This window comes from Furipterus horrens, unplaced genomic scaffold (genome assembly GCF_987537825.1).
Source record: "Furipterus horrens unplaced genomic scaffold, mFurHor1.1.pri manual_scaffold_5, whole genome shotgun sequence".
Taxonomy (NCBI): domain Eukaryota; kingdom Metazoa; phylum Chordata; class Mammalia; order Chiroptera; family Furipteridae; genus Furipterus; species Furipterus horrens.
In genome coordinates this window covers 140,418,983-140,563,161 of record NW_028327175.1, presented here as the reverse complement: position 1 = coordinate 140,563,161, position 144,179 = coordinate 140,418,983, and the positions used below count along the sequence as shown (strand labels likewise).

At 39.1% G+C, this 144,179-nt stretch overlaps 1 protein-coding gene and 1 pseudogene across 2 annotated transcripts; one reads left to right on the top strand and one right to left on the bottom strand.

Moving 5' to 3' along the window:
* Nucleotides 1-7,580: 7,580 nt before the first annotated feature.
* LOC150009998 (thyroid transcription factor 1-associated protein 26 pseudogene) lies at nt 7,581-8,211 on the top strand (annotated as a pseudogene).
* Nucleotides 8,212-59,978: 51,767 nt separating this feature from the next.
* HTR7 (5-hydroxytryptamine receptor 7) lies at nt 59,979-137,835 on the bottom strand. Of its 2 annotated transcripts, none has more exons than XM_090279251.1 (3): nt 137,198-137,835; nt 63,618-64,376; nt 59,979-60,204 (listed from the first exon to the last, which is right to left on the bottom strand). In XM_090279251.1, the coding sequence occupies exons 1-3, from the start codon at nt 137,734-137,736 to the stop codon at nt 60,162-60,164; spliced, it is 1,341 nt and encodes a 446-aa protein (XP_090135377.1). In that variant the 5' UTR covers nt 137,737-137,835; the 3' UTR covers nt 59,979-60,161. The 2 variants fall into 2 exon arrangements, with proteins under 2 accessions (XP_090135377.1, XP_090135378.1); XM_090279252.1 differs by having other exon boundaries at nt 63,613-64,376; nt 137,198-137,819.
* Nucleotides 137,836-144,179: the final 6,344 nt, after the last annotated feature.

Here is a 144,179-nt window from a genome sequence, read left to right as displayed (position 1 = left end):
GTGTGTGCTTTGAAGGATGACTGTTCTTTAATTCTTTGAAAAGCCACTTGAGTGAGTCCTACGGTTATGCAGTCCCCATCCACACTCTGGGAAAGGCCTAAACGCAACCCAGATGCTATCTGTTCCGTGGAAGCCAAGGGCTCGGTTTAGAAATGCAAACTGAGCAGTTCTTTGAACAGATCTGTTTCTACAGTTTGCACAGCCAATAAAGGGATGTTTCTTTCCTGTGTGTGAATTCATAATGTCCTACTCATATGCATGAGTGCATGTGACAGAGTGATGTGTGTCTCTGTCAGCCTTTGTCTCCAGGAGTTGCAGAGATGAGACGGGACAGCCAGCATCACCCTACAGAGCAAGAGAATGTAAAAAGGAACAGGCTGGCACGGTGCTGCCCACCCTCGGCCAGGGCTCTGTTCTCCAATTGGTGTCATGAACAGCTGAACACCCTGAATTAGGAAAATGTATATTGTTAAACTTTGGAGTTCTGATGTATTCTAGAGTATGCAGAGGAAACCTCATTCCTGTGGCTCTTTTCCTTCAGGAAGTAAACATTCCCAGTCATCCTGAAAGGGACGTGGGAAAACAGAGGTGTTTGAAGTCATTTAGGGCTTGGGGACCTCGACTCCAGGCAGGAGAGACGTGCTCAGGGCTCTGCACTGTGGGTGACTAAGCAGGTAGGGGCCACCCTGAAAGTTGAGGAAGAGGTTGTACACCTTGTAGATGACCTCATGGAGGGCCTTTGAAAGCTGCCATATTTGGAATCCCTTTTGCATTTTCTTTACTTTTTTCACCTTCTGAAACCTCCAAACCTTCACAATGTCTTGCACCATCAAACAGGCAGTTATGGGGGAGTTAAGGGAAGTGATTGTGCCCAACTGGGGAAAACAGTCACGAGACATCCAGCTACGGGATGAAGAGAGCTGAGAAAGCCGCAGGCAGGGGGTGAGTCAGCAGGAAATGAACTGACAGAGCAGAGAGGTGGCAACAACTTCCATGACTGATGTCTGTCCTGTAGGCGTGTCCCAGGGAGCCCCAGAAATAAACACTGAGGCAGGGACACCTGGACTACACAGGAATTTCTCCAGGCTGTCCAATTTGCCTGCTAAGGGGAAAGGCCTGACACCTGTGGAAGAAGAGTTCATTTCCGTAATTAATGTTTAACTTTTTGTAAACTCCAGTTTTGTTGCTGAAAGTGAGGTATCCTCTTACTTATTAAACTAAGTTTTCCAAATATGGCAGCTTCAATCAAGGACTCACCAAACTGACACCACTTTCAAATAGTTCAGTAAATTCTATCAAGACTGGAAGATTCTTTATCTTAAACCAACCAACCAACAAAAATTTAAATCCAGCTCATCCAGGTAGTTACCTCAGCTCTACTCTCGTCAGACCGAGGACTCGGAGATCAGTCTTGTTTGCAGCCTTCGCTGGTGAACGGGGTGAGGTCTCTGGTGATGGACTGCTCTGGCATTCCTCCCGGATGTAGCCTGTGGAGGACTTGGCTCTTCCAGGTACTACTAAATAAAAATAATTAAAAATTGAGGTTCCCACACTATCCTCTCCTCTCACCCCTCCTCACCCAGGCTTCCATGCTGCCCTCAGGGGACCTACTGAGCCCCTGTTTCAATACAAGCTTCCTTTGATATTCCTCTGAACTCAATTAAAACAGACACATTTGGATTCAGGGAGATTCTTGTATCCCTTGCAGACCATTCTGTAATGTGGTTCTCACTCAAAAGTCAACCAATGCTTACACAGCATGAAAAACCATCCCTTGACTCAAGTGCCACTAGTCCCTATGAGATCACTCATCCATTTAATAAGCTTTTATTGAACATGTGTTTATTGTGTTCACAACTTCATACTATGGGAAATAGAGATGTTGATGGTCATATAAGCTTTTAGTTTTACTTATTTATTTTTATAATAATTCCCAAATGTATTACCTAATCTAATCCTAAGGCGAAGAAATGTCTGTGCCTTAAAAGAAATTTAGATTTCTTAGAAAACAATATGTCCCATGCCAATGTAAAAAAAAATAAACTTCATATTTTCTATTTTACAAAATAAGAAAATTAACATGAGGTCAGCTTAATCTTAGAAGAACTCTTGGAGGGTGCTGACTCAGAGTAATTTTTTTAAATTTAGGGATGAATATGAGTGAATTTTTTAAAGATTTTTTATATAAACAAAGCATGGAAATTTTGGGAATAAAAATAAAACACCACTATCCTCATTGATATTATTAGCATGCATTAAAAAAAGTAATAGAATGGAATATATACTGGAGTATTTGCTTCCATTAGTTTCCCTTATATACTATATATAGATATATATACATAAATTGATATTCTGATTTTTAACATTAGGGAATAATTATATGTTACTATATAGTGATTATAACCATCATTTTGATATTTATATCATATTACAGTGAGTGACTGCATGATAATACATCACATAACCACTGACCCATTACTAGACATACTGATTTTTCTAACATTTCGACTATTTTGAGCAAAGTAGTCTTCCCATATTGTTGTTCCCTTTAGGTAGTTATCTACAAGAAACCTGTTTTAAGTAATCTATCTTCTTTTGAGTTTGGATTTTCTTGCTGAAACTATGGTAAGGCCTTGCAAAATTGAGGTGATTAAAATCTTAATGAAGATTTTTGCTGCAATTTTCACTTATTTAAATCTACATCCATTCTTGAGTGACTAGTTCTTCTCCACAAACAATTTTTTCTGTCTACTTGGTTCACCTGCAAGGTAATGAACATATTTTTTCTGTCAACTTTTTGTTCTATATGTGGAACCATTAACATTAATAAGACACACTAATTAAAATAAAAGTTGTGGTGTCTTTAAGAACTAAACATAAAAAATGGATCAGTAGGATACCAAGTGTTTTCTCTGGGTTGAATTAAATAAGAAAATATTTTGTTCCTATGGAATCACTTCTGTGTGTTGAAGACAGATTTAGGAACATATTTTCCTGGCTAATACAGTGGATCTGCTTCTGCTTCTATTTATTTTCTTTTTTTCCCCCTAAGCCTGGAAACACGAAACATTCTTGATTTTCCACCTGCATAACACCATCCTACTACTCCTTTAATTAATCAGTCCTCTTGAAATCACCTTTTATATTCCTCCCACAATGTTCTAATTCTATCCATAGACCCCATTGTTGAGCTGTGCAGAGCTTGGTAGCATCCTATTGGTAGATTTTATAAGAGAAAGCAGATCAATACTTCTGTTACCTTTAAAGGTTTATATCCAGAGATGTTCCCTGTGATCCCCCTGCAATGACTCCTAGACACTTTTTTCTTGCAAGGACTTGCAGTACAGATCATTTTAAATGTGGAGAAATTTGCAATTATTGCAGAAACAAATTCCTCCAGCCAAAAAAAAAAAAAAAAAAAAAGTCCACAGACACATGCATTTGAAAAAATGTTTCTAGGTACACCTCAGGATGTCAAATACAATAACTCTGAGCATTTCATAAGGTTACTTGGCTATTTAAGCTCTATATACAAAGAGGATTAGAGAAATTAAAAACAAAATATGTTAAGGTTTAATGTTTAATGTTGTTACGCAATAAATACTTGTTCACTGTAATAGTTCAAAATTCACAGAAAAGCACAATGAAGAAAATAAAATCCACCAGTAATACAGTAACCCTTTATGTCAAAAGAACCACACTGTTAATATGATAGTTTTAAAATCAAATTGAAATCATGTTCTATATTATAACATACAATCATGCTTTTTTTCAATTAACAGTACACTATGAATAATTTCCTGTGTTATTTGTGTCATACAACATGATTTTCATCATTTTATATAGATTTTTTAATTCCTGGTTTTTAATGGTTGTGGGTTTGTTTGTTTATTTTCCTATTATAAGTAACTGTAATTTTGACTTCCCATAAATTTGGGGGGAAATTTTTTCCTGGGAAAATTCCTCCTTTTGCTGGTCAAAAATATGAACAATTTTAAATATTCTTAGTAAATGTTGTTGAGTTGCCCGTGAAGGATATTTCATTCTTTTAATCTATGAACATGTACTGCATATATTTCTTCCTACATTTAATTTTATAAAAGTCAGGTGTGATATTGTTAACCAGGTTCTAAAATAATCTAAGTTTGTCAGTGCATCCATCCTCTAGTCCCTTTATATATTTAATCTTTTTGTTTCTGTAAAAACTATGTAACAAGAAAAATAACATTTTGTGCCATCATGATTTACTTAAATTTACCACAATTTACTTCAGCCTTGATGTTTATTCCCTTCAACTGAAGACTGTGATCTCCTGGGAAGGGACTTTTTAAGATTAAAATGAAAAACACTCCTTTTGATGGAAAAAAATCATAAAGGCTTTTAGACTGTAGGGTGGGTACCTAATATTTTAGCTGACCAGTACCCCAGCCTCTCTTGGTTTATTTTTTAGTTTTGGTGGAAGGTGGGTATAAGAACACTGCTCCATTCCATCTGATTTCAGAGCAGTTACCAATCAGTGTTCTGCTCCTGGTCACAGTAATTTATTCATCCCTTCCGTTATTATTTATTTAGCATCTACTTTGCGCCATGCATTCTTCTAGGATCTCAGAATTCAGCAGTGAGCAAAAGTGAAAACGCCTTACCCTCTTGGAGTTTAGATCCTAGTTGGAAGAGGTGGCCAAGTTAGACCAATTGGAATTATCTTCTAAAATTTTATAGCAGACTGAGAGAAATATTCTTTCTTTCCACCTTAATTGAGAGCTATAAAGATACTATTCTAGAACTGCCAGCAGCCATGTCTTTATGCTGTTTTGTATCCCCAGACCCATCCCTGTTTCCTAGTTACAAGGGACAGCATAGTGCCCCTGCTTTTTTGTCCTTAACCTATTTGTATTACACACGCTCTGGTCCAACAGACTCTGGTAAGTACCTTTTTTTTTCTTTCTTCTGCCTTAGAAGATGGGATCGGAGAGTGCTAGAATCAGGAGGAGAGGTAATGCTAAGCTTATGTATATATTTTTTATGTGTGCTTTTCATTAATTCCACAAAAATTCATTGAGCAGCTACTATGTACCACCATAGTCTTCTAGGTGCTAAGAGCACAGTGGTAAACAACACACATAAAAATTCCAGTTCTTGGGGAGTTTAATTTCTAGTGCATCAGCTAGATAATTATGAGTCTAACAAAGAGAGTGCTGATAAGAAATAGTAAACAGGATAGGAGAACCAGGATTGCTGAGAAAAGGGAGGTAAGAGATTGTTATTTCACTTAAAAAAAAAAAAAAGCCTGAGAAAGGTCTTGCTTTTTAAAAGGAGGCTTGAGCAGAGGCCTGAGGAGAGGAGGGAGCAAACCACAGGACAGCTGAGGGAGTGCAGTTTGGAAGCAGAAACAGCAGCTCAGGGCGCTGTGGCACTGAGCCGGTAAGCCCACTCCTGGGGTCTAGTCCCTGGGAAGAGTCCTGGACTCTAGGACAAGTATTAACTTTAACTAAGGAGGGAAATGAGGGAGGAAAATATTATAGGAAATTATAGATTTAGTTTACATTGAAAGCTTCTTTTTTTACTATCACCTTTAAAGGCATGATTTATGAAATGTTATTGAAATTCCTGCTCTTTTGATAAAGAGAATATTTTATAACTAAGGGTGGGATAGCAAAATTATCTTTTTGGCACACTTACAAAGAGCTCCCCATCCAAATCTCCACTGCTGTCCAACCACCTTCCCCACCACAGTCCACAGAGTTGCTGAGGGGTGAGAGTCTGATTTCCACTGGATTGAAATCTAGAGTTGGGAGCCCTCAGCTGAAATGACAAAAGATACTAGTGCCAAAAATACCAGGCAACATCCACAGGTTCAGGGGCAGACATTGTTAGTATCTACATACAATATACATATAGTATGTACATTATTTTTTAAAAATTCAACTGAGTAAATGTTAAAGATCTTATCCACCTTATTCAATAATTCATGAGTCAGGCAGCACCCCATCTAGTAGATAAAAAGAAGCTCTGAGGAGTTGTACAAAATAAAAGGCTTTTTTAGGCAGAAGGAAGAGGGAACAAGAAAGTTATACTAGACAAAAAGCTGGGTTGGTTATTGTAAGGCCACTTTCCTTTAGGGGATGGCAGGGGTCTATCAGACAGATGACCTAACTCGTGCTGACCAGGTGGTTCCTGTCTGGCTGGTTTAGGATTTCATTTCTGGGAGGGCTAAAACTTTCATTAAGTCTTGGTTGGAGACATGGGGCTTAGGCTAAGGAACTCCATTTGGGGCCTGCTTGTTTTTTCTTATATGTATTTTATGTGCATGTACACTAACACTGAGACCCAGGATGCACTGAAACAAGGTTCCTTCCTCTGTCAAGGAGAAATGATTCCACGACCAGTTGAAACCCCAACCTCCTCCCTTAAAAAAGAAGTCAGTTATGAATGTGCCAGAGTTGCTGACCTAAATCAAGCGCACTCCCCTTCTCGACATCACATTCTTATGAAACAAGTAGGAGATCAAATTAGGGTGCTCAGAGTGTCATCAAGAGATCACCTGCATTTAAAACCCTGGAAACTCTCAGAAACAAGCTGTCCGGTGATGTGTCTTGTAGCACTGGAGCCCAGCTTTGGATCAGGCGAGACCAAAAAATGACAGCGAAGCATTGGAGAGGGAATTCATACCAAGTTTCTTCTCATGGCAGCAGGTGAGAACAGCAATCAAATATGCCTTTCAATCCACATGGCAGCGAGCAAGAACAGGGGCCAAAGGATCATCCACCTTCAGTCTTGCTGCAGCGGGCAGGGACAGAAACAATAGGATCTGCCTTCAGTCTAATCTCCTGGCGGCAGGCGATGACATACAGGAGTCACAGGAGCCAAAACCATCCGCCTTCAGTCTCGTGGCAGCAGGCGAGGACAGGAACAACAGGATCTGCCCTCTAGTCTCGCGGCGGCAGGTGAGGACAAGGGACAAAGCATCCACGTCGCCTGAACAACAGGGGCTCATATATACACATGAAGTTAACAAAGGTGGCACGTGGCCAACCAGAACTGTATAACACTTAACACTAAGGAAATCTCTTAGATAAGGGTGACCTAGGAAAATGAAATACATGCACGTGGAGGTAGGGATCCTATCTATGGTCACCCTGTCACAATGTCTTATGTTATGGGCCTGCAGACCCAAGGAAGGCAAACCTGTGGGGTTGGTTAATTAGAGAATCACAGATGCCTTTCAAAACTTAACCCCTCCTCTTTTCTTCCAACGCGGAGCCCCCTCTATCCATCTTATGCTTGGCCTTCATTTCCTCACTTGTAAAATGTTGGATCAGATTTTCATAAGGCTGCCTTCAGTGAAAAATTCAATCATTCTTTGGTGTTATGAACCAAATGGTCACCCTTTAAGAAAAACTACACTTCACAAATTCTTAAAACTGTGCTCAGTCTATAAACACTTTTGAAAGGTTTTCTACTTAATTTGAAAGCTTTATGTGATTATAAGAAAGAAGTCCAGTTTCCTTTAAAAAAGGAATCTTTCGCGGCGATTGCTTGCTTTAGCCTGGTAACCTGTTTTGACAGTGTCTGTGGTGGTTTTCTGGAGATGCAGTTGGTATGCCATGGCGCCCGTGAGGCCCCCAGCAAGGTGGCGGAAGGGAAGTTTAGGGACGCAGGGTGAAGGAATTTCTCCAGTTGGATTCAAGAATAAGAACATGAAACAGAGGATGTAGTGACCTAACCAGCTGCAGGCCTTTGTGGGGAGTGTTCACGAGGGACAAGGTTTTGCATTTCAAAGAAAATTGAAGATTCAGCAAAAATTACAAGATATTGCTATGGAGGGAAAAGAAGGCTCAAACTTCACAAGATCCCCAATTCAGAGATCAGTACCCTGATCATCTGAAACATCTCTATTTAGCTGAAAAGGAACGACTCAGGAAGCAACTTAGAAAAGTTAACCAGCCTTTGTCAGAACAAGTCAATCAGGCTTTGCCAGCAGGACGATGTAACACTGACCAGGCTTTATCTGAAGAACATTGTAGCACTGACCAGCCTCAACCAGAAGAACAATGTAAAGAAGAAAGGGTCAGCTTCATCACCATTCCAAAGAAAAATAAAAAGAAAACATCAAATCAAAAAGCACAAGAAGAATATGAACAGATAGAAGCTAAGCATGCTGCTAAGAAATAAGAATTTGAGAGAAGAAAGCAAGAGAGAGATAACAATTAAATCGGGCATTTTGTTCTCAATCAAGGGTTAAAATATCTACTGAGTTATTTTGTATATGTAATATTCTTTTTAATGATTGGCTAAATTTGTCAACATAAACTGGATTGCTAAGCTCTACCAGATATAAAATGTCCAAATATTTTTGTTCATATAAAGGAAAATTTTCTATATGTGTTCTATATACTATGATCTGTTTGTTATTTATTTGTCTATGAAGGAAGAGTGGCCTGAATAACTGAAAGAACCTTCTATTTGGTGACAGTTTCAAGCATTCATTATTTTTGTACTACATAAAATTCAGATGAAATAAAATGTTTGAAAATAAGGAAGGCATGTAAACATGGAGTAGACTAACCGTGACAAGGTGGGGAGGGAGGAAGGAGAGAAGGGGGTAAGAAGGGGAAGGGTCTAGTCAAAGAACATGTATAAATGACCCATGGACATGGACAACTGGGTGGGGACTGACTGTGGGAGAAGGAGAGGGCAGGGTGCAGTAAGCTATAGGGAAAAAAGTGGGACAACTGTAATAGAAAAACAAATGAAAAATTTTAGTGGGGGGAAAAATGAAAGCAAAATAAATTAATAAATGAGCCAGCAGATCCCCACCACCACCAAAAAACAAACAAACGAACAAAAAATAATCCTCACATGTAGGAAAGTGAATAAAAGAAAATGTGAAGTATGAAAATGCAATTTTAGTGAATATTAGAAGGACAAGGATTTTCCTTCACACTATATTTTTCTCTCTACCTGACCCCTCCAGAGTTTGGCATCCTGAAGAAGTAATGATGTAAGATTTTTTGCATAAAACTAATAAGACCAGTTGTTAATAGAGGTTTTGTTAACCACAACTTTGACTGGAATGTCACACATAAAAGAGACATGTTTGGACTCTGGTTGTTAGCAAAAAGCCCTGAAGAACTGGGATTGACTTTTGAAGGTAATAAAAGCCCACGAGAAAAAAGGCTGGTACCTTGGTTGGTTGTGCAGTTCATGGCAATCTCTCCAGGGAAGGAATGAAGGTTGTTTTCCTGAAAGATGGCTAGAAGGAACATTAAGGCACAATGGAAATCCTGAAGGACTTGGAAAGACAGGTGTTTACAGGCAAGGCAGAATGGCAGGTATGTGGTTCTGCTTCTGTGCCCTGAAGGGCAGACTGAAGGTCACCCTAAATGTTCCTTGCGTAAGTTCCAGCAAAGCAGAACTAAAGATCATAAGTGATCATTTGCTGCTCTTGTTGTGTTTATGCAAACAAACAGGATAAATTAAAAATGGACTTAATGCAGTCCCTTTAATGACAAGGAGGGTAATCTTAGGGAGAAAAATCACGATTCAAGGAAGATCACAATGCCCAGTGGTAGACTATAAAGTAGTGCAGCTAATGGTCTTTAAAGTTTATTTTCATTTAAAGTTTGTTTTCATTTGAAAGTTAAACTAGGTCTGTGACATCATCAAAGATGCTTACTTTACAGGCAAGAAGAATGTCAAATGCCTTGTAACGGCAATAAGACAGTCTTGCAGATTTAGAGACTGGTTTGTGGATTATGTTACATAAATTAACATGTGTGTTCTATTTTCATAGGGCATAAGCCTATGATCTCACTACCTGAGTGATTGTCTGTACATACAGGCCACACTTAATCCTGTCTGCATCGCTGCCTCCTGAGACTCAAAGAATACAACAAGGATGCCAGCCTGTTAAAGCAAGCACACCGTTGTCCAGGGACAGCCAACTGACCTGGAGTCTGCACGATCCTTCCCCTTGTGGGAAGGCCACCCTCCCCTCCACACCCCCACTATTATTAGGGGTTTCTAGACCCAAGGGTAGGTAGGATGACGACCATGCCCAGCTTGAAGCAGCTAAAGGAGCACAAGACCTTTGCCCATTGTCCTTTATAAGATTATAAAGGCTCTTAAGTCTGAGAGGGGGTATTGTTACAGAGCAGGGGTCCCCCCAAAAAAATTAATTAATTTTTTTAAAGTATTTAATTTCACAATCAAAATGCAATGAGAATTTTCCCCCTTTGGCAGTCAGGCAAAAATTCCAGCAAAATAGCTTAAATTCCCTTCACAAAGTCCAAATGTAGCTATTGGTTATTAACTTGTAAACATAAGAAATAATATTTTGGTATAGATATGTGACCAATAATTGCTTATGTACCCTATAAAATTTAGAATGTTTTTTGCATTTAATACAATTGTTGTTATAGCAGTCTAACATGTACTTACTGGACGTAATTCCATACAGATATATTACAAAAAATAAAAATAAAAACAAGGGAGCAGAGATTTCATTGAAGCATTTCAATAAAAATTTTCAATTTAGTAATCAACTTATAACAGTTTTAACATTCACTTTAATAGCAGAGACAAAGACTTTCCTTGGATTTACTAATTTATTTATTTTAAATTAAGCATATGTTATAGGGGAATGGCTTTTTTAAACCTGATAGCCCAATACCTGGGTGCTAAAACTACCTTCTACCCCCACCATTTAACTGAGGGGTCTTCATGAAGCAGAGTTTGGTATAAAAACTCAGCCTAATGTTTATAAGCATTGCAAAAGTGGACATCACAATTTGTTAGTGTAAGATATTAGAAACCGAGCAGTGTCACAGCAAGAATTAAGCTTCCTAGATCCTGTTATTGTGTAAGAACATTGTTACTGGAATATTATTGATATCTCTCTGTTGGTACACTGGTGAGGTGAGATCAAGTACTTAAATAGTGCTCCTGCCCCTTGCAATCTGCAAAATGAGAAAGGCTTGACTATCATCATTTGGTAAAAAAAAAAAAAAAAAAGGAATCTTCGACTTAAAGGAAAGAGGAACCACTTTTTGATAGTATCGGGAAATTGTGAAATAAGGTTGGAAATCCTGTGGTAGGTGATGAGATACCACACCCTCTGTGATGCACTTATGGAGAAAATACCAGGAAATCCAGAGGCAAGATAAGAATAGCTCAAACCACAGAGGTTTGGAAAGTGATCAGCATGTGTTCCTCACACCACGAATGATTGGGACGGGACCTGAGTGAAAGTCTTGGAGCCATGCATGCAAGCAGTGCCCTGTAGCGTGTGGAAAACTGTGTGAGCCCTGAATGTTCTGTCATTCCACTTAATACATACTTACCAAAGTTACTGTTTCTACATAGCAGGTTCTTTTTTTTTTTTTTTTTTAAGGATTTTCCCTAAATAGCACAAGGCAGCATATTATCCTTGCTCCTCTCCAATATTTGCATCACATATAGGCCTAATGCAGACCTCAGTTTCCCAAAAGATACTCAAACTCTGAGAAGGGAATTAAGGCTGGAGGGCACATCTTCACTCTGCTGAGCTTAGCCTTTCATCTGTAACCTGCATTAAAATTCACCAGGGGATGGCATAAGGTGGAGATTCACAAATCCACGTAGACCTGCTGACTCAGCATCAGTGAGGGTGGGGCCCAGGAACTCACATTGCAGTAAGCTCACCAGGGCCTCCTTACACACAGAACTGAGACCGGCTGCATTAATGGGCAACAGAATCCTATCACAGGAAGCATCCAAACAGGGGGACAAGAGACATAGGCTCTAGCCCAGATGTCACTGTTAGGTGTGGATTTAGGGAAATCCCTTTTACAAAGGAGCCTCTGGTTCCGTTTTCTAAAGAATGGATTTGAACATCTTTGTGGCCACTTATACTTCTGTTGTATTTGGCATTGGAAGACAAAATATTAGCAGGACAATTACTCTCTTGGGGCAATAGTGTAGTCACAGTACAGTTCTAGGCACTTAGAGAAAGCAGGAGGGAGCGAGAACCTGCTTGACCCTGAATCATATCACGTGGGCAGCCACTTTGCATCACCAGGAAGGAGCTGAGCCAGCTGTCAGGACCACCCTGCCAATCATCCTTGACTGTCTGAAAGTTCTAGGATCAGTGAGCACCTGAATGTGGAATAGAGTTATCCTCGACAAAGGGGAATTAAAGTAACTAGTCTGGAGTATGTTTTGGGTCTTTTTTTTCTCATTCTCTTACGGTTTAAATGCACATTATGTGGAAGAACCCATTAGAGTTACTGGAGACATCAAGTGAAGACACATTTCTTTCCTTCAAGAATCTACAGTTTTGTGGGAAAGACAGAAAAATTCACAGGTAACTAAAGTGCTACGTGACATGTGCTGTGAGCAAATGGAAACGGTGGCGCCTAAGCCAGCATAGAGGAAGGAAGAGGCAGAGAAAGCACGCTTCCTTTTAGCTGTGTGGATGGAGAATAGCCACCTAGGTGAATACAGTGGATAAGAACACCAGGTACAGGGAAATGCAAATGCATGAAGGTCAAAGGCAGCAAATACCATGGTACTTTCAGAAAACTACAAGTGATTTCCTTTCACTAGACAAAGAGTACCTAAGTGAAAAATGAGGCTGTAGAAGGCGTAAGAGCCCACATCAGGAAAGTCTATGCTAAACTTCTGGAAAGTATAAGAGACAGTGAAAGTGTTTAAGGGGGAGTGTCACGATTAGGATGGAATATTATAATAATCTCCCTGAGGCAGCACTATAAAGGGTGGGAGGGAGGGGGACCAAACTGGAGGCAGAGAGACAAGTTAGCAAGTTGACAGACTGATGTATGAGAACTACAGAAGCTTGAACCAGGGCGATGGCAGTAGGGCCCCAGAGGGAGGAATGAAGATACATTACTGAAAACCTGAGCCATGCAGGGCTTGTGACAGGTTGGATATAATGGTTGGAAAAGAGAAGCACCTGCCCTGGCTAATGTGGCTCAGTGGATTGAGTGCCAGCCTATGAACCAAGTGTCGCCGGATCAATTCCCGGTCAGGGCACATGCCTGGGTTGTGGGCCAGGTCCCCAGTTGGGGACGTGCGAGAGGCAGCCACACATCGATGTTTCTCTCCCTCTCCTCTTCCCTTCGCAACTCTCTCTAAAAATAAGTAAATAAAATATATTTTAAAAAAAGAGAGAGAGAAGCACCCATAATTTTTTTTAAAATATAAAAATTCAATAAAATTTTTAGAGAAGAAGAAACTTCTGGTCCAAACATGGCAAAACGGCAGTGTGATGAATCTCATGGAACTATCTTCCTTTGCCACTCTGAACTTTGCTAACAGGCATTCCTGAATTAATGTTGCAGGAAGCTAATCTCCTCTTGGACATGGCTGTTCATGGCAAACCCAGAGAAGACGCAGGAAAGTGGCTCATGGGACTGCTCAGGTCTTCACACAAGGGAAAGAAAAGCTGTTGAATACTCACGTTGCTCTGGTTTCTTCGAGGAATGCTGTTTGTCACTTCACTGTGCTCTAGGCCCAGGCAGCCACCAGGAAAGGCGGAAATGACTCCCTCCAGTATATTGACCAACTTCATCCATTCTCAATCAATAGCAGGAGAAGAAAAGAAGACAGGAAATGGGAGGAATATTCCAACTTGGTACCACTGAGAAGCAAGGAAACAAGATTAACTAGACTAATAACAACATAACCAAAAAAATAAAAGAATAAACTCCCAAAGCATCACCCCCTCTCACTTTTTCAATCCATTCATTGCACTCACCAAATACTTCCTGGTAAAAGTTTTTGATGTGTTTTGTTCCAAAATATTTGATGCCTACAGTATTGGCTAAGCATATGGAAGCCACAATAACACGAGAATTCCTGCAAAGTCATAACATGTGAGTGTCAGAAAATTGTGCTACAGACGCAGCCAAAGGCATACGGCCAAGATCTTCCCTCCGTTTATTTGGACTCCCTTCCAACAACAGTAAGAGTCCTGCCAAATAACCACACTGGTGTAGGGACAGGACACTCTGCTGGGAATCACACTATTTGGAGTTCAGTCTCGGCTGTGTCATGCAAGCTCTCTACGCCTTGGTTTCCTTGTTCATAAAAGGAAAAATTCATAATTCTTGTCAACTTCAAGAGGCTCTTGGGAGGATCATAGTAAGATAAGGTCAATAAAAACCTCTTTGTAAATTATAAAACACTATAGTAACATATGCTTTTTATTATTTCTCTGATTATTGTCATTAGATGAAGTGTTGGGCTAGCTCAACTGGCAGAGTGTAGGTAGTTTAGAGCAGATTTATCTTCATTCCTGATCAATCCCCAAACCCCCACCTCCCACTTAAGGTGAATTACTATTGTCTGTCATTTTCCTATAAGAAGGATGATATATGCATGTGGAAACCAGTGAGAGCTTAGAACAATAACAAATTTGTTCTAGTGCTCATTGTGCTTTGTTGACCTCAGATGGATGTTACTGGATATGTTTCCATTTTATATCATCTTGTAGAACAAGTGGAAGAATAAATGCAATGGGCCCCACTACTATAAACTTGGCACAACTCATTATTTAGAAACTGTCTGAACAAAATTCTCGGAAGAAGTTTGGTTTAGCCATAAGAACTAACGTGCTTGCTTCTGTTTCTCCTAGTTTATGTACTTCTCAATATGTTCATAAGTCATCTGATTAATAGAATGGAATTTCTTGTAGCTAAAATGGAATTAATAAATTATAACTCAAATCACCCAGTTAGTAAACTCCCTAACAATCCTAAATTACTCTTCAGATTTCAAGGTTTCTTTAATGCTCCAAGGTTAAAGTTTCGGCAATGTATCCCTGTAAATGGTGGTACTTAGGTCCTCCACTATGTAATCCCATCCTCACAAGAATATGTCAAGAAAGAAATTGATTATAATCACAATTGCATGCTTCCGTAGCTTAACTGTACTCATACTAACCTCTAGTTCTAAAATAATGCCTCCTTTCTTTTAAATATGGTTGGCATTTTTAAACAAAAGATACAACACAGTGAGATGACAAGATAAGCCAAAACCAAAACAGATAAATTATTCTTATAGCTAAAACAAAACAGCAGCAAATCAGGATATGGGAACTGTTGACATGTCTAAACAACATTGCACATTTTTAGTGACGAAGAATCTAAACAATTACCTATTGTTTGATCTGCTGCAATATACTAAATATCCAGACTAATGGCTGATTCTCTCATTTGAGTCAAAAATGTATTTGACTCATATAAATCTAAGTAAACGCAAATAGGGAAGGAGTGGTGTATAACAAATGTAACATAATAGTCATTAATAGTCACTTTAGAACCACAAAGTATAGAATGACAAGGAGGAGACTTCTGTATCAGTGATATGGCTGACTAGAGTTTTATAGAAACTGCTCTTGGAACAGCCCTAGAACTTAAAATTTTGGATGAAATATTTTTAAACCCTTCTTAATTCATAGCTGAGTTTGTGGGAAATTAAGAAATACTTAAGAATCAAAAGCAGGAACAAATCTGTGACAACATGAACGAATATTGAAGGCACTATGCTAAGGGAGATAAGTCAGACAAAGAAGGACAAATACTGTAAAACATCACTGATATGTGGAATAAAAAACCTCAACTTATAAACACAGAGTAGGATGGTGGTTACCAGGGGGTGGAGGTGGGGGCATTGGGGAGATGTTAAGGGTCCAAACTTATAACTAGTAAGTAATTAAGTCCTGGAATCCAATGCACAGCATAATGATTATAGTCAACAATACTGTATTATCAATTTTAAAGTTACTAAGAAACTAAATCTTAACTGTTCTCAACATAAAAAAAGAGAGGATAAATATGTGGCATGATAAAGGTGTTAGCTAATGCTACTGTAGTAATCATATTGCAACATGTAAATGTATCAAACCAACACATTTTACTCCTTAAATTTATAGTGTTATATGTCAATTATATCTCAGTGAAAATTTAAAAAGCAGGCAAACATCTACTATTAATCCCAGGAGGTCTAGAGCCTGAAATTTAACAGGTCTAAGAAAGATAGGAAACCATCCCATGAAAATAAGGTGAGAAGTCAGAGTCCCAGAGTAAACCTGGAACCCCCACTCCCACCACCATGAAGGATTTTCACCCATGATGGAGACAATAGGAACACCGGACTCTCTTGGCCTTGACAGTGGAAGGAGTTGGGGAAAAGTCTCCCCTTGGAACTCCTAATCACAAGCCCATGATCAGGCAGATTTGGGACCAAAGCTCAAATGATGCATGTAAACCAGGAAAATCTATACTAAAATTCTAGTTTAAAGTGATCGTAGGTTTGTTATGTTCCCAGGAGCTCATCAGCTGCAAAAGAAAATCCTTTCTGTGTTAACATATTTTAAGCCCAGCACTAGAAGAATTCAAGATAAAATTCCTAGGAAAAGGAGCACATGATGAAAAATTCCTGAATTCATGAGGTAAAAGACACCATAGTAAAAATGCCAACAGCTGGGGGAAAAAAAAGAATTAAATCCATAAAACTTGAAGTATTGAAATGATCAGATACAGAATATAAGTATGTTTAATATGTTTAAATAAAAGACGGTTCTTAAGTATAAGGCCACATTACTAACAAAACGTACCAGACAAATATGAAATAATGAAATAAAACTTCCACTTTTAATAACCATAGACTAAGAAACACAAACAGACCTTCCCATTGGGGACAATTAGAAAAGCAAGGTGAAAGGTAATATATATCTGCTTAAGAACATTCTAGAGCTCACAGGATAGCGAGGATTATGATGCAAATATCCTGGGATAAGTGGAGGTCTTAGAGCGTTTAAGGCTGCCGTTCTGATGTGGACATTTGCCAATGCACGAGATAAATGATTGGTGGAAGCTACACAGTCTTACAGAGCTGAATAGAAAGGCCTGGCGTGTCCAACGAGACGACCAGGCCTCTCACTTTGGTCTAGGACCCTAAGAAGCTACATTCAAGGAATGGGGGTTTTCCTAGAAATCAACAGGCACTCACAGAGACTGCAGCTCAACTTCAAGTCATACCAAACTTGAAAGACTATCCTGAATTCCTATGTCCCTAGATACTAGCAGAAGCGAACTTAGGTCTTCACTGCAGGAAGATGATATCACCTAGTATTATTTCCACAGACGTTTATTTCCAAATGGAAATCAATATCAAAAAGATGATAGACAATCCTCATGTGTTTGCAATTTCAGAAATACCACATTTAATTAATCTTTCATCAAAGAAGAAATCAAGTGGTAATTGGAAGTCATTTAAATTGTATTTAAAACAATATATCAACTCATAGAACACACTAGAGACAAATTTATAACTTTAAAGCATGTATTAGAGAAGACTGAAAATTGATGAGATAAACATTCATCTCAAGAAAGTACAAAAACTTTACAAATTTTTAAAAAGCAGATGGAAGATAATGAAGAGAAATTAATGAACTAAAAATGATACATACAATATATATTATCAACCAAAAGTTGTGTGCTTTAAAAAAAACAGAAAAGTTATCAACTCTTGGAGATACTAGTGAAGGAAAGAAAGAAGTGATGAATTAGATTAATTCCTAGAAAAGTAAAACTTACAAAAACTGTATAGAAGATATAGACCGTCTGAAGAGTTTATAACAATTTTAAAATCTAAGTCTATAATTAAAAACCTGAACCAAATGTATCTATACACATATAGATTCATAGGAACTTGAATATTACCACACTATACACAAAGGGTGAACACATTCAAACTCATTTTATGAGTCCATAATAAGTTTATCACTAAAACTTGACAAAAATATTCCAAGAAAAGAAAGTTACAGGCCACACCTCAAGTATGAATATAGATGCAAGAAATCCTAAACAAAGTATCAGCAAAACAAACCTAGTTATTTATTTTAAAAGAGGCTTATGCAAGAAACTAGGCAGAACTTTACATATGAAGCTAGAAAGCTACATTAAGTTAGATTGTGCACAACAGGAAAACAAGATACTTGAAAAATAGGCCAAAGACCTTAACAAATACCTTGTCAAAGAAGACACGCAGATAGCAAATAAGTATATGAAAGGATACTCCACATTATATGACATCAGGGAAACATAAATTAGAACAACAATGAGTCACCACTACACACCTATTAAAATAACCAAAACGCAGAACGCTGACAATACCAAATGTTGGTGAGGATGTGGAGTAACAGGGGCTCTCCTTCATTGCTGGTGGGAATGCAAAATGGTACCACCACTTTGTGAGATATTATGCATTTGTCAAAACTCATAGACCTCGTCAACATACAGACTGAACTACAACGTAAACTATGGACTTTAGTAAAACTAATGTATGAATTTTGGTTCATCAATTGCAACAAATGTGCCATTTCAGTAGGAGATTTATAATAGGGGAGGGTATGCATGTTTAGAGGCAATGGGTATATGGGAAATCTCTGTTCCTTCCCCTCAATTTTGCTATGAACCAAAAACTGCCCTAAAAAAGTCTATTTTTAAGACTTAGGCTGTATAATTGATGAAAAATAAAAATATAGGACAATAAAATGGAGAGCTCAGAAACAGACCCATACTTTTATAGATATTTGATTTATGACAAAGATAACAGTTCAGAGCAGTGGGGAAGAGTATTATTTATAATACATGGACTCAGAACAATTGGATATCCATATAGTCAATACAATAAATGAAACATGACCCCTTACCATAGAAAAAAAATGATTTCAGATGAAATGTAGAGCTAAATGCAAAGGCCAAAAATAAAGCTTCTGGAAGATATTGTAGAATATCTTCATGGCTTAAACATGAGGAAAGACTTCTTAAACTAGACACACAAAACGGTAACTACCAAGGAAAAGATTAATTAATTTAAATTTACATTTCCCTGATAACTTATATTGTGGAGCATCTTTTCATATGCTTATTTGCCATTTGTATGCATATCTATATATGCATACAAATGGTGAGGTGCTTTAGATATTTTTCTATTTTTTAAATTGGGTTTTTTTTTATTGTTGTTTTAAGAGTTATTTGGATATTTGGATACAGGGGCCTTTATCAGATATGTGCTTTGCAAGTGTTTTCTCCCAGTGTGTGGTTTGTTCTTTTTTTTTTTTTTTTTTCCTTCTCTCCCTCCCACCTCCCCACCCTTTTTTAAAATTCTCTCAACAGCATCTTTTTAAAAAGGGTTTTGAATACAGAAAGGACTCCTAGAATAATTGAACACAAAACCTTCATCTTCAGGTTGAACAACAAATTAGATGACATGAAGAGATGATGTGACCAGAAGGTAGTGACCAGGAGTTAGTTGTGAAACAATTAGCCATGGTGCAGCACAAAAAGAAACATGAAAAGTGGAATTCATGAACACGAGTCAAGAAGGGAGAAATAATATTTTAAGACACAATGTTTAAGAATTTTCCAGAAGAGGTCAAGTACAGCCATCCTCAGGTTTAAGAAGCCTGGCCAATAACAGGATAGACACACCTCAACATAACATCAACGAAGTACAGTAATTCTAAAGACAATGAGAAAATCTCAAAACCATCAGAGAAAAAGCAAAATTGCCTATAAGTGACTAGTACTTTATATCCCAACAGCAATGAAAGGTCTTATCACTATAGAATAATATCTTCGAAGTGCTGAAAGACAACTGTCAACCTAGAATGCCATATCTAAAAATGTATTTTCTTCAATAATGACGTTGAAACCAAGACATTGCTAGGCAGACAAAAACTAAGAATTTTCCACTAATTTATACTCATGCATTAAAAATATTTAGAATAACATGAGGAAAGGTTAACTAAAATAAACCAATGCCTTTTCATCGTTTACCAGTAGTTGTAACATTTTAAAATAATAAGATTGAGATAATCAATGTGTTCCAGATCATTCAAATCCAAAATCTTGCTGGTTTTCAGGAGAGTGGGTCTAATCTATAGCCTCTGACTTACTCTACTTTGAAAAAATTCAGGAACTAATAGTAGGATACTGGTGGGTGGCCTCCCTGGGTTGTTTTTCGTGAGAATGATTTGGTTGCCTGCTTATTTACTTTTACTGAAGACTGAAGAAATTGTTCTTTGAAAAATTGCCTAAGAGGAAAGGCTATGGAAATAGGACCACAGCATGATGTTGGTCTCAAATCTGGTCCCCTTTTCCCTGGGTAATGTCTGCACCTGCAATAACGATGATTGGCAGCATTCCAGAGAATTTGAGGTTACCATTTGGACAGAGAGGTACTGGCAGCAGTAGTCGTAGAGAAGTCTCTCCCTCGAGGGGCTTCTTGGGCAGCAAACACTGATGAGTCCAGAACAGTAGATATGAGGGAGTTTACATGACCACATGTAAGAACACCCTAGAAATTCTCAAAAATAATGGGAGGACTCTGTCAATAGTAGACAGATCCTGCATAAACAAAGGGACAGAAGTCAGTGAAGTACAGTAACACCTCTACAAATGTACCTGCACATAGAGGGCCCTGTTGGCCACTTCATTTACTACTGGTCATTGGACCAGCCCCATAGCCTTCCTTCCTTGATCTCATGCTCTGTAGCTTCTACTAACGATGCTTTCAATTAATCCTGAGCACAGAACAGAGGCAGCTTTGGAAGGAGACCAATTCTTGTGGCATAGTTCACTATGTCAGTCCTTCCTGGGCAAAATGGCAGGCTTTCCTTACAAGTGCAATGAATGGTCCCATCATACGAGTGAGGAAATAGAAGATAAAGTTCAAAAGGAATAAACTGAAGCCAGAGCATAGAAAGCAGGGCACCACAAAAAGAGCAGGGGAAACGGAGAGAGAGCAAGGAGGAAGGAAGCAGAGAGCAATGTAAAAGAAGAGGAGGGCCATGAAGGAACAAAGAGAACAAATGAACAGAAAACTGATGACGACAAGAGCATTTCCTAGTGAGAGTAGGTCACCTCCAGGACTATAACCCAAACAAAGAGCAACAGGAGCAGTGAATCTTGAGGAAATGAGAGCCAGCTCCATGGGAGAAACCCACAGAGATTAGCTAAGCACACAGGGACCCCAAGATCCATTTCTCTGGTTAATTTGTTTTGCCAGCTCCCTCGTGGTCCAAGTACAAAAGTCATTGTTTAGGCAGGTCTATCCTCATATCTGCAATCCATGTTTTATTTATTTAGTTCAGGAAAGCTGTGTTCTGTTATATTATTGTTCAATAATTTCCCCCTATGTAATTAGATAATACGTATGCAATAAACATTCCCTGAATGCATATATTATTGTTCAATAATTTCCCCCTATGTAATTAGATAATACGTATGCAATAAACATTCCCTGAATGCATAAATGTTTGTCCCATTTACTCTGTTCTCTCCTTCAGAAAATCAATTATACTTACGTTGATTATGCTTCCTCTGTCTTCCAGTGTGATCACTTTTTAATGCTCTTTTTAATATCTTTGTACTTCCCATTTTGTTTCTGTGATTCCTCAAGCCTATCCAGCACTCATATCTCTGGCTGTTGTCAGTAATGTTTACTTTATTCTTGTTGCTTCTAAAGTGTTTGTCATTTCTGTAGCGATTTTATTTTCTTGCAAAGTTCTTCCTAAGTTCTACGAACACTATTCATTTTCTGTTTGATGTATTATAGTCTCAGAACACTTTCAGCTCCCTTCACCAAAACTCATTGTGATTTTTTGAAAATATACGGACTTGTCTGAACTCTTCCTATTTTGGAGGATGATTCATTTTTGTGATGTATTTTTTCTATTTCTTTTAAAATTAAAAGTGATTCCTTTTCAAATGGGGCCAACTATTAGCTAAGGACTAAATGCAGGATGTAGAGCAGCAGTGCACAATGTAATTCCAGTTTATGGCTGTGGACATAGTCTCACCAAGTCTGCCATGACCTTCATGGTAGGCTTGACACTCTGGTATGTATGCTAAGCTAACAGGTCTAAACAGAATAAAAGGAAACAGCCACCCAGAACTCTTCATCAACTTCAAAACAGTGCTCATCTCCAATGTTCCTTGCTGACAACACATACAAACAAGAGATTGGAATATATAAAGCCCCTCCCAGCCTTCCATAGAAGTAAAAGTTCATGAAGGCATCGCTTCTGCTCAGTGTTGTTCAGCATTACAGGGGAGTATTTTCTTCCTCCCCAGTGAAATACTGTAATGGTAATAAAAACAATCGGTGAATAATAAACCCAGGAATAAATAGGGGCAACATTAGTTAGAACCAAAAGATGTGTAACTGAATGCGGTGCTTGGGCGAGGAAGAAAAGGATGATCCATACTCACAATTATGCAGGATGTAGAATTAAGTGTATAGGAAATTCTAATACTGAGCTTTAGAGTTTGAGTATTGCATAATGTCAGAACCAATCTTTGCCACTAATCAGACCATCAATTAAGCTCTGATTACCCCGTTAACCTAAAAATAAAAGGCCAAAGTGAGATGCAACAACCATTTACTTGAGATCCAAAAGAATAGCTATTCAAGAAGCACTGATTCAGGCAGAAAACCACATAGTGTACTGATTAGGAGGTGGAAACGGGGGGGTTCATGAGACAGGGAAATAATTACATGAATAGAAGGAAGGATTTTCTATTTATGTTAATAAGCCAAGGAAGGAATTTCTACAGGTACAAATAAGCTAAATTATTCTTTAGCACTACATGGTACTGCTAATTCTAAAAAATGTTTTTAATTTTCTGTCCGGTAGTCAGAATGCCTGCTTCCCTCTTGGTTTTGCAAATAGTTGTTTTGGTAGAATGTAGCTCTGGCCCAATCCAAAGGTGACCGTGCCACTTAAACATTCCAGAGGCCTGAGTGGCTGGGTGTGCAAGGCAGTTCCTCCAGGATGGCAGCTCCAACTCTATTTAGAAGTAGCTCCATTTATATAATTTTTCACAACCCATTTTCATCCTCCTGACTCACATTTCCAGCAAAAAGCTGAACAAAAATTCAAATCACAACTCTGATGGTTCTGTTCCTTCCCAAGTGTCTCTTCTTGCCATTCCTGGAGAAGCAGGAATTGAGAAGCCTCAGCTGATTCGGAAGAGGAGCTGAGAAGGTGGAGAGAGGGAACATCCAGTAGAGAGGGAGCGCAAGGCTGCTGAAATCTGCTGGAGAGCAAGTTCAAAGGTGGTAGTCCAAATGCCCTGGGAGTACGTCCTCCCCTTGTCTCTGAGGCTTAATACAGCTGTCAATCAAGTTCTTCCTATGTTGTGAGTAGGTATTATAAATACTGCACTTTTAAAAAAAATTTTAATGCACTCTTGCTCTCTTCTATCCCACTGCTAATGGGATGGGTTTAGACAATAACTAGTGTCAGTGAGGTTTCTCTTTCAAAGATGCCCTCCCTGCCATTGAGAAAAATTAACCCGGGTCCCCACAGGGCTACTGGGGTCTCCACACAGGCACCCGCACTTCATGAAGTGGGTCCTGCCACAACCACATGCATCCTATGAATCAGAAGAACTGAAGGATGGGTCTGTAGGTTTGAGACAGTTGAGGGAAATCCGTAGGCTTCTGCTCTCATGCCCCTCTTTCAGTCCAGAATACAGTTGACTCATAGATTGCAGGTTGGCTTGTGACCATTTTATTAATTTTATTGATAATGAAGCCCCCACCCCATGCCCGTTTTCATTATTTTTTGTTTTTAATAAGTTTTAAATGAGTAAATAGGAGGTAAAATGCTTTTATAAGGATGTATTTAACCAGACATTCTGTAAGTTTGCTTTAAATATTCAGTGCATTTTGATTACAGATCAGTGTGTGCAGGGGAAGTTTGGTGTTCAGAGCATGGAGTCTCAAGTCGGTTTAAACCCTGCCCCTATCACTTATAAGATCTTGGACCAGTGATTTAGTCTCTTTATGCCTCAGTTTTCCCATATAAAAATAGAGATAATAGTATCTTGATATGGCTATTTTCAAGCTTAAACAAAATAACACATTTTAAACATTAAGCATACAGTAGGGGCACTAAAATACTACCATTATAATAAGTTTACCTTTAAAGTACCAGTTTAAGAAAACTATGAAATAATGGTTGATTCACCATGTCTCAGTAAAAAAATAAAAATAAAAATATAGCACTCTTCTCCCTGAAGGAAAGATATACAACATTTTCTTGTATTTCTGTATCAATGGACCATACTACCAAACCATGACAAAACAATAGCACTTCATAGTGATGTTATTGTCTTTGATACTTCAGAAATATTCTGAGGTAGATATATTATACTTCCTTTTATGTAGATAAGAAATAGATCTCATAGTAAGGGTCTCTGCTTGGAACTTCTCTCTTCCTGTCCTCACTATGACACATAAACCCTAATCCGAGAAGAGCAGAAATGTTGAAGGAGCATGAGTCATTCTCTGCTTCCCTAAGGTATTGGCAGAAATAAAATACCAAAATAGAACCAGCATGCCTCTCCTCTTTATAAACATGCAGCTTAGGGAGGCTTAGAAATGTTCTCCTATATGGAATAAGGGAGGGAAGGAAGGAAGGAAGGAAGGAAGGAAGGAAGGAAGGAAGGAAGGAAGGAAGGAAGGAAGGAAGGAAGGGTGGATGGGAGGGAGGGAGGAAGGGAGGGAGAGAAGGACAGAGGAAGGAAGCTGCCTCTGCCCTAAAAAACCTGAGAGCCAATCTTATATCCTCATATATCTGAAAAATATAACTTAAGACCCTACCCAGGCAGCTCAGTTGGGTAGAGCATCGTCCTGATATGCCAAGTTGTGGGTTCAGTCTCTGGTCAGAGTACATACAAGACGCAACCAATAAATGCATAAATAAGTGGAACAACAAATCAATGCTTCTCTTCCCTCTTCTCTTCTCTCTCTTCCTCCCTTTCACTCTCTCTAAAAGCAATAGATATTTTTTAAATATATAATTTAAGAATGTTATTCCCTACAATATATGTGGAAGAAACTTACTATAGCCATGCCTAACATTATCAATTGATTCAAAACTTAATTTCCCCTCCCCCTGGTACCTGAAAAAGGGATGAAATTTGAAGAGATGAGAGCCAGAGAAAGTAGAAATGTAGGGCTACACATTGTTCAATATCAGGCTGTCACTGGGAACTGAGAACTCTTTCACTGATGGACAGCAGGCAGGACTGGCTAGGGTACTGCTCATGAGTTAGAGAGAAGAGCTTTATAATTGGCCTCTCCACTTGCAACTCCAAGTCTGTGCATCGAAAGCCAATGGATGTTCACCCAGAACAGATACCTGTCTGTCACAGTAAATGGAGGAGTTCTTTAATACATGCCTGTACAGATATGCAACAATTTTATTAGAATGACTGATCCCAATTCGTAACAAGATCCAGGTACAGTTTTGTAATAGTTAATTTAAGCATATGAACATGCAGATGATTTTTAAATCAGTATCCCTCCCCCACCAAAAAGATGTTCTCTAACTTTTCTATCAATGTTTAGCCCATGTTCCTGTTCTGATTCACTTTATAGCATAAAGGAAGATTTCATTTCTTAACTTTTGGGCAAAAAGAGTTAACTCCCAGATTGAATTTAAACTGAAAACAGCAGTCACTGTTAAACATCTTCTGTGGATGTTAGCTCTTTAAATGTGTAGCTGTCCACTAATCACACTCATTAATCAGGAACTCTAACTATAGAACATCTTGAGAGCTACAAACAAAACACTGGTTCCCAGACAGGAAGATCCGTTTAGGGTACTTAATGACACTTTCGTTGAGGACATCTCTAGAAACAACTGAGGAAATGAGCTTGGGACACATTGCCAAAAATATTCAATTGGGCAAATATTTCTTTTAGTTGAACTTTCATTTTTTTCTTTATCTTTTTATCTCTTAAGCTAAGTGAACAATGTGTCAGAAAATAATTAGGCATCGCAGGCACCATGAAGTTATTCATCTTCAAAGCTGCTGCCTGACAATTTGATACAATGTCAAGACAATTTCATGTCTTAATATCGTTTATATAGCAATCACTTAAATAATTGAAACAAATTTTCTAAGTCATATCCTTCCCGATTAACTCATAATTATCCCATCAATTGAAGTACTTTCCTGTAACTTCTACCATAATATAATGAGTGCATTAATCAGATAACTTTAAATTTTAATCAACTCAGAGTTCTATGTCTATGGAAATGTTTTAGTAATCTAAATTAAAATCACCTCCGATAATTCACTCACTCCTCTCAGTGGTATTTGGTAGTTCAAGGAGAGCCTTATGCCATGGGGTTAGCATTCAAATGCATTGTACTATATTAAGCATAAGTCATTTTCTTTATATAAAATGTAAGTTAACTTTAATATCTCTCTAGATTTCTGTATTGACAAGAGGAAGGCACAGGAAATTCCCTATATAAATTTGAACAGAATTGTCCATTGTTATTAATCAGTTCATCTCCATATTTTAAGAATATAAATTTGCTTGCTTAAAAGCCACCTGATAAAACCCTAGTACTTGTATTTTGAAGGGCAGGTAAGCTCAATTTCATTAGAGTCCATGGTGACATAGTCAAGGTAAACATATGCAAATTGTTCTTTGGTAATAATCCACTCTGAATACATATGTTCTACACACATGCGGGTATATATACCCCCCACACACACACACACATTCAGGTCTACAGAGCTACTGAAGGCAAATGTTTATGAAACTCCTGTGACGGTCTCTCAGTATACAATGATATCAAATACTGTGAATTGATTGATGCTTTTTCTAATTATACATTCTACTGGCATTTGGAAAATGCAGAAAAATTATAAGGAAAGAGGTAAGAATAATCTGGTTTGTAGGCCAGCACTCAATCCACTGAGCCACACCAGCCATGGCACGAGGTAAGAATAATCTGTAAACTATACTTACTATTAAAAATGTACTTATGATCAACATTTTTTAAATCAATAAAAAATTTAATGGAGAGACAAACAAAAGGCAGAAACAGACATTTTCTAGATGAGAAAACAAGCATGGCCAATAAACTGTATGAAAAGATATGTAAGCTTATTAAAAACTTGGGCAAAAAAGAAAACCACAATAAAAGGTGATTTCACACTCTTTAAATCAGCAAAAATTGAAGAATCCAACAACACCAATACTGTGAAGAATGTGGGCCAATCAGAGCTTTCTCACATACCTGGTGGGAATACAAACTGCCACAACTACCATGAAAATCATTTGTCAATGTCTAATAAACTTAAACACTAATCCTTGATGTCTCCATGCCTCCTTTTTTCTTTAAAATGGGAATAATAATATCTACCTCATAACGTGGTTTTAAAGATTTAAAGATATAAATTGCTACCACTGTCTAACACATCAAGCACTAAATAAGTATCAGTTGCTGATGCTACTGAAATTACTGACTAGACTTCCACCTCTTTAGTTGATATCTATAATCCATACATTATGGATGCTAGAGTAGAAGACACACCTTTTTGAAATATATCACAATACCAACAAGAAAAGAGAAAAGTCACTCTACTGGAGTTTAGAGAAGTAGACCACATGGAGCTAAGAAGGCAGGAAAATGAGGCAGTAGCTCATAGAATGGAGGGGAGTCCAATTAAAAATGGGTACAGTTAGAGAAGAGATATGTACAATCAAGTGGGAAGAGTTCAACTGAAAAATTCCCCTGAGAGTTAGGATTACATAAAATAATAAGCAACAAAGTAAGCCAACTTAATGAGTTTGTCCTCTAGCAGGGAGAAGAAAATAAGGGAGAAGAAGAAAGAAAAGAAAGGAAGGCAAGGGGAAGGGAGGAAGGGAAGGGAGGAAGAGAGGAAGCAAAACTTATCAGAGACCAAACAGCTTGGTGAGAGGTGTGGCAGATTTCAGACAGTCTCAAGTTCTTGGACTTCTGCCTCCATTAAGATATAGAATCCACATCCCTTCCTTTAAGTCTGGACTGGCCTGCATGTACTTTGAACTGAGTATGGTAGAAGTGATGTTCTGCCAGCCCTGAGCCCATTCTTTGAATGAACTGGCAGCTTCTCTTTTCTTCTTCATGGAGTTCTCAGGCACCATAAAAGAAGTCCAGGCTAGTCTGCTGGAGACAGAGGCAACACACAATGGAATACTACACAGCAGAAACAAAGAAGGAACTCTTAAGTTTTGTAGCAGCATGGATGGGACTGGAGAATATTATGCTAAGTGAAATGAGCCAAGTGGTGAAAGACAAATACCACATGATCCCACCTATAAGAGAAATCTAATGAACAAAATAAACTAATGAACAAAATAGAACCACAGGCATGGAAACATGGAACAGACTGACAGTGACCAGAGGGGGGAGCGAGGGTGATAATGGAGGAAAGAAGGGACCAAAGAACATGTGTGAATGACCCACGGACATGGACAACAGTGTGGGAATTGACTGGGGGCAGGGATGGGTGGAGGAGGGCAAAGGAGAAAATTGGGACAACTGCAATAGAATAACAACTTAAAATGATTTAATTAAAAGAAAAAAGAAGGAAGCGCTGAGGGTGAGGGGCTCCACACAACCTTGTTGCTATGCGTAGGCAAGGCTAGCCTGCACCTTCATTTTTTTGTGTCCTCTTCATATTGTCCTCACTCTCCCAATAATATGCCTTGCTCGGCTTATCTATTGCTGTGTAACAAACTACCCTAAAATTCAGTGGTTTCAAAAATAACTTGTAATTATCTCTCATGAGTGTGTGGGTTGAGTGGATGAGGTTGGATGATTCTTGTTTATTGTCTCCCACGGGATTACAGTCAGTGAACAGCTGGTGCTGGAATCGACCACAGGCTGGGCTGGGATGAACCTCCCAGGTGGCTTCCTCATTCCCATTTCTCACTGCCTCAGGGCTCCTTCCCATGACCCTCAACATTTTGAAAATACAAGAAATTATTTAAAAAGTAAAAATCACCTGTAATGTCAATATCAACCTTTAATACACACACACACACACACACACACACACACACATACATACATACATACATATGCAAGAACTTACATAGATACTCCAGTTTCTTACCTGGAGTTTTTCCCTCAAAACTATGCCACTAGTTTTCTTTTTGTATTATTAACTATATCTCTAAAGCGTGTTTATTTAAATGGCTGTGAAATACTCCCATTAGTCTGTAAGTTACACAAGCATAGGAACTAAGTCTATCTTATCTACATAACCATTAAAAAGTATGCCATAACTTAACTATTTTTCTATTGTTTGATGTTTAGGCGGTTTCCAAATTTTCACTGCTGTAAATGTTATGATATGAGTAATGTATGAATTTTCCCAGATTTTCCCCTTTGCCTTTTTATAAAAAATCTCTATCCTAACCCTCCCAGAGGAGTTCTATTCTGTCAGACGATTCTTTAAGCTTTTTTGATGCTAATTTGGAAGGAAAGAGGTGAAGCTGAATAACAAGACGTGTGTGAGCCAGTTCTGCAGAAGGATTTTCTGAGAATTTTGGAGGACAAGATGTGAGCATAGCTATGTGAGAGAATTAGATTAGAGATAAAAGTAATATTGCAGTAGTCTATGTAACCTCCTTGCTGTGTTTTTAAAATGCAAGTACAGCCCTGGCTGAGTAGCTCAGTTGGTTAGAGCATCTCCCATTATGCCAAGGTTGTGGGTTTGATCCCCAGTTAGAGCACATACAAGAAGCAACCAATGAATGCATGAATAGCTGGAACAACAAATCAATGTTTCTCTCTCTCTCTCTCTCTCTCAAATCAATAATTAAAACTTTTTTAAAAATAAAGGGCAAATACAGAAATTGAAGTGGAACCAGGTTTTTTGCCTGCTCAATATTCGTCCCTGAGTATTAGGGCAACCTAACTGCTGAAACAGACAATCTTCCAAATCTTGTTGTTTTGATTAATGGACGTCTTCAACATTTATTTCTCACTCATGTCACGTCCAATGGAGTGTGCAGTGGGTGTGGCCTTCATGTGGTGATGTAAAACCTCAGCTCCTTCCATGTGGTGGATGGGACAGCCCCCAAGGTCTCTGAGTCCTCCTACACCTGTCCTTCTGCGTTCTGCCTGAAGGTGAGAACAGAGAAAGCACAGAGGACTTCACAGGAGTTTTGCTTGACCAGACCTGGTAGGGGCAGAGATAAGTTTTGCCCCATTCTATTGCCCAGAATTTAGTCACAAAGTGCCCACCTACCAGCAAGGGAAATTGGGAACATATTCCATTGTGTCTCAGAAATGGCCAGTTCCTGTTATCACTCCCTATTCTCTGAAGTCTTGGTAAAACTTTTCCTTGAGGTGTTCCCCTGGCCAAACAGTGGGCACAGGGCCCTAGTAAGGCTATTTGGAATCCCCTTCTCAGACATCTGCATCTTGAGTAAAGTGAGAAAAGGATAGGAAACATTTGCAGCTGGTTCATCCTGACAGTGATGCCCTGTAATGACCATTCATTTCTTCCTTCAAGGAGCCCCCCACTGTAGCCTTGGATCTGTCTTTTACAAGATCTAGATATTTAACATTTCCTTCACATCCACATCCTTCCAACAAATTACTTGACTGGCTAAGTTAGCCACAGTTGGTGTTTGTTGCTTATAATCAAAGGACTCCAAGTAATACAAAACACAACTTCTTTCGGGATTACGTTTGGTTGTTATTCATCTGTGTTTCTTTGCTCATATCACCACTTTCGTAGAATGGCTTTATAAAAGTTGCAGGAATCATGTTGAGATAAACTGGTTTGTACATAAATCTTTATCTTATTTCCGATTATTTTCCTAAGCCAAATGCCCAGATCAAATATATTTTTAAAAAGCACTGTGGCCTTGGCTGGTATGGCACAGTTGGTTGGAGTGTCATCCTGTATACCAAAAGGTAACCAGTTCAATTCCTGTCAAGGCACATACTTAAGTTGCAGGTTCAATCCCCAGCTGGGTGCATAGGGGAAGCAATCAGTCAGTGTTTCTTTCTCACATTGATAGTTTTCTCTTTCTCTCTCTCTCTCCCCGTCTTCTCTCTCTCTCTCCCCGTCTTCTCTCTCTCTCATCTTACTCTCCTCTCTCTTTTTCCCTCTCTCTACCCCTCTCTAAAAATCAACGAATATGTCCTCGAATGAGAATAAAACTTTTTTTAAAAACAGCATTTTGATTTTAATTACATTTTTCAGTCATTTAAATTTCAATACAAAATATATTCAATTCATAAATATTCTGTTTCAGCTTTAGAAAAGTGTGTTTCCATTAATGTAAGTAATACCATACACCACAAAGCACTCACCACACAGTCTAGTCTTAAAGTTAGATTGATGAGGAAATCTGTACAGAAATTCTAGATGCAGTTGGAGCTTTCCAAGAAAGTGGTGTCCTTGGTTGCAAGAGGAAGGTGGAGAAAGGTGTCATGAGGGCAGACTTCTGCTGCTTACTTGATTTTGGTTGTGATCAATTCAGATCTTGGTCTCAGAGGAAGCCTTTCCTTGTCCCCAACCTCTATTATTCTTGTCTCTTTCCTCTGCACTATGGTGTTTCTTAGCTCCCATGAAGCATCATCATCCACTAGAGCTTCTGCCCACAGAAGTCAGTCAGGCCTTTACCAAATTGTCCATGAGGTCTTTGTTACATGAAGACAAATTCTTTCAGAGGACTGGTTTGTCTTCTGGCATAGAAAAGGCAATGGGAAACTTGAGGGATACAGACATTCATGCATCTCAAAAAGAAAACAGAAAACAATTTTTTAAAAATTTTCTAAAAGAGGTAAAGATTTTTTGAGCCCTTTATACCTAGGGGAAGTTTTCTAATGTACAGTAATATTCGACTGTAAAATTGGAGTAGCTGTCATCAGTAAATAAAATGTACCTTGGGTGCAGCCAACTCAACCAAGTATTTTGTTTGTAAAATTTGTTGTGCTGCTTAAAAAATACATTCTTTATCAAAATATTAGCATAAAATGCTTAGTTAGTATTTAACTCAAAATATAATATATATTTAAAGAATAAGCACAAAATTAACTAAAGATTAAAATTTTAACAGAGCAATACAAAAGCATGAGTAAACACTTTTAATAAAATGAGACTAAAAAGTCTTTCGTAACTTAAAAGGAAATCCAGAAGAAAATGAAAAAGTTTCTTAAAAGCCACCTATCAAAAATCTGGTAGGAGAGGAGAGGGGGTTAAGGGACTGGGTGAAAAAGGTGAAGGGATTGAGAAATAACAATTGTTAGTTACAAAATAGTCATGGGGATGTAAAGTAGAGAATAGGGAACATAATCAGTAATATTATAATAATTATAATTATTTATGGTGCCAGATAGGTACTGGAAACATTGGGACAACACTTTGTAAAGTATATGATTGTCAAATCACTATGCTGTACACCTGAAACCAATACAAAATAATATTTAAGGAGACTTCCAGCCAAGATGGAGGCATACAGACACACTGCGTCTCCCTCCACAACTAAGAAGGAATACGACTACCTCAAAACTGGAAACAACCAGAAGTTCCAAAAAATCAAACAGAGCTATAAAGAAGAAATACTCATCCAGACAGGTAGGAGGGGCGGAGAGGACGCGGTGTGGTGCCAGCAGCAGAGGCAGGAGTGGCAGAAAGAGCAGTCACAGATTTTAAAGTCAGGAGGGACACCTGGGGAGCGTTCCCTGCTCCTCACTGGACTTCACAGCTCATGGTCCCAGCACCAGGGAAAATCAAGACTCATGGCTTCTGACTGTGCAGACCAGTGGGGGTTGGGTGGAGGCAGAAACTGCTGGTCTCTCATCACAGTCCGCTTGTTTAAAGGGCCCCCACGGTCCTAGAACATCCACAGACCCACCTGCTCTGGGAACGATGGCCAGGGCAGCAGCTAGAGGGGCGCCAATCCAGTGCAGAAGTGGGAGAGGTGCCTGGAAAAGGGGCAAATGTTGGGAAGGCGGCATTGTTCCCTCTTGGACCCCTCCCCCACATACAGTGCCACAACATGGTGAAACAGTTCGCCCTATCCTGATGAATCCCTACGGCTCCACCCCTTACAACATAACAGTAGTGACAGCTCTACCTGGGACGCGGAGGCAAACAAACACAGGAGACTGTCAAAATGAGGAGACAGAGAAGTATGGCCCAAAAGGGGGAATGGATCAAGGTTCCAGTGGGAGAACTAAGTGACAATGAGATAGCCAACCTAACAGATGAGGCGATAGACAACCTAACAGATGAAGAATTCAAAACACTGGTGATAAAGATGCTCACAGGCTTGACAGATATGCTTGAGTATGACAAATGCATAAGAGAAGAAGAGAAAGCTATGCTAAGTGAAACGAAGGCAAATCCACACAAAACCAGCGGTGAAGGGAAGAAAACCGGGGTTCAAATCAATGATTTGGAACATAAGAAAATAAAAAAAGTCAACCAGTGCAGAATGAGGAAGCAAGAATTGAAAAAAATGAGGAACACTTCCCAAATTTTGCGAAGGAGATGGACACACAGGTCCAGGAAGCAAGGAGGGTCCCAGGCAAGCAGGACCGAGAGGGAACCACACCAGGATGAATCATGACTGAGACGCCGAAGGTGAAAGATAAAGACAGAGTCCTAGGGGCAGCAAGAGAGAGGCAGAGAGTTGCCTACAGGGGGATGCCTGTAGGACTATCAGCTGATTTCTCAGAGGACACTTTGTAGGCAGGAAGGGACTAGCAAGCAGTATTCAATGTGATGAAAGGCAACCTGCAAGCAGGATTACTCTATCCAGCAAAGCTATCAATTGGAATGGAGGGCAGATGAAGTGCTTCCCAGACAAGGTCAAGCTAAAGAAGCTCATCATCACCAAGCCATAATTATATGAAATGTCAAAGGGACTTACTTAAGAAAAAGAAGATCAAAACTATGAACACTAAAATGACAATGAACTCACAACTATCAACAACTGAATCTAAAAAATAAAAACAAAATCCAACTAAGCAAACCAGAATAGGAACAGAGTCATAGGTATGGGGATCATTTGGAGGATTATCAGCTGGGAGAGGGGAGGGAGAGAAATGGGGAAATGGTGCAGGGACTAAGAAGCATAATCCGTTGGTACAAAATAGACAGGGGCATGTTAAGAATAATACAGGAAAGGGTGAAACCAAAGAACTTATATGAATGGCCCATGGATATGAACTAAGAGGGGTGGGATTGCTGGAAGGAAGGGGGTTACTGGGCAGAGGGGAGCAAAGGGGGGGTGATGTGACTACTGTAACAACATCAATAAAATATTCTTAAAAAATAATAATAATATTTAATGTAAACTGTAAATAAAAAATAGCCTAGTAAAATCATTTTGTGAGCAAGTTTTAAAATCCTATGGAGCCCTGCAACAGTTTAAAGGAAATATTCCAAATACATGTTACAAGCAACATGACACTATTGCCAAATCTAATTAAACAAAAAGAAAGCAACTGACCGATCTCACTTATGAATATTGATGAAAAAATCCTAAACAAAATATTAGAAAATAGAATTGAAGGAGACACTAGAAGGATAGTAAATCATTAAGAAGTATTATTCATTCAAGACTGTAAGGATAACTTGATATTAGTAAATAAATTAACATAATAAACTCTCTTAGCTATAAAAAAAAATTCGTTTAATTCCAAATCTGTTCATGACTTAAAAAAAATAAAAAAAAAGAATTGTACTTCCAGCCAAGATGGAGGCCTAGACTGACATGCTCCATCTCCCTCCACAACTAAGAAGGAATACAACTATCACAAAACCAGAAATAACCAGACGTTCCAGAAAGTAAAGCTACATGGAAGTCCAACATATGAAGTTATAAAAAAGTGGTGCTCGTCTGGGCAGGTAGGAGGGGCAAAGCCTGGGCGAAGAGGTCAAGGTGTGCTGGTGGTGGCAGCTGCGGTGACAGCAGCGGTACAGCGTTAAACACAGCCACCCGTATTTAAAGGGAGGTGAGAAGCACCTGGGGAGCACCCCCGGTTGTAGACAAGACCCGTCAGTTCACAATTCCAATGCTGGGGAAGGCAGACCCCCATTGTCTCGGACTGTGAAGGTTGGAGGGTGTGGAGATGGAGGAGGAGGCTCCCAGTCTCTCAGCAGGGAGTGAACGGCAGGAATGCATCTTGGACCCCTACCCCCACAGAAAACACCACAGTGTGGTGAAAAGGGTCACCCAGTAGTGATGAGTGCATGGGGCTCTGCCCCGTATAGTTTAAGAGGTGTGACAGCCCTGCCCAGGAAACAAAGGTAAACACAAAACTGTCAGGATGGCAAAGATCATGATAGAGATCCCGGTGACGCAGTCGACCAGACAGCAAATATCTAATCTAACGAAGCAGCAGATAGGAAATCTTTCTGAGGCACAGTTCAGAGCTTTAGTTATACAAATGCTTACAGACCTAACAGCAGATCTTAAACAAGAAGGGGAAGGAATGAAGGTTAGTCCTGCTGAAATGAACAAAAACACATATGAAACTAGTGGTGAGGGAAAGAAAATGAGGGATCAAATCAACAAATCGGAACATAGGGAAGGAACAGTCAACCAGTGCAGAAAGAGGAAACACAAGTGAGGAAAATGAGGAGAGGCTCAGAAACTTATCGAACAGCTATAAGTGGGCCAACATCCAAATCATAGGGTTGCCAGAAGGTGAAGAAGAAAAACTAGAAATTGAAAAATTATGTGAAAAAATAATGAAGCAGAACTTCCCTAACTTGGGGAAGGAAATAGACTTACAGGTCCAGGAAGTAGAGAGAGTTCCAAAAAAAAATGGACCCAGGGAGAACCACACCAAGACACATAATAATCAAAATGTCAAAAATTAAGGATAAAGAGAGAATCTTAAAAGCAGCAAGAAAGAAGAGAATTACATACAAAGGGGTCCCAATAAGGCTATCAGAGGATTTCTCAAAAGGAACTCTGCAGGCAAGAAGGGACTGGCAAGAAATATTCAAAGTAATTAAAAGCAAAAACCTATAACCATGATTACTCTATCCAGTGAAGCTGTCATTCAGAATAGAAGGGCAGAGAAAGTGCTTCTGGGACAAAGTAAAACTGAAGGAGTTCTTCAGATCCAAACCACTGTTATATGAAATGTTAAAGAGACTTGTTTAGGAGAAAAAGGATCAAAACTATGAACATTAAAATGAAAACTGTATCACAACAACCAACAACAGAAGCTAGGGAATTGAAACAAAGGCAAACTAAGTAGGCAATGAGAGTAGTAAAAGAATTATAGGTATGGGGAACATTTTGGGGGGAGGTCAGTGGGGAGGGGGAAGGGGGGAAATGGAGGAAGATGATACAGGAATTAAGAAGCACAGTAGGAGGGAGTGGAGTAGATAAGAAGATGTTGAGAAGAATTATATGCACAACCAATGGGCATGGACTAAGTGGGGGATAACTGGAGGGAGGGGGGGTCACTGGGTGGAGAGAAAAAAAGGGAAAAGAAATTGGGACAACTGTAACAGCATGATCAATAAAGCATAAAGAAAAAAAAACTGTGATATATGACTGAATGCATACTGCCTGAATAGTATGAAACAATACATAATGTAACTTTAAGGCCAGCATTATGCTTAGTGGATAAATAATGTATTTCCATTAAAGTCAGAAATAAGGTAAGGATATCTTAGATCATCACAATTATTTAATTTTGTTCTGAACATTGAAGACAAAGCAGTTGAGAAAATGAATAAGAGGTATACATACTTATTATTATTTACAGGTAATATCATTTTATACTTGTGAACCCCAGGAAAACAAACGGCAAAACTAATGAAACTACGAAGAAAATCATAAGGTAGTTAGTTTCAAGATAAATGTACAAAAATGCAATTGGTCTTTTTACATCCAACAATAACACAGGGGAACAATTTTTAACATAATTCCTGTTGAGTTAGATTTTTCAGCTGTTTTAGACTTAAATAGGCATGCTGATTTCAAAACTGCAGTTAGTTTTCTTCTCTCACATCAAGTTTTTTCTGTACTGCTTATCTTAATGTGACCACTCTAGGCTAGTTCAAGCCTGGATCGAGGGAAGCACTAGTGCTCTCCTGTTGGCTGAGAGCAAACCTCCCTCGAGTGGGGTGGGGTGGGGGATGACCTTGGAGACCAGCAACAGGTTCATACTTGTCTAGGCTCTTCAGTTACACATGAGACATTTGTGTGCCGCTCTATAGAGTGAACCATATTCCGAAGTGTAGTCCGAGTTCTTGTCTGTATACAAGGAGTTAACAGAATTTATTTTTTTATTTACATTCATACTTATTTCCTTTCCTTTGATCATGTCTGCCTCTGCTATTTCTCACCATAAGTGCCTAAACAATCCAGATTCATTGTGTTATATCTGTAGCAGTTTCACCATTCCCAAAGGACAAATATCAGCACATTTGTCAGACAAGCCTATTTTGCATATTTTAAAGTAAAACTTGGTGATCAAGATAAGTCTTGGGCCCCTCACAAGGTGTGCAAGCAGTATGTCGAGAGTTTACGGATGTGGACAAAGGGAACACGTGATCAGTTGCCATTTGGAATACCTATGGTTTGGCGAGAGCCCAGAGATCATTCAAGTGACTGTTAACTTTTGTATAGTGAAAACGTCGGGATATAACAAGAAAAATAAATGTAAAATAGAGTATCCTAGTCTACCATCAGCTATACGCCCAGTGCCTCATTCAGCTGAAATCCCAGTGCCAGTTTCCATTGAACTATCCTCTTTCAAAAAACAGGAGTATGGTGAAGAACTAAGTAACAGAAACACTTAAGATTTTGAAATTGAAGATGACTCAGTTGTAAGAAATTTGATCAGCATGAGCTGAATGATTTGGCACGAGATTTGGGACTATCCAAAAAAGGCTTCAGAACTCCCAGCATCAAGACTGCATGAGAAAAATTTGCTTGAAAAAGGAGCAAAGGTATCCTACTTTCAATCAAGAGAAAGTGCATTTCTGCAGTACTTTCAAAGTGACGGTGGCTTTGTGTATTGCCATAACATACATGGTTTAATGGAGGAATTGGGAATTCCAATCTATAATGCAACTGAATGGTGACTGTTCATCGATAGCTCAAAGTGGAGCTTGAAGTGCGTCCTCCTCCACAATGGCAATTGATTTGGTGCAGTCCCAATTGGCCATTCAGTTTGTTTTCATGAAGAATACGAAGACATAAAGAGAGTCATTTATCTGTTGCAATATCACAAACACAATTGGATCATCTGTGTTGACCTTCAAATGGTCTGCCTCCTTCTTGGTCAGCAATGCGGATACACCAAGTATCCCTGTTTTCTGTGTATGTGGGACAGCAGAGCTCGTGAGAGGCATTGGGTGGAGTCTAATTGGCCTCTAAGATCTGACCTCAAACCCGGTGATCCAAACATTTTACATGAGCCACTTGTTGACAGAAAGAACATTATAGTCCCACCTCTGCTCATAAAACTGGGTCTCATGAAGCAATTTGTTAAAGCTTTGTCAACTGAAGGAGACTGTTTCAAGTATCTCATTTTGGCATTTCCTAGTCTGTCATTTGAAAAGATAAAATACCTTAATATGTACCTTTGGTAGCAGAACTTTACTACTTGTACAAAATTTGACTTACAGTTACAATATATAACCTTTATATGAATAAAATAACTCTAAATAAACAGTCTATTCAGGTAATTTTTTTCTTTATTTTCCTTTGTATGTACATTTTGTATGATTTTTGGGACAAAGAGAGAGTATCCTGTACCTTAAAAAGTTGATTTGATAAGAGAAAAACTTGGGTCATTTTTGGATTCAGATGCCAAAAGTTAGTCAAAAACAAGTGTCAGATCTAACTCAATGAAAATTGTGTTCCCCAGTGTAACTAATGAGAAAACTACCACATTTACAAAATCAACTGACAACACAAAAAAGAACAAATACAAACAAATTCAAAAGGAAATGTGCGGTAATCAAATTATAATACTCTACCAAGAAATACAAAATAATTATTGAATAAATAAAAAGACCTGCCTTGTTTCTGGACAGACAGATTTGGTACTGAAAAGATGTCAGTTCTTTTAGAATAGACTATAAATTGCATGTAATCCCAATCCCAATCCCAACAGGATTACTTTAAAATTTAACAAAAAGTGCCTTAAAATTCATCTGCCGTCTGAGACCATAACAAAAGTTATGAGAGGGGTGGGAGAGAGGGGACACACACTTTTGCTGTTAGATGGTAACATTGTGCAATGAACAATAACATCAGCAACAACATGGATGGTGTTGGGATAGAAAAATAGAGACTACCAACAGGCAGTGTAGAAAATTCCAGAAACAAACTCAAGTATTATGAAAATTTAGTGTATAATAAATGTGCCATTTCAAAAAAATTAGCCATTAAATAATTTGTGGCAACTGGCTAGCCACTTTAGGAGAAAAATTAAATCTTATAAATTAAATTTGCTAGGTTAATTTTTTAAATAAATGTAAAAAGTCTAACAAAATATGAGTAAACACTTTTAAAAAGAGTAAAACAAGTCTTTCTTAATTTGACACCAAGCCAGAAACTATAAAATGAATTTTCATAGATATTAAATATTTCCTGGCACCAAAAACAGAAACAAAATACCACAATAATAGAAGCTTAAAAGACTTAGGAAAACTATTTAGTAACACACATGATAGCCAAAGAATTACTACTACTGTATGAAGAGCTCTTACAAATTAATTATAAAAAAGAAAATGGTCAAAAATGCTAATTCAAAAAAGAAGAAATTAGAGCAAACACAAAATATAAAGACATGTCCAGTTTTGTGATTTTCTAAAATGTAAATAAAAACAAAAAAGAAGTATTTTAACCCATAAGCCTGGCATCAAATGAATTACAAAAACCAAATGTTAGTGTAGGGGAAGAAAATTGTTGCCTCTGCCCTCTTCAGTGCTTTCTGGCTGGGACTGAAAAATTAAACTGACATAACACAAATTGACAGGAGAAGAGCATATACACTTATACTTCTACATGACACAGGAGTCCTTATAAAGAATGAAGACTCAATGAAATGGGTGTTTATTTTTGTTTACTGTATACAGAGCATCATCTTTGAAAGATTGAAAGGGAGTTCTTTGAAAATTAGGCTTCCCCAAAGAGGATTTGCATTTGATTCTTCCAGGTGCCTGGAAGCATTATAGCTCACTCTGAATCACCCCAAATTAAATTTAAAAGGCTTGGATAAGAAAACAAGAGCCATATACATGCTGTCTCCAAGAGATACATCTCAGATCAAAAGATAACAGAGACTAAAAGTAAAGGAATGGAAAAGGATATTTTACGCAAATGGAAAGGAAAAAAGTTCTAAGGTAGCATACTTATATCTGACAAAATAAACTTTAAAACCAAGGATATAGTAAGAGACAAAGAAGGACACTACATAACGATAAAGGGAACAATCCCACAAGAGGACATAACCCTAGTAAACAATTACGTACCCAACACAGGAGCACCTAAATATGTGAAGCAAATCTAGATGGACAGAAATGGAAAGATCAACAGAAATACAGTCATAGTTGGGGACTTTAACACTCCATAGACTTCAATGGATAGATCTCCCAAACAGAAAATCAACAAGGAGACCGCAGCCTTAAATAACACACCACAACAAATGGATTTAATTGATATCTTCAGAGCATTTCACCCCAAAGCAGCAGAATATACATCTTTTCAAGTGCACATGAAACATGCTACAAAAAGAAATAAATACCTAGGAATAAACCTAACCAAGACTGTTAAAGACCTGTACGTACTTGAAAAATTAAAGACACTGAAGAAAGAAAATGAAGAAGATATAAATAAGTGGAATCATATACTGTGCTCATGGTTAGAAAGAATTAACTTCATTAATATGTCCATACTACCTGAACCAATCTATAAATTCAATGCAATTCCCATCAAGACTCTAGTAACATATTTAATAGAACTAGAACAAATATTTATATAGAACCACAAAAGACCCTGCATAACAACAGTGATCCTGAGAAAGAAGAATAAAGGTGAAGGAATCACTCTATCTATTATCAAACTATACTATAAGATCATAGTAATCAAAACAGCATGGTACTGGCATAAAAACAGACACATAGATCAATGGAACAGAATAGAGAGTCCAGAAATAAACCCACACCTTTAAAGTCAATTATTATTTGACAGGGGAAGAAAGCACATACAATAGGCTAAAGATAGTTTATTCAATAAATGGTGTTGGAAAAACTGGACAGATATGTGCAGAAAAATGAAACTAGACCACCTTCTTACACTGCACAGAAGAATAAATTGAAAATGGATCAAAGACTTAAATGTTAGACCAAAAACGAAGAACTTATAGAAGAAAACATAGGCAGCACAATCTCAGACATTGCTCATAGCAATATTTTATTGGATATATCTCCCCAGGCAAGGGAAACAAAAGAAAAAATAAATGGGACTACGTCAAACTAAAAAGTTTTTGCACAGCAAAAAAAAAACATCAACAAAATAAAAAGACAATCCACAAAATGGAAGAACATATTTGCCAATACATCTGATCTGGGTTAATATTCAAAATTTATAAAGAATTTACAAAACTTGACACCTAAAAAACAAACAACCCAATTTAAAAAACGAGCAAAAGACCTGAATAGACACTTCTCCAAAGAGGACATACAAATGATCAATAGACACATGAAAAAATGCTCAATGTCACTAATCATCAGAGAAATGCAAATTAAAACCACAATGAGATATCATCTTACACCTGTCAGAATGGCCATCATCAATAAATCAACAAGTGTGGAGAAAGGGGAATGCTTTTGCACTGTTGGTGGGAATGCAGATTGGTGCAGCCACTGTGGAAAGCAGTATGGAGATACCTCAAAAAATTAGAAATGTATGTGCCTTTTGACCCAGCTATCCTACCTCTGGGAATATATCTGAAGGAATCCAAAACACTAATTTGAAAGAACATAAGCTCCATATGTTCACTGCAGCATTATTTACAATAGCCAAGATACGGAAGCAGCTCAAGCGTCCATAGGTAGATGAGTGGATAAAACAACTATGGGACATTTACACAATGGAATACTATGGGGCCATAAAAAAGAAGAAAGTTTACCCTTTGCAACAGTATGGATGGCCTAGAGAACATTATGCTAAGTGAAATAAGCCAGTCAGAGAAAGGATTTCACTTATACGTAGAATCTAATGAACAAACTGAACTAACAAGAAAATGGGGACAAACTCATAGATGGAGAGCAGAAGACAGCTGGGAAGGTGAGGTTAGGGGGTGAAGGGACTGAACAAAAAGGAAAGAGGACTCATGGACATGGACAACAGTGTGGTGATTGCTGAGAGGAAGGGGTATAAGGGGACTAAATGGTAACAGAGTAAAATATATAATAAAGAGTAAATAAAAAATCAGTCAGTCAGTCAATCTACTCCCCCAAAAAGGAATAATAAATAAATATTACTATATCAGAAGGGTTATTACCATGACTTACTTAAAAGCCACTTTTATACAGAAGAAAAATTAAATGACTTCAAGTTTGCATAGAATAATATAAAAAATTTATATGAATAATACACTTAATTTCAAGTAACATATTTAAAAATAAATAAGTATATTCCGTTAAAAAGACAAGAAGCCTGGGGTTCCCTAGACCACAACAAAGTTTTTCCCCCTTTTCTCCCTTCCCACCAACTCAAGGCAACCTCACCCAAGTAGATGCAGGCATACAAATGGGAACTGAGGTGTGCGTGAGATCGACGGTGAGGTGGGTTTAGTTATGGGCTCACTCTGGGGATATCTCAGTCCTTTAAGGTCTGAGCTTAATGTGGGGGGTCTCCTATAAGATTCCCCTTCTTGGGAGAGCCTTTCATTCCTGTACCTCAAGCCCACGACAAGCAAACGCCAGGTTTGCCCTACAGGCAATTAATTGCCTTGGAGCCAAAACAGCTGTGGGCTCTGCTTACCTCTCCGCTACCCAACTCTTGTCAGATGCTCTCAAGATGTTTTTCTATTTCAGTTTTATCCAACTATTTTAGTTCTTCTCACTAGAAACGCTGGTCTAAATAACATAGCCTTTAAATTACACTTTTCATTTATTCTAACCAACTTTCGTATTTTCATGATGTGAAAAGAATTTCCAAAATTAGATCACATGTCACGTTATACTTCTTACTGTAACAGGAAGAATATAATTCTTTGATTATCATTCTGAGGAGAGGACTGGTGGATCTGTCGGACACCTCCATTCAAGCCCTGCGAAATGACATCTGGTTCTTTGGTCCTCCCCCTCTCGCCCTTAGTCTAGTCATTCTAGGCAAAAGACTGATGTTTGCTCAGAGGGTCAGGAAGGCAATGATTTCTAGGCTTCAGGAGGGAGGTTTTGGATTTTTCTTCCCTTTATTCATTAAGAAAGAAAAGGAAGCACTCCCCTTTCAGACCAAGTGATGAAAGTGCCTAAAAAAAAGTCTCACAGAAATTAGGAGTTCCTGCAATAAAGTCCCCAGCTGGATGACACTGAGTATTAGCAGGTCAGGGGAGATATAAATAGGGTGTTATGAGAGAACTTGAGAGAGCCTTACGTGCATCCCTGGAGGTTGGGGTCAACCTGAATGGAGACCAGAGGCTGCCTCTGGCTGAGGTCAGGGCTTCTCAACTTCACGGTGCACATGAATCACCTGGAGAATCACTGTATAAAGCAGATTCTGCTTCAGTCAGTCAAGGATGCAGCCTGAGGTTCCGCACTTCTAACCAGGCTCCATGTGATGACAATGCTGCTGTCAACACTTGGAGTAGCCACAGCCTTCGGAATTTGAAGTGGGGAGCCTGGCAGTAATAACTCTCCACAGCAAGGCAAGGAGAAAGCATTAGTGTTGGGTGAGGAGCCCAGAGTCCTAGCATTTGAGTGGTTGAGATGTGAGTTGATCTTAAGTGAAGTAGGCATCACAGAAACAGCTGTGCTGGAGGAGATGGTGTGGAAGTCTCACCCAGGATAGCCTGCCAGAACCAGAGGAATATCAGCAGTAAGAAATTGTGGAGTGGCCAATGGGGAAGGAACTGCAGGTCTTAGGTTATCTGGAGAGCACAGAACTACATCAGAATGGATATATGTCCAAAACAAAAACAAAAACAAAAACAAAACAAAACAAAAAGCATGACCTACAAAACAGGCAGCACCTAGAACCACAAAAGACACCAGCTAAGTGAAAAGACTTTTGTCCCTTTCCTTTGTGTCTTCCCTCCTTACCCTCTGACCCCTCCCTCTTTTTTCCAATCAGAGGGAAAAGATAAACTATGAGAAGTGTGAAGCCAGAAACCACATCCTCTTTCCCACAAAAGGTCTTTCAGTTACATACCTCAGATTAGGACTGCACTAGGGGGAAGAGAAGATTTAAACTGGCTTTACAATTGAAGTTTTCAGCTGGACCAGAATGGAATTTTTAATCCTTTAAAGTGAATCCTAATCACGGAAAAGAAAGTTTCTTATCACTGAAAAGCGATTAGAAAGTTTCGGGCTTGGATGGTATCCAGGGGCCAGGAAGGGAGATCTGATCATCAGAACTGAAAATGGTGGGAGGAAAATCAAGGCCATTTTCTGTATCACCTATAAGGTTCAGCCCATTCCATAACCCAGTTATATTTCAATGGCTCAATTTATGCCCACTGCCCTGGCCAGTTAGCTCAATGGCCTGTATTTCACATAATTACCAAGTACCTCAAGAGGGAACCCTTTTCTTAAACAAGTCATACTTTAAAAAATCAAATCTATTAAACAAATCAACATACTCTAGATCTTTAGTAAGGTGACAAATTACTTCCATTTCTTTTTTTTCATTTGTATTAAGTTACCTGTACATTTAGCCATGCAAAATATGTAATTCTCATGATGTAGTCAAAGTCCACATGATTTGATGCTTTATATAGAAAGGAAAATCAGCAGTTAATTTCTATAAAGGAAATCCTCAAGTAACAGATCAAGAACATGAATACTTTGTTAAAGGGAGTATTTTTGGCTAATTAAGGACTAAGTTGGAATTAGGAAGAGTAAAGGAAGTTTAAGGGTGTTATCCCCACAACGAGCAACAAAATTCAACATGCTATAAAAACTAGTTTCCTGCATTACAAATATGTACATTAACAAATGAAAAATGGACAAAGATAAGAGAAGGCAATCAACACATGAAAACTTCAACTTCAACACTCCTCAGGGAAGCCCAATTTAATACCACAAAGTGATAGTATTTTACACCTCTGACTGGCAAACCTCAACAGCTGACAATACTAAGTGTTTGAGAAAATGTAAAAATATGAGAATTCCCATACATTGCTAGTGGGAGTGTAAAATGGAGCAACCACTTAGAATTTGGCAAAATCTAGCTAAGGATATACATACCCTCCTCCACAGCAATCCCTCTGTGGGCACACCAGAGAGCTGTTGGGCATCTACATTTTTTGCACATGTACTCTGTCCAATAATTTTGAAAAACTATGCAGCCAAGCCACTTGCAAAATTTTTAGTAGACATAAATGAGGCCCCGAGGTCCCTGAACACCACCTGCAAAAGATGTAATTTTGCAATTGTTATAAATACGAACATTAAAAAAACAACTGTGATGTCATTATTTTAAATCTATTTAAAAATGTCATAAGGTAAACAATGTCTATTTTTTTAAATAAACAAACAACTCTTCTTTAACATTGGACATTTTACCTTTTTTTAAAACTTGTATTTCCATTCTATGTCATCACTAAAGTTTATAGTAATGTATTATATTTTTCTCTTGAATATCTTTTATTAATTACTCTATTATATCTGTTACAGAAATGTGTACATAATAATAAATTGCAAGATATTTTTCTTGTGCCTCTAAGACTGAGGGTTAAAGAAATTTTTGATTTAAAAATTACCATTAAATGATGATTTTTTAAATGGTAATTTAAATATTACTAAATGTTTTATATTTAATTACTACTATATTAATTACTACAAATTACGATTGATCAAAAACTAAATATATTGCAGACTTCCAGCCATGCTGGAGGCATAGGTAGACATGCTGTGTCTTCCTAACAACTAATTAGAAATTTACAACCACTTGAAAACTAAAAAAAAACCCAGAAGATCCAGAAAATTGAATTACATGGAAGTTCAACAAACAAACAAAGAAGAAATATTCAGCCAGACAGATAGGAGGGGCGGAGCTGGGAAGGAGAGAACTAGGTGCAGTGCTGCAGCAGCGGCTGTGGGAGTGGCGCTTGGCTGCAGCAGCTGGTGACATGGCTAGCAGCAGCTGGAAGTGGTGGTGGCAGTGGCAGTGGCAGTGGCAGTGGCAGCAGCAGTGGCAGCGGCAGCAGCAGTGCCAGCAGCACAGGGACTGTAGCCACAGCAAAAACTGTAGTCATACACTTTACACCTGGGAAGCAATCCCAGCCCCAGACCAGACCGTGGTTCCAGCGCTGGGGAAAATAGAGCCACATTGCTCCTGATTATGAAAACCAATGGGGTTGGGGCAGTGGAAGAAACTGCCAGTATCTCAATGGAAGCAGTTTGTTTAGTATAGGAAGGGGGAGAAGTGTCTGGAAAAGGGGCAAGTGCAGGGCAAGCGGCATTGTTCACTCTCAGACCCCTCCCTCACATACAGTGCCACAACGTGATGAAATGGATCACTGGCACTGACAAATACCTAAGGCTCTGCCCCTTACAGTGTAAAGGTACAACAGCTCTACGTAAGACACAGAGGCAAACACAGAAAGCTGTCAAGATGAGGAGACAGAGAAGCATGGCCCAAAAGGGGGAGCAGATCAAGGTTCCAGTGGGAGAACTAAGCGAAGAGGAGATAGCCAACCTAACAGATGAGGAGATAGACAACTAAACAAATGTAGGGTTCAAAACACTGGTGACAATGATGCTCACAGATTTGACAGAAAAGTTGAAGCATGACAGGGAAGAAATGAAGATTATACTAAGTGAAATGAAGGAAAATCCACATGGAACTAGTGGTGAAGGAAAGGAAACTGTGGTTCAAGTCAACTAATTGGAACATAAGGAAGAAATAAACAGTCAACCAGTACAGAAGGAGGAAACAAGAATTGAAAAAATGAGAAGAGGCTTAGAAACCTCTTGGGTAACTTTAAATATGCCAACATAAGGGTGCCAGAAGGAGAAGAGGAAGAGCAAGAAATTGAAAAATTATGTGAAAAAATAATAAAGGAAAACTTCCCTAATTTGGGGAAGAAAATGGCCATACAGGTCCAGGAAGCACATAGAATCCCAAACATACTAGACCCAGGGAGGACCACATCAAGATACATCATAATTAAAATGCCAAAGGTTAAAGATAAAAAGAGAATCTTAAAAACAGCAAGAGAAAAGAAGAGGGTTACCTACAAAGGGATACCTATAAGACTATAAGCTGACTTCTCAAAGGCACTGACAGGAAATATTCAAAGTGATGAGAGGCAAGGACCTACAACCAAGATTACTCTATCCAGCAAAGCTATCATTTGGAATGGAAGGGCAGATGAAGTGCTTCCCAGACAAGGTAAAGCTAAAGAAGTACATCACCACCAAGCCATTATTATATGAAATGTTAAAAGGACTTAAGAAAAAGAAAGTCAAAACTATGAACATTAAAATGACAACAAACTCACAACTATCAACAACTGAATCTAAAAAATAAAAACAAACTAAGCAGACAACCAGAGTGGGAACAGAATCACAGGTATGGGGAGCATGTGGAGGGGTGACAGCTTGGGGCAGGAAGTGGGGAGAGGACGAAAATGGTGCAGACATTAAGAAGCATAGTAGGAGAGTGCAAAATAGACGGGGGATATAGAGAAGAGCTTATACATACAATGCATGGACATGGACTAAGGGGGGTTGGACTGCTAGAGGGAGGGGAGTACTGGGAGGAGGGGAACAAAGGGAAAAGAAACTGGGACAACTATAACAGCATAATTAATAAGATATACAAAAAAAATTCTGATTTTTCATGTGTTTGGTATTGCTCAGGAATCTGGATTTTAAACAAATGTCCTGGGTGATTCCCATAAAGGTGATCTTGTGGAAACCACTGAGAGACACTGACTTGTTGGGTTGTGTTAGACATCCCTGAGTTCATTTTCTTTTTCCTTTAAATTATTTCTTGATGACACTCAAGTCACCCCACAAGCAAAAACTTTAAGTGCTCTTCCAGATATCTAAGTATCTAGGGACCAGTTCTTCGGCAGCCGTCCGTCTCGAGAGACGATGGTGTAGCTTCTTAAGAGTCTATCTGCACCGCCGAGAATGGTTGTGCAGTCCGACTCGGGAGTGACACGGTATCTGTCTCCTCCCGTGTTGAATCGACATCTTGCGATGACGCTGGAGTGTCCTCTCCAGTGAAGCTGAAGCTACAGGGCCTGGGCAGGGTGATATGGAGGTTCTGCTGTTGCCCATGCAGCAGACCCCCCCTCTCTTCGCAGCTGAAGGGTCCAAGGGAAAGACGGAGTCAATATAGCTTGGCTTCAGGTGCGCCGCAGGAGTTGCCGGTGTTGACTACAACGTCAAACCGCCTTAGGGACTCCGGCTCCGGATTTTCTGTCGGGGTTTACTCCCTTAGCCTTTCCCCTGAAGAGGTATGCCGCAAGGCAGCGGAGGTTTTTTGGATTCAGAGTTTTCCTTCTCTGATGTGCCCTGACTGGAAGATCGAACCAGCGACACTTAGCTCACAGGCCGACGCTCAATCCACTGAGCCAAACCAGCCAGGGTGATAGGGACCAGTAGCTGGATGTATTTTACACAGAGAGGAATGGAGTAGCTTTATGCAATAAGATCAAATTCCTGGCTCCTGTTACCAGCTGGATACTAACCAAAGACAGACCAATATTTGTGGATTTGGAGATGGTATGTAAAGAGATGTTGTACAGAGTGATGAAGTCTAATGGTACCTGGAATTTTCAAAATCATCAAGCAGAGTAATAATTCTTAAATGTGTCACAAAGTAATACCCCAAATTATAAATTATACATTAATTTGCTTAGTTCTTACCATAAAATCCTTATATAAATTTACAAAACTAAATACACTGCAAATTTTGATAATTAGTAAATGTGAAATGTAAATTTTTATTGGCAATGCATCTTTTAATGAAATATATGAAAAGGGTTTTTCATATAGTTCATGTATACAGATATGAATACTACTTATTGCTAAAATGAACAGGGCTCATTGTAAATTAACAACAAATTAAAAGGAACAAGGCCTGATGTAGTGTGAAGCTTACCAACATTATATTAATGATTAAGTGCATTTTTATAAAAAATACCACTAAGTATGCCTGTTATATAGGTCTAATAAATACTTGATAGAAATGAACAAATGAGCCGAGAATTGATTTCTGGATGACAATGAGCAGGAAATTTGAGTCCAAATGAAGAGTGTACATGAATTTATAATATCCAATCATCTTTTTGCAAAGGTAATAGAAATGTTTCCTCTGCAAGTCAGAATAAATGTTCAAGAAAATATAAAACACTAACATTTTCAACTTAAGTTTCCTTTACTCAAAGTTATATTGCTGATCTCTAGAAAATTAACATGAAATAGTTTACCTTCTCCCTTAAATCATGCCAATAATGCAGGTGAGCCAAGACTAAGCCCTGGTGAATTAGCCTACTCTCCACTTTCTCCTACCCACAGTGAGAAATGCAGTCTGTGCCTCTTACAGACAGGTGTTTCCCAGCATGCTTCCTAAAATTCCTGAATAGTCTTAGTCTAACACAGATGGATAAAGACCAAGCAGCTGCCATCGGTTCACTGTCCCAATAAAATAAGACACAATGCCCTCTGTATTTCCTACCTAATTTTCTCTCACAGGAGTCCCCTCTGGCATGATGTGTTTTCTGACAATCAGGAGAAGGAACCAGTAAACAAAATGTGTCCATCCACCCTACTCTATAATATATCTAAATTCAGATTATCCCTTCATGGATGACAAAAATGTCTCTAATTCCCAGGTTTGCCAAATTTAGCAAACTACCACTCATACACACAGAGTATGCTCAGTTAAATCTGAATTTCAGTAAACAACAAATAGTTTTTAATATCAGTATGTTCCCATGGCACATATGGAGACATGTTGCTTCAGGACATTTATACTAAAAATAATATAAATTTACTTGTTATTTATCTGAAATTCAAATGTAACTGGGTTTATATACTGTATCTGGATTTTAAATTCCACCCTAGATTTTGCTTTTTAACATAAATATGTGCAAGGAAAGATATGAAGCTCTATTGCAAACTTACAGACCCTCAATTAAAGTATACTATGCAGACCCCAATATTTTGAATTGTCCCCTGGAGCACTATACTATATGAAGATCCTGGGTAGGCAAGAGACCTTCCTTTTGTAAAATGAGACAAGAAGATGGTGAACGAGGAGGTGGGAAGTTCCATGTGGCCTTCAAGCAGGTCAAGTTTAGGATATGGAAATATAGGGGAAGTCTCTGTGTGTGTGCTGTGTAAATAGAAATGCATGTGTGTGCACATGTGAGTAAATGTCCTTGTGTAAGTGTGGAGTCTGTGTGCATGTTTATCTGTGTGTATGGTGGGAGTGGGTATTAATTAGTGCTGGGCACACACCCTAATCTGAAGACCAATATTCTGGGACAGAGCTTCCCAACAGGTCTGCATTACATGGCTAAATGGATTGTGGTTGTATCACAAGATAACTGCCCTCTTCAACCCTCAGAGCAGCCCTAGTTTAGAGGCACAGTGACGTGTGGCAGTGTGACCCAAGTGAATAGTGTTGGGAAGCCTCACATAAAAAACAAACAATATACACAGGGTGACACATCCATTAATGGTCATAGCAGCATTCTTCCTAGTTACAAAAAACTAGACATAAACTAACTGTCCATAAAAGGAAAAATGAATGAATAAGTTACAGAATATTCAGCTAACCAAATATTATAGTGGAATTAAAATGGATATACTTGATCTATATCTCTTACTATGGAGATCTCAAAAACCTACCATTGAGAAAAAAGAAAAAGCAGGTTGCAGAAGGATGGCACACACAGGATGGCAATACATGTAAAATTTATACAGTTTAGTCAACTTTGAAAGACACAACAATCATGCATTACAGGCATAAAACAATGATTAGAAAGACTCCTGCCTCTGGGGGAAGAAGGGGTTTGCGGGGAGCAATGACTGAGGCCATCAATGAAGCATCAGTGCATCAGACCCTGTTCTCACTTCTTTCCACTGTTATTCACTTAGTCCTTTCAACAACCCCGTGAGGCACTGGACAGTATTATCCTCATTTTACAGATGAAGTAACTGATGCACAGATACAGAGATCAGGGAACTTGCCCACAGTCACACAGCTCTAATAAAGGATGCAAAAAGGGCCCTTATTGTATATTAAATTTTTTCTTTTATTAATAAAAACTTAAAATGAATATGACAAAAAGACAATATAAAAGATGAATGGGTATTTAACACTTCATCTTTTTCCATTTTTGTTTTTAAATATCAAGTGTAAAAGCTCTGCTTTATTCTTTCAGCAGCTCAAATCTGTCTAATAAGATCATGCTAAAACTCTGGTTATGATTTCTTTTCAAGAAAATATATGTCTTTTTCCAACCTGTCCTCACCAATAGTCCATAAATTGTGTCCCTTTTTATATTTGCTGTGGTGAAATGGAAATGAAACATTTTACACCAGTCTAGATAGTATTGCCATAAAACTGTATGCCACCCCTTACAATTTATAGTATATTATTTTAGAGACGGTTTTCATCCCAAAAAAATCTGTGCTTTGCATGATCCAAATGAGTAAATGGGAACTAGGCCAAATTTTCCTTTAATTGATTTAATTAACTAAATCTTTTATTTTTGCAGATAAGTTTAAAGCTTGCTAAATTAAATCTCCAAGAGCCAAGAGAATAAGCACTATAAAAAGTAATCTTTGATTCATGCAGTCAGATATAGTTCCAGGTGTTAATTTTATCTTCACTTCCAAAATATATTCTAACATTTCCTATGGAGCCACTGATGAGGAAGTTGATGCATAATGAGGATGACAGCAAACGTTCTTCACAGAAATTGCTCTCTTAGCCCTGAAGAGCAGCTGGAGCTGCCTCATAGAAGAAGATCTCCGCAAAGACCAGGAACAAGTCTCCCTGACAAATAGCAGCTGTTGGTGAATTACTCTCATTCATGTTTGTATTTAAAAGCTAGAGGTTTCCTCAGTTATCAGCTCCAATATGGCCAGAAGAGAGACCTATAGATGGACTTGGACAATGGCATGCCTTCAGCTGCAGGGGCCCCTGGGGGGAGGGAGGGGGGCTGTAGGTAACTAAACAGCTGTAGGGTTCAAGGAATCAAAGTCAATGAAGGAGCTTCTGTCACCATCACAAACTTGTCCCTTGAGATTTCTGACAACACTGCCTCTGGTTCAGACATCGACCCAAGGAGTTCTTGCCTTGTTGTAACTATGTACCTTGTAGAAGAGGACATTGCCCCTGAATAAATTAGTGTATTTGATTAATTGGCTGACAGTTAAGAGACAGCAAAAGATGAGAGGCTGGAACATAGGACAGATAAGTTTTAATGAGGAGAACGCAGAAAGGTACACATAATAGGGCAATAGCAGTTCGGGCAATGTATTAGCCAGGGTTCTCCAGAGAAACTGAACCAACAGGTTATCACACATATTATATATAGGTTATTAATACACATATACCATATATCTATATACATATAAACCAATGTCCTATTGGTTTATGTATTATAAGAAGATATATATATATATATATATATATATATATGAGATTATAAAGAATTACTTACATGATAATGGATGCTGAAAAGTCCCACAATCTCCCATCTGCAAGCTGGAGGCCCAGAAAAGCCGGTGGTGTCGTTCAGTCTGTGTGCAAAGGCCTGAGAACCAGAGGTCTGATGGTCCCGGTCCAGAGGCAGGAGAAGACAGATGTCCAGTCTGAGCTGTCAGGCAGACTGAATTCTCCCTTGGCCCTTTTGTTCTATTCAGACTCTCAATGGATTGAATGAAGCCCATCCCACATTGGGGAGTGCAATCTGCTTAACTCAGCCTATGGATTCAAATACTAATCTCATCCAGAACACTTTCACAAACATACCCAGAAATAATGTTGAGTCAAATACCCAGGCACCCCCTGATCCAGTCAAATTGGTCATAAAATTAACTATCACAGGCAGGCTGCATCAGAAATGCATAGCCAGGAGGAAGCACTGAAATACTAGGAACATGGAAAAGGAGGGATCCGAGATTAGATTTAGGAAGCAGGAACCACAAACTTTGTTCTCTTCACAGTTATCTGGGATTTAACCTTAAACAATTGTTTTGGAGTATTCATTGTGAGAGGAGGTATTTGGAGAATGAAGAGTGATTCCCCTCAGAGTTCAGATGCATACATCCATGGCCACAAAACCAGTCAGTAGCCAATGAGATGCATTTTGTGGAATGGAAGGATGTAAAGAAAAGTACTCACCAGCTGGAGAGCTCAGTTTTGCTACTTACAAGTTAATGTCCTTGAGCTCTGTAAGCCTCAGTACCCTCACCCATAAAATGGAGAGAACAACATTTTAAGGTTGTTGTTGAGGATTACTAGAATAGTTAATGAGTAATAAATGTTCAGTTAATGTGAGCTGGCTTAATCACTGCCATAAACATACATTCACACACATACAATGATGAAAGCGTGGACTCCGGCCAAAGTCAACATCTGGCTAATATCCAACACATATTTCATGAAGATCTACTCTTTGTGTTGTTGACAAACATTTGATCAGCTGCTTGACCATGGGGACAGAAATACGATGACTTCATTCTTAGCTAACCCTGTACTAGCGCCAATATTAATTAGTTAATGCTAGTAGTTACTCAATAATGTGGGGATTAGCCAGCTCTGCACTTGAATTTAAGCATCTAGATGACTTTAAATATAGTTGGAAACTATGTAAGGATATTTGCAGATTATTTTCTTCCATAAGCTGGTTGGATTTTTTGGTACCAATAGTAAGTGCAGAGTAGCATGCTGTGTATTTTTCTGACAAGATTCTATAACCATATATAAATGCTTTCAATATTATTTCATATGAATCATGCTTTTCCACACTAATAGTAAAAAATCAGCTAGATAATTCACTTTGCCAGCATGTTTGGTAACAGCAATTCACAATATTTAGAACCCAGGTCAGCTGTACCAGAATCACCGAGTCCTTTCCACCCTCCACTGCAAGCCAGGACATAATGAATCAGAATCTCTGGAAATGCGGCCCAGGAATCTTCACATTTAACAAGTGCACTAGATAATTCTTATTCAGAGTGAGGTTCAGAGAACACTGGGTTTAAGATTAAGGTTGTGCGGTTACTTGATAAAATATCACAACCTTTTGCCTTCAAATTCTGACACTTTGTCAAAATTTAGTCTCATTGCCTTAAGAACAATTTAGTTATTATAATCATTCTAAAAATTAAATATCTTTCAGTGCCTTCAGGTCAGCATTCTGGATTCAATTTAATTATAGATAATTGAAGAGCAGAAACACAGCAGGAAAATTCAGTTGTTTAAAGGCTCTGATCCATGGCTGCAGGTTTGGAACGTCTCTGCACCATTACTAGTCCAGGTGCAGCTCTCAAAGACAAGATGTGCCCTGCAGTCCTCATCCTCGCTATGATATGCGGTCCCCCCCAGCTCCCATTTTCCTGCTCATCAGCATGCTGAAGAGCCTTGCACACTTAGTGTTTTGCATTTGTAATGAGTGTGCCACAGTCACTTCTCAGTAGGGGAACTGCTAGGTTTTCCCTAATTAAGTAACAGCACACTTTCGTTAGGCAATGGTCAGTTTTTGTGCTTCTTTCCTCCTCCTACATGTTATATTTGTTCTGCGTACATATATTAAAATGTAATTTTATGTCTATTGAACCTAAACAAAGTCAGGCTTATATTTTGTATGTTTTTCACTTTTTCCTGTAATTCATTTTATTATATTTTTCAAACACATAGCTGTGAAAATTCTTCACCAAAAATAGTTAGCAAAGCACTGCTCTATACCACAGTCCTTTAAACAAATTCAAGCAAAACACACCTGCTGCACAACAGGGGGCTGTCCTAGATCACCCATAAGATTCTCTAGCTCTACAATTCTCCATGGGTGCAGTTATAGCTCACTTTCCTCAGGTGGAATGTTCACTTTGTAAAGTATCCAGGACAAGATTTTATATTTACAGCTGACTTTCTGCTGCCTCTCACTCTAGCCCTGCACAATCTCTCCCACTGTGAGACTGTGTGAGTTTGAAAAATAAAGAGTATTTTAATAATAGCCTAATCAAAACGTAATTAAGAAAGGTAATTTGGCACCAAATATTATATAATACACATAAAAGATTAAATTCTAGATATCTCTCACCATCTGCTATTTTGGAGGATCACTCTCTCCTCTATTGAGATTTAAATATCTATATTTATATCAATATACTGAAGTATGCATTTCTTTCTGAACCTTCTTGTGCTTGCCTTAGCATAATACACATTGTGTTTTATTATAATCATTTGTTTAACATTCAGACTCCTTGCTACACTTTTAGCTCTACAAGAATGCGGTCATTTCTGTCTTGCCACTGGGTTCTAGTGTTTTACAGTCTCTGATATGTAATAGATATTTGTTTAAATGGATGGGTGAATGGATGAATCAATGAAATTCTTAGAAGAAGAATCATGAATTTGGCTGTCATTTCTTTAGAGTATCTAAAATATTTCTTGTTCCATTATCTTTCCCTTGTTCCATCATCTCTGAGCATAGATTCTATAGTTTGAATAGAATCTAAGACTTCATGTGTGTCTATCCAGAGAGCCATAGATATAAGATGTCTTAATTCCTTCAATTCAGCTTTTAAAAAAATGCCAGCTGCCTAACGTAACTTTTATCTGCAAGTCTATTTCTGATAGTTGTCAACCTCTCTCATTTTCTGTTTCAGTGTGACACAGTAAATTTTGCTTTTACATTTTTTATTGGTGATCACATCATACCTCTGTTGCTTGTACTGCCTAAGCGGGGTTCTTTTCTAATTTTAGTTTAGCCAGCAGGAGCTTGAAAAGCAAAGTACTTTAAGTTAAGAAGTTACTTTCCTTCTCCAGAGAAAGTGTACACAAGTGAGTTTTTTAAAAGATCCAATTAAATAAGCTTCTGTCTCTGGGAACTCTGAGGTGGTGCCCAAGGTCTGCATATTTTACGGGTAGTATCTAACTAGGTCTCCCTTTTTGATTTACACTGCTTACAGTGAGTAAGGAATGACATCACAATATGCATTACTCCCAGGGCTTTCAAAATGTGCTGACCCTCTGAGAGTCTCCAAATGGCTTTTTCTGTGTGCTGCTAGGGACCATCTGGCTAGCTGTAGATAAACAAGTTGCAACATATGGGCCATAACACATATGCGGCTCTGCTCCACTAACGCAGAAAATTAAGAAAAGGTTGCTCTCTTGATATGAGAAACTCATGCAAAAGCAGCAGCACCATGGAGTGGAGGGCCTGCCTAAGGGGCTCACAGGAGAGCTTGATCCCCGCTCCTTCTCACCCACTCACTGCACTGCACGCACCACTTGATCACTCCAAGTCTCCTCAATTTCCTCAATGGAAAATTTAAAAGGGTGCCAGGTCAACTCTGGCCTTCTCCTTCCCTTTCCCTCCTTCCTTTCCTGCCTTTTCTTCTTCCTCCCTTCCTAGTAAGAACATTTATTTTATTCCTCCTATTTCTGTGCCAAGCATGGTGCTAGGTGCTGGGTATATTGGCAAGGAAAGCAGACGTGGTCCCTGCCCCTGAAGAATTACTAAATGATGATGAAAATAAACATTAAATAAATGAAAATAAAAAGAATATTTCAGACAGAAAGGTAAAGCATATGTGAAGGTCCTGAGATGGCAAAGGACATGGATTGTTTAAAAACACGGGATTTGTAAACATTTATATCCATTAAATTGAGAATTCACTTGACAATCAAAACGCTGAAAGGAAAATTCCCACCATCTACAGGTGGCAATTCAGAAAATTATTATATTAACATAAACTATTTGAAAACCTGACTGAATTCTCTATTCTTAATGTTGATCTCATACCTGCAATGAATGAATCTAATAAAATTTCATGAAAATATAATCATCAAAAACATATACAAGCATCTCAAGCACATGACACGAAGGCGACTTCTTCAAGAATTATAAAAGTTTCTGGAAAACCTAGGAATTCTATAAGTGCCTCCTGTTCAATGTCTACAAAATAAAACTAAATAGTAAGGCAAGAGTCATTAAGTTATCTCTTACAAGTACTTTACTTCCCAAGCAGGGTTTCCCAATACTCAGCCCTTCCAGAAGCAGACACCTGATACCCTACAATGAGAGAGAAATTAGTTGTAACAGTCATTCTTTCTGAACAGTCATAAAATATATGTAAAATGTTTATTTCAGTGATTTTTCCCAATTCTTAGTTAAAACAAAATAGATGACATATGTGAATAGTATAAATTGCTTGATATTTTCCTCATTGTCTCAGTTTCTCCCTTTCCTTCCATTTGGCTGCCATACGTGTAAAGTACAGTGGAGAGCGCATGGCCCCTCACCAGAATGAAGTGGAGAGATCAATGATCAGGTGTTCAAGTCCGGCGGATAAAGACTCATTTTAAATAATTCAGTTCCTAATAAAAACATTAAGTAAACACATTTGAAAACCTAAATCCATCCAATTAACCATAATGCTGTCTTGTGGACAGGAAAAACAAAACAAAGCATGTCGGCGGCGGCAGCCGTCCGTCTCGAGAGACGATGGTGTAGCTTCTCAAGAGTCTATCTGCACCGCCGAGAATGGCTGTGCAGTCCGACTCGGGAGTGACATGGTATCTGTCTCCTCCCGTGTTGAATCGACATCATGCGATGACGCTGAAGCTACAGAGCCTGGGCAGGGTGATATGGAGGGTCTGCTGTTGCCCATGCAGCAGACCCCCCCTCTCTTCGCAGCTGAAGGGTCCAAGGGAAAGACGGAGTCAATACAGCTTGGCTTCAGGTGCGCCGCAGGAGTTGCCGGTGTTGACTACAACGTCAAACCGCCTTAGGGACTCCGGCTCCGGATTTTCTGTCGGGGTTTACTCCCTTAGCCTTTCCCCTGAAGAGGTATGCCGCAAGGCAGCGGAGGTTTTTTGGAGTCAGAGTTTTCCTTCTCTGAAAACAAAGCATGTATCTCTCTGCAAACAGCTATGGCCTTTACTATAATACAGGTGATCATCTGAGAAATGCCTGCCTTCTACCCAAAGGCAAACTCCTTAAAAGTAAGAACTTGCCTTATTCCTCTCTGTCCCTTCACGTCTGCAGTGCTGAAAGTAACAAAAGTCTGATAAACACTCATTAATCAAATCAAGAAATGAACACTCATTAAAAAAAAAAAAAACTTACCAAATGGATGAATCCTCACAGTGAAATGCAATTAATTACAGAACTGATTTAACATGTTAGAATTTAGCAAATACAGTAAGCTTGCCCTCCTACTATTCAACATACAGTAACATTTATGACATCAGACCTTCAATTAAAAATCATTACTTAAGTTGCTTTATTACAGCTACAAATAAACTTTATTTGATGTAATGTAATAAAACATTTTCAAATTTAACATTGATCTGACCAGAATTAATAACTTAAATTATGAATGTAAGTATTTACAGTCACTTTAGCAAATCTGCGGTTCAGGAATTTGTACAAGCTTGGTCTGAAAGAACAGGGCCCCACCTCCCCTTTCAGGAAAGGCAGATCCTTCCCTGTGTCTGGTAAGAAGCAATGTCAATGAAAGTTAGGAGAAATCCATAATCCACGTTGGAATTCCACATTATTCTGTAAGGAAACTGCTACATTTATGGTAGGAAAATAATATTCTCTTGCAGTTCTCTTTTACCAAGCAAAGGTTTGCATTCGCTTTCCCCCCTTAGAGGTATTCTCCTGTTATACTGTCTTCCTGTCTCCTTAGCTCATAATATTTCATAATTCCATTAAAAAAAATACTACCTGCAAAGGGACCTTTTCTGTTTCCTTGTCTGCCCGTAATGCCTATCACTTTAGGGAGGGAGAGAGCAGGAAAACAGAATTGGCCAGGCACACACTTGATTTAAGATACAAAGAACACAAAAACAAATCCTCTAGAAGGAACAGAATGGTATTCTGGAGCATTTACCAACAGTGAGTGTCCCAGGTGACCTCCGATTCATATGGTTCAGTTTAACACAATGATGCTCAACGAGAATTTACATGCTGATGCTCCATTTCCAGAAGCATCAACAACCTTTCTTAGAAACCCCATTATACCCTTACTTCCTCCCAAAACCACAGTTATGGACCAGCCAGCAGGCCCACTGCACCCGTGTGTAATGAGAGTCAAAAGTTCAGTGCCAACTCCCACGTTAACAAACAGTCAGGTTAGGTAAAAAAGTCCTCATGGAAGGAATCCTGCTCACCTCTCAGGACCCCTCAGAAGTGCAGGCACGAGAAAAAGCTTTATTCAGGTTTTATGATTCTCTCCATCCTGAGACCTGTTCCTGAGTTATACCATAACAAGAAGTGAGTTCACAAAGTGTGTTGGTGGGGAGGTCACAGGGACCCTGCAGAAAGCCAAACCGTTGGACAGCAGCTTAGAACAGACACTGCTCTGGGAAATCATTTGTGTGAGCTGATGACAGGATTCTGTTTTCTAACGCAGGACATGCAACATAGTCACCCCTATGCTTACCGCAGTTAGCTTGGGAAAACACCCTTCTGTTCTAAAACACAATTAATTCTGCCTCGTGAATGATTCGTGAATATTCACCACAATGCCTAGACTCAGAAGCATGGGAAGTGCACACTGGAACTCACTTCCGCTTGCACAGACTTGGACAAACGCAAAGCACGAGAAACTGTTCTGGAACTCAGCTCTGTTCTCCAGCTTATTGCTGAGCTGGTCTGGCTATGTTAGACTGAGAACTACCTTGATTTGAACACAATAGCACTGATCCACAGCAAAAAAAAAAGGGGGGGGAGGTCACCATCTCCCTCATAATATGCTTGCACAACAGATCACCCTGCTTGTCACTTTGAACCATCCCAAGAAAAAAACGGAAGCTGCATTCCATAGTCTCAGCAAATGATTTCGTTCTGTTTCCACCTCTGTCTTGCCTTGTTTTTCTCGTCTCCATGATTTTGCTTTTGATCATGAATCATGACTTTTTTTTCTACAGTAGTCAGAGTTTTGTCTATAAAGAGAGAGAGAGAAAGAGAAGACATGAAAATGATTTAGTAGAACCATAAATGTTTCTCTTTTGTGGTGGGTGGATTTAATTTTTACAGCATCAGTAATTTGAAGCATTTGTGGCTTCTACGGGGTTATGAGCCTCTCTAAAGGAAAATTAAAAGTACTATGGCTCTTTTAATAAATTTTATGACTGTTATAAGTTGTCAGGGCCTTAATATATTTGCAAATCAGCCCCAGATAACCCATCTAGAAATTCACTTTTATAATAAGGCCATAGCCAAAAATGGTGCTAGTCTCAAAAATCCTTGCAAATACTACTGCACTTGCCCTACTTGAAAAGAATAATGATGACTACTAATGAGAAGTGCCCTTCCCATCAAACCTAGGAGGGTGCATTATAGTAAGTCATGTGTGCAGAGACCAGGAAACCCCACTTCCCTCATTTCCTTCCTCCCAGATTCATAGAAGTGGCGTGAGTCATGGACAAGTCTTGGCCAACAACTGAGGAAAAGTCTCTTTCCCCTTGGTGTAGAGCCACGTTGCCTCTAGATCCACACTCCCCTAACTCAGTACCTTCACGAAACCTGACTTACCTAACTACATCCATGTATCCTTGAGAGCTAGGTCTCTGAGTTCCAGGGCCAGGCACTGCACCCCCAGCCTCTGCCTCCCTGTCCCATCGCAAGTGCCCCTCTCACTTGGCCACCAAGGCTCCAAAAGTAGGTTTTTCCCAGTGACAGGGTCCATTTCTCCACAAGACACCATCTCTCACTGTGTCCCTCACTACATGCAATGGCACCCAAGGACAAGACTGGGGCCACACTTCAGTTCAGACCCACGCTCTAGGCTCCTGAGTACCTGCCCTCCCCCATCCTGCCCACCTGTCCCTCCTTGCTGACCCTCATCTACCCAGCTCCCAGGTACTGCTAAAGATATACGCCCCATCCACATCCGTGCAACCGCCTCTGTCCAAACTCTCCTCTCTGCTTCGAGTAGCCCCACCCCACCTCCATCCCTGCCATCACTTCTTATTAAAATCTTACTTTCTATTCAAAACCCACCCAGATTATCACCTCCGTCATGAATGCCACCATGGGTATTTCTTGCTAAAACATGCCCCCAATGCTTATTTTTCTTCTATACCCATCTGTACTGCTTGATTTTACTTTGTGCTATGTGTACGTACTATCTACAAAAAAATTTTTTTAGAAAAAGCAAGAGAGGCTAATTGCCTGCCTTTCCTACTTTAAAGAGACAATGCAAAGCACAAAGTAATCAGCTATTATTATTTCTAATTAATGATCACTAATCAAAAGAAAGTGCTGGATTCCAGCTACTTAATAGTGAGGAAAATACTACGATGGGGAAAAAGATCCAGGAAATAGCAAACTTTTGTTTTTTCTGTCTTTAAAGCAGTATCCCACCACAAATATCCCAAGGTTTCGGGGGACCTGATGCTTCTTCCCAATTTCTACTGGGACCAATTTTGTTTGCCTTTTCTAATCACTGGTTTCCATAAAGAAAAGGTAGAATCACCCTGAACGCCAATGCTTCAGCACAAACCCAGGAGCAGCACATTGACAGAATTCATGGCAGGAACCCAAGGCTACTGCACTGTGACTAACCACTGCCATGGACAGGGATTCCAAGAGTCTCTGAGGAGAAAAACCATCCCAAGCAAAAGAAGGGAGGAGAAAAGAGAGAGCTACTTGAAAACAGTCTCATGAAATTCTTTTACATGGAAGTACTTTAGAAACTGCTTTTCCATCTCATTCACAATAATGGTGGCCAAGAATGAAAGCCATCAAAACACGATGCTTAAAAAGAAATTTATAGCAACACAAAAAAATCCATAAAGTTGACAAATTAAAAAGAAAAAAAATCCCTCCTTGTATCACATTTGGTTTTATATTGCCATTATTTGAATATTTGTGAAAAGGGCACACAAATTATAGAATACTACATTAAAACACCAGTGTAGTGTTCATAAGCCTTTTCCCTCTATTCACTCCCTACCCCAAGGAAGAGTCCCAAGTGCCTCCTGGACTTCTGAGTTTCTTGTTACGCTGATCAAGAAAATGCGAAGAATGGGTAAATAGTTGAAAATAGCAATACATAGATTGTCTGCACAGGAAAGAAAGAAAACTATTATGTAGGAGAAAAAACAGAGCCAAGAAGGAGGAGTTAGGGGGCAAAGTAAAAGAGACTACGATCCAAGCAGCCAGAGGGTGGGGAGGGGACCTGAGGCTCTAGCTGGCCCAACGAGTAAGATCGCTAGAGAGAAGGCTAGGGAAACAAAGGCTTCGAACAAGGTTTGCTGTGAGTTATGGGCTGGACACCACATCCTTCTTCCAGAGACTCCAGGAGTTAGGAGTTGTTTTGGGTTATCCACCTGGTGTTTACTTACTTGAATGCAAACCTGTGGAGTGTGAACTGTGTGGAGTATTCTGGCCACAACACACTCTCCAGGTCTCAGTCACTGCTGTCAAATGAAGGGCATGGACATGACGACTGGGAAGGGCCCTCTCAGCTACAGCTATAGTGAGGAAAAACGCTTCTTCCTCTCTCAGGGTCAGCACTAGTTCTCTCTCTCTCTCTCTCTCTCTCTCTCTCTCTCTCTCTCTCTCTCTCTCTCTCTCTCTTTCTCTCTCTCCCTCCCTCACCAACACCTGCCATCTTCTCATTCCAGTCTTTCCCCTCAACTTTCAAACATGAAGATGTCTCCTCCACTTCAGATTTAAAGCCAAACCTCCATTTGACCCTCTGACAACTCTAATTACAGTACTGTCTCTTGCCTCTTTACAATGACAAATTCATTAACATGGGGTTATATGGGACAGGTCCATTTCCTTATCATCACTGATGCTTTTTCAGATCCCAATACCCTATGCAATTGCTTCCTAGAAAGTCACTAATGCCCCCGAGACAAACTCAACAGTTTTCAACTCCTAAGAAGATGGGCAGCACCTCCTAAAAACTCTCTAGCTTTTATTTTGGTGTGACTCTGCTTCTTTTATTTCTCAGTAAAAGATGAGCTCATCAAAAAAAGTTTTACTGGGTGTAAGAGTAAGAGCAATGAAACGGATAATGTTATAATTCTTGAAGATAGAAGGACGGTTTGGGTGCCATTAATGGAGAAAGGAAGAGAAACATCACCTCTCTTGTCATCAAGCATATCAAAGGGGAAGTTCATCAGCAAACCAGTCTTGTCTTCCAACCAACTAAGTACCTATCTTTGACTTTCAGAATCCTGTTCGGTAGAGGACTGGAATTTACAGAATTCTGAATTCAAATCTGAAATACTTCGTAGAAAACAAGCTAGCTACAGATTCAGGAAGCTTTCTGAGATGCACTTTAAGCAGCTCCATAAAAGGGTTGTGGGGGATGAAAGAAAACAGTGATAAATGACCTTACAGCACAAGCTCAGGTCTCTCAGGCCTCTCAGCGAGCTTCAGGGCCTCGTGCATGCCTGCAGCTGAGAGCTTTCGGTTGATATTCCGGTACTGGCACTGGAGCAGGCTGCGGTAGGTGGTCCTCAGGTCCCGGTTGAAGAAGGCATATATGAAAGGGTTAATGAGGGAGTTCGCATAGCCCAGCCACAGAAATGTCCTCTCCACCCACAGTGGGATGCAGCTGCAGGCTGTGCCGCAGATGAAGGGCCTGGCTGTCGAGAGCAGGAAAAACGGCAGCCAGCACACAGTGAAGGCCCCAACGATGATCCCCAAGGTGGTGGCTGCTTTCTGTTCCCTCTTAAAGATGGAGATGTTTTTCCTTTCATGTTTGAGGAGTCTCGAAAGGTTGGCACACTCCTCCACCTCCTTCTGGAGCTTCACCATGCCGTTCAGGGAGATGATGCTGTCCGGCTGATGCAGGCGCGGGAAGCCGGGGAACTTGTGTTTGGCAGCGCTCTTCCTGGCGGCCTTGTAAATCTGATAGTACATGAAAAGCATGACGGACATGGGGATATAAAACGCCACTGCGGTGGAGTAGATCGTGTAGCCGAAATCCTGGCTGATCAGGCACACCTTGTCATCGTTTACATTCTGAGCCCATCCAAAGAGCGGGGGTAAAGTGATGGAGGCGGAAAGAAGCCACACAGAGAGAATCATCTTCGCCATGCATTTCCCATTCTGCCTCACAGGGTACGTTAGTGGCCTCGTGATCCCCAGGTACCTAGGAAAGAAATGGAAGGAGGCCATGTGACTGCAGTGACCACGACTCATCAACTCGGAAGTGCCACTAGCCAGGTGCTAGGCTTTATGCCTACTAGCTCCATTCTCACAACAGCCCTTCTAGACAGGCATCATTATTCCCATTTTGCAGAAAGGTAGGGCCCTGAGATATCTATTTTATTCCAGGTCTCACAATTAGCTGAAGGCACTGCTAAGATTCAGTCTAAGGGCCCTCTGCCCGTAATGCTACCCCCTGCTCTTTTCATACCGTGTAGCTTCTTGTATTCCATGTAGTCAATGGACTGAATATCAAACATCTACCCTCCCTCTGCTCACCAAAACCAGACAGGAACAAAATGTCACGCCTGATGCAGGATGTTGAGACACATCCTCACGAATTAACTGAGGTCTAGCACACTCTGACATTATACACCCACTGCTCAGCTGTCTGATTTCAGGCTAGCTTTTAATTCATCTTTACTGCTCCTCTCCACTATAGCAAAAGAACTTCTTTAAAATTAGAGAGATTTGTGACATATTTATAAAATCCTAAGCTTTTGGAATGGAAGTAGCAAGTGATCATTCTTTTACCCCCAGAAATTCTCACATAAGAGTAATGTCAAAGGAACAATCTATAAAATAAAAACAGCCTGCCTCCTCATCTCTCCTCTCTTGAGAAGGCTCATAAGAAAAGACACAATTCTGAGAAATATTATGTAAACTAAACATTTTTTCTGTGCTCAGTTATACAGAGAGAATAAATATATCTCCGTCTCTGTTATCAAGGATTTATAATGAAAAGAAAACAAAGCAAACAGAAAACATATACAGTAAGACATCTGCCAAATACTTAATCATTTTCAGCTTTCCAAATTTATTTTCTCCTCTGCTTTTAATAGTCTGAGTTTCTATTTTGGGGAGGATGCAAAGAGCACTTGAGAAGCCAAGACAGGTAAAAGCTTGCCATTTTGCTGTGTTTCTTTTTTTTTTAATTCATTTGTATATAAAGGATACACTTTGTTTTTTAATTATATTTTATTGATTATGCTATTACAGTTGTCCTGATTTTTCCCCTTTTGTCCTCCTCCATCTGGTACCCCCCACTCCCTCAGACAATCCCCACACCAGTGTTCATGTCCATGGATCATGCATGTAAGTTCTTTGGCTTCTCCATTTCCTATACTGTACTTTACATCCCTATGGTTATTCTGTAACTACCTATTTGTACTTCTTAATTCCCTCACCTCTTCAACCATTCCTCTACATTCCCCTTCCATATGGCAACCATCAAAATTCTCTCAGCATCCACGATTCTCTGTTCTTGTGTGCTTAGTTTTGTTTTTGTTCTTTTAATTCAATTGTTAATAGGTATGTTTATTGCCATTTTATTATTCATAGTTTCTATCTTTTTCTTAAATAAGTCCCTTTAATATTTCATATAATAGAGATTATGGGACTTTGGGGCAAGATGGAGGTGCAGGTAGACTTGCTTTGCCTCCTTGCAAAACATTAAAAAGGATCACAACTAATCTCAAAACAAAAAACAACCAGAATTGCCAGAAATCAAACTGTATGGAAGTCCAACAACCAAGGAGTTAAAGAATAAATATTCATCCAGGCAGATAGAAGGGGCAGAGATAGGGAGCTGGAGCAGAGAGGATGCGGTGTGGCAGCAATGAGGCAGTGACAAGGCAGCAGTGGCAGCAGGCAGAATAGGCAGTCCCACATTCATGTGTGGCAGATGAAATCCAGGAGGAACACCTGGGGAGTGACCCCAGCCCCAGGCCATACCATGGAATCCAAGGTTCCAGCACTGGGAAAATAAAGCCTCATAGCTTCTGGCTGTGAAAACAAGTCAGGATTGGAGCAGCAGGAGAAACTACCCATCTCTGAGGAGATTCTGTTTAGGGCACCCACAATTCTAAAATGTACACTAGCTCATGCACTCTGGGAACCACCACCAGGGCAACAGCTAGAGGGGCACCAGTCACATGTGGAAAATACATGAAGTGACTGGAAAAGGAGCGAATGCCAAGCAAGCAGCATTGTTCCCTCTATGACCACCACCCCCTCAAACATACAATACCACAAAGCACTGAAATGGGTCGGTTGTACTGCACTGACGATTACCTAAGACTCCATCCCTCACAGTGTAACAGGTGCACCAAGACTGGGAGTCAAAGGAGCTCTACCTAATACATAGAGGCAAGGACAGGAAGGCTACCAAACTGAGGAGATGGAGTAATATGGCCCAGGTGAGAGGACAGATCAAAACTCTAGAAAAAGAACTAAGTGAAATGAAGATAACCAACCTGTTGGATACAGAGTTCAAAACACTAGTGATAAGAACGCTCAGAGATCTCAATGAGTATGGCAAATGTATAAGGGAATAAGTAAAGGCCACAAGTGAAATGAAGAAAAACCCACAGGCAACCAATAGTGAAAGGAAGAAAGCCAGGGTTCAAACCAATGAATTGGAACATAAGGAAGAAATAAACAATCAGAACACAATGAAGAAACAAGAATTTAAAAAGTGAGAAGAGAATAAGACTCTGGGACATCTCAAAAAGGGCCAACATCCAAACCACAGGGATGCCAGAAGGAGAAGAGGGCGAGCAAGAAACTGAAAACTTATTTGAAAAAATGAAAGAAAACTTCCCTAATTTGGTGAAGGAAATAGACATACAAGTCCAAGAAGCACAGAGAGTCCCAAAGGCGGTGGACCCAAAGAGGACCACACCAAGACACATCATAATTAAAATGCCACTGTTAAAGATAAAGGGAGAATCTTAAAAGCAGCAAAATGAAAGAAAAGAGTAAACTACAAAGGAGTTCCCATAAGACTATTAGCTGATTTCTCAAAAAAACTTTGCAGGCAAGACAGGACTGGAAAGAAGTATTCAGAGTGAGGAAAGGCAAGGACATACAACCATGATTGCTCTATCCAGCAAAGTTATCATTCATAATGGAAGGGCAGATGAAGTGCATCCCAGAGAAGGTAAAGCTAAAGGAGTTCATCATCACGAAGCTCTTATTATATGAAACGTTAAAGAGACTTATTTGAGAAAAAGATCAAAACTATGAACATTAAAATGACAACAAACTCACAACTATCAACAACCAAATATACAAAACAAAAATAAAACAAACTAAGCAAATGGCTAAGGAAGGAGCAGAGTCATGGATATGGAGACCATATAGAGGGTTGTCAGCTGGGAGGGGAAAGGGAAAGAACTGGGGAAGAGATACAGAGATTAAGAAGCATAATTAGTGGGTGCAGAATAGACAGGGAGATGTTAAAAATAATGGGGAAGGTGGAAAGGCCAAAGAACTTATATGCATGACCAATGGACATGAACTAAGGGTGGGAGGGTTGCTGGAAGGGGGGGGTGCTGGGTAGAGGGGAAAAAGGGAATAAAAATTAGGACAACTGTAACAGCATAATAAATAAAATATAAACATTTCATATAATAATGGTTTGGTTTAGTCTTTTCTTGTCTGAGAAGCTCTTTATCTGCCCTTCCATTCTAAACGATTGCTCTGGTGGATTTTTTGTTTAGTATTTTCTTGTCTGGGAAGCACTTTATCTGCCCTTTCATTCTAAATGACAGCTTTGATTGGCAGAGTAATCTTGGCTATAGGTCTCTGCTTTTCATGACTTCAAATATTTCTTGTCAATACCTTCTAGCCTGCAGACTTTCTTTTGAGAAATCAGTTGACAGTCTATGGTTACTCCCTTGTAGGTAACTAACTGCTTTTCTCTTGCTGCTTTTAAGGTTCTCTATTTATCTTTAACCTTTGGCATTTTAATTATGATGCGTCTTGGAGTGGGCCTCTTTGCAGCTATCTTGTCCGGGACTCAGTGCTTCCTTGACTTGCAAGTGTATTTCCTTCACCAAACTAGAGAAGTTTTCTTTCATTATTTTTCAAATAGATTTCCAATTTCTTGTTCCTTCTCTTCTCCTTCTGGTACCCCTATGATGCAAACGTTGGGCCTCTTTAAGTTGTCCCAGAGACTGCTTATACTATCCTCATTTTTTAGATTCTTTTTTCTTCTTATTGTTCTAATTGTTTTTTTCTTCCTTATGTTCCAAATCATTGATTGCTCAGCTTCATCCACTCTACTATTATTTTCCTGTAAATTGTTGTTTATTTCAATTAGTATATCCTTCATTTCTGACTGAATCTTTTTTAGGCTGCTGAGGTCCTCACTGAGTTCCTTGAGCATCCTTATAATCAGTGTTTTGCTCTGCATCTAATAGATTGCTTATCTCCATTTTGTTTAGCTCTTTTTCTGGAGTTTTGATCTATTCTTTCATTTGGGCCATGTTGCTTTGTCTCCCCATTTTGGCAGCCTCCCTGTGTTTGTTTCTATGTATTAGCTAGAGCTGCTTTGACTCCATGTCTTGATAGCATGGCCTAATGTAGCAGCTGTCCTGTGGGGTCCAGTGGCACAGCCTCCCCTATTACCTAAGTTGAGTACTTGAGGTGCGCCCTTCATGTGGGCTGAGTACACCCTCTTCTTGTAGTTGAGCTTTGATAGCTGTTGCCAGATCAATGGGAAGGATTTACTGAACCAGTCAGCTGCAAGGACTAGCTGTGACCACTTACCACCAACCTCTGCCCTCCACAGAGGATCTTCTGTGCAGAGGCAGGGTAGCGGTGCTCCATTGTGGTCTGTAGCTGTACACTGGATACGCTGACCCTGGGGTTTCCCAGATGGTGCAGGTCAAGGTCAGCTCCCACCTCTTTTTTGCCTGGGGGTAACTCTGCCTGAGCTACAAAGCAACCTGAGATGGCTGCTACTTGTGCTGGGCTTGATGATTCCCAGGCAAAGCCAAGCTGTGAATCTAGGCTGGCCACTGCTAGTGCTGGGCCTAGGGCTCACTGAGACCAGCTGTTACTTATTTGAGAGGATTTAGGAAGTTGTGCCATATGAGCCAAGACCAACCATTCATATGGAAAAGCAGCTTGGGTGGACCCATAAGTTGGGGGTGGTGGGCAGTCGCTGGGGATATCCGAGGTATGTCAAACAGTGTTAGCCAGGTTGATGAAGTCTCAGATATGGCACCAGCCTGTTGGCTCCATGGGTGGAGGGCTCAGGAAAGGGACATGGCCTCTGCTCGCCCCAATGCCTAACACTTCAACCTCTTCCAGTATGCCACTGGTGCCCTTCAAACTGCCACCGCAGCACTGGAGCTCAGAGGGAGTGAGTCTGGGAAGGTGACTGTGTGTGGGTTCTTTAAAAGGAACTGCTTGGGGCTTCAGCAGTTTTTTCCACCGACTCAATCCCCGCTGATTTTGCAGCCAGAAGTTGTGGGGACTTATCTTCCTGGCACTGGAACCCTGGGCTGTGCGGCCTGGTGTGGGGTTGGGACTCCTTGCTCCTGAGATATTCCCCCCAAATTTTTATCCACCACACATAGGTGTAGGACCAGAGCATTCCCCATCTGTGCCACTCCTACCAGTCTGGATGGATGTGGTCTCTTTAATTCAGTCATTGTCAGACTTCCATTCAACTCGATTTCTGATGGTTCTGAGTGATGACTGTTCTATATTTTAGTTGTAATTTTGATGTGGTTGTGTGAAGAGGTGAGCCATGTCTGCTTACATTTCCATCTTGACCGGAAGTCTTAAAATATACACTCTTGAAACATGAAAAGAAAATATACAGAGAGTCCCCAACTTACCAAGAGGTTTTTTCCAGAAAGTCTGTCAGTTGGTAGGTTGAAATTTTAAAAATAATTATTTTTGTACTAGAAATATCCTCTCATGTTATATAAGCTTAAATTATCCTACAAAAGTAAAAAATCATGTTTTCACATGAAAATTAGCACCACTGCAATACTTACAGGGCAAAACTGAAATACAGAAAAAAGAAATAAATCAGATTTGCTTATTCATCAAGAATATTCATCCATTCCTTCAACAAATGCTAACAGAACCCCTTCTATATGCCATGTGTCATTCTAAATGCTGGGGATATGACAGAGAGTAAATCACACAAAACCCTACATGGCATGTGGGGAAAATGTGTATGGGGTTGAATCGGAGGACTGAGCCTGGTGGCGTTGGTGCATGCACTCTTGCTCCCTTCCAAGGATCCAGGTGTTAGTAGTGCCCATTCTTCATTTCACAACCTCTGCCTTCTCTTCTTCTTGATAAAGCTGACCCACAAACATTATCCCTAGGTTTATCAGCTGTAATTAGGAATATATTTTGACTCCCAAATAGAATAATGGAAAAGACAGAGGTTTTTCTAGAGTGCAAGAATAACAGCTGAAAAGGAAAAGAGAAAGGGAGGTAGGAAGGAGGGAAGAAGGAAAAGAGGAAAGAGAGAACAAGAGAAAGGATAAATGAAGTAAACTTTTCCTTATGTGGAATTACCTGAAATTATCTGACTTTTAAGCAATGGAGGAAATTAAGAAATTTCTTTTTGAAAGTAACCAAGGAACCCCCTGAAGAAAGGTGTTAGAACTGACTGGAAACCCACGATTAAGCTGATCCCTGCCCCAAGACTTAACGCAGACAGTCCATTGAGGGAGGGGAAAAGTTCCCCTAAATTTCCCTTTCTTTACTTGGGTTCAGGAGTTCTCTCTGCAGTTGGAACTCCTTTGTAGATCTCTCTTTTTCAACCTAGTCCTTGCTGTCTATAAATTCCTGTGGATGTAGCCCTTCATTGTTTCCCAGCTCCCACAGGCAACCTTTGCCAGGACTTGAACTTTATCTTCTCTCTTCGCCTGTTGCTTCAGGCATAAACTGCTTATTCCCAATTCTGGATCTGGTTCTAGGATACCAGACTACAGGTTCAACAGGAAATGATTAGTTCATACAGTTCACCAGGTAGCCACCAGATGGCACTGTCAGCCGAGACCATCTTACACTTACCTAGGAGGTTGGGATGGTGTGTAGTGAGAGCCAACAGGTGCTTGTGGGAAGGAGGAAGGAGGATTACTCATGACAACCCAAGAAGCTATATTTCATTTGCGAGGTTATACAAAAAATTAGCAAGCCTGGTAAACTCTTATTCTTGAGGAAGAAGTTCAGTTTTCCCTTCTATCCTTCACATTTTCCTTACTCAAACAGGAACCAATATCATCAGACTTAATTAAATCAAGCCTTTCTGCAGCTCACATAAATGATACAGAATTTACAAAGATGAATCCTGAGAGATTAATTAACTGAGTACTGAGGACATCTAAGAATATTAAATAATCTTATAAAAGCAGCATGCTTATTCATCCTAATATACTTAGCCTTACATATTACATTTCAGTTATGTGACATTGACCAATATTTGGTCCTTCCTGAACGTACGAATTACATTCCATGAACTCACCTATTTTACACCCCACTCTCTAATGTTCTCAAGTCATGTCATACAATAAAAAACTTATATTTATGTGTTTCCTGGGTACCACTTAGAGACTTTTGAAAGCTAAAAGACAATTAGGGAAAAAGTAAGTGCTCATTAAAGTGTCTGGAAATAAACAAAAGTCAATATTTTTTTAAAAAAAACAATTAACAATTGGAAAATATTATAGAAGGAAATAATTCCATTCATATAACAAAATTTAAAAATTAAAATATCTAGAAAAATTTCCCAAATGGGTATGGCCTAAATAGGCAAACATAAAATGTTACCAAGAGAACCAAGAGAATGCTTGAATCTTTGGGGGGAGGGGGGTGTTAAATAAGAAAGCCCAGTATTATAAAAGTGCCAATTTTCCCTCAACTAATCTAAAAATATTGTATAACTCCTGTTGAAAAATCTAGCAAGGCTTTTGTTACTTTGACCAGATGATTTTTAATTTCATAAAGGTAATATGCAAAAACAGACAGAAAACCTGAAAATGAATTAAAATGAAGGAATACTAAATAGTCATGGGGATGTAAAATACAACATAGGGAATATAGTCAGTAATATTCTAGTAACTATGTATGGGGTCAGATGGGTAAAAGATTTATCGGAATGATCATTTAGTAAGGCAAACAATGTCTAATTACTGGAGTGTACACCTGAAACTAATATAATATAGAATGTCAACTATAACTGAAAAATAAAATATGATTAAAAATAATTCAAATAAATGAATAAAATAAAATAAAGGAATACTTATCCTATAAATAGTATAAGGCCGCAGAAGTAAAATATCAATAACAATTATTAAAAAATAAACAGATCTACAGAACAGATCCCAGAAATAGATTCAAATATATAAGGAAATTTAATATAAGAAGATGACTCATTTTAAATCAGTAGTAAAGGGCTGGATATTCATGGATCTGACAGCTGTCCGTCTTGAGAGACGATGGTGTAGCTTTCTTAAGAGTCTATCTGCACCTCCGAGAATGGCTGTGCAGTCCAACTCGGGAGTGACACGGTATCTGTCTCCTCCCGTGTTGAATCGACATCTTGTGATGACGCTGGAGTGTCCTCTCCAGTGAAGCTGAAGCTACAGAGCCTGGGCAGGGTGATATGGAGGTTCTGCTGTTGCCCATGCAGCAGACCCCCCCTCTCTTCGCAGCTGAAGGGTCCAAGGGAAAGACAGAGTCGATACAGCTTGGGTTCAGGTGCGCCGCAGGAGTTGCCGGTGTTGACTACAACGTCAAACCGCCTTAGGGACTCCGGCTCCGGATTTTCTGTCGGGGTTTACTCCCTTAGCCTTTCCCCTGAAGAGGTATGCTGCAAGGCAGCGGAGGTTTTTTGGAGTCAGAGTTTTCCTTCTCTGATGTGCCCTGACTGGAAGATCGAACCAGCGACACTTAGCTCGCAGGCCGACGCTCAATCCACTGAGCCAAACCAGCCAGGGCTGGTAATTGAGGTAAAAATAAAACTGCCTCGTCTTTTTCTTTATTCAAAAATGAACCCCAAACTATCAGACAGAGAAATTAATAACCCTTACAATTGCATCAAAAAGAATAAAATACCTAGAAATAAATTTAACCAAGGCAGTAAAAGACCTGTACTCTGAAAACTTTAAGACACTGATGAAAGAAACTGAAGAAGAGAAAAATAAATGAAAGTATATAACATAATTGAGGACTGAAAGAATTAATTTCATTAAAATGTCATACTACCTAAAGCAATCTACAGATTCAATGCAATCCCTTATTAAAACATCAATGGTGTTTTTCACAGAGCTAGAACAAATAATCCTAAAATTTATATAGAACTACAAAAGACTCCAAATAGCCACAGCAATCTTTAAAAGGAAGAACAAAGTTGGAAAAATCACACTCCTTGATTTCAAACTATTCTACAGAGCTATAGTAATCAAAGCAGTAGGGTACCAGCACAAAAATAAACACACAGAATAGCCCAGAAATAAACCCACACTTGTATGGTCAAATAATCTACAACAAAGAAAGCAAGAATATGCAATGGGGAAAAGACAATCTCTTCAATAAATGATGTTGGGAAAACTGGACAGATACATATAGAAAAAATAAAACTTCTTTCTTACCACATATGCAAAAATAAATTCAAAATGGATTAAAGATTTAAATATAAGATTTGAAACCATAAAACTCCTAGAATAAAATAGTAGCAACAAACTTTGACATCAGTCTTAGCAATATTTTTTTGGCTGTTTCCTCAGGCAAAGGCAAAAAAAGCAAAAATAAACAAATGGGACTACATGAAACTAAAAAGCTTTTTCACAGTGAAGGAAACCATCAACAAGACAAAAAGACAACCAACTGAAAGCAGAAGATATTTGCAAATGCTATATCCAATCAGAGATTAATATCCATAATATATAAAGAACTCATACATCTGAACATGAAAAAAAAATAATCCAAGCAAAAATGGACAGAAAACAAGAACAGACATTTCTCTAAAAAGGACACACAAATGGCCAAAAGACACACGAAAAGATGCTCAACATCACTAATCATCAGAGTAATGCAAATCAAAACCACAATAAGATATCACTTCGCAACAGTCAGAACAGCTATCATCAGAAAGACTACAAATAGCAAGCACTAGCAAGAACATGAAGAAAAGGGAACCCTCATGCACTGCTGGGGGACTGTAAACTAGTGTAGCCACTATGGGAAACAGTATATAGATTTCTCAAAAATTAAAAATAGAAGTACCATACAACCCAGAATTTCACTTCTGGGTACTTATCCAAAGAAAGCAAAACAATAATTTGAAAAGATATATAGACCCCCATGTTCATCTCAACGTGAATTACAACAGCCAAGATATGGAAGCAACCTAGGTATACAATGATAGGTGAATGGATAAATAAGATATGATACACACATACACACAATGGAAGATTACTCATCCATAAAAAGAATAAAACCTTGTTATTTGTGATAACATGGGTGAACCTAGTAGTCACATAAGTAAGACAAGTCAGACAAAGAAAAGCAAATACTGTATGGTTTCACTTATATCTGGAATAAAAAACAAATGGACAAAAAATGAAAACAGAAACAAACTCAATACAGAGAACAAACTGATGGCTGCCATAGGGGAGGGAGGTAGGGGAATGGACACAAAAAGCAGCAGCCAGCCTAGATTCACAGCGTGGCTTCGCCTGGGAATCTCCAAGCCCAGCACAAGTAGCAGCCATCTCAGATCGTTATAAATTAAGTCACAGAGATGTAATACATATCATAGGGATTATAGTCAATAATATCATAATAACTATGTACAGTGACAGATGGTTACTAGACTTACTATGCTGTTCACTTCGTAAGGTATATAAATGGTGAATCCTCAAACTATGTTGTACACCTGAAACTAATATAATACTGTCTGCCAACTATAATTAAAAATACATTTTTTAAAAGAAAAGAAAAAACATGCTAAGAAGTTGAAATATTTTGTGCAAAGACCCTGTGATGGGCTAAGAAAATGAAATAAAATGTTTAGTGTGGAAAAAATAATAAATAAATTCCAGGTGAATCAAAGATAATCATACAGAAGAACACTAAGACTACTATGAGGAAATATGGATGAGTATTTCTGCAATCCTTAATGAACAAAGGTCATTCTTAATCATGGCACAAAAGCTAGAAACTATAATATGACATTTTAATAAATTGTTGACAAAAATTTTATACACAAAAACAAAACAAATAATAAATGACATTTAGTTTAATTTAGAAATCACTATGTGCAGAGTTAAAAGTCAAATGACAGACTTCGACTTGGAGTCCAAATAGCAATATTTTAATATTCAAAGCTCTCCAGATCCATGATTCTGCCAGTGTTCTTCTTGTTTGCTTAGTTTATTTTTTTGATTCAACTGTTGACAGGTATGTGTTTATTGCCATTTTGTTGTTCATAGTTTGATCTTCTTTTTCTCAAATAAGATCCTTTAATATTTCACATAATAATAGTCTGGTGATGATGAACTCCTTTAGTTTTTTCTTGTCTGGGAACCTCTTATCTGCCCTTTAATTCTAAATGCTAGTTTTGCTGGGAAGAGCAATTTTGAGGTCCCTGCTTTTCATGACTTTGAATATTTCTGGCCAACACCTTCTAGCCTGCAAAGTTTCTTTTGAGAAATCAGCTGACAGTCTTATGGGAACGCCACTGTAGATAACTAACTGCTTTTCTCTTGCTGCTTTTAGATTTTCTCTTTATCTTTAACCTCTGGCATTTTAATTATGATGTGTCGTCTTAGAGTGGGCCTCTTTGCATCCATCTTGTTTGAGACTTTCTGTACTTCCTGGACTTGCATGTCTATTTCCTTCACCAAATTAGGGAAGTTTTCTTTCATTATTTTTTCAAATAGATTTTCTATTCCTTATTCTTTCTCTTTCCCTTCTGGCATCCTTATGATGTGAACGCTGGAACAGTTGAAGTTGTCCCAGAGGCTCCTTATATTATCCTTGGTTTTTTTGGAGGGGAGTTTGGGGGAATGGGTGAAGAGGTGAGGGGATTAAGAAGTTCAAATAGGTAGTTACAGAATAGTCATGGGGATAGTACAGTATAGGAAATGGAGTAGCCAAAGAACTTATACACTTGACCCATGGACATGAACTATGATGCGGGGATTTCTGAGGGAGTGGGAGGTGCTGGGTGGTGGGGGCAAAGGGGAAAAAATTGGGACAATTTTAATAGCATAATCAATAAAATTTAAAAAAGCTTTCTTACAGGTCAAAAAAAGAAAATAAAGGCGAGTATCCCAATAAAAATAGTGAAGCAAATAAACAAAGAATTAAGAATATTGAATAAGCACTTGGAAATATGTACAACTTCACTAATAATCAAAGAGATGAAAGTTTTAAATGACAGAATTTTTGGTCATTGTCAGTGTTTAAGAAATTTAACATTGAGATAGTGTGAAAAAACAAGCACTATCATTTTGCTAGTGAGAGATTCAGCTGATTCAACTAAAATAACAGTTACCTTTAGGCTAAGCAATTGGACTTCAAGCAACCTTTCTTAAGAATATAATCATACAGGTGAAAAATGATTCATATGCAAGGATGTTAACTAAACACATGATAGAGAGAGAAATATACAATTTAATATGTATCAACAGGAAGTTAGTTAAAGCATATATAGATATCAACTAAAGCTTATATATGTATAGGTAACATGTAACCTATGATGTACTAATTATTGATATGAAAACAACATAAAAGGATACAGGAAACAATGTCTAGCATAAAAATACAAATAATACTGTCATATATTAATCTCTTTATGCAAAACTAGGTGTTTGCATGAGTGTGTGAGGGGAGAGGGTACACTTAGATGTCTGGAAGAATATTTACCGAAGTATTAATAGCAATTTTATCAGAGTTGTACAGATTTGAGTAATTTAAAATGTTTTCTTTATGCTCTTCCTATGCCTATTTTTTAACTTTGAGCACGTAAAATGTAAAAAAGAAAGAAAGAAAGGAAGAAACACTGTTTTAATTCTAAGAACAAAATAGAAGATTTAAGAAGATTCTGTGATTCCTAAGTCACTTAAGTGATTTTGGCAATAAAGATGAACTGGTTCATAAAATCTATAAAAAGCTGCTAATTAAATCTTAGATTGTTTTATTTGATTAGCTTTTCTAAAATGTTTTATTACACTCATAAATTCACACAAAGGAAACAGAACTCACTGGCATTTTTTAAATCCCATAATTACTACATTAAGTAATACCGGCATTCAGGGAAGTGTTTGTCCAAATTATACACTCATTCTCCCAAATCTTGTACAGCATAAATCTTACCTTTGAGGGAGAGGGGAAAAAGGCAACCTAGATTGATTCTGAATATTCCCTATTATGCACAGTTGATATTTGTCACACTAACATTTTAAGCTCACTGTTAATTAGAAAGTGGGAGGCTTATCAAGCTAAGAATTTAACTTTAAAATGTATACAAATGTTAAAATACAATAAATCTCACAGACAAAGGCACCAAAGTATTACATAATTGAGAAATATATGCAACTCACATCAGGAGTTCCATTAAAGTAGGGGTTTGGAGAAAGAGTATTAAGGAGTTATAATCTATATAGAGAGGGATTAGAGAGCAAATTAACTCTGCTGCCTGTCTTCCATTCAACTGTATAAAAATTACAGATAACGGTTCTTTAATTAAATGATTTCTCCTGACTTCTGTTGCTTCAGAATAATAATTTAAGGGGTAAAAGAAACTAAGTAGAATTATTCCGGAATATAGTGCTTTGGGGAGTGTTAGGCTTACAAAGGGTTTGCACGTTAGAATACCTCCTCCATGAGACCTCCTCCTTCGTGGTAGGCAAAATTCCAGCCTAAATCAGTGATTTCCAAAATTGTAGGATTATCAGAATTACCAAGAAGCTTTTGAAAGCATACAGATACCTGGGCCACCATCCACAGATTTCCTTTTGAGAAGGTACAGAGCCCCAGGGCTTTGCATTTAGGACTGACTGTTCTGGTTCTTAATCCCAGGTACTACCATCAGAGCAGCCTTCCCTCATCCAAGTACGAAGACTACACTTTTCATATAAGGACTTGACTTTTACTTTATATATTTCTTCTTAATAATCTGCTTCCAGTTCGGCCTAACAAAATCATCATGAATCACGTTTACAGTATCTCAGTTATTATAATGGTTCTCTCTCCCAGTACTTTGGTAAACACAAATGCAACAAGCATGATTTTTACGTCTTAACCAAGTCACACATTTTTTTAAAAAGGCATAATGTATGGGGCCTGTCTAGAAAGTATCCAGTCATATAATGAAAAATAAGAGCCATTCATTGAAGAAGATACAAGAAACAACTGAGGACAATGAAGCCTCAGTTCCCTCAAAGTGGGCACGTTGGGACCTCACACAGTTCTCTAAATCACGCCATTGTGTTTTTCTGAGTCTCACCTACAGTCTGAAATCTCTTCCCTTTCAAAGGTGATTTTAGTTTGGGGAAAAATCAGAAGTCGTGGGGCACCAAATCTGGGCTGTAGACAGGCTGAGGCACCTGGGTGGTTTGATATTTTGCAAAAAAAACTGCACGAGATGTGATGCCTGAGTGGGAGCGTTGTTGTAATGAAGTTGCCAGTCACCAGTTGCCCATAGCTGTGGGCTTCTGAATCATCCAAATAGTTTCCATGGAGGAATGTTCAAGCTTAATGCAAAATTTCATGCAGATTCATTGCTCTGCTTGCTCAGTCATTTTGAGTGCGATGGCCACACAGTACACATGCTCACTCAACATCTACCACCCCCGCTGACTAGACAGTGAAGTCGTCATTGTTCACACATGCTCATTCCAATCCACTTTCCTCGGCTGCCACATTATATCAATGTCACGTAATCTGTTCTCATTATATTAACAATGACTGGACTTTTTTCTGAAAGACCTCATATATGTAAGTATATGAATATAGATATGCATATATTTATTTATGAGGTTGAAACAAAACTTTCACAATACCATATGTACCATTATAACTTGCAATGCACTCTTTTCAATATATTGTATGCTATTCTACCTCAGATTTTTTAAATGCTTGTTTTAACACACTAAATTGATTTCATGACCCAATAATGGATTATGACCCAAAGTTCGAAAATAGGTCAGATAATTATCAGTGCAATGGAGAGCAATACACATCTGCATTGTGACAATGACCTCAAAGCCCTTTCATCTCTGCCTTCCAGAGTAGGTGTTTGGACCTTAGCTTCTCCTTAAGACTTGAGACTGGTTCTTGTCTTTAGGCTGAAAATCCCACTATCACATGCAGACGAGTCCTTTATCCAACAGTACCTACACCCTGCCCTGCAAGAGCATAAAGAGCACTGGCTTTGGGCCTATGCTTCTTCCCTCTCCTAGAGCCTGACTTCTACATTCATTCATTTATTCTCATTCTCTCTCTCTCTCATTCCCTCTCCCTCTCCCTCTCCCCCTCCCTCTCTCTGTTTTATTCTGTTCTACCTAGCATGGGTGCCTGTGTTTACATATTATACTGTTACTCCTCCATATCTGCTGGTTCTACAACCTCGAATTCAACTGAACAAAAATATTCTAAAAAATGTTACTTTGTTGCTGATGTGTACTATGTAGTTAGGCCTGTGATGGGTGTGCCTGTACTGAACACACACAGGCTTTTTTTCTTGTCATTATCCCCTAAACAATACCATATAACAAGTATTTATACAGCATTTACATTGTATTAGGTATTATAAGTAATCAAAAGATGATTTAAAGTTTGGGGGCTTATATAGGTTATACACAAATACTCTGCCATTTTATACAAGGGATTGTGCATCCATGCATTTTGGTGTCTGTAAGGGTCCTGGAATCAATGTCCCTCAGATATCAAGGGACAACTGTATTTCACTGAGTCCTTCATAGTGATCATCTCTTTTCAACCCCAAATTTATTGAACACATTGTCTACCTCAGCTGCTTTTAATTACTACCTGCCTACGTCCTTCTGATTCTCTCAATAATCTGGCTTCCACCCTCATCACTCCAAAGCAGTTTACTCTTAAAGTCCACCTGCATTTTAGCTAATTCAAATTGGGTTTTTTTCTCATTTCTGATAATTCTTGATTTCTCTTCTCTCTGAAAAAGACTGCCCAGCCTTTTTTGCAACACTCTCTACTTTTAACTTCAGTTGCGTGGTTCCCCATGCTTCTTAATTTTAGGCTGCATCTCCACATCATAGCTCGACGATATTCAACATCAAGAAAAAATGAAAACACCTTAAACCTTGCATCAGGCACATTAAGTTTGAAGTCTAGCTCTTTCCTTTGTACTAAAGTACTCTGAAAAACATACTCAACCTCCCCAAGTTTTCACTGCCTTACATGTGAAGAAAGGGGAAAAGAATACCTATGTCATGAGAACATGTATGTAGGCTTTCATCCAACCCACTACCTAACAGACACTAAAAAAAACATAGTTGACTTGCTTCCCTCAGAACCCCATGTTACAGAAAGGAAGTGGCCGATAAGGCTGCAAGTTGAGTCACTCCAAAAGGAGAGTAAGAGCACTATAATACAAGGCATCTATAAAAAGCAGTGAGAATAGAGGGGGGCAATGCGCTACATACAATAGAGCATAGCAGCACAGAGTGGATGTTTGTGTAATTTATTGGCAGGACAGCTGGCTAGACCTTAACTAGTGAAGTGGCAGTATGAATGGAGAAAAGAAGGCAGAAGCAAAAGATAGTACTGACACAGAATAGACAAAACTTGGAAATTGTTTAGCAAGGATGAGAGGGACAAAGGCAAAGGAGGAGTTAAAGAAGCCCGTTGGTGTTCAAGCCAGGATGACTGAGAAGACAGTGGAGCCATTCTTTGAAATACGGTCCTCAATTCACTGCAAAGCACTGTCCACCCCAAGAGGCCACTGAGACAGATTTTTCTGGGATCATTGTCACCTCTCTATATTCAGTAGACATTTGTCCACCCTCATACTTGATAGCTCTGCAGCCTTCAGTCTGTACACTGCCTCATTTTGGAACCCTTTCCTTGGTTCAATATCATCACACTCCCCCAGGTTCCCTCCACTCTGTCCACTTCTGCAGGTCTTCTTTGCTGCCTTGTCCTCCACTGTGGGGCCTTTATGTTTTGGAATTCCTCAAGACTGGGTCCCAACCCCACTTTTCTTCTAACTCTATTACCTCCTAGTTGTTTTCATCCATTACCAGTGCTTCAAAAACCTTGATTGGCTGATCATCCCAAAATTTGAATTCCTAGCCAAGACAACCCCATGGAGCTCCAGACCCAAAAATCCAATTGCCTTCTTCACATCTCTACTTTGATACTTCTAAAGCATTTTTTTATTTACCCCTTTGTTCAACAGACTTTTATTAACCACTTCCTATGGGTCTGGCACCATCTCAACATGTCCAAATATACCATCTCCATGAACTGAGCCTCCTCCTATTTCTAAGGGTGCAGTCCAGGAACCTGGAAGTCCTCTCTGACTCCTCCTCCTCATTCATCAGTCCCCTCCCAGTTAGTTATTAACCCACTCCTGTCTTTCTTCTCCTCAATGTCTCTAAGACCTATCTACTTGTCTCCATTGCCACTACTCTCCAATCATTATTCCTCCGCGAACTACTGAAATGGCCTCTAAGTTGGCCCTCTACATCTCTTCTTCTCCTTCCCAATCTATTCTCTTTATGCATTGAGGTTGATCATTTCTCTTCTTTATTTTATAATGTGAATTTAATTCATTGAATAAGTAATGTCTTCACATAATTCAAAATTTAAAATATAACAAGGTGTATATTGACAAGTCTTACTTCAAAACCTGTTTCCATCCTCCTCATCCCCACTTCTCATATGTATTACTTTATTACAATTGTGGGTACTTTCCCAGCTTTTCTTTGTACAAATGCAAGCAAATGGGAACAAATCTTCTATCTCCCACTTTCTTACACATAAGACAGCATACTATATACACTACTTTGTATATCACTTCTTTCACTTAACGATATATTTTTTAGATACTTGCACACTGGAGCATCAAGAGTTCCCTCATCTTTTTTAAAGATACATAGAATTCCATTGTAGGGCTTTGTTATCATTTATTTACCTAGTAATAAATAAATAATAGCATAAATAAATTCAAAGCATCTACAACATTCATTCCCTCATGTCTACCAATCAAGGACAGAAATATCCACAATTCAGCCCTGGCAGGTGTGGCTCAGTGGACTGAGTGCCAGCCTGCAAACCAAAGGGTCTCCAGTTCAAATCCCTGTCCGGCCACGTACCTGGGTAGAGACCAGATCCCCAGATGATAGAGTGTAGGAGGCAACCTATTGATGTTTCTCTCACACATCAATGTTTCTCTCCCTTTCTCCCTCCCTTCCCCTGTCTCTAAAAATAAAATAAAATCTTAAAAAAAAAAAAAAAAGGAAACCCATACTTCAGATGCAATCAGTTAGGCATGTAAAGAATGAAACAACCCCAACACCTTCCTTGACAATGTGAACTCTAAAACTTAGTGTCTACCTGTACTTCAGATGATGTTTCAAGAAAAGGAAGGATGTTGTTAGCCAAGGCTGGTTTCAGCTACTGAAGGTCGCACTGACATAAAGCTTAGAACTGATGTTTCAACCCATTAGCCAAGAACACTCCCATTAACTGGAGCCCAGGGCCTAGTTCATAAAAATTATGCAATTGTTGGGGTAGGGGAGATGTTCCCTGAGCCGTCCTTACAGAAGAGACGAGAAGACAAGATTCCTCAATGTGCCTTAAGCTACCACACTACTTGGATTTAATCTACTTAAATTTAAAGTAGAATTACTTTACTTCTACTTTAAGAATATTATGCATAGCAGTCTAAGTCTATCAACATTCAAGTTTTTTAAAGTACATTTAAAATATGGCACCTCTAGCTTTGGGTAAGATATTTGTCTTCATATTTAATACTTTGATGACACCATTTCTTCAGTGAATTGTATAGAAAGTTATACATTAAAATTACTCTAGCCTCTTTTTTATTCATTTCTGTTGATAATTGTTAATTACTTTGCCCATTTCCATCATTCTTCTCCCAAAGCTATCAACTAGAAAAATATATTGAATCTTGAAATGCATATTATGTATGCATATATATGCCCAATTTCAATGTGTTTTCTTTCTGAACTAAATTGCTCATCTGATCTGTCACAAATGCTCATATATTTCCACTGAAAATAGAGTCAAATATAAATCAGCATATACTTATCAAAATGCATTTTTTGGTTTAAAGTTTTAAACATAATAAGCTTTAGGTTTTACAGCTAACTATAACAAACTACATATTTTTATTTTTTAGAAACTTTATTTTTTATCAAACATATTTCCATTCTGTTTAAGAGTTTGTGGAAGACCAGCTTAAGACCACTCAGTGTTCGTTCCTACCCATTCTGTGGCCTGAGCTGGTGGGGTTGAGGGAAGGGAGTGGGGGAGTGGAAGGGAGCTGCAGACCAGCCTTCAGTAGGAAACTGTTGAATAGGCACAGAGGGCACCTGTACCTTCAGACTAGTCTGTGGCCTCAGGCTGAGCAACAGTGAATTTGGGAGCTGGAACAGTCCATTCACCCTGCAATGCCTCCTTGGCCACAGTCTTCAGCAGCAGCCTGCTCTTCCTTTTCAGTCTCTTCCAGATGTCCGGATGTCTATAGAAGTAGAGATCAGGCAGGACCTCCCATGGGGAGATGGTGATGCAAATGCACACAACTTATTGGGCCAGCATCCACTACATGAAACCCACCGAGTGAGCCCCTTGTTGTTGCAAGGGATGGCGATGATCACATAGCACAGAGGACAGTCTGTGTTACACAGAGCAGTGGTAGGCAGCTTGTTAATGTTAAGATGCCTCTGTAAGAGGTTGGTGGTCAGCCCCGGGATCAGTAACCACCAGAAGTCTGGGCTCCCAGAAGGCTGCCGAGACCTGGTTTGTGAAAGCTCCCGGAGTGGAGTGGTCAGCAACAGGAGTGGCTCCAGTGGCAGCAGCAAACTTCAGCACAGCTCGCTGGCCAGTATTCCTGGACAACATGTGTGGGGTCAATGCACGGCTCCCCCTTCACTCATGATGAGGGCTGGCCAGGGGGCTCTTGGCCAGAAACAATGTAAATCGTTTCAGGAATGGATTGTAACTCCCTCCCTATCTCCTTAGGGAGCAGCTTCTTGTCCTGTGACTGCTTCTTGACCTTTACCTTCTGCATGTACACAATGAGGTAACATAGTTCAGAGTCACACGGAGGACACATGCCTCCTTTATCGGGGACCCCTTATAATGAGCCTCGGACTGGAAGAGGTGCGGTCTCTCCCACTGACCCACCACCATCAGTGCGCTCCCCTGTAATGTGAGTAATAAACAGCATATCCACATCTGCCAGTCCTCTGGGTGGTTTTTCCATAATATCACGAACACTTAAACAGCTCCCTGTTTGGGGGCTCCTGCGCTATAATAGATACTGACATCAGCGGGGTTTTCAATGGCACGAGCTACCAGCAGAAGCTTCTTCCAGGTTTTCTTAGGATTTAAGATATAAACACCACCACTTTTCCTTTTGTAGATGTGTTGTTCCATTTCAAAGTCAAGACCAATGCCACCCAAGTGGGTTCCTGCTGTAAGGAATCTGAGGACACCATCCTCCTTCATTTACAGGACATCAAGGGCTCTGGCCATTGTGAAAGTCTCCTTAGGGTTTGTGGGAACCGACAACAATGCTGTGTGGGCTCCTCTCTGGATAGCACAGAAAAAGCCAAATATCGATTTTAAAATAACTATGAAAACAAATGAACAAAAGAATTTTTAAAATTAGAAAATTGATGATAAAATACATTCCAAACTAGAAAAGAAATTTTAAAAATCAGATTCCAGAAGCCAAAGCAAAAATAAAACAGTAACAGCAGAAACAGTTGACAAAATAATAAATACCAAGAGTTATTTCTTTAAATGAAATGAGTAAAATTTAAAATCCCCTTTATAGACTGAAATGAAACAGATATTAAAAGAGGAAAGATGTAAAAATAAAAAGAAAATATCATCTAAAGAGAAAACTTTCAAAATAAGTTAAAACAAAACAAAAAAAAATTTTTTAAGTTTTTTGGTAGGAATTAGAAATCATTACAGGTATAAAAAATTCAATATTTTAGAAGACATCACAATTGAAAACTGATGACAAAAGTACCCTAAATTAAATAAGCTCCTAAATTAGCATTAAAAAAAATTCCTAAGAACAAAACTCCCACATCGTAACAGCATATTTTTTATTCCTATCTAGTTAATACTTTTTAAAAATCAATTAGATGTCAGGTATTTTGCTGGTTACTTATCCTCTTCTTTCATTCTAATCATTTATTCTCATATTCTTTTAACATTTTTCTTTAAGAACAGCACTATTCTAGTAGTTTGAAATAATATTCAGTAGTGGTAGTCTATACAAGCCATTAGGAATAGAGTCTAATGACTTAGATGTCTTCCTTTCCTATAGGAAACACAAAATGTAGCCATAGGAGTTGGAGATTATTCTCTCTTCCTTCCCCTTTAGTCATTAAAAAACCTACCACAACTTGAATCCAGAGGCTGTTTTTATTCTTCTCTTTTTCCCCCAGTCCCTTATACGTATCTTTATGCTAAAGCAAAAATCTTCCAGAATTAAAAATTGTAGCTGATAAAATTTACTTTCTACTTGTATAGGGGAATATTATATTCCTTTTATTCATGTGTCTACCCAGAAACTCAACCTGCTCTGTGTAAGTTTAATAAAATATGGCATATATTTTTTCCTTTTATCCCAGAATGACTATGCTAAAAGAATAAGAAGAGCAAAAATACTAGCTAACATGTACTGAGCATACAGCAGGCCAGGCTCTGTGATAAATGCTTATATGCAGCATTGCATTCAGTCTTTACAACTCTACAGGGTAGGTATCATTCCCACTTTACAAATGAGGAAACTGAAGATCAGGGAGGTTAACTTAGTCTCCCAATGTCATATAGCTAATAAAGCTATATGTGTTTCAAACATGGGTTTTCCTGACTCCAGAGCCTCCTCTTAACCCATACACACTCTTCTACCTAATCATTTGCAGAGCACTTCCATATACATGTTCTTGTATAATCCCTGTTTTCCACTTATGTTGGAGAACCATTGAAAGTGTAGTTGATTCCATATCTTGACTATTGTAAATAATGCTGCAATAATGATAGGAATGCATATATCTTTCCATTTGTAGCATGGATGGACCTAGAGGGTACTATGCAAAGTGAAATAAGACAGAGGAAGACAAGTACCATATGATTTTACTTATAACAAAACAGAAACAAACTCATAGATACAGAGAACAAACTGATGGTTGCCAGATTAGGTTGGTGGGGGAGGGGGGTGAAAAAGGTGAAGGAATTAAAAAACACAAATTGGCCATTACAGAATAGTCACAGGGGCGTAAAAAGAGCATAGGGAGTATATTGTAATAATTATGTATGGATGGGTATTAGACTTAATGGGGGAATTACTTTTAAGTTATATAAATGTCTAACCATTGTGCTGTAAAAATTAATATCTTATGAATGAAAAAAAAGTTGTTATGATTCAGGAATGCCTTAATCCAGCAGCTCAAATGATGTCATCAGAATCTAGGTTCCCTTTACCTCTTATCTCTGTACTCATCAACATGGTTCATTCTCAAGTTCAATGTATGGCAATAAGGCTGCCAACAACTTCTGAGTTGTATTTCACAAGGTTCAATCTGATTCAAAAGTGTGTGCTCACTCTCAGAAAACTCAGAAAAAAGTCTTATTGTATTTCATTGGCTCTGACTGGTTCACACAGCCACCCCTGAACCAATTATGCAGGCCAGGAAAAAGATGACCTTTCTACCCAGCGCCCCAGAGCAGGGTGGCATCCTCTCCACCCAAAATAGATGTAGGAGGACTAGGGGTCAAGACAGTTTCCCAGATGAAAATCAGGTCACCAGACAATTATGGGCAGAAAAAAATAATAATTGTTCCAGGAATCTTCCTTGTTTTCAGTAGAATCTGTGGGTAATCTCATAATGTGACTACAGAATTAGATTCAGGACTACAGATATGTCTGAATCGGCATAGATTACATGAAAAGGAGAGTAGTTTTTCTACTTTTCTGTGTACACTTATAATTCAAGTTTATATAATTATGTTGATAATTCAAGGTATTTCTTCTTTATTGGAGTTGTTCTTGCCTTAAGTACCAAGCACTCATTTTGTGCTAATGGTGTCCCTAGCTTGTTCCTTTGGGAAATACTATTCCATAATAGCATCTCTTATTATGGCTTCTGTACTTTTGTCTGACAGGTTTGTAATTTGGAGGCTGTTTCGCCTGAGTTTTTTTATAACATAGTATCAGTTAAGATACATCAAGCTGAAAAAAATTTTTCAGAAAAACCATCTCAAAATGGCCTTAGCAATGAGAATGATTTCTTATCTCCCAAAACAGGAAGCCGGAAGTCACAAAGTAGGACAGCTCTGAGACAGTTTATTTGTCAGCCCAACGGCATCATCAGGGACTGGGGAGTGGGTTTCCTTCCTTTTACTTATTTATTTACTTTTCTGCCAGCTTCAGTGTTCAAGCTCAGCAGCTCCATGGATATTCCAAACATCTCACATAAACCACATGCAATAGAACTCTGACAAACTGTTTCTTTATAAGCATCTCTTTTTAAGCAATGAAACCTTTCCCAGCGGGCCCTCTCAGCAGCACTCTGTTCACAGCTCACCAGTGAGAAATATATCACACACCTATTCCTCAACCAATCACAGATAGAAATACGAGGCAGCCATGAGTAGGTGGGTGAAACATGGCCCTGTGTAGCAGAGGCAGTGCCTGAACAGAATACGGTTCTTTTAACAAGGAAGGAAAGGGGATGTGCTTGGGTAGGTAGCAGAAAAATTACAATCATTCATACTCCCATCACTCAGAGATTGATCTTATTAATATTTTGCTCTTTTCCTTTCCAAATTATTTTTTTCCTTTTTTTGTTTGCTTCTCTGAAAATTATTTCCAGGGGGAGAGGGTGAGTGGAGGTGGAAGAGGTTTCAGGGAAGATAAATGGTGATGGAAAAAAGTAAATATCAATTTCATATAAAAATAAGTGAATTTAATAAATATCATTCATTCATTAGTTTGACAAATATTTACTGAGGACCTACTATGCTCTACTGCTGTTCTAGGCAATGAAGATACGGTGGTGATGAAGGCAAGGAAACATAATTATATATGGCTTTTTCAGGCGGTGTAAGGTGCTGCGTATATGAATTAGAACCAGTACAGGGACAGAGAGTGAGGAGGGAGAGGTAGGGTGAGATGAGACTGAGTTGTGAGGAGGCTGATCTGGGCAGAGCCCGGAGAGAAGTGGGAGAGTGAGCACACGAGGTTCCAGAGAAAGCGTGTCCTGCATGCGAGGCCCTGAGAGCAGCACACGGCCAAGTTCAAGAACCAGCAAAAGGGCCAGCGTGACTAGCATAGCATGTGTGAGAAGGAGAGATATAAGGGACACATGTGCAAGTGGTGAGGAACCAAACCTAAGCGGCCTTGCGCTTTACTCTAGGTGAGCCGAGAAGCCCTGGAGGGCTAGGCGGGGAAGAGACAGGGCCTGGCTCACGTTTGGTAACGCTCTCTGGGGCTGCTCTATGGAGACATGATTCTGGGAAGCAGGTTTTTTAAGAATTTCTGACAGCTCTTTAACTTCATTTTTTCCTCATTTACATGAACAATGGTTTCTATTCACTAGCTTTCTCCTTTATTTCAAGACTGTTTCAATTATTTGTTTTAGACTAGCTGTCCAAAAGAACTATAATGTGAGCTACACATTACTATAAACTTAAAAGTTTATAGTAAAAAAAAAAAGTAAAAGTAGACAGGTGAACTTAATTTTACTAATATATTAACTCATACCTCCTAATATTATAATTTCCATATATAGCCAATATATAAATTTTATGAGGTGTTTCAGTCTTTTCCCTGTATAAAGTCTTTGAAATCTAATGTATATTTCACACGTGCAGCACAATTCTCCCTATAACCACATTTCAAGGACACAAGAGTCACATGTGGCCACTGGCCACCATGCTGGACCTGAAAGCTTGGGACAATAGTTTCCACCTGTACTTGATCGCTTCTAAAGCGTTCCTTTTGTTATTTCATGCCTTTAAAACATTTGAGGACTTAAATTCATGAATATTTTAACTGTACAAAAGGCCTGGCTAACTTTACTATCCAGTGTCACTCAGATCTGTTGGTGGACATTGTCTCATTCTTTCTCTTTATATTAACGTTTATTTTCAAATGCTTTAATTCAAATACACACTCACACGTACGTACTGGTCAGCTCTAGTCCAGGATATTTATTTGAAAAAGCAGACAGTTGGAAATCTTTATATCCTTTAATTAACTGGATAGATTCTATTAACCTTAGAAAAGATGTGAAGTGTAACTTTTTTCTTTCTCTTAAATTTATGACCTAAATTTGATTTAGTCATATAAGTAATTTCATAAACTTCATACCTCACATTTCACATTGGTTCAAAAAAAAATAACTTCTTTTTAATTTTAAAATCAACACTTAGCAAGTAAAAATTAGACGTTAAGGTATAAAAATGCTGATTAACCAGAATACTTAGTGAATAAGATGTTTTTAAAAAACTGAATTCTAAAGTTATTCTGTGTTCTTTTTGTGGAAAACCCTTCTAAAATATTTAAGGCAGATTTTCACTCACATAAGAAAAGTCTACTGACTATTGCAGAATTTTCTTTGATGATTCCAGAAGTTGTACAGCCTCAGTATTATTATTCTGAATAATACCAACCATGTATAGAGATATAAAGGAAAGAAAATCCAATTATTTAAGATCATAGTTTAGCTGAGGTCTGGGCAGAAATCACTATGGCTTGCCAAATGAGAACAATTATTATTTAAAGAGTAAGTAAAGGTGTGCCCATCAGGAATACTTCCAGCTGAATATAATGGCCTCACCAAAGTGACTTAACCAAATACGAATTTGTTTTCTTCTGGAGGTCAGGAGTGCCAAGCAGGTATGGTGACTCCACTGCCATGAGGGAGCCTTTCCTTCTAAACTATCATTCTTAATGGCACTGAAGTGGCGTTAAGAGGGTTCCTACAATAAGAAGCACACCATCCATGTTCCAGGCCAGGAGACTGGAGAAAAGGCCAAAAGGCAAAAGACAAAGCCAAGCAAATCTGTCCATTTCTAAGGACTTTTCCAGGAGCTGTCTCGGAGAACTTTCGCCTCTGTCTCATTCACCAGGACAGTGTAATCTGACCACCACAGTGCCCAGAGAGGCTGGATGGCAAGCATTTCAACAGGAAGCATCGCCAACCTAAACAAACTCGGAGCCTGGTCATAAAGAAAAATGAAAGAATGGATTCGGTGAGGCAACCAGCAGTTGTGCACAGGGAGTTCTGCCACCATGATGAAAACAGGGAGTTCGCTCCTGAACTCCCTATGTCTTAGGAGAAGTGGGATGCAGACAGGATCAGTACAAGAAGACACAACTGGTGTCAACAAGTAACAATGCCACCTCCCCACCCACCACCCCAAATGACACATGTCTCTTCATCTCTTGCTCCTCAGTCAATATTGAAAGTTCCTCTATGAATGTTTCTAAGGGTACAACTTCCTACTGTCTTTTCCTCTGCCATTTCACCTGAACTTGATTCTAACTAGCTGAAGCATGAATCCCAAAGGATAAGGACAATGAGTCTCCTCACACCAACCATTTCAGCCAGCAGGGTAGACCACTGGACATGCTGAGGCTCTTGATAATCCTAAATCAGAGACTGTAATAAACGAGAAAAAAAGTCTCCCTGTCTGGCTGCTCAAACATGGCCCCTGTAACTGAACTGGAGTCCCTCACAGAAATATACCCTGGATACTCGCCCCCGACCTCTGCAATTAACCCAGGTCACTTCCCACTTGTCCACACTCACCACCTCTCGCACTGGGCTTTCCTGTTTCTATCACTGTCCAAATGTGGCTTCACACCAGGACAGCCAATGTCCACATGGTCATCTTCTACCTGCCTCTCCTAACTCAATTCTGAACTTGATCTTCAAGTTCAAGTTTCGACTCCAATATCCCTCCAGACTTCCAAGCATTCTCCCTCCATCCTCAGGCACCCTGGCCTTTGCCTTATGCCTTGTTCCTGGGTGACCCCTCAGCTAATGGTAGCCACCTATCAGAGAGGAGATCAGGCACCCTTAACTTTCCACACAGTGTGCTGACTGGAGGAATCAGCCACTCAGAAGCAAGAGAGCAGCTGCCCTGATTCTGACTATGAACTCTGGAAAAGGGCCAGTGGGAGGGAGGCTTTTAAACATGCCACCTCATGGTGCTACTTTCTTGCATAGCCTCCAAGTGTAGTCCCTGAGGAAATGTATGTGTCTCTTGGAGACTTTAAGAAAGAATTCCAGTACAGGCCCTGGCCAGGTAACTTGGTTGGTTGGAACATCGTCCAGATGTGCCAAGGTCATGGTTCCTCCATCCCTGGTCAGAGTACACACAAAAATCAACCACTGAATGCATAACTGAGTGGAACAACAATTCTCTCTCTCTCTCTCTCTCTCTCTCGCTCTCTGCCTCCCCCTCACCCTGTCTTCCTCTCTCTCTAAAATCAATAAACAAAAAAAGAATTCCAGTACAGCCAAGCTTTCTCCCTCCTTCTTCCCCTTTGGAGCCAAGAATACTAGAAAAGAGAAGGCTTAGGACAGACAGAGGAAGAGGGACATCATCAGAAATGACAAAACAAAACTCTACGTTTCTAAATCTGCTAAGAAATAAAATCTGATGTGGTTGCAGGAAGAAGAGTTTTATCCCGGTTAGGAAAAAGCAAGAGACAGATAGGCCCTCCATGATCTACACCTGCCTTTTGCTCCCACCTCACTGCAGGCCACTACCTCCCACCACCTGCTTTTTGTTTTGCACATACTGTATTGGTTGTTTAAAAGCTGGGTTATACACTGATCAAAAACAACTCCAAGATCACACAAATGTTTATGTCTCACTCAGGTCACATAGTCTACGAGTCCAGGAAAGGCTTCAGGTCACCTCCCCCTCTTAGTGATGGCTAAGCAGTATATCTCTGTGTCAAGGCACACTTCCACCATCCCCATGGCAGGGGAAGAGTGCTCTGAAGACGCCACATCACAGATGAATTCTCCTACCCAGAGAGAATATTGTCACTTCCACTCATATTCCACTGGCTCTAGTGTATTACATAGCCTTGACTAACCATAGAGGGACAGGGAAGTTAACCCGCCCGCCACATGTCTAGGACAGATGGAAATATCGGTGAATGACACAAATACCTGCCACACATTCCATATCAGCTTTCACCTCCATAACTTAGCTCCTCAGACTGGCCTCTCTCCTTAGCATGCCCCACTCCCAGCCCTTATCCTGGTTATATTCTATTCCAATCAGTTATTCTTCACCCTCCAGCTCTATATCCAGACTAAGTTAGAACTCTGTTGATATCATTACACTTGTCATTATCAGGTTATTATTTGTCTACCTCACTCACAAAATTATACTTCTAAAGGTGTGTCACTGTCTTTTTAAAATTCAAGCATGGAGTTCAACATGTGGCACATAGTAAGGGATTCATATATGTGTGATAAATGATTAAGTGAACAAACACATAGAAGCCCAAGGAGTGCCAAGGAACAAAACAGTGAAACACCACAGCACAGGGAAGTGGAACAGACCCATATTCGGTATGAAGGCCAGCGGTCATTAAGAATGACAAAAATCAAACTCTCTACGTTTGTAAATCTGCTAAGAAGAAAAATATAATAGGACTATGCGGAGTGGTATTTTGTTTTGTACATATTCATTCATTTTAAAGCTGAATGGAGAGAATAAGGAATTTAAGCCAAACTCCCTAACAGATGAGCCACAACTTTTCAGAGTGTTACTTTTACATATGTCTTTAAAAAGGAAAACAGTCCTTAAACATTCTCCTCTGGAAACAATAAGGAAACTGAATTCAGATTCCACAGAAAATTCAGAAGACATAAGAAGGATAATATACGGTCAACACAATGCAACTATTAATCTCTTAACTGAAGATGAGAATCTGAGAAAGTAAACTACTTACTTTCCCTCGAAAATACTATGTGTTTTTCTGCCAGAAAAAAAAAATCTTATTGCAAATGGCCTTTTTTCAAACATTTCAAACATTGTATCTTGTTATATAACAGGGCCTCTTACTTTCACATAAGCAGAGAATAGGAAGAAAGGCCCCTCCCGCATCAACTTAAAGAAATATTCATGTGTAGGATTTTCTTCATCAAAAACAGGATTTAGGTGGGAAGAGACCTGTCTGTGCTATTGGTTGACCACTATGTTGTTCCCAGCATAACCTTGCCCGTGGCTACAGTGAGTACAAGCAGCAGTCACGTTGTAGCTGTTTCTTACTCAAAAATAACACCCCCAGCCCTGCTTCTTGCTCTGCGTGCTTTCCCCTTTGGCTCCAGACCTTGGCTTTCTCACTCTTCTGCCAGGTATAGACTTCTGGCTGTGCTCTGGCTCTCCGTTGCAAGATTGATTCCTATCATTAATGAGACATCACAAATACAGGGAGCGATGCTCCCTCCCTCGTCCTGGAGAGGCTCCTGCCCTGGCTATATCCACAGCACCTCCAATTCCATGGTCACGGACAAGAGACAATGCACCCAATGCCCCAGACTCCTCGGGATACCGAACTATCTGCTATGCCTCTCCAAGAGAGCACTGAGAGGCTTCCAGAGCAACTCAAGTTCAGGTATAGGATCTCAAGAGGTCAAGCGGACTGGAAGCACACCCAACTTCTACTTTGCAAGCTTGAATAAGCCATTTAACCTCCCTAAGACTTCATTACTTCATTTGTCACATAGAGATGATGATGATGATGATGATGATGATGGCAATGATAACACTATACCTCTCCAAAAGTCTTCAGAATTCCTGACATCCTTGAGCAATTAGCTCCCTAGAGTCACTCCCCATCACCTTTCCTGTATCTCAAGGAATGAGATAGCCTGAATCCTTGCAGAGAAAAGGCACTCTGAAAAAACTATGATGCCCTTAAATGGCCAACTAGACTCAGCCAAGATTCCCCAAAAAAAGCTAACATCTTGCCCCATGCCATGTTCCTAAGGCTCCCTATGACTTCATATAAGTGTTGTACTATTGTCTAACACCCATCTTAGAACCCTTTTAGATCATTCCTACAAACCTGCCTGGTCATTTTTTAATATTGTTTTCCTTGCTCCTACTTTTGATTCCATCTTTTATTTCTTTAAACACAGTAAACATGGGTATCTTATGTTCGGTATTTCATAATTATCTCTAAGCCTGTAGATCCAATTGGGCTGTGTGTAGTTTTTGCTCATAGTGCCTGGTTTCCTGAACAGTTCTATGATTTGGAGATTGTGAGCCCATGCTTACGAGAACTTGAACTGTGGGAATTCTCTTAGGCCTATGCTGAGGGTGCGTTTCTGCACAGACCATTTGCATCAGTTTGCCAGGCTGGGCAGCACTGCCAATCTAGGACAACTTTAACCGAAATTTGTAGTTTGGAGTTTTTTGTTTGTTTTTCTTGGGCCTTAGGAGTTCACCCCCAAACCCCGTGAGTGCCTACTTATGGCTAAATATTCTCAATCTCAAGGGAGACTTTGCACTCCCCAGCGTCAGGGTTAAGAAAGGCAAATTTTCCTGCTAACTCCTCTGCAAGTCCTCCCATCCTTTTCAAGGGTCCTGGATTTGGATGACAGTTTCGATCTCATGCCTCAATTGTAAAACCCCTGGGTTTATTTATTGCCTCTGGAATGCAGCCTTTCTAGTCAAGGCTCTAAGTCACCAGAAATCAGCAACCATCCCCATAGGAGGCCACCAGCTTCCACACTGGTTTACCTCTCTGACTGCTTGCTTTCTCTTCAGTGTAAGTAAGAGGAGTCTTCTTACTTTCTAGCCAGATCAGTCATGCAATTAAAATGATATATACTGTTTTGCATTAGGTGAGTTTTTAGAATATGTACTCCCTCCATAGTACTATTGGAAATAGCCAGAATTTTAATTTGATGTTAAAATTTACTCGATATTTTCTTTACCCTTTTATTTGAATGGTTCATGTTTGCCTCTCCTTGTCATCTGCTTCAATCATGATTTTGGAGCCCCCACTAACTCACCTCTGCCTGATTTTTCTCTTATTTTCCCCTCTCATTTTCCATTAAGCTATGGTGCTTCATTGTGAATTTTTTCAAATACGTCTGCCCTTAGAAGAAAGAAAGGTCATTGTACAATAACTATTTTTATACTGTAACTTCAAGCAAGATTTTATAGAATTTAGTTCCTGACAGGTACAATATAATTCCACAAAGATAGAGATGAGTTATATTCTCACTAAGACAAGTCCTATTACATGGACAATTTGAAACAGTATAGCATTTTACATATTATCTGTCATAAAATATACCATATATGAAACTCTCTAATCATGTTGCCAACCACCTCAGAAAATATAACCATCTTCCCCTCAAAATTCTTTCATTATCTTAAAAGTCATCACAAAAGACTTTGAAAGGATCTATTAATAGCCCTTGTACCACATAATAACTATCTCCATATTGTTCTTTCCTGAAGCCCAAGTGCTGGGGTCTGTGTGCTACCTCTGGGACAAACAGCCTGGGTTTGTTTGAATCCCTGTTCTAACCCTGAGGGGGTTAAAGGCCTGAGAGCAGGTCTCTTCTCTTGGTGCCTCAGGTCCTCGTTTGCAAAACAGAACAACAGAGCCTCCCCTACAGGACCTTGTCAGGGTTTAAATAAGAAAGTTTGTAAAAAAAACAAACAAAAACTTCAGTACAATGTCTGGCACATAGGCTGTCTTCAATCAAAGGCAGATTCTATTAATACCTACTTTTTAAAAAAAATTCCCCTGTCATTATTGTAAATGGAGTAGTGACCACAACTGAAGCAACATCAGGAGAGTGTAAGGAAACAAAGCACTTTGCTTAAAGAATGGAGATTAATGTGTTCTGACCTTACCACCTCTTCTACTGGGTCCTCTGTAGACCCATCCATTCTTTAAGACGGTGAGTCAGGATCAAGCCTGATGGTTTGTGCCTTGATTTGGAACATGTAATAGCTGACCATGTGACTCAGCATCATTAGTCCCAGTACACAGAGTTCTACATTATTGCCCAGTTCATTCTGCAGCCATTCATGCTCTTGACCACTCTGGGAAAGACTCAAGCTCCTGGCCATTGCACAGGCTCCTCTTCTGCCTGGAAGACTCCATCGTCTTTTGAGAGCTAAGATTCCTATTCATTCACTAGATATCAGCTTGGATGCCACTTCTTCCAGAAATGACTCTCCAATCTCACTGGGTGCCATGTTCTGAGTTCCTAAGGCATCTCCTCATCATAGCATCAGCTGCCCTGGACTATGGTTACCTGCTTATTCATTTAGATCCTCAGTAATGTAAGATGCATTTGGGCAGGAACCACATTTACCCTTGTTCAGCATTAAATCCAAATCCTTATACAGTAGCTGTTATGAGAGGCATTAAATAAATATTGGCTAGATTAATTAATTAATAATGAAACATGCAGAAAATGTATCAAGAGACTTATCTGTCCCATAGATATCACTTAAAGGCATTAGAAATATCAAAGGTGTTTGATCATTTAGACAGACCTAAACATCTAACTGAGATCATCGAATTGAAGAAGTGGCAGACATACACTTGGAACATTGTCTTCTTGGTAAAGCCAAGTAGAGTCTAGGGGATTTTTAAATCCTAGATGCAAATTCCTTTGTTACCTATGTAATGTCCCCCATCTGCCTTTCTCTTCTTCCCCCAACTACTCTCTCTCTCTCTGACACACACACACCCCTCCATGAAGTACGTCATTTAGTACCTGGTACATAGGCACTAAATAAATATTATCTGTACAACTGAATTCTCACGCCCCCCCCCCCACTCAATCCTAACATTTTGCCTGTGGCAACAGCCACTTCAGCCAAGAACCAGCATTAGACTTCCAACAATCCACTTCCAACCTCCATTTTGTGATATATTTTAAATAATGCTATGATTCATCCTTATTCTTTACTTAGTCCTTAATTGTGTTGATTTTTCCCGCAACATTTCTGACCTCACGCTGCACCGTGATGCCTGGTGACAAGGACTAAGCACAGAATGCAGTGACTCCCCAGGTCCTCCAGCCTTTGGCACCACTTCTCAGGAGAGCCAGAGAGCAGTCAGGGTGCCTGCTAAGCAACCAGGAATGTACCTGCCTGGGGAGTGTGCTTTCTCACCTAAATTCATGTCACCACAGAAATGGGCCTTTCTGCAAGGTGCTTTTACACCACCTGGCTTCCATCATAAATACTGCTCATCCCAGACCTTTCTGGGGAGGAAACCTCCCCAGCGCGTTATGCCCACATTTGTCTCTGACCTGAATCAATCTGTATTTTCATTTAAAACACATATTTAGAAGAGCAGATGGATCAACACTTGATCTTTGCTGGGCATTCGCCCACACAGCCCACAGGCAGGATAACCACCATGGAGGCATTAACAAACAGCCGCCTGGCCAAGGGCAGGCCTCAGCTAAGGATGGTTCATCCCCTCCATCAGCAGAAAAACACTTGTGATATTTGACTGCTGCTACATACCTGTTCCTGTTTGTCTCCGCAGGTCAGTGATTTTTTTACCACACACTTTCTCTTGGGAACTTTAAAGCTAATGAGGTGGCCAGATGTGGTGCCTGGGCTAACATTCCCACGTGTGTCTGTTCCTGACATCAGAGTACAAACACAGAAACAGGCTAAGAAATGCTCAAACAGATGGAAAGTGATGAGATGAGGAAAGAGTGAGAAACCCTGACAGAGTATCACTTCCCTTATTCTTGGTCATTACCTGAACTTTTATTTTTTAAACTACAAAGCCTTGAAATTCATGAATAATACAGGAAATCTGTAAAATGCCACTTTCCTGGAATAAGCAGGACATTAAAATGCAAATTGCAGTTCCTCACACAGCTGTACTCAGATGTGACAAATTATGCTCTTCTTATTCCTAGTCTTGACATTTGCCTTCAAGATGTTTGTTCAATGTAGACAGAGGAGCAAGGGAGAAGCAGGCATGATGAGGGGCTCCAGCAACCCCCAGGAGGCCCTCTTCCCATCAGATGCCCCCAGGGCATAAAAAGTCACCTGGGAGCTCTCCTTCCCTTCTGAGGAATACCTGTGGAAAACCATCTTCTGCATTATTTCTCTTTCTCAGGAATCCGTTCTTATAAAAATGGCATTCTTTTATGATAAAGATACCTCTTTAGAAGGAGCAGGACTGAAATCTAAAAGAAACTGATTAAATTAGAAAGTTTATGAGTTCTTGTTAATAGTTCCACACTTTACGCACTCAGCTAGATTCACAAAGCCCATCCTTGAGACTGCCAGCCAAGATGGATGCATAAGCAGACTTGCTGTGCCTTCTTTCACAACCATAAGAAGGATTACATCTACCTCAAAACAAAAAAAATGACCAGAACTACCAGAAAATTGAGATGCATGGAAGTCCAACAAACAAAGATATAAAGAAGCAATACTCATCCAGACAGGTAGGAGGAGTAGAGAGGACGCGGAGTGGTGACTCTGGCAGCGGTGGTGGCAGCAGCAAGGCAGTGGCTGTGGCTGGCCATCAGAAAAAGCAGTCACACATTATAAAAGTCGGGAGGGACACCTGCAGAGTGATCCCAGTCCCAGGCCAGACTGCGAAGCTCATGGTTCCAATGCCAGGAAAATAAAGCCACATTGCTTCTATCTCTGAAAGCCAATGGGGGTTGGAGCAGCAGAAGAAGCTACTCCTCTCTCATGAGAGTCTGTTCAGAGGACCCCCACAGTCTTAGAACATCTACAAACCCACCTGCTCTGGGAACCATCACCAGGGGAACAGCTAGAGGGGCACCAGTTGCATACGGGAAGCAGGTGAAGTGACAAGAAAAGAAGCGATTGCTGAGCAAGCGACATTGTTCCCTCTCTGACCCTTCCCCCACGTACAGCACCATTAGGTGGTGAAACAGGTCATCTGTACTGACAAGTACCTAAGGTTCCACCCCTTACAACATAACAGGTGTGGCAGCTCCTACCTAAGACACAGAGACAAACACAGGAGCCTGTCAAGTTGAAGAGACAGAGAAGTATGGCCCAAAATAGGGAGCAGATCAAGGTTCTAGTGGGAGAAATAAGTTAAAAGGAGATAGCTAACCTAACAGATACAGAGTTCAGAACACTGGTGATAAAAATGCTCAGAGACTTGAAAGACATGCTTGAGTACAGCATACACATAAAGGAAGAAGTGTAGGCTATACTAAGTGGAATGAAAAAAAATCCACATGAAACCAATAGTGAAGGGAAGGAAGCCAGGGTTCAAATCAATGATTTGGAACATAAGGAAGAAATAAAGAGTCAACCAGTATAGAATGAAGAAACAATAATTAAAAAACAAAAACAAAAAATCAGCAAGGAGAGCACTACCTAATGTGGCTTGGTGGATTGAGCTCTGGCTTGAGAACCAAAGGGTCACATGTTCAATTCCCAGTCAGGGCACATGCCTGGGTTGTGGGTCAGGTCCCGGTTTGGGGCACATGAGAGGCAACCACACATTGATGTTTCTTTCCCTCTCTTTCTCCTTCCCTTTCCCTCTCCAGAAATAAATAAATAAAATCTTTTTTAAAAATGAGAAGAGGCTTAGGAACCGCTGAGACAACTTTAAATGTCAGACATCTGAATTACAGGAGTGCCAGAAGAAGAGGTAGAGCAAGGAATTGAAAACCTAAATGAAAAAATAATGAAGGAAAACTTCCTTAATTTGGCGAAGGAAATAGGCATACAAATCCGGGAACCATAGAGAGCCCCAAACAAGCTGGACCCAAAGAGGACCACACCAAGACACATCATAATTAAAACGCCAAAGGTTAAAAATATAGAGAGAACCTTAAAAGCGGCAAGAGGAAAGCAGAGAGTTACCTACAAAGGAGTTCCCATAAGACTGTCAGGTGATTTTTCAAAAGAAATTTTGCAGGCAAGAAGGAACTGGCAAGAAATATGCAAAGTAATGAAAAGCAAGGACCGACAACCAAGATTACTCTATCCAGCAAAGCTATCATTTAGCATGGAAGGGCAGATAAAGTGCTTCCCAGACAAGGTAAAGGAGTTCATCATCACCAAGCCCTTATTATATGAAATATTAAAGGGATACACTTAAGAAAAAGAAGAAGATAAAAACTATGAACAGTAAAATGACAACAGACTCCTTACTATCAACAAATAAATCTAAAAAAAAAAAAAAAAAAAAAAAACTAAGCAAACAACTAAAACAGGAATAGAACCATAGATATGGAGATCATATGGAGGGTGGTCAGCAAGGTAGGGAGAGGGGGAGAATGGGGGAAAACGTTCAGGGATCAAGAAGCATAACTGATAGATACAAAATAAACAGGGAAACATTAAGAATAGTATAGGAAATGGAGAAGCCAAAGAACTCAAATGTGCAACCCATGGACATGAACTAAGGGTAGGGGGGAGGCTGGTGATTGCTGGAGGGAAGGGAGGAATCGGGAAGAGGGGGCAAAGGGGAAAAATTGGGACAACTGTAATAGCATGATCAATAAAATACACTTCAAAAGGAATAAATAAATAAAATCTTTAAGAAAAAAGCCCACCTTCAATCCCATCCTTATGATTCAACATACTTATTCAGGAGTGCCCACTATGTGCCTGACACACTTAGGATCCATCAATAAATAATTCAGATGAAGCACACAGCCTTTACTGAGTTTACAGGGTAAATATGTCAGCAGCTGGGATGGAAGATGAAGAGCCAACATATGGATCAAATCAGCTGCAGAGCTAAGTGCTTTACATATTTAACTCACATAATCTCCTATGAAGGAGGTAGTATTATTATTCACATTTTACAGATGAGAAAATTGAGGCACAGAGAGGTTTAAGTAATTTAACTGGTAAACTAGCAGTGGATGAGCTGGGATATGAACCCAGGCACTTTGGCTCCAGCATCGGCATGCTTCATCACTTCATTAGATTTACTCTTCCACTTGTTTCCTTGCTATTGCTATTTATGTAGAGCAGTGAGTGTACCCTGCCAAGGGCACAGCCACACCCTGATTATCTTCAGAACCGACCACTCACTACCCTTTTAGAGTTTGGTTCATGGGTACTTAATAATATTTACTGAATAAATAATTCAACTTTTATTACTCAATTACCCTGGACTGGAGCTGTAACAGCAAATATTAGCACCATCTAGTGGATAGAGGTCTGGCACAGGCAAGACTACCATTAGTGAGTGGCTGGCAGCACAAAAGGAGCCAGAGGGCACAGCAATTAACTGGATAATTCAGGAGAATGTCTCCATGAAGATGCTTTGCCATCATTCTACACTACAGACCTCTGACACTTGATCTGATAACCAAAGCTAGTCACCTAGTATATAAAGTTAACAATATTACAATCCCCAAACAGATCAAGCTCCTTGGTATTCTTAAGGGATCAACAAAGTTGAATATTTTAAGCAGAACTCTCCTGGAAAATCCATGATCATGGTCACAATACAATAGGGAAGGTCTTGGGTTCTTACAGGGAAGACCTATATATATGTACCTACAAATAACTGCACCAATCTTGTGAAAGCAGATCATTCAGAGATCAAGAATTAGATTGGGTCCAGACATAAAGCATGAAAGAAAATGATTGCTCCTAATCTCCACCTCTACAGGAATAACACTCTCTTTGCACATTCTCTTTGAAAATATTAGATAACTGTGATATCAGTGTATTAGTATGAGGTAAGAATAAAGGCTTATCTATAACTGTTTAAAACAAAGCAAAACAAAACAAATTGAGTTAACCTTTTTTTAAAGATCTTACTAAAAATCAGCAGAAAAAATAAAAGAGTAGTTTATTTCTTTTCTCCTTTGACATAAAGTGAAAAGAAAGAGAGAAGAGGTAGATGAAAAATGCAAAGAAACTCAGTAACAGGCCGAAGTGGAAAAGTCAAAAAGAGTCTGCACTTCTAGACAGTGGGGGTTGGGGTGAAGGCAGAAACTGCCAGTCTCTCAGCAGAGTCCACTTGTTTGAAGGGCCTCCATGGTCTGGTCCCAGAACATCCGCGGACCCACCCACTCTGGGAACGATGGCCAGGGCAGCAGCTAGAGGGGTGCCAGTCTGGTGCGGAAGTGGGAGAGGTGCTTAGAAAAGGGGCGAGTGCTGGGCAGGTGGCATTGTTCCCTCTTGGACCCCTCCCCCAAATACAGCACCACAACGTGGTGAAACAGATCGCCCTGCACTGACAAATCCCTAAGGCTCTGCCCCTTACAACATAACAGGAGCGACAGCTCTACCTGGGACATGGAGACTAACAAACACAGGACCCTGTCAAGATGAGGAGACAGAGAAGTATGGCCCAAAAGGGGGAACAAATCAAGGTTCCAGTGGGAGAACTAAGCGACAATGAAATAGCCAACCTAACAGATGAGGAGATAGCCAACCTAACAGATACAGAATTCAAAACACTGGTGATAAAGATGCTCACAGGCTTGACAGATATGCTTGAGTATGGCAAACGCATAAGAGAAGAAGTAAAAACTATGTTAAGTGAAACGAAGGAAAATCCACATAAAACCAATGGTGAAGGGAAGAAAACTGGGGTTCAAATCAATGATTTGGAACATAAGGAAGGAAAAAATAGTCAACCAGTGCAGAATCAGGAAGCAAGAATTGAAAAAAAATGAGGAAAACTTCTCAAATTTTGCGAAGGAGATGGACATACAGGTCCGGGAAGCACGGAGGGTCCTGGGCAAGCTGGACCCAGAGGGGACCACACCAGGACACATCATGACCGAGGTGCCAAAGGTGAGAGATAAAGAGAGAATCCTGGGGGGCGGCAAGAGAGAGACAGACAGTTGCCTACAGGGGAGTGCCTATAGGACTCTCAGCTGATTTCTCAGAGAACAATTTGCAGGCAGGAAGGGACTGGCAAGCAGTATTCAATGTGATGAAAGGCAACCTGCAACCAGGATTACTCTATCAAGCAAAGCTATCATTTAGAATGGAAGGGCAGATGAAGTGCTTCCAGACAAGGTAGAGCTAAAGGAGTTCATCATCACCAAGCTATTATTATGTAAAATGTCAAAAGGACCTACTTAAGAAAAATAAGATCAAAACTATGAACACTAAAATGACAAACTCACAACCATCAACAACTGAATCTAAAAAATAAAAACAAAATCCAACTAAGCAAACCAAAATAGGAACAGAAATTCATAGGTATGGGGATCATTTGGAAGGTTACCAGCTGGGAGGGGCGAGGGGAAGAAATGGGGAAATGGTGCAGGGACTAAGAAGCATAATCGGCTGGTACAAAATAGACAGGGGGGAGTTAAGAATAATATAGGAAAGTGTGAAGCCAAAGAATGTATATGCACGACCCATGGACATGAACTAAGTGGGGTGGGATTGCTGGAGGGAAGAGGGGTACTGGGCGGAGAGGAGCAAAGAGGAAAAAATTGGAAGTACTGTAACAACATAATCAATAAAATATACTTAAAAAAAAAAAAAAGTCTGCACTTCTAGTCCCTACATCCTAACCTGGCAAACTTCTATTCATTCTTCGAGACCTTGCTCAGGTGTTACCTCAACTGTGAAGTTCTTCATCTCTGTGTCCCAGCTACTGACTCCCATTACTGACAACCTATAGCACTTGTTAGGTAACTCGATGATGTAATATCATATTATAATCATGCACTGAATTGTCTTCTCCAGAGATTGAGGCCTTTCCTACAAAGTTTCTCAGCACACCTGTCAGCTAAATGACTAGTGAAACCAGAAGTAATGATCATTTGAAACATATACCATCTCCTTCTTCCTAAGCTATAGTCTGTACTGTTACACAACCAAAAGCACTAAAGAAGTAATGATCATTTGAAACATACACCATCTCCTTCTTCCTAAGCTATAGTCTGTACTGTTACACAACCAAAAGCACTAAAAGGTAGTATAAAAACCAAGAAATTCTTAAAACCAATGCTTTGACTCTTCATTTTGAGATTTCTTTTTCCTATTTGGTCTTCCAAAACCAGTCCTCCCAAGCTACAAAATCAATCAACAATCATTGAAATATAACATAGAAAAAAATAACCAACAACATTGGTTTTCAATGCTATTTTTGCCTGTTCTGCCCACAATAAAACTGTGTCACAGAAGATACTTCACATACATTAGTACAATCCGCCTGAACTGAAAAAAAAAGAACATGTGGAAAGGCTAACTGAGAACATCAAACCCACTTTATAAATTCAAGTGCCCAGGCAGGATCAATTTCTTTCAATGCTCTTGGCAAATGTACTGCTGAAGGTTAATAGACAATTAAGAGTCACTGTAGTTCCATGAAAATGATAAATAAGACAGAGAGATCAGCCTTGCATGGTTGCATACGATTGGCTACACTTAACAACAAAAATAAATCCCTAGGAAAAGCACTGTGCTTGCTAATGCATCTGTGGGTGCAGCATAATAGTCACAGAGCCAGAATTCAAATCCATGCTCTGCCATGTATAAGCTGGGCAACTTAGAACACATAACTTAATCTCTTTGTGCCTCAGTTTTCTTGTCTGTAAAATGGGAATAATAATAGTACAACCCTGGGTTTGTTACATGCACTGAGCAGAGTGCCTGTCACATAGCAAACATTCTATAAATATTAAGTTACCATTCTTTCTCTTTTCTCATTTATTTATTCATTACATCAAGAAAATAAATATTTAGTGCACACACTAGATATTGTGCTGGAGACTTTCACACAAGTCATCACAGTTTCTATCCAGAAAAATGAAAGGGTCAGACAAAGTGAACATTTCTGATGTCAACAACCCTTTACCCTGGTCATATGGTAGTCTAACTGTGCTTCCACAGTTCCAAACTGTGGAAACATTTGATTCAAATTTCATTGTTAAAATATATGAATCATTTTTAAAACTGTAATGTAAAGCATCACCCAAATTCATTTGCATTCTTTATCAAATTTAACACAAAGGAGACCCCCCAAAATTAATCTGTGCTGCCTGATTGACTCTTGTTTTTTTTCTGGAGCCCTCACAACAAAGTTTCTTGGAGAATATATGTGAACGTCTTGGGAATGTAACACTGATTAAGATCATGGGCTTCTTTTGTTTTGTTTTAAATTCAAACCTGCACAGGTCTACTCACATAAAATTGTACAAGTACAATGCTACAACATATGTTTGCTTTCCATTGAAATGACAAGATACATTCATGTGGTATTTTCCACCAAATAATGACAAATTAAAATGGCTGAGGAACCTATTCATTGACTCTTTAAACTGAACAATTAATAACTGCACGCACCTGTTACTTGCTGTGATGTTAATTTGAAACATGTACAGTATTCCCTCACTGATCACGGGTATTACATTCTAGACACCCCTGTGATAGTTGAAAATCTGCGAAGTAGGAATCTTACATTTATTTTAGTGTTTATATATTTTTTAAGGCTTTATAAACCTTTCCCACACACTTATAAATGGTTCCCAGTCCCGTATTAACCTTTCCCACTCCCTTAACTTTTCCCACACTTTTATAAACACTACTTATATATATATATTTTTTTTTCTGTGTGGTTGCCTCTCACTCGTGCCCCTAACTGGGGACCTGACGTGCAACCTAGTAATGTGCCCTGACTCGGAATCGAATATATTCTTAAACATATGCTACACTCTTAAACCTATGTAACTTTAACATACATATACAGTACCACAAAATCCTGCGATATAGTGAAAAATGTGCAATAATTAAATATAATATTTTTTAAAATCCCACGATACAGTGAGGCCACGATAAGTGAACCGTGATATAGAGAAGGACTGCTGTATTTCCTACTCTTTTGAACAACTGTATCTGTTAAATTGGAGAGAAAGCTGTTTAAAAATACTGCCATTTGCAACTACTGATCCATGTGAGTCCAGATTTTCTTGATACCTGTAGAGAGAGAGAGTGTGTTTGTGTTTGTGTGTGTGTGTGTATGAGAGAGAGAGATACAGAAAGAAAGAGAGAAAATTAAATTAGATGCTTAGATTGATGTGACTGGAACTGTGTTTCATAAACAAAAATTTCATTGGAAGTTTATTTATTTTTTTTTTCAGATTTAACGTGTTTTATTGATTAAAATATTACATTTGTGCCAATTTCCCTTCCCTCTGCTCCCCTCCACCCGGTGGCCCCCCTCCCTCCAGTTGTCCCCCCCTTTTAGATTATGTCCATTAGTTGTGCATACAGTTCCTCCCAACGTCTCTCCGTCTATTCCATTCCCTCCTACCATGATCCCCAATTCCTATATCATCTCCCTCCCTCTCCCCACTCCCCCTCCCTGTTGACCTCCCCCCACTATTCTTCCCTTACCCACAGTTCCTTTTCCACTCTCATTGCCTGTTTCGTTTGCCTTTGTTTCATCTCCCTAGCTTCTGTTTTTTAAACCAGTCCCTTTAACCTCTCATATAACAGTGGTTTGGATCTAATGAACTCTTTCAGTTTTATTTTGTCCTGGAAACACTTTCTCTGTCCTTCTATTCTGAATGACAATTTCGCTGGATAGAGTATTCGTGGTTGTAGGTTTTGGATTTTCATTACTTTGAATATTTCTTGCCAGTCCCTTCTTGCTTGTAGGGTCTCCCTTGAGAAGTCAGCTGATAGTCTAATTGGGACCCCTTTGTACATAATTCTTTTCTTCTCTCTTGCTGCTTTTAAGATTCTCTCTTTATCTTTAATTTTTGACATTTTGATTATAATGTGTCTTGGAGTGGTTCTCCCTGGGTCCAGTCTCTTGGGAACTCTCCTTGCTTCCTGGACCTGCAAGTCTATTCCCTTCCCCAAGTCTGGGAAGTTCTCCTTTATTATATTTTCACTCAATTTTTCAAGTTCTAGTTCATCTTCCTCATTCTCTGGCAAACCAATGATTCTTATGTTGGGCCTTTTATAGCTGTCCCAGAGGTTTCTGATCCTCTCATTGTTGCTTCCCATTTCCTCTCGCTGCATTGGTTGACTGCTTGTTCCTTCTCCATATTCCAGTTTGTTGAAATGAACTCTGGATTCCTCACCTTCTGTCTCGTATGTGGTTTTGTTCCTTTCGTTATGAAAGTTTTTCGCTTCTTTCATATCTTTTTCCTGCTCTTTTGTGAATTCTGTAAGCCACCTGATAACAATGGCCCAGAACTGAGCCTCTGACAGGTTTCTTATCTGTTCATCTGTCAGGTTCTCTATCTGCTGTCTGGTGAGTTGTGCCACCGGGATCTCTATATTTGTCTGCCTCATTTTGACAGATGCGTTTTGTTTTCTTGGGCCGGCTGTCGGGGGCGGTGCCTGTGTAAGCGTCACAAATCAGCGACCGGCCGGCGCCTGCCTGTCCCCGACCTATTTCGCAGCCCTGTGGTGCTTTCTTTGGGGGCGGGGGTCCAAGATGGATTCACACAGTTATTCAGCTAGGAGACCGGGATCCGTCCTCCCGCCCCCCTGGGCCTCACTGTTCAAGGCGATGCTGCGGCTGCTCCCCAGCGCCGGAGTCGGGCACGCCAGGGGCTTGATTGGAGTCCCGCATGCCAGGGGCTTGATTGCCTCCGGGATTTTTCGCCGCCCCGCCCGCCGCTCCGCAAAGAGCTTTGCCTTCTTTAACTCTTACCTGCCCAAATGGCACCGCTGGTTTATAACTTCATGTGTTGGGCTTCCGTGTAGTTTTATTTTCTGGAATTTCTAGTTATCCTTTGTTTTGAAGTAGTTGTATTCCTCTATAGTTGTAGAGGGAGACCTAGCGTGTCCGTCTAAGCCTCCATCTTGGCCGGAAGTCCCTGGAAGTTTATTAAATCAGGATATCAGCCTCAGTGTTCTTTTGGATGACCTTAGAGCAATCAAATGTCACAAATTTGAGCTAACACATTTACATTAATAAAATACCCCCCTTAATCTGGTCTATATATTTGAATTCTATATGATATTTCATTTAAGGGGGGTGGGAAGAACACTTTCCTCAAAACCATTCTCTTTCGTAAACAATTATCACAGGCCAGTAATTATTATGGTTCTTAGGTGTAACACAAAGAAAAATATCGCCAGGTACCTCTCCACAAGAAGGTTTAAGTTTAGAGAAGACAGACATGTGCATATTTAGAATATAGGGCAATACGTACAAGGCAACTCAAAGTGTGTGTGCGTGCATGCATGCGATACACATGTAATGTCTAAAGGAGTGAGGAGTCAGAATGAATTTCAACGGGGAAGCTAAAGGCAGGCTATACACATAATGTGTTTAAGTCAGATACTAAATACTCAATAGAATTCAATAGAAGGATTAAATTTAAAATACTAAGGAAAGATCCAGAGGTAAAAGATGCAGAAAATGCTCAAGAAAGATGAGTTTCCATGTGTATGTGTATACAGTTTTGTTCACTGAAGGGGGAGGGAAAAGGAGTACAACATGACATACAGCCAGCCTAAATTAAATGGCATAACCCCTTAAATTGTACCTAGAATACAATTTATTATATGTCTAATGAGCCCAAAGAGAAAAATGTTTAAAGTTAACTCTGTTGATATTCCTGTCCAGTTTTTTTCTTTCATTCAAGAAAATCATATTTATAGTTTCCATAAATCAAAGCTTGATAATCCTCCTGGTTTTTGGTCTTTCCTAACAATTTCCCACAAGCATGAGAATTATTCCAGTATTTGGCAGGAGTTTTGGTTCTTCGAATTTGAAATATCTAGTCACAGATGCTCTCTCTACTTCTTTGGTATTTACCTGGATAATCTCCAAATCCATTTTCAGTATAGTTTATAAATAGACCTCATGGAATTAAAGAGCTTTGAAGAGGGAAGGAGCCCTAAAATCCTGTAACTCAAACTCCTCATTTTCTGAGGCATCTATGACCCATGAAGTCATAGATGAGTCTGTTGAAAGGAAGAAATAAAACAGAAAGTGAAATCATTCCTTAACTCAAAAACCACAAAGAAAATTTTTTTCTTAAGTGTCACACAAACTCTAGGACCATAACCATGATATCAAGATTCAAACTTAAATTTCTTGACTTTCAACGCAATCTTACTTTCATGCAGGGTCCAATGAGTGATTAATAATAAGTCAACACCAAGTTCCTGGTTCTAAGACTTCAATGTCATAAAGTCTGAAAACAGAAGGAGATTTCTTTCTTTTTTTTCTTTTTTCTTTTTGGCTATAGCTGAACCAGATGGAAATAATGATAATTGTTGGTTTATGACAAACTATCAACATTTCTCCATGCATGCCCCTCTTATTATTTTATCTTTAAAAATAATACAATGAACACCATGAACACATCATCCATCCCAAGAACCAGAAGGCAGGTCATCGTATCTACACATGAGTGCCTTCCTCATCCCTTTCTCTGACTTCCCTCACACAGGAAGAAAAGCCCATACTGGTGATAATAAGGGAAGACTCATTGAAGTTCGTCAGATTTGAACTAACGATGATCAGTAGCATTTGAGTAGATGGAAAAGAATACCCAAATGTGAATAAAAGCTTGAACAAAGTTCAAACATAAAAAGCTACAAGGCAGATACTTGAAATATCAGGGAACCACTTTGTAAAGTATATGATTGTATAACCACTATGCTGTACACCTGAGAGTAATACAAAATAATATTACATGTAAATTGTAATTGAAAAATAGAAATGAGAGCAACAACCACAAAAATGACAAGGCAGATTTGGGGAGGGAGTAGGAGGAATACAAAGATCAATTCAGCTGGAACAATAATTTTGTAAGGGCCTAATAAGAGAAAATAGAAGACACAACTATGGGTAGAGAACTCTTAAATGCCACCAAATGTGTCTTAAGTTTATTCTGAAAACAATAAGGAGACTTTCAACAGGGAAATGAGTAATCAAGGTAGTATTTGGGGAAAATCAACAGGATGGAAATAGGCAAAATAGATTGAAGGGAAGAAAACCAAAACTAGAAAGTTCAGTTCAGAGTCGTACAAGAAAATGTCATTGAAAATGACATCTGGCCAACATTCCAGTAGCAGCCACTTCCTGCTTCCCACAAAAATACCTACCCCTTATCAAAAACAAAGACAAAATACTTATAAAGTCATGTAAGTGAATAACATAACTATTTATAAGGACTCTCAGATTATCTTTAAAATACTCAATTAGATATAGCTTAGAATAAACACATCTATTAAAATCACAGAGAGTTAAAGAATAAACAGATTCATTGGGCAAACACTAATTTAAAAAAAAAAGTACAGATGGCCATATTAATTTCATGTAAAACAGAGTATATAATTCAGCTGCCTTGAAACATGTCTATGGGAAAAATATAAATTTCCCAAACTGATCCCAAAAGAAGTAGACAAGGTAAATAGACTAATGATAAAAAAGGAAACTAAACCCTGGCTGGTGTGGCTCAGTGGATTGAGTGCTGGCCTGTGAATCAAAGGGTCACTGGTTCAATTCCCAGTCAGGGCACATGCCTGAATTATGAGCCAGGTCCCCAGGTAAGGGTGTGCAAGAGGCAACCACACATTGATGTTTCTCTCCCTCTTTCTCCCTTCCTCTCTCTAAAATTAAATAAATAAAATCTTTTATTTTAAAGAAGTAAATTGAAAGATTAAGGGAAAAATAGATTCCAGAAAAATATGTTCTAATGTAGACAAAAAGATGCAAATCCACCCAATTCATTTTATGCAGCTAATATAATTTTAATATCTGAAAAAACAATCTCCAGATAAGAAAAAACTATAGACCAGCCCCATGTCTTTAATTCTGATAGGTATTAAGAAGGACCTGTTATCTACCAAGCACTACTCTAAAACACAAGAAAAAAATATGGTCTCTATCTTCTAGGCACTTATAGCCTAGCCATTAAACAAGTAGTTATAGAGGTAAGAGGTTAGATATGTGATATATGAAAACGACAACAAAACACTGACTGAATTTTAAATAAACTAAAAGAATCATTCATGACCAGAGAAAAGGTTAATTCCAGAAATGCGAGCACAGTTTAATGTTAAGAAATTTATTCATATAATATATAGCATATCAAGCTATCTAAAATATATATTCATTAATACATAAATATTGATATTTAATTATATTAAAAACCAATTTTTTTAAAATAAAAAATAAGATCAGCTCAAAATTCCAAGATCTGTGTATACGGCAGCCCTGATCTTTATACACCAATTCCTAGATGTGTAAAGAGTTTTTTAAAAATCCATACAGTATTAGAAAGCAAGAAGGGTGTCTTCAGTGAACCAAAACTACGCAAGGTAGACTGGATCAGATTAAAACAAGGAACCACAGTCCAAAATGGTCAGAGAAAATGACTGCTGAAAAACATGGCAGACCCTCTGGCGATGCTTTAAGCTTATTATTGGAGACAATGAAAATAACTAAAGAACTAAATGTAACATAAAAATCCATGAAATATCTAAAATGAATTATAAATATTTTAATCATCAAAGCATGAACAAAGACATCTTAAGCACAAAAGCAATCTAAGAAATAAAGGATAGATTTAACATTTAAAATATCATAAAAAATATATCTGCAACATTTACAAAAAGATTATCCTTCAAACATAAATAGCTCTTACAAGTTAATTTTAATTAATATAGATATTGACATACAAAGAAAAGATTGTTTGAATATTTAATATTTTAATGGTACTTATCTCTACATGGTAACACTAATAGTTTTAATTTTTAATATTTTATAAATGCCAAATTGAGCATAGTATTCTTATAATCAGAAATAAAAGTTATTTCTAAACCAGTAAAGTGAAGATCACAAAAGACCATTCACAAAAGAAGAAATATAAGACTAGTCAATGTGAAGTTGGACATCACTAATCAAAAATACAAACCAAAATGGGATGCTATTTTTGTTTCTTAAATTGTCAAAGTTTAAAAAAAATTAATGATACTATCCAAAGTTGGCAAGAATGCAATGAAACAGATACTCTCACAGTTGGTGTAGAACATAAATTTGTATAATCTTTCTGAAGAAAGTGGTAATATGTGCCATAAATATTAGAAATACATAAACTTATAATTTCCACATACAAGAAATTATCCTGAGAAAATAATCCAATCAGCAAATAAGTATTTTCAACATACTCTTAATAATGGTCAAAAACTAGAAACAACTCATATCAAAATCTAGGAAATTACTAAACCAATCATGGTAGATAATTATGCCAAAGCACCAAAAATCATAATTTCGAAAAATGACTTAATGCTGTGGTAATTGCTCCGAACACAATTTTAAGTGAAAAATACAAAGATATAAATTCTGTCTACAATGGGAACCTAAAATTGTACACCTGCTATAGAAAATATTATGGTGGTCCCTCAAAAAATTCAAAATAGAATTAGCATATGACCCAGCAATTCCACTTCTGGATGTCTACACTAAAGAACAGAAAGCAAGGTCTCAGAGATATTTATACTCCCATACTCTGCAGCATTATTCACAACAGCCAAAAGGTGGAAGTGACCAAGTATCCACTGAATGATGAATGGGTAAGCAAGATTCAGCCTTAAAAAGGAAGGAAATTCTGACACATGTATGAACCTTGAGGACGTTATGACAAGTGGGGAAAAAAACAAAAACGATGTATAATCTCCATTTATATGAGTTACCTACAGTAGTCTATTTCATAGAGACAGAAAACAGAATGGCAGTCACGAGGGACTGAGAGGAGAAAGGACTGGAGAGTTGTTGTTTCATGAATAGAGAGTTTCAGTTTTGCAAGATAAAGAGTTCTGGAGACTGGTTGCACAACAATGTGAATGTACTTAACACTACTGAACTGTACTTGAAAATGGTTAAGATTGTAAATGTTGTATTATGTGTATTCCACAGTTTTTAAATGGAAAAAAAAATCCTAATTACAAACCCCTTTTGAAAGACATTCATATGTATGAGAAAAAAATGATCACCTTCCTCTACTACTACCTCCAACTACCTCTATCTTCTAAGGAGAACAATGATATGAGCTCAAAGGTATGAAGGTTCTCTGAAGAATAAAGAATAAAAGCCCTAAGATATCAGAAGTCTAGGAAAGAATTAGGAGAAAAAAGACAGGAGCTAACAAAATGGGAGTCCACCAAACGAAGGGGAAGATTAAGAGAAACTCCCAAAACCACTGCCAGATAAAATTTATGATATTTTATCTATTGCTTATAAATACTTTCTGTAAGTTGATTCTTCTGGAAAAGCTCAGAGAGGAGGATGGGTGGCATCTGAGATCTAGGTTACATAAGAAACGTCTAAGAAAAAAGACTAGAAGGATATACCCTACAATGTCAATGTTGGTTATTTCTGGATAGTGGGAATCCTGGTGATCTTTTTTTTTCCTTTTTATGTGTATTTACATATGTCTTATCTAAATTTTTTTACCGCCAGCATGTGATGATTGATTTATCAGCGGTGGCTTTGGAGTGGACTGATAAAACAGAGTAGTGGTGATAGGAATGAAAAGAGAGGTAACCAAGAGGTGCTGCCTTGTCACTGCAGTTCATTCATTCTGATTCATTGATGTAACACACAGGTACTGAGACTCAGAAGATACCAAAATGAAGAAGGTCCAGTCCCTGCCCTCAAGAAGCCATCAGTCTAACAGACTCGTTAATAGCTCACCATAAAACCATGTGAGAAGCACTACAAGAAGGTTATATACTAAAGATACACTATAAGAAGAACTAGAAATCTTGTCAAAGTACTAACTGGAAACTGGAATGGGAAAATGCTTTGAATTAGTAAAAAGCAAAAGATAGTTACAAGGTACCGTCACAACTATCAGAATTATTCTATCGAGGGACAAAAACCCCATAAAACAATAAATGTATCAGGGAAGATGGGCCACTAAGTAAATTTTCCAGACAGTGCATTTTGATAAGCATTTTTGAATGAAATCTTTCAAAAGTAATTGATACATTTCTTGCGTTCTGAAAAAATATGTAATGTTTTCCTGATGACTTAATGTCATTATCAATTGCACTGTCTACTGAATTCTCTAGGATTATTTCCCCAAAACTGGGTCCAGATTTCTAGGTTTTTCATTCTTATGTGTTTTTTCTGGAGCTTTTTATAGTTTTTATCTTAAACACACTGAACTTTAGAGCTGGTAGGGCCCTCAGAGATTAACCAATTCAACTCACTCATCTCACAGAGGAGAAAACTACTTTCTTCCTCCACTGTGAGGCTCTGGCATTTTAAGGTGCCTACCCTGAGCAACTCGTCTCTCTGTTCTAATTTTCTGCTTCTAATCTGACAGCTGGGAAACCAGATAAGCAACCTCGTTAGAATTATACCAGAAATAACCATAATCTAAATGAAAAACTATTCTGAGAACACAAAGTAGGAATTTTAATGTGGTTCCCTTGGGCTATACATTGTGGCAACTTGGAGGTCTCTTTTTCCATTCTTCAGGTTTGGAGACTGTGTTTACAGTATAATCCTAAGGGTTTCCAGGACTGCCACATAAAAAACACTAGTCATCTCAAAAGAAGGAACTCTTCCCATTCTGAACTGAGTGATCATGTGTAAACTGTGGAGGGGTTCATAACAGGCGTGCCCAAGATGTGCAACTCTGACATGTAAATTATTTTGAGCTGAAGGCAATGAAGACCATGCAGGCTCACAAGAAACTTTTGCATTAGGGGCTTTGCCCATAGTAAGTGTATCAACAGAAATAACTTTTTGTGATCTATAAGGCAGGGCAAATTTCTAATTACTGAACATCTCTTACCATCATGCAAACGATCTTTCTGTCCTCTAAAGTCTCAAGACATCTGACCTCATCCTTAGCTCAGAATGTTATATATACCTCATTTTAACCTTCTGTCTCTGAACCGCTCATGTGCGCTGAGTCTCTGACTATCATGTGTGAGGTGTTCCCATATATACGTATGCAATTAAATTTAGTTACTTCCTCTTGTTAATCTGTCTCATGTCGATTGGATTATTAGATAAGCCAAAAGAACCTAGAAAAGTAGAGGAAATTTGTTTCTGCCCTGGTTGGTGCTGTGAGCAAGACACCTACCTATTTGGTCACTGCGCACCGTTAAGATGCTGCAGTAGAAAAAGCTCCTGGGACCTCTAACATGAGCCAGCAGAGGTAAAAATTCTTGCCCAGTCAGACTTCTGGATCTCTACATGAGGAGTTGGCTGGAAGCAGAGTGATGAGAGTCCTTCCCCCAACCCTTCCTAAATTTAGATTAGCAGGTGAAAATATTTGTGGAAGGATTGTCTTGGGCTTAGTAACTCTTGGTTATTTAGCACAAGTACTGATGGGTTTTGTGAATTCTGGTTTTCTCTGCCTCTGTCTGGCGTCTCTCCTTTCATCTTGTTACATGCTCTGAGAGCTTGGCCTTTGTGACCATCAGACAGTTTTCTCTCAGGCCTCCACCATACAGAAGGTACACTTACCAGGGTTCACCTTGATAGTCAGTCAAAGAGACTGGGGATTCTGGGCCACAGTATCCAATAGGACAAAAGCAGAGGAATTCACCTGGGGCTTGCAACTGGGTCAGTTGTTGCCAGTAGGTTAGAAGCACAGGATTTTACCTGGAGCTTGTGACTACCATCTCTTTGTCTTTTCCTCCGACTATGCCAAGCTTGCAAGGGAGTTTTTAACTTTATCTTGTGAGGGTTGCATCTTTTTGCATTCTCCTTTAGGGATGGCCTCTTAGGTCCACAGTTAAGCCATAAAAAGGTTTATTGGTTTGAGTCACTATTAAATCCTACTCATCAAGGCCAGATGATGGATCCTTTGAATTAGAAAAACTCCTAAATTGAAAGGAAAGAAAAAAAAATCAGAGAGAGCTCATACTGTTATGATGGCTGGCCATTAAGAGTCCCTTAATAAAATGGAAGGGCAGAAATTATAATAACAATCAAAGTCCACCGTGACTCCTTCCTATTTGTCTTCAGACATTTGCATATACTGTTAAAAAAATCAGGACATTGGAAGTACAACTGTCCTTAACTTAAGAAAAACAAAAGGAAAAAAATGGCAATATCTTACTAAAAGACAACCTAAAATTTTATGTCCTAAGGCCTCCACTTGGTAACTGTCTGGTTGGAAGCTCCAAAATAAGGACAGACAGAAATGTGGGCTAAACTCCATTTATGAGTAGGGTCCTACCAAACTGCTGCCAGTTCTTAATGAAATTATAACCTAAAATTACAATGGCAATCATGAGGATCATTTCATTAATCAAATCACTTAAAAATGCACTTAAAGGCAATGGCTTCTGAATCAAATTAACAGAATGAGATACCTATTTTTAATTATTATGCAAGACCCTCCATTAGGCTTCAAAAACTGTAAAATAGCTTCTTTGGAAGATTTGGTGCAAAAGGCTAACGAGCCCTCACCAGTACGGCTCAGTTGGTTGGGCATCATCCCACAAAGTGAGAGGTCACTGGCTGGACTAGGGTGAGGGCACATGCCTGGGCTGGGGTTTGGTCTCCAGACGGGAACATGTAAGGGAACCAATGGATGTTTCTCTCTCATATCAATGTTTCTCTCCCTCTCTTTCTACCTTCCTTCCCCTCTCTCTAAAAATAGATAAATAAAATATTTTTTAAAAAAACTGTTAAAGGCTAATGAAAAATTAAAGGGATAAAAGTTACTTAAAATAAGAGATCCCTTATAGGCAATCCTCTTCAGACATCTTTCACTCCTTGGTTTAAGGTCAATCTAAGGGCCATAATTGGAGAATTTCTTAAACCTAGACAGGATCTTCAAAAGTTTCTGTAAATGGATTATGTCCTGAGCCCAGTAAGAGAGTGAAATAAAATTTCACACTGTCTCTTGCTTCCCAAATCCAGGCCAATTGGTTATTGATCCTTTTTATCTCAAGGACAGCTACTTCCTGTGTCTTAAGGGCCTCGCTTGGCTTTCTGCAGGCTAATTTTTTCTTTGGGCCATCAGAGGGAATGACTGTGGAAGTAAATACTTTTGCACCACTTGAGCCCATGAAATTGTTTCATACTGTCAGGAATATTTAGTACTTGTCATGGCTGAACCTTGAAAAGACATTGGAAAGAATTTAATAACCATGATCAGCAATTGAGCCCAACTGGAACCTAAGATTCAAAGCCTGATAGAAATTTTTAAAGCCTCCTCCCCTAAATTAAAATAAAACCATGTGCCCAAAGGGAAAGAAGCAAGTTAGAGATAATGTAGTTGGATGGGTAGATCAACCTATGATGTCACTTAAATTATAAGCCGATTATTTGGTAATTAAGAGTAATCGTTCTTATTACCAATCTTTGCAAAGTCCTAGAAGCAGTTTAAAGCCCATCTGTCTTTACCATTCCCAATTCCTAAGACTGAAAAATAAAAGAAGTTAAAAAAAAAATACAAATTGCTATAAAAGCACCTTTGCTTCCTTAAGATTAAGTATCTTCTCCCCAAATATTGATAAAGACAAGCCTTAACCATTTGAGTGCCTAAACTTAACTGATAGCCCATGTCAATGCAATAATTTTAAAAGACTAGAAGTTCTATTTGCATATGTCTGTGTGTTCATGTGTGTTGTGTGGTATTTTCTACTTTTGTATGGTACTGCTAATTTGTAAAAGAGCTCTATTTAATTGGCTTAAACATGTGCTTATAGAAAATTCTCAAAAATATAATAGAAACTAACCCAAACGCTTTTCAGGATCATGTGACCTGGAAAATATTTTATATTTAAGCTGGATTAAGTTCAGTTTGGCTAAATAAACATGTCTTCAGAGTTATCAGAATTCAATATAATATACTTTCATTCTACCTGGCTTTACTGGTTGAATAAGTCCATGTTATCAAGAAAAAATAACCTAAGCTGGTGACTAACTGCTTTAATGTCTAAGAAAATTTTCATACGTGGTCTAACCATGATTGTTTCTATAGAGAAGCCTCTTCTTAAAAACCTGATTGCTTGCATCATAGGACTAACTTTGGGAGCCCACTCACACTACCACCTTCTGGAATTAGACACAAATGTTTCATTGAACTGACCCATGCTCAGGACTGCAACTGCTTTAATGAGATATGGAACAACTGATCAATCCAACTTCCGGAAGTGAAACTTCCTGAGAAGGCAGAACTGAAAGGGCTCAGGACATGTCTCCCCAAGATGTACCACTTCGGCATGACAATTGTTTTAAGCTTTTACCTTTCCCTTAAAGAATTTAAATCTGGGGTCTTGACCATAATAAGAATGACTACCGGAAATAACTTTTTTATGACCTAGCTATAGGGCAGGGCAATCTTCTAATTACTAAACGTCTACTCTTGCCATCCTGCTAATGATCGTCCTGCCCTCTGAAGCCCCAAGGCATCTTACCTAATCTTTAGCTCAAAATGCCACACATACCTCATTTTCACTTTCTGTGTGAACCTCTCATGTATGTGGGGTCTCTGACTTGCTCATGTATGTGGGTTTCCCATACATACGTCATTGAGTTGTATTTCCTTGTCACTGTCTCATGTAGACTTAATTATTAGACCAGCCTAAAAAACACAGAAGAGTTGAAGAGAACTTTCTTTCTTCCCCACAACTGTCATCTTTTTTAGCCTCAGTTTTCTCATGTGTAAAAAGGAAATGAAATCTACCTGAGACAATAAATGAGGGATTAAACAAGATCACATGCTTTAAAGAGTGCTCAAAATAGGACTTGATATTGCTGTTTGTCACCACTTTTCCTCAAGCAGCACAAGAGGCATGTTTGTGAAATCTAACATAGCATCTTCATTTTACGTAGCTCCTTCAGGCCTGGGTACCATGCTGCCCAAAGCAATATTGGGTTCTCAAAAGTAGATGTCATTAGATTCACGTGGGGGCTTTTAAAACTCTAGCTGCCTAAGCCCCACCTGCAGATATTCTGATTTAATTGACCTGGACTGCAGCCAAGTAAACATTAGGTACTTTTTAAAAGATCCCCGGGTTATTCTCATAGGAGCCCAGGTTGCCAGCTAATGCTCTAGCGAAATTCCTAGGGGCTTTGTGAGCCTCCTCACCTGTCTGCATCAGATAACGATCCCTACCTAATCACTGGTTTGACAGTGGCCCTTTTTTTCTTTTCTTTTTTTTTTTAAAAACCTATTTCTTTTTCTTCTTTTTTAGAAAGCACTAATTTTTTTTTACAATTTTATTTATTTATTTATTAGTTTATTTTTAGAGAGAGGAGAAAGGAGAAAGAGAGGGAGAGAAACATCAATGTATGGTTTCCTCTCACGCGCCCCCAACTGGGGACCTGATGTGCAACCTAGTCATGTGCCCTGACTGGGAATCGAACCAGAGACACTTAGGTTTGCAGGCCGACGCTCAAGACAGTGGCCCTTTTTTTTTTTTTTTTTTTTTTTGACAGTGGTTCTTCTTGGTGCTTCCACACTGACACCTCTGGAATTCTCCCCTAACTCAATTCCTGTTTTCCTCAAATTTCTGACAATATCTGTTGTAAGTCTGATCTCATACCAGGTATATATACACCGGTATGACCTTACCAGTTGTTAAAACATTATAATACTTCCATACTAGCTGGCAAACAGTTTCCCCAGCTCTCTGCACGGCCCTCACCTCTCCATCATCCAGCCCAAAGACATCCACATCCACTGTGGTCAGCAGTAGTCATTAAATATTTTTAATATCATCTCCAGTGTTCATGACCTAGGGCTTTGCCCCACAGCATTCAAATTTTAGAGGGTGGAAACACTTTAAGTAATGATTTTTAAAGATTAGGGATGAGACTTTTTGCATACACAGCCACACAGCTTGCATCCTAACTGTATTCAGGTCTTTGTTAAAATGTCCTCATAACACAGAGAATGCCCCAGACCACTCTATCTGAAATAACACTTTTCTGCCTCACCTTATCATGTTTTATTCTGCTGCACAGCATGAATTACTTCCTTTTTTAAAAAAATCTATATGTTGTTTGACTCCCTCCACTAGATCCATGGTTCTATGAGAGCAAGAATTTGGCTTGCTTTGTTAGCTCTCTATTCCCAATGTGTTGAACAGTATCTACTCCATAGTAAATGCTAATGAATATTTACCAACAATAAATGAACAGAATAAATCACATATCTGCAAATCATATATCTGATAAAGGACTTGTATCTAGAATATATAAAGAACTCCTACAATTCAACAATAAAAACTAATTATAAATGGGGGGGTGGGTGAGGTTCAATATACATCTCACCAAAGAGTAGGACATGATTAGCTAATAAGATGCTCAAGATCCTTAATCCGTAGGAAAACTCAAGTTTACATGACAGCCACATTCCATTACACGCTAACCAGAGTAACTACAATAAAAAGACTGGCAAAACCAAGTGCTGATGTAAATGTGAAGAAACTGGAACTCCTATACACTGCTTTTGGGAATACATGTACAACCACTTTGGAAAACCGCAGTGCCAAAGAAACTGAAACATGTACATAGTTATCGACCCAAGAGAAATAAAAACAATGTCCTCACAAAGATTTGTGTACCTATAAAAATGTTCATAACTATTTGTAACAACCAAAAAAAGTGCAAACATTCCAAATGTCCTTCAATTTGTTAAAAAAAAACAAAAAAGTGGTATGTTCATACGATAGAATACTATGCAGTAAAAAAAAATAAAAAAGCAATGTACTGATGCATACAATATGGATGAACCTCAAAAATATGTCAAGTGAAAGAAGCAAGATACAAAGACTACATACTGTATTATTCTATTTATATTCAATACACAAACAAAGCAAATCTACAGAGACAAAAAGCAGATGAGTGGCTGCTTGGGAATTAAGCATGGGAATGGCTACGGACTAAAGGTCATGGGGAATATTGGAAATGTTGCAGAACTGAATTGTGGTGATAGATATACAGCTCTATAAATTCACTCAAAATCACTGATCTGTATTCTTACTGTGAGTGAATTTTATGCCAAATAAATTATACTTCACTGAAGCTATTAAACAGCAAAAAGATGAAATAACAACCATTGTGGAAATAGGTTTTCACAACCATGTATTGTGGAACCATGAGGAAATGAACCATTGTGTTCGTTTGCACCCCTTCTCAGAAAATCTCTCCTACTGCCTTATCACTAATACTGCTTCTTTATCCGCTATGGTAAGCAGAGAGGCCTAGGGATGGCGGCCAAAGTCTATAGAAATCTAGGTTATGGACTTTGTGTTTGAACAGCATACCCCATTCTCCCTTAACCTCTTCTCACAAATCCAGTGATTTGTGGAAAATTTGTAATTACAATCCCAAATTACCCCATGAAGGCTTAACATATCTAGTTTCTACTTCTAGGATCTATCTACACTCAACTTTTGCCCTTGACAATAGTTTTAGTTCAGCCTTATTCCTCAATGCATATACCTGAAACAAAACCCCCAAATACCATCCCAGATCCCAGGCCAAGAACCACATTCAGAATGGCACATGGTAGCTTTCCACTAGTTTTGGGGGAGGGGTGGAGTTCAGATAGCATCTCCCAAGCTAAAAGCCCAGGAATTCCCATCTGTCAAAAATGAGGACCCCATTTAAATGTGAAAACATTTTTCAAACCCACACTTAGCAGTAATTGTACTTTTAGTACTAGATGATTGAAAAATACAGAATGACAAAAGGCTACTATGATAGCTTAAATGCGCTTGAGTAAATTTGCATTTTATTAATCTTAACCACATCTACACTTATCAGGAAGGAAAATCTGCTATTTTTTAAAAAGCAAGAAATATTCCAGCCGCTTCTGCATTCTGGGAAAGTGCAGAATCCATGTCAAGACGGAGAAAGTCATTCTTTTGCTCAGAATGACACTGATCTGAAAGGGAAGGCGCTGGGCTAACCTGATCAGAGAAACAGACGCTGAGGGGAAATAAATTGTTCCACATAATAAGATAATAAAGATTTTTGAGTTGTTCCAGAGCAGCTTAAAAGAGTGATAGTTTTTCAATTTTGTTTACACTGTGTGGGGGTGTGGGCTGAACAAAGCAGGGAGGAAAGGAAGGGCCCTAACACCTTGAAAGAGGTGTTTGTGGAAAGTTTTGATGAGAAGAAAACTTCAGACTGCCACTTCCTCTGGGAGCAGGGTCCTAGAGGCTGCCAGCGCTCTCAGACAAAATGGGGCTATCCCATACAGGAAATGGGGCTCCTGAGAATTTTCTTGAATTACAGCTTTAGAATCATAAGAACTACAAGTTTTACAGATACTGAGAGAAGATCCCAAGCATCTAAACTAGTACAGCACATGATCAAACATCAGCATGGGCCCCACAGGACAAGTCTGTTCATTCAAAGGACAGTTGCAACATCCTAACACTATCATAAAAGAAATAATCTCCACAACTTACAAGAAAGCACTTTTGCATATCTTTTTATTTATTTAACCACTAAAATAGCCTATGAGAAAGGTATTATCAACTCAACCTTACAGTGTGGAAACTGACGCTCCAAGAGAGTGAAATGATGTCTCACACTTGTGAACCTAAAAATAGGCCAAAGTGAGAGGCAACAAGCATTTATTTGAGATCCAAAAGAATAGTTCTTCACAAAGCACTGATTCAAGCAGAAACTCAAATAGTGCTCCAATCAGGAGTGAAGGCACGGGCTATTTATGAGAAAGGGAAGGGGAATGATTACATGAATAGAGGGTGAGAGGAAGGTAGAAGGAAGTTACAGGACCCAAAAGGAAGGAGTCATGTAGGTAGCAAGGGCCACCTTGAGAGAAGCAGTGACTTCCAGTGAAGGGACACCATCAGTGCAAGGTGACCCTGCAGGAAGTATATCTGTAGATAACAGCCAAGTCCCTCAAGTTTTTTTAAAAATAGGATTATGTAGTCATAAAAAGACACAGCTGAAATAAAGCCTTTTGAGAAGAATCCAAGTTTGCTTTTTCTAAATTATATTTTTCAAATGGCATTATGTGATGATTGATTTTTATTTTATTTAGATTTGATTTTATTTTTAACGTGTAGGAGTCTTATTTTCAAAATGAACAACTTTTCCATTGAAAGCTATTAATTTCATCTTGTCTAAGGTGATAACTCTGTAAACAAATCCATTTAATCTGTAGCTTCAGTTGATTTTATCTTTGTCAGAACACATTTCCCATAGTTTCCAGGACAGCACACTCTCCAGGTTTTCCTGGTATCTGACCGACCAACCCTTTTTAAACTTTGTTATCTCCTCTTCTCTTGACCTCTAAATATTTTATCTCCCTAAGGCTTGGTGTCCAGACCCATTTTTCTACCTCTTACCTTCCACCCCACAGCTTTAAATATCATCTACAGTGACATCCAAATTTGTATCTCTAATCTTGACTCCTGCCTGTAACTCTAGACTCCTGTCAAACTTACTGATATCAAACTCACCATTCAAAATAGAAGTTCTGATTTTACCACCAGTTCTGCTGCTTCTCCATTCAGTAAACAGCATCACTATCTACTAAGCTGCTTAAGCCAAAAGCACAAAAGTCATTCTTTATTCTTCTCTGTCCCCTACTTGACATATGCAATCCATCAGTTAGCCCTGCCAAGGCACCTCCAAGACCTATCTGGAATCCCTCCACTTTTCTCTCTCTTCATTACTCCTAATTACCTCTTACTTTGACCATTGCAAAAGCTTTCCAGCTGGTCTCCCAGCTTTCACTCTCACCCATCTCCATTTCATTTCACAAAGTAACCTCAATGAACTATTAAAAACATAAATCAGATCACTCTACTCTCAGCTTCAAACTCTCCAGTGGTTCCACTGCACTTGGAATAAAATCCAAACTCTTTACCTGGCCTGAATCCCAATATGACTTGTGACCAGTGCTCTGCTCCCATCTCCTTCTAGGCTTTCCTTTGATATCTCTGCTCCAATCACATAGGCCCAAGGTCTTTACGTCAGCTGCTGCCTTTTTCCTGGAAGGTTCTTCCTCCTAATATTCACATAGCCAGCTCCATCATTTCATTTGTGTCTTGATGTACATGTCACCTCCTCAGAACAGCCTTCCATGAGCTCCCACTCCCAACACATTGCTCCATTTTAATTCTCCTTGTGGCACTCCTTACTAACGAGTTGGTGTGTGTTTGTGTCTGTATATGTGTGTGCCTTAATTTCTCTGTTTCTTGCCTATTTCTTCTTACTAGAATGTAAAATTCAAGAGAGAAAAGAATGTCATTTACCTTGTTTAGGATATAAGGAGTAACCAATGAAGACTACAAAATCAAAAAAAGTTGAAAAATGAATAGATGAATCCCCTGACTCCCATAATAAGGAAAGGCAATTTTGATACACTAAGAGGTTGCTAATAAAAGACTATCAACTTTGTGACCCAAAAAAGGAAGCCAGAGTGGTAGGTTCCTAAAGTACCCAGAAAACTATGAAGTATGAAATTGCAAGGCAATCTATTTATCAAAATGGAAGATATTTATTGAGATTATCAGAGAGCTTTTCAAACCAAACATACAGAATATACATTCCCCTAAAATAAAATTCTGAAATATTCAGGCAGCTGAACCAGATCAATTATAGATGGATTACAGTATTTCATTTAAGTCTCACCATTTTTAATGACAAATACTGATAGCCCCCTTTAGGTGAGTGGTTCCACCTGATGTTCCAGATGAAAGAACCGTTTTGAAGGAAGAAAACTGTGTAGCTGCATCTCTTCGAATGAGTGAAAATTATCAGAATGCCCAGAAATATAGGATGCTTAGGAATTTGAATCAGAACAGAGGCCATAATGAAAGCCAGACTGCAAACCATCTAAATGGGCAAAAATAAAGCTCTCCAAATAGAAGCACCAGAGATGTTCCCCCAAAGGCACACAGCTGCTCAGCCCCCAGAGGCTGGCATCCTATATTTCAAAACATCAGAAGAGTGAGCACTTAGGTCTGCCTAGGAGCCTTCATTTTGCAGGAGTCCTCAACAAAAATTCTTCGAGCAAGGTTGTTGAAAAACAGACCACAGAGTGCCTGGGTTTATATTGATGGAAGTGCTCAAACAATCCAACTGTTTGCAGCCAGAAGCTAAATGACTCATAAAGTCCTTCAAGAAAGGTCATATCACACAGGGATAGACTGAAAAGCAATTTGTATAACTTTTAACTTTTTAAAGATCCAAATTTTCTGATATAGGAATAAAATAATTATGCTCAATAGATTATCTCTTAAAGACGGAGCTGTGTCATTATTCACCCATGTATTCCCACAGCACTTATATACCTAATAGAAAAGTAACAATTTGCTTATTAAATAAATCTCACCTCCAGCATCTCCTCTAGCTTGCTCATATATGCAATTTCTCTCTCCCTCTCCTCCTCCTCCTCCTCCTCTTCTTCTTTCTCTCTCCCTCTCTCTCTCTCTCTGACACACACACACACACACACACACACACACACATACCCCTGGCCTCTCTGTTAGGGCCCAATGCTCAGATCCTACCTTAAACCTGTAAAGGAGTGGATTCAAATATTCTGTAATGACCTCACCTTAACCTTAACCCAAAAGCTAACAGATGGATTGGAGTGGGGATGCCCTGAATCAACACTGGAAGTGCATACTGGGACACACAAAAAAAAAAAAAATGCAAGGAGTTATAAAACTTGAAGATAGTCTGGGGCATCTATGACTACTTCCATGAGACAGTAACATATAATCAAGGACCTGTTTGAAGAGTGATAAAAATTAACCAGCCAAAGAGGTAAGAAAGTGTGCGGGAGGCAGGAGGCCGGGGGTGGAGGGGGAAGCTCAGGCAATAAAAGTACTTGTGAAGGCCCTGAACATCAAAATGTCAAGGGACTGAAAGAAGATCAAAGTTTCTAGACTATAGGGGGAGTGAAGTTACAGGGGGAAATAAATAGATGATTGGTAGATAGGTAGGTAGGCAGACAGACAGATAATTGAATCGAATCAAATCTTGGGCAGAAGTCAGCAAACTCCAACAGTCAGATCTGGCCATTGCCTGTTTTTGTATAGCCCCCAGCTAAAAATGGATATTATATTTTAAAATAGTTCAAAATATTGCCCTGGCTGGTGTAACTCAGTTGGTTGGAGTATCGTCCCATAAATCGAAAGGTTGAGGGTTCCATTCCCAGTCAGGGCAGAGGCCTAGTTTGTGGGTTTAGCCCCCTGTCAAGGCACATATGAGAGACAATCAACTGATGTCTCACTCTTTCTCTCTCTCTCTCACATCAATGTTTCTCTCCCTCTCTCTCTCCCTGCCTTCCCCCTCTCTAAGCATGTCTTCTGGTGAGGATTAAAATAAATAAATAAATAAATAAATAGTTCTAGGAATCAAAAAGAATAAGAATAATTAATGATGTGAAAATTATATGCAATTCAAATTTCAGTATTCACAAATAAACTTTTATTAGAACATAGCCATGACCATACATTCACATATTGTCTAGGCTGCTTTTAGGCTATAATGGCTGAGTGGAGTAGTTGCAACAGATAAAAGATCACACCAGCCTAAAATATTTACAATCTAGTCAATTACAGAAAAATGTTTGCCAACCCCCAATCTAGTGAAATAAGCAAAATCAGATATAATCTTTTAGTTCAATCAAAAATGAAGGATCTCATCCAAAGAACAGAGGAATTTATTAACCTATTAAAAGAGTCTGAAGCAGGAGAACCATAATCCAGCCGTCTGCACATTGGGCTAACCGAGGGAGCTTCCAAAATGCAGATGCATGAGTTCTACCCCTGCTGCATGAGTTGGGCCTGCATATGGCCTGGGTATAGGCCATACCTCTGAAGATTCCTAGGTGATTCTAATGTGCAGGTAAATGTGGAGACCATGGATAAGATCATATTTGCAGTTTTATAAGATCCTCTAACTCAGGGGTTCTTCCTCTGGCTACACATTAGAATCACCTGGGGGAGATTTTCAAACATACTAAAGCTCAGGCCCACCCAGAGGAATTAAATCAAGGTCTCTAGAGGTGGGCTCCAAGCACTGGTATTTTTTTTTTTTTTTAGTTGTCCAGGTAATTCTAATATGCAGTTAGGATTACATACTTTGCATTAACATGGGGTTAGGGCAGATACAGGGAGATCCCTGGGAAGCTACTCTGAATAATCCAAAGGAAAGATGATAGGGGCTTAGGTTGAGCTGCTGGCGCTGGAAAAAAGGGGAAAAAGAAAAAGGACAGACAATAAGGACTTGGTGGCAGGTTAGTGAGAGTGGAAAGTTTCAAAGATGATATCCAAATGGTTAGCAAAGCAACTGTGTGCAGACTGATGTCATTTATTGGGATGGGAACCTTGGGAAAGGAACAAGTTTGGAAGGTAAAGGGTAATAGCTCTGTTTTGACATATTGTTAAAAAGCAGAGTATCTACAATGGAGTTAGTCAGATTAGGGCTCTAGGGAAGCTGGTGTCAAATTATAAAGGGCCTTGAATGCTATATCCTGACTTTTCTCCTCACGTAGCAGGCAATGGTTACGATGATATAGGAGGACACACATGAGCCTTTGATTCAGATGCTGCCCCTGTGACATACAATGTATGCATTTCCTCAATTTCCTCATCTGTAGAGAGGGCTTAAAAATATTCATACTCTGTCTTGTTCACCTTTGGCCAGCAAGACACTCAGTGACAGACACGCAGTAGAAAGCCTTATAAGTGCTACAAAGATTAAAGGAGATACCATGTGTAAAGTCCCTAGGAATTTAAATAGTACAAAAAGCCCTCATAAATAATAGCTGTTATTCCTGAAGGATTTCCAAAGGAGAATGACATGGTGACTCCCTCATGGTGACATTTTAGGAAGTGCATGTGGACATCAGTGGGAAAGATTATTAGCAAGTTGGGTAAGAAACTGGCCCTGAGGTTCAGCAGCTGGGGGTGAGTTCAGCTGCACGTGGCAGATAACATAATGGTATATGTTCATCAGTTAGTAAGAAGTCAGGGTTCCAGCAATCCTTATGGCATCCATAATCCCCAGGAACGAGGCTACCCTTCCAGCGCCTTGGGCCTCCTTCCCAGGTGTGGCTCTGGTTATCCATCTTGCCAAAGATGACTCCTGGAGCTCTAGCCACTCACATTCCAGTCAACAAGATAGAGGGACAGACAAAAGAAGAGGAAGAGGGCACAAGCCAATTGTCTTGAGAAGGAAATTTCCAAGAAGCCAAAACACAATACTTCTACTAAGATCTTTTGGGTCAAGTGTATGAACATGGTCACACCTAGCTGCAGGGGAGACTAGAAAACATAGTGTTTATTCTGGGCAGCCCTATTCCCAGGTACAGACAGGAATTCCCATAACTAAGGAGGAAAGGGAGGGTTGGGGGTGGGTTAGGCAACCAGCAGCATCTGCCATCACAGGTGAAGTCTCAGGGGCTTGGGCATTGCCTGTGCCATTACCTCACTTAGAAAACCTTCCTGCTCCCTGTATGTAAGTTCACTCACTGCCTTCACGCCCTCAGCATCTGCCATCCCCCTTACCCGAAACTCTCTTGTCTTTTCATCACCTGTCTAATTCAACATTTCTTTTAAGACCTAAGTCAGGGTTATCTCCTTCATCATGGCCCATGACTGAACTTTTACTACTCTCCTCAAATATACACATAAATACGTGGCATTTGACTAGGTCTTAAACACAGGTTCCACCCATACAAACTGTGTCCACAGATAAGTCACTTCCTGCTCGAGTTCCTCCTATATCAAGTGAGGATAATAATGTCCAACTCACAAGATCGTAGGGACAATCAAAGGAGATTTCTGTACGTGGAAACTGGTTTGTGAACAATAAAGCACTAAATGTCTATTAGCTGCTAGCGCATCTACCCTGAGGTGTTACTTCTTGTCAATGATCATAAAAAACAAAAGCAGTTTGTGGGAAATGTTTCCTCACCAAAGGACAGAGAAGACCTGTTTCTTCTCCTCCCTCTCATCTTCCCATCGTAAAATTAGAAGAGGATTCTTTCAACTCTTAAAGTGTATCTACAAGCTGAAAATTAATTTTAGAGATGAGCATGGATGACTTCCTTCAAAGCGAAAGGCGACCCAGAGAAGCTAGAATGCCCCTGCACTGCTGATCACAGCAGAAATAAAGCCAAGAGCAGAATTCAGATCATCGAAGCAAATGAGTCATAGTACCTGGCGAGGAAGCAAGGCTTCGGCCAGACACCAGTCAGAACTAAAGATTACGACTCTTGCAAATAAGCCAGCTGAGTTCCTGTAACCATGACGAACCCAAAGATGACCTGTATCCTCATACATGAAGCTAAAAACTAATGACTGCTGATAGCATTAAAACAGTAACTGTATCTGTTCAGATTAATCATACATCTGATGTACATCCAAAAACACCTTCACACAGTGTCATCAAATAAATACTCTTGTCCCTTTTATTAAAAAACAAAATACAGTACACATGCAGAAAAGTGCCTAAAATATGCTTGGATACTTCAACAGTAATTTAGAAAGTTAACCCTCATGCAACTACCATTACAGTCAAACATTACACCAAGTCAGAAGTACTCCTCTCTGATCACAACCCTCCTCTTCCCACCTAGAAGAAATCACTATCTGCTTTCTCATGATATATACTTCCTTTCTTTTCTTTATATTTCAGTTATGTATGTCTCTAAACCATGTTGTTTGGTCCAAATTTTTGCATGAATAGAAGTACATTATGTATTCTTTGCACTTTTTGCTTCTGCTCAGCATTCTATTTATGACCTGATACTTGACTTAAAATATTGCAAAGATGGAGTAGCAAAACATATATATTAAATGGACTGCCCATAAATTAATCACTGTTAAAAGTAGGTTGTGGATACAGTAGGCTCTTTATACTATACTCTTGACTTTTAAGTATTTCAAATTTTTTACAATAAAAAATTGTTTCATTACTTTGGAAGGTTCATTTTAGCTATAATTTTTTCATTTTCATTGCTTTAGAGTATCAGTTCTCTAAGCAAGGTTCCAAACGAGGAGCATCAGAATTGTCCAAAAATTTGTTTGAAATGCAAACTATTAATCTTCACCCCAAACTTACTAAATCAGAAATGCTTGGGGTGGGCCCAGTAATCTGTGTTTTAGTAAGTTCTCTGGATAGTTCTAATGCAAGCTTAAGTGTAATAACCACTGTTGTGTGAATGTACCACAGTATATTCATCCATTCTACTACTGACAAGCTTTTTTTTTTAAGCTTGGGGATTTTTCTGGATATTATAAATATTCTTGTACAGACTTTTGGTAACTGGACTATCTGATATAAACTCATATCATAAAATAACAGAATCATAAGGTATATGTATCTTCAATATGACATGATAATGCAAACTATTTTCACAGTGGTTTACTGAGTCACAATTCCACTACCAATGTATGAAAGTTCCCTTGGCTGTCCACCCTTGCCACACTTGCTATTTTTCAGACATTTTAATTGTTGCCATTCTAGAAAGTTAAACACTTTCAAGCTTTCCAACTTGGGATCAAAAAAACATACATTCGAAAACAGAACTCCAAATAAAAAGTTATAGTTTTGCAAATATATTAGTTGGTGGCTGTGCATGGAATGGGCCTGATGTAGGAAAGAATCTGGCATGACAGAAACACTAATGGAAGTCAGTATGACTGTACTGTGGAAAGCAAGATGGAATATGGTGCAAAACGTTGCTGTGGAGTAAGGCAGGAACAAATGAGGGAACTTGTAGATGTGCTAAACAGTTTGAATTTGATTCCAAGGGAAAGAAAAAGCCAATAAATGGTTTTGAGCAGGAAATTTACATGATTATATTTCTATATTTGTACATATTTAAAATATTTCAGACACACATTTACTTCTAGCTTTGATGGGGTTCCTTAATGCTTCAGACCAATGCTTCTAATGAAAACAATTAGAAAAGCTAGATAAAGCACAAATAAACACACACACACACACACACCTGCTTAAAGGCATAATAGAGTTCTTGAGATAACCAGGACTTGAGAGGAAAAAATCCTTGAAAAGAGAGAACCACAGAGAGGCAAGCCAAAATTCTGTAGCCACTCTTTCCCTTGGGACATTTTCCAAAACTAGGTGAGGGGTTAAGCGAATGAAGATCCAGGCAAAAGGGTGAAGCGGGAAAACTTGTATGTATGAACCATGGGTATGGACTTGGGGGGGAGGGGATTGCTGGGGGAGGGAGATGCTGGGTGGAGGGGAGTAAAGGGGAGAAAATTGGAACTATTGTAACAATATAATCAATAAAATACATTTAAAAAAAAAAAAAGAGTCTCTGTAGAATTGCTATTAAGGGGCAAAACTTCCAGAAGAAATTTTGGTAGTCTTTAAAGATAGACAAAAACTAGGCATGAATGGCCAAAATCCCAATAAGAAGCAGAAAACTAAGCCCAGCACTTGGCTGGTCCCTAAACACATTTGCTGAATTCTGAAGCTGTACAGGACAAGAGGCAAAGAAACCAAGGAAAAAGCTCGCAAAAAGCTATCAGTGGGAATTTTGACAGTCTCACAGTACTGAGGAGAGAAGAATTAAGAGTTTTAACTAACCAGGGGGAGAAGTCATCAAGAATACCCATGCTCTTAGCTAAAATCCCAAGAAGGCTACACCCTAGAAAAAGGTATCAGCCAGAGGCAGACAGAGCTTTATCAAAACTAAAAGCTAGCCGATAGTCAGCTCAGTCCCTAATCAGATTACAAAATCAGTCCCCCACTATGCCTGCCTAGCAGCTATTTTCTGTGGAAGAAAATAACATTATCTACAACATCTACAATTTTTCATACCAATGTTGAGTACACAATCAAAATTTACTACGTATGCCAAGATACAGACCCAAAACCCAGAGGGGGAGAAAACAGATCATCCACAAAGAAACAACAAGTGATTCAGACAAGGAAGTTAGTAGAAAATGAGTTTTAACTATGATTAATATACCCAAAAATATAACAAGATGGAGAAATTAGATAAAAAGGCAGAGAATTTCATCAAATAATTAAAATCAATAAAAAGGATCAAAAACGCCAAAAAAGGATCAAATGACATTTCTAGGACTGTGAAATTAAGAACTCAATAGGTAAGACTGAAAAACACATTAGATATAGCAAAAGAGATGATTAATAAGTTGGAAGGCAGGTCAAAAAATGTTCAAAACTGAAGCACAGAGAAAAATGTAAAATGGAAAATAAAGTGTAAGAGACATGTAATCAAGTAAAAAGATTTAAATTATGTAAATTTGAAGACAGGAGAAGAAAGAATGGGATACTAAAAGTAATTAAAGAGACAATAGCAAATATCAATGCACAAATACAAAGACTACTAAGAAACCCTGCAGAGCTGATGGCAAAACAATACCACAACCACAACCACAACAAAACAATAATGCCAAACTTAGGGACATTATAGAATAGCTGATAAAAACTAAAGGTAAAGAGAAAATCCTTAAAGCATCCCGAGCTAAAAAGACACATTGTCTTCAAAGGAGTAATAATGTTGATTAATTGCTGACTTTTCAACGGAAATGATGGAAGCCTCAAGACAGTGGAATAATGTTTTAAAGTGCTGAAAAATCCTCAAATATAGATTTCCATGCTCAGAGAAAGTATCATTCAAAAATGATGGTAAAATTAAGACATTTTCAGACAAGTAAACACTGAGAAGATTTGGCACCAGCACTCACTTTTTAAAGATGCTAATGAAAGTCTAACTGGACAAAAGAAAAAATAATCCCTGATGAAAGCATGGTAATATAGGGAAAAAATCAAGAGTAATGGGGAAGGTAAACATGTGGGTAAGTAAGAATGAATAATGCCCTGTTTGGTGATGTTCAGTGGATTGAGTACCAGCCTACCAACTGAAAGGCCACTGGTTTGATTCCCAGTCAGGGCACATGCCTAGGTTGGGAACCAGTTCCCCAGTTTGGGGCGTGCAAGAGGTAACGATCAATGTATCTCTCACACATCAATGTTTCTTTCCCTTTCTTTCTCCCTCCCTTCCCCTCTCCCTAACAATAAATAAATAAAATCTTTTTAAAAAGAATAAACACTGATTGTTTAAAACAACAATAAAAATAACACATAATTGGTTTTTAAAATATGTAAGTTAAAATGCATGACAAGGATAACACAAATAGTATAAGAGGGTTAAATAGAATTAAAATGCAATAAAGTACCTTATTATCCAGTTATTATATATACATATACCCAAAAGAAATTAAAACATGTCCACAAAATTACTTGTCCACAAATAAATGTTTATAGAGTCAATGTTAGTAGCATACCAAAACACTGGAAACATGCCCATCTACAAGTGAACTGATAGATAAATTAAATGTAATAATACTCAGAAAAAAAATGAATAAAATACTGACAGTAAAAACTATTGATGAATCACACAAACATTATATTCAGCAAAAGAAACCAGATTTACAAGTTTATAATATACTATTCCATGTATGTAAGGTTCTGACCAAGCAGACCCAATTTATGATGCCAAAAGTCAAGACAACAGTTCTCTCTGGGAGTATTAGAAACTGGGTAGGGGCAGGAGAGGACTTTGAGAGATTAGTAATATTCAATTTCTTGATCTAGTTGCAGATTGCATCGATGTATTTCAAGAAAGTTTTAAAATATATTTCAAACATACAAAAAGTTATACAAAGAATAACAAGACTGTGTAAACCACCAAGACTAAGAAATGGAACATTACCAATATGTGTGCTACTCCCTGACTGCGCCTCCACCCACTCCACCAGAGATAAACCTCTCTCCCAAATTTGGTGTTCACCATCCCTCTCCACTATTTTGTACTTTTACCCTTATATAGGTTCACTTAAACAATATATAGAACTGGTTTTGTATGTTTTTATACTATACATAAGAGTAATTTAGTTTCTGTTTTTAACAGAGCATCCTAAAAAGGGAACTGCTGAACTGTAGAACTGTTGAGTGTCAAACTCATCTATCTGGGAGTAAGGAAATAAAGCAAGGTGGGCACAGCTTAACTGTGAAATGAACCAGTAACTGGAGGGAGAAATGAGGCCAAAGGAGTTCTTAAAAATAGAAGATCAACTATTGCCTAGTTGAGAGGAAACAATGAAGACAAAGAAGACATGAGGAGTCAAGGAAGGAACACAGTTCTTGAGAACGTGAGAGGGGATGGGATGGGACATGCAGGTAGCTTGGTCTTTGGTGGGACACAATTTCTTCTTGATTTTTAACGAAAAGGAAATAAAAAGGGTACAAATGCAGGAAAATTTGTTTAGTGGTGGAAAGATAAGGGAGTTCCCATCCAATGATCCAATGTTGCTACTTTTTCAATGATCATGTGTCATTATCTGAAAAGGGTAGATATGGCAGTGTTGAAACCTGTGAAGAAAATGGCATAAAATTGTATTGGAAAAGACTGGAAATGCATCCCAGTTATGAAAAGTCAAAGGTTCCATTAACCAAAAGTTAAATGCCCAACAGAAATCCAAACTCTCACAATACAGTATGAGCTCAGAAGCAGGAAGATTATTATTCATCTTTGATTATGCTGTACAAAGCACAGCATAACCTATATTAGGTAATCAAGAGGCAGTGAATAAATGAATGAAGATAATTTTTTTCATATTTTCTCAATACATTTTAATATCATCAATCATATTCTACAATGGAAAGGAAGAAACAGTCTTTTCAAAAATAATTCACCTTAGATGTCAAATGCATTTTCCTTTTTCTCATTTTTAGTTCTGTGTGTTCTTGGAATCAAAGCAATATGTATCTCCCACCGTTATCAATTCTTCACAGTATGTAAAGAAATGACATGTTTATCTTCTAAAATAATTTTTAAGCAGAAACCATCAATGGCACAATTCTTATAGGAAATGAGACAGAATCTACATCTTTGTATTACCATACTTTGTGACATCATAAGGATATACCATCAGCTCTTGACAAGAAGGATTAAGCTCTTCCCTGTATTCAAGATGTTCCTGCTGCTGGTAAGTCACACATGCACACTGAGTGAAGAGAACCTTTAGCTCATACACAGGAATCTCAGGGTGGCCCCAGCCAAACCTAAATGTACCCAGAAGAACAAAAGCACTGGATGTCTTAGGAGACAAGTTAGCACACTATGTTATTTACCATTTATCAATTATGAAATGAAAAAAATATTATAAATGCATTACTTGCAGCATAAATTGTTAATTGTTTAACTACACTAAATTCCATTGAAAATGACTCCATTCATGCAAGGAGCACTGTTTCGGTTGGCTAAGCAGTAGAAATCTTGTATTTATAGTTCATGTTTATACTTACTATGTATATTGAGCGTGTCTTCCTAGTTCCTGTTGCCACAACCAGACTGTAAATGCATATGTTTTTGACATTCTTAACTACAGTAATTCAGAACTTCAGCTGTCAAGTTTGTAACTAATATTCTCATATATGCATTTCATGTTCTACTATTAAGAATAATTCCTTGTTTTCTCTCAGGAGCTCCTAACATGATACATAAAAGGGCAGGATCCACTTTTTAAAAAAATAATCGGCTCTTTAAACACAGCTACAATGTATTTTTTCCCTGAAAATATCCCCTTTCATATCATTCCCTTTATTCAGTTATTATAAACCCTGGTAAAGCAGTAAAATGTTAAATATCAACAAACCACAAATAGCAGTGTTTACAGGGAGGAAAAGGAGGAAATTTTCAGTGTCATGCTAGCCCATCTTTTGAGGCACTGTCATTTTAAGTGTGGAGGCATCAATTTCTCCTATGCCAAAAAGGTCTACACACTTAAAGGTTCTGTAAGTCCCCAAAGAAAATAAGCAACCATTTCTCTGTATCATTAAACACAACACAACACCAGTCCTGTGCTGGTTTTAAAAGACCAGCAGAATTCTGAGTATGAATATTAAGGTTTAACATTTCAGTTTCAAGAGAAGCAGAGTTGCTCTGTGGCCAAAAAGCACTGGGACCATACTTCAAGTTGTCAATTGCACAATATTTCTAGGGCCAAAGACTAGCTCCACTGCAGAAGCCTGTAACCCTAGAGTCCAAAGGAACCCTGGGGATCCCCTGGTCCATTTGGGTACTCACGGCAGGAATTTTCCCCCCAGCATCCCTGACAGATGGTCACCTGTTTCAATTACTCCAGTGGAGGAGTGCTCAAGAGAAGATTCCCAAGGGATATGATGGAAGGCTAGAACCAACCATTCAGACAGGGAGCAGAGCTCCAGTCAGGATGCCAACAGCGTTGTCAAACACTAAAACCTGACTTTCAGAAGAATGAGATTCAGAATCAGCAGTCATAATGGTGCACCGTTAAGACATGTAGACCCCCAATTCTGGGACCATCCTAGGTCTTTTCATTGGCCTGGGCAAGTACCTCCTACAATCAGGGAGCAAAATGACTTTCTTTTTTCCATCACTGATTTCTTAAAGTAAGAATCGACTCTTGGGGGCTCACAGCAAGGGCTTGTCAAGCTCAGAAAGGACTAAATTCCTTCCTCCAGAAAACCAAGAAAAGGGACCCCCCGGTGGAACTGCTAATGCTTAAAGTACTCTTAACTTTGGTCTTAAAGTCCTCACTATAGTAAACCAGAGCATTTCGGGCTCTTCTTTTAAAGGTGAATATAGGCTCTGCTGTAACTGAAGTTGGTTGGTGTAGGGATGATGTGTAACGAGGGGTGATGTTTTAAAGCGCAGCCTTCCATCCCTCCTTGAAGTCTGGCTCCCCCTCCCAGAAAAGGAAAGCGCGCGGGGCTACGCGACCAGCAAGTACATCTCCCTGCCGGACCTCAGGACAGGGCGGCCGGGGCCTTACCTGTCGATGCTGATCACGCACAGGGTCATGATTGAGGCTGTGCAGCACATGACGTCCATGGCGATGAAGACGTTGCAGAAGAAGTGGCCAAAGATCCACTTGCCCCCGATTAAGTCTGTGACGCTGACAAAGGGCATGACCGCTACAGCCACCGAGAGGTCGGCTAGAGCCAGGGACACGATCAGGTAGTTGGAAGGCTGGCGAAGCTTCTTGACGAAGCACACCGAAATTACCACCAGGCAGTTGCCGGCAATCGTCAACAGCGTAATGAGCGTCAGGATGGAGCCGATCACAACTTTCTCGACTCTGCCGTAGTTGATCTGCTCTCCGCAGCCGGACGCATTGTCCGGGGACGCGTCCCAGGTGGGCACAGGGCTGGCGGTCACCTCAGGGACCCCGCGCGGCAGATGCGGCGCCCAGGAGCCCGCGACCGGGCCGGTGCCGTCGGGGCTCAGGTCCGGCAGCCCTACCTCTGGCAGGAGGACGGAGCGCAGGTGTCCGTAGAGGTCCGGGCGGCCGCTGCTGTTAACGTCCATCATCGTGCCGCTGCGCGCTGCTGCCCATGGAGCCGGCGCCCCCGCCACACGCTCCGGCTGCCGGCCCAGGGGCTTCACCTCGCCGGTTCCGCTTCTCCCGGCCCAGCCATGAGGCCCGCGCCGACCGCTGGGGGGCGCCCGGCTCGGCCTCGCGGCCCCGCACGTCCCGGGCCCCCAGCCGCTGCGGACCACGCGCGGGAGAGCGGCCGCGCGGGGACTCCCTGCAGGAGGCGCCTTGAGCACCCGACGGACGCCCGGGACGTGCGGGTTCCCGTGCTAGCTGACCGGGTTCGACTGGCGGCTCCGCAGCCTGCAACCCGCAGCCGCTGCGCGACTCGGCGGGGAGCGCCAGGGAGGCAGCGGCATAAGTTGCGGAGTGCGCCCCGCCCCTAGCGCCCGCCGCCGCCGCCGCCGCCGCTCCCCTGCGGCAGCCGAGCCGCGTCTCCACCGCCTCTGCCACCACCACCGCCGCCTCGGCGCTGCCCTCGCCCCTGGGGCTCCCAGGACGGGCTTTCCCCGCTGGGCAGGGGGCCGCCGCCTCCCCCGCGCGTCCGCACAGGGCGGGGGCGGTGCTCCACGCGCCTCCCGGGATCCCAAGCGGGACCGCTCCCGGATCTTTCTTTGCGGCTCAAGGCTCGCACCCCCTACGACAGACCCGCACTTCCTCTCGATAGTAAACTACCCCTCGGTGAGGGAGGACTAGGGAGCCAGAGGGCGTTCGGACTCATAGCGAAATGAAGAACCTGGAAAGGAATTCCCCCCCTTAACTAAAAAAGCCTTTTCGAGCACTACACCAAGCAACTAATAGATACTTCCGTTTCCTATTTTGACCACTTATGGGAGAAGGTGAAGATGGAAAAGGAGAGGACCCGAATGGGGTAGGGGTGGATCCTCAAAAAAAGAAGGAAAAAAAAAAAAGGGAGAAGGGAAGATGCCTTCAGGTTCTGGCCCCAGGCATCTATAAACAGGGTTCTTGGCTGTGAAACTAGACTGCTGCTTTTATATTTCAGACATCGAAGCTTAATATGTTGAAAGGAGGGTTAATTTTCCCAGGGCGTCCTGGAAACCTTGCACATAAACGAAGAAATGACCTGTTAAACTGTTCTGCAGAAGAATCCTGGAGATGTATGTTGATTTAATGCCTATTGCCTAAAATCCCCCTGGTCTTCAAACCTTGTCAGAGTGGCTGATTTTTATTATTTGTGAGACTTACTTTATTTTGTTTAAAGGTTTTATTGGAAGCCAGCAGCGATTTCTTTAGTTTAAGACAATAAAAATAATTAAATCTCTTCTCTAGTTAGGCCCTAGCAGGTAATAAATAAAAAGAAAAGGAACACACACCTCAAAATGTATTGATCTGAATGCTGAACAATACTCTCATTCTTCAAGGTGGGTATTAGCCCCATTTATCCAGGTAAGGAAACAAACACCGTTGCTATTGCCATCATCTGGTAAATAATAGTTTTCAAACCTGAGTTTTTATCATTACTATGTCCATATTTTTCCCTCTACACGTTCAAAAAAAAATGTTTTTTTAAATAGGAAAAATAATCCCTCAATGGTGGACCAATGTTCACAGCTCTCTCAATATTATGAAAATGTCAGGGGCTCTCCTCTGCCTGGGATAAGCAGATCAATGCACTGAGTCAGAGTAAAAGATGATATATATAGGACACAACGCAATACTATTTAATAGTGAAGAAGATGGATGAGGAAACTTCTTCGACCTTACTTAGGTTAATTTGAAACAATTTCAGACAAAAGAAAACTAGTTTGTAGTAGGAAACCGTTTAGGGAATAATTTGTTGGCTCTTCAGTAGAGATAGGGAAATAGAAACCTGCAGAAGTTTAATAACTTGTCCAAGATCGTAGATGACTGCATTGAAATGTCTCAGTTTTTTGGTTTTGAGGTTTAGAATTGTCTCAAGGCTTCTTAAAAATTCCTTAGGGTAATACATTTTACAAAATACTTTTGACTTCTCTCATTTTTTTCCTCTTGAGTACTCTAGTCAGGCCAGCTTGTCGTGTTTCTTAAATAATATTCCACCTTAATTATATAAAAATTTTGAAAAGCAATAGTTCTATTTTTATTGACATCTACAGTCAATATAATTTGTACCTATACTCTTACCAGCCTTTACCGAACCCGCTTACATTCCATAGCAACTTCTGATGGTTTTTTTTTTTTTTTTTGCTTTTGTTTTCTAATTGTAGAACATACAAACTCACCAAATATTCAATAAGATGCTACTTTCAAATTTACTTTCTCTTCCATTTCAATATAGCATCAGGTCCAAACTCCCCTTTTTATAGAGCGGTCACCTCTGTTATATTATCCCTGGTGATGGCTGCATGTATTTCCTAAGAATTCTAGGATTTAATTTATAAGCTGTCACAATGCATAAGTACAGTTATTGAAAATCTCAGCTCCTGCAGCATTACTTTGCTTATGTTGAGTTTAAGTTTCATCTATCATTGTATTATTCCAAAATCCTGACAGAACAATCCAGAATTCTTTCAGTTTCCCTCTAACCTTGACTAACAAATAATCCCATCTTCATAAAAATGCTAAAATATTGTGTATGCGTTTTCATAATTTTCTCCAAAGAAAATCTAAAGATACAGCTTCGCAAAATTCTCATAAAATACCTGAACATTCACCTAAATTTGTTACTCGTTTTGCCCCTGGTTTTCTGGTGTTTTAAAATCCATATCAAGGTGTTGCTTCCTTCACCACCACCACCCATCTGCTCCCTCCACCCATCTGCGCACGCTTTGGCACTTATACTGGAGATAAATAGAGAAGTGTTGGCATTTAAATCAAACCATGTCTTCTGATTAGATCCCTTTTGTTTGTTTCATTAAAAAAGAAATAACTCTGCTGCTTTAAAAGTACCAAACCTTGTCTAGACTCTCATTGCCTATAACAGCAGTCTCATTAAATTGTCAATGAGGGCACACGAGAATTACAGCTTTGTGATGTAATCTCCCAACTGACAATCCCCATGCTCAAAACTGCTCTGGGGGAGTACTGAGGAGCTGCCAGTCGTTCAACAGGAATTGGCTTTTCATAAGCTCTCCTTTCCTCTGGGTACTCATCTAGCTAGCTCATCCAAATGCATATGCTTAATCATATCTATAGAAAACCACACATCCCTAAGCATAGGAAAGTTTATTTTCCCACTAACCAGCATACTTTGACAATCTAGGTTTATTTAAGAAACACAAGTAAAATAAAGCTTTCTATGCCATTGGAATCATTAGCAACTCACTAGTCAGTGAAGCATACTAATGTCATGCTGACTGGAGTTCCAAGTAATTTGCAATGACGATGCAGCTGACTTCCTACAGGACTATTTTTTACTTCACAAAAAGCTATAGGTGCTCACTTTTATACCCCATTGCCTCACTCAGCTAAATTAATTGTCTGGGTGTCTCTTGGTCCCAGGATTGGATGAGAAAAGACTAGGAAAACCACATTGCTTAGACAGGTGTAGTGCTAAGATTATTGTATATAAACATCCCAACACTACCCCGTGGCTGCCAGTTGGGCTATAGAGCAGTGGCATACAAACAGAACACACGTCTTGGGACAAGGACTGAAATCTGTGAACAGAAATATTGGGGAGGCCCAGTTTGGATAAAAAGCACTTAATCTGCGAGACAGGATTGTCTCCTTCTCTGTGACAATTTCCCTTACCATAGCTAGTGTTATCCTTTCTAGGTTCTTAAAGCATATTTTTCCATGAGTTTGTTTTCTTTTTCTTTCTTTCTTTATCAATCCCTCCACCCTCCCATCTAACCCCTCAACACCCTCCCAAGCAGCTGTCAGCCTGCTGTCTATGGGTCTGTCTCTATTTTGTTAAAACATATTTTTCAAATCTTTATTATAGCACTTAGTGTTGCATTATGCTTTACATTTATGTGACTATCTTCTCCATTATCTTCTTTTCCTGCCATCAACTAAGTCTTCAATAAAGATTTGTCAAAAAATTTTGAGTGTAGAATAATGCCTATAACCAAGAGTCATTCATGATTTAAAATAATGACTGAGCTTAAAGTGAGTTGTGAGTTTTGTTTTAACTTAAATATATGTACCCTTCAATTATGCTACTTTCATTATTCCTAACTTTAAAGATGTACATTTTTTTTGGTTCCTTCCATTTAGAAATTTTTAATTCTCTTTACAAAATAATACCACCTTTTAAAATTTTGTTTAAAAAAATTAACAGAAAATCAGAGAACAGATAGATCCAAAACACTTGTTTATTTTTTCAATTACTCAATTTTTTGTACCACCTTTTTTGGAATATAAGTGGTACATGCACACCCCCTAGTGGGGACTCTGCTCCTCAATACAAATTCACAAAGAGAACTTCCACAGAAAGCTTAATAAATGAATATCTTTCAAGCAATTCAAAATTTGTATTTCACCCACTGCAGGTATTTGGAGCATGAACTATATGTGAGGCATGGTTACCATGGTTATTTTATATATATATATAAATTATATATATAATTTTTTAAGTTTAGAGCTCAGAGACATTTCTGGTCAGTAGTTCAATAATTGCCTGAAATTCTGTCTTGGCAAAATCTTGTCACATTGTATTTATGTTGCATAAGTCTGATGTTAACATTGACCCCTGCAGGAGTCAGTGTTAGTCGTGGTTACCAGTTCTCACAGGACTACTTCACAATTCTCAAAATTCTTCTCCATACACAAAAATAAGTCACTTCCAAATGATGTGCCATTTTAAGGCACCATTTTCAAAAGATTTAATCAAGTCAAAATTCTCAAAAATGCAAATAGCTTTTATATACTTACTTGCTTATCAGCTGCAATAGAAAATACCAGAGATAATTTAGTTTTTGTATAATTTACTCTGCAAGTCCTAAGCTATATTCCCAAGGCACTTGACAATAGAATTTATAGTTATTATGTTTGCAAATGCTAGCTTCTGTTTAGGACCTGTTCTTTCTCTTACCTTCAATATACACTCCTTGTTAACTTTTCCTTCAGTAAATAGTTTTAGTTGCCTGAGCAATTTTTTTTCACTTAATATGCAATAATTTCAAAGCTGCATGGCTGAGATGGTTAAATTTACCTGTCAAACTTGACTGATCCATGAGGTGGCCACATATTTGGTCAAACATAATTCTGGGTGTGTGTATGAGGTTTCTTCTGAATGAGATTAGCACTTGCATCAGTAGAATGAATGAAACAGGTTAACCTCCCTAGTGTAGGTGGGCTTCATCCCATCAGTGGAAGGCCTGAGTAAAAGAAAAGAGCTGACCCTTCTCTTGCCTGACTTGTTTCAAGATATTTCACCCACTGCAGGCATTTGGAGCATGAACTGTATGTGAGGCATTGGGCTCAAACTGAAATATCAGCTCTTCCTGGGTCCTGAGCTTGCCTGTCTTCAGACTGAAACTATACATCAGCTGGCCCACAGCTTGCCAGCTGCAGATCTTGGAACTTGTCAGCCTCCACAGTCACATGAGTCCTTTTCAAAAATCATTTTCTGTCTCTTATAGATATAGAGATAGAGATAGAGATACATAGATATGTCTGGAGGACGCTGACTTGTATTAAAAAACCAACCCTATTAAAATGTCAGTCTTATTCTTTCCATTCATTTTTTATCACCGAGCATCTTTTCCATATACCAGTCATAGTTATTCCTTTAATTTCTTTCATAATGACTTCTTAAGTTGTATTCTTTGTCAGAGACATACACTGCATCTTTAAAGAAGTAGGAATACTCTTTTTTCACAATGCTGATTCTTATGATATACAAATCTTCATCTGTCTTTCATTTTCAAACTTTCGATAGAAACTTAGATATAAAAGTATTTCACTTTTATATCTAAAAAAAAATTGCAAGGAGAGGTACACTACCCCAGCTCAGAAGGACAGATTCTCATGATATCAGGTCAGTAATGGGAGTTTCGGGGGAAAGTAAGATGAGGAAGGAATTATTATCCAGGCTTCCTGGATTGGTGGTGTCCTATGGAATTCCGTTAGAGTTCTAGTTTTAGCAAGGAACTCCTCTAGAATGCTCTACCAGGGACTCTGGGGAAAGTCGAGCAGTAGGTTACTGCACAAACTTACTCGGCATGTGATAGAGAGGAGCAAATACAACTCTGCCTGGAGGAAGAGCATCTTTTTTATCTTTTTCTTTATTTTATTTTATTTTATTTTTATTTTTTTATTTTATCTGCGCAGCAGCTCCTGTAAGTGCTTCATCATTCGGAACAGGAAAGAGAGTTCTGTCTGAGTTGCTGATATGTCATGCCAGTGCACAGTTCAGTGAATTTTTGGCCATGTGTTTAGATAATTGAATATATTTAACTATGCTACAATTGTGTTGACATGGGTATGGTATTGATACAGAGTGATCTGATTAAGCTCACTGGGGAGAAGTAGGGAGAGGCTGTAGGAGGAG

What these genes read in the sequence shown, in the direction of transcription:
- HTR7 (XM_090279251.1), bottom strand. Translation starts at nt 137,736, where the DNA reads ATGATGGACGTTAACAGCAGCGGCCGCCCGGACCTCTACGGACACCTG. An exon ending in TGCGTGATCAGCATCGACAG is followed by an intron (nt 64,377 to 137,197) that starts GTAAGGCCCCGG and finishes TTTCTTTCCTAG; the next exon opens with GTACCTGGGGATCACGAGGC. An exon ending in GAGAGACCTGAGCTTGTGCT is followed by an intron (nt 60,205 to 63,617) that starts GTAAGGTCATTT and finishes CTCTCTTTATAG; the next exon opens with ACAAAACTCTGACTACTGTA.